This window comes from Pieris brassicae, chromosome 3 (assembly GCF_905147105.1).
Source record: "Pieris brassicae chromosome 3, ilPieBrab1.1, whole genome shotgun sequence".
Taxonomy (NCBI): Eukaryota; Metazoa; Arthropoda; class Insecta; order Lepidoptera; family Pieridae; genus Pieris; species Pieris brassicae.
This window is the reverse complement of record NC_059667.1, coordinates 20,100,140-20,244,318: the sequence shown is the minus strand read 5'-3', so window position 1 is coordinate 20,244,318 and position 144,179 is coordinate 20,100,140. Positions and strand designations below refer to the sequence as shown.

At 33.3% G+C, this 144,179-nt stretch overlaps 11 protein-coding genes and 1 long non-coding RNA gene across 14 annotated transcripts in view; 4 read left to right on the top strand and 8 right to left on the bottom strand.

Annotated features, from left to right (window-relative positions):
- Window positions 1–2,226, bottom strand: part of LOC123707051 (tubulin beta-1 chain) — a 4,183-nt gene extending 1,957 nt beyond the window's left edge. Inside the window, exon 1 of the mRNA XM_045656821.1 lies at window positions 2,066–2,226. Within this exon, the coding sequence (XP_045512777.1) occupies window positions 2,066–2,122 (57 nt within the window). The 5' untranslated portion in view covers window positions 2,123–2,226. The remainder of the gene's footprint in view (window positions 1–2,065) is intronic.
- A 5,987-nt stretch (window positions 2,227–8,213) lies between these two features.
- On the bottom strand, window positions 8,214–16,533 carry LOC123707683 (tubulin beta-1 chain-like). The gene is made up of 2 exons (XM_045657957.1): window positions 16,394–16,533; window positions 8,214–9,823 (listed from the first exon to the last, which is right to left on the bottom strand). The coding sequence occupies exons 1-2, from the start codon at window positions 16,448–16,450 to the stop codon at window positions 8,537–8,539; spliced, it is 1,344 nt and encodes a 447-aa protein (XP_045513913.1). The 5' UTR covers window positions 16,451–16,533; the 3' UTR covers window positions 8,214–8,536.
- A 15,268-nt stretch (window positions 16,534–31,801) lies between these two features.
- LOC123706997 (40S ribosomal protein S20) lies at window positions 31,802–33,032 on the bottom strand. Its single transcript, XM_045656723.1, has 3 exons — window positions 32,884–33,032; window positions 32,516–32,677; window positions 31,802–32,040 (listed from the first exon to the last, which is right to left on the bottom strand). Exons 1-3 carry the CDS (start codon window positions 32,884–32,886, stop codon window positions 31,834–31,836), a joined length of 372 nt encoding a protein of 123 aa, XP_045512679.1. The 5' UTR covers window positions 32,887–33,032; the 3' UTR covers window positions 31,802–31,833.
- Window positions 33,033–33,398: 366 nt separating this feature from the next.
- On the bottom strand, window positions 33,399–34,578 carry LOC123707158 (trafficking protein particle complex subunit 2-like protein). The gene is made up of 4 exons (XM_045656988.1): window positions 34,360–34,578; window positions 34,069–34,280; window positions 33,742–33,918; window positions 33,399–33,537 (listed from the first exon to the last, which is right to left on the bottom strand). Exons 1-4 carry the CDS (start codon window positions 34,390–34,392, stop codon window positions 33,492–33,494), a joined length of 468 nt encoding a protein of 155 aa, XP_045512944.1. The 5' UTR covers window positions 34,393–34,578; the 3' UTR covers window positions 33,399–33,491.
- Window positions 34,579–35,806: 1,228 nt separating this feature from the next.
- On the top strand, window positions 35,807–37,493 carry LOC123707676 (von Hippel-Lindau tumor suppressor homolog). The gene has a single exon (XM_045657947.1). The coding sequence runs from the start codon at window positions 36,089–36,091 to the stop codon at window positions 36,590–36,592; it is 504 nt and encodes a 167-aa protein (XP_045513903.1). The 5' UTR covers window positions 35,807–36,088; the 3' UTR covers window positions 36,593–37,493.
- A 94-nt stretch (window positions 37,494–37,587) lies between these two features.
- On the bottom strand, window positions 37,588–70,074 carry LOC123707215 (oxidative stress-induced growth inhibitor 1-like). 3 transcript variants are annotated; one of them, XM_045657080.1, is made up of 10 exons: window positions 69,855–70,074; window positions 46,249–46,591; window positions 43,805–43,910; window positions 43,153–43,252; window positions 40,689–40,772; window positions 40,291–40,479; window positions 39,729–39,838; window positions 39,260–39,420; window positions 38,621–38,790; window positions 37,588–38,443 (listed from the first exon to the last, which is right to left on the bottom strand). In XM_045657080.1, exons 2-10 carry the CDS (start codon window positions 46,340–46,342, stop codon window positions 37,655–37,657), a joined length of 1,803 nt encoding a protein of 600 aa, XP_045513036.1. In that variant the 5' UTR covers window positions 46,343–46,591; window positions 69,855–70,074; the 3' UTR covers window positions 37,588–37,654. The 3 variants fall into 3 exon arrangements, with proteins under 3 accessions (XP_045513036.1, XP_045513037.1, XP_045513038.1); XM_045657081.1 differs by lacking the exon at window positions 69,855–70,074 and adding an exon at window positions 62,864–62,936; XM_045657082.1 differs by lacking the exons at window positions 37,588–38,443; window positions 38,621–38,790; window positions 39,260–39,420 and having other exon boundaries at window positions 40,316–40,479.
- Window positions 70,075–70,482: 408 nt separating this feature from the next.
- LOC123707524 (ubiquitin-conjugating enzyme E2 T-like) lies at window positions 70,483–71,995 on the top strand. The gene is made up of 2 exons (XM_045657628.1): window positions 70,483–70,917; window positions 71,119–71,995. The coding sequence occupies exons 1-2, from the start codon at window positions 70,665–70,667 to the stop codon at window positions 71,331–71,333; spliced, it is 468 nt and encodes a 155-aa protein (XP_045513584.1). The 5' UTR covers window positions 70,483–70,664; the 3' UTR covers window positions 71,334–71,995.
- Window positions 71,996–72,423: 428 nt separating this feature from the next.
- Window positions 72,424–73,726, bottom strand: LOC123707523 (kxDL motif-containing protein CG10681). Its single transcript, XM_045657627.1, has 3 exons — window positions 73,407–73,726; window positions 73,060–73,233; window positions 72,424–72,698 (listed from the first exon to the last, which is right to left on the bottom strand). The coding sequence occupies exons 1-3, from the start codon at window positions 73,544–73,546 to the stop codon at window positions 72,437–72,439; spliced, it is 576 nt and encodes a 191-aa protein (XP_045513583.1). The 5' UTR covers window positions 73,547–73,726; the 3' UTR covers window positions 72,424–72,436.
- A 1,980-nt stretch (window positions 73,727–75,706) lies between these two features.
- On the bottom strand, window positions 75,707–77,067 carry LOC123707110. Its single transcript, XM_045656907.1, has one exon. It carries the CDS (start codon window positions 76,989–76,991, stop codon window positions 75,888–75,890), a length of 1,104 nt encoding a protein of 367 aa, XP_045512863.1. The 5' UTR covers window positions 76,992–77,067; the 3' UTR covers window positions 75,707–75,887.
- Window positions 77,068–77,397: 330 nt separating this feature from the next.
- LOC123707518 lies at window positions 77,398–83,661 on the bottom strand. Its single transcript, XM_045657617.1, has 4 exons — window positions 83,523–83,661; window positions 83,142–83,236; window positions 82,336–82,515; window positions 77,398–77,688 (listed from the first exon to the last, which is right to left on the bottom strand). Exons 1-4 carry the CDS (start codon window positions 83,532–83,534, stop codon window positions 77,412–77,414), a joined length of 564 nt encoding a protein of 187 aa, XP_045513573.1. The 5' UTR covers window positions 83,535–83,661; the 3' UTR covers window positions 77,398–77,411.
- On the top strand, window positions 83,602–84,017 carry LOC123707519. The gene is made up of 2 exons (XR_006753507.1): window positions 83,602–83,763; window positions 83,867–84,017. It is a non-coding gene; the product is annotated as an uncharacterized LOC123707519 (long non-coding RNA).
- A 1,905-nt stretch (window positions 84,018–85,922) lies between these two features.
- On the top strand, window positions 85,923–139,987 carry LOC123707089 (protein CBFA2T3). The gene is made up of 12 exons (XM_045656874.1): window positions 85,923–86,190; window positions 106,565–106,634; window positions 120,031–120,126; window positions 120,271–120,437; window positions 120,918–121,064; window positions 122,001–122,119; window positions 135,305–135,474; window positions 136,130–136,306; window positions 136,745–136,869; window positions 137,250–137,396; window positions 138,608–138,715; window positions 139,144–139,987. The coding sequence occupies exons 2-12, from the start codon at window positions 106,565–106,567 to the stop codon at window positions 139,405–139,407; spliced, it is 1,590 nt and encodes a 529-aa protein (XP_045512830.1). The 5' UTR covers window positions 85,923–86,190; the 3' UTR covers window positions 139,408–139,987.
- The last annotated feature ends 4,192 nt before the right edge of the window (window positions 139,988–144,179 follow it).

Below are 144,179 nucleotides of genomic sequence, written 5' to 3'. Positions count from 1 at the left end.
ATAGCTTTTACAAATAAAGAAAAACACTTTTTGAACGGATTGAAGCTATGTATACATAAAGTAGTATATTAAAAACTTACAATTATTTACATAATTTTAAATTTTATAACATGACTATCTAGAAATGGTTGCTTTGAATACCAACAAGTTGATTGGTTTTGCAATAAAGGTATTGGTTACTCATAATAAATACCAACATCGGCAATTACTTCTTAGAAACTTGATTCAACCATTTAATCATGATTTAAAGATTAAAGTAATAAATGTGTCAGAATAAAGATGATATTTGATAACTGATTTTATCTTATAGTTAATTATTTATAAGCAGTTCTCACACTTTACATTTATTTTTATACTTACTACACTACCAAATATTGTTTTGTAAGTAGAATAATTTGCAATTATACTATTATTATTTACTTTGATATCAAGATTATTGTCATCAGAAACAATAGAAAATTTATATTATAATTTTTATTAATTAAATAACTGACTACATTAGAATAGTTAATTATACTAACTACTGCCTCAAATGGAAAACCTTTATGAATTGACGTACGTCGGACGCAACTCAATCGTGAGCAGATTTAATTAAAATACAGTTTAATGCAATGCATAACAGTTTCAAAAGAAATATTCATACATTGGTACTAGATCTTAAACCCAGTCTGACAACTAAAAATTAACATTTTATGTATAATTGATATACCATTACGTTATTAAATAGTGCTCAAGCTCTTGTAGCAGCAGTGAAGTCATTAATACTCTTTATTTGCGTTGTACAAAAATACATCACAATGGTAGTAATTTTTGTATTATTTTAAGTCTCAAGTAATGTTTTTACTTGCTGTTATATTAAATTCCTTTCTGCTAAATCATTTAGATTTTAACTTTTTTCCTTAAGACATGGAAGATTACGATTTACAAGACAAATTAATTAGGCACCTTTAAATATACATGATGTAATATAGTAAATTTCTTGTGCAAGCAACATTCTATTAAAACGAAACTACAATATTTTTGCGATTAGTTTAGATTGTATACAAAAATGATATTACTTGTGTCATATTTATGTCTTTGTTTATATTTGTTGTACTCTGCTATGACAGTCTTCTAAAAATACAAATTTCGTAAGACCCGGAACCTTTGGAACTTTACTGCCAGTGAAAGATGAAAAGCTTTCATAAACACCTACTTTAGAGTTATTTTAAACTATATTGGGGTGAACGAACGAGCATGCGCATACTTCCGGGACACTCTTCTTAAATCGACTTTTACCGATTTTAAGCGTTTCAAAGGAATACCCAACAATCCTTGCAGTTTTAGGACACATTAAATGGAATTAGAAACATCTATAATTTATTAACTATCAGCTAAATAATAAACCTAGGGCTCCATTAATGCGATACAATGAAATCGCTTTTTTTAATATTTTTTCTACCAAAGCATAAAAGCATTGCAAAGATGTTAAAAATTTTAATCGTCTAACTTGGGTTGTGATTGGTCGCCCTTTATCAGGACGCTAACCTTGGGTCGTAACGGCTGTCATATACATATTATTATTATTCAACGGTTTTTTAACGGCTACGACAGCTGCAGAGTGTTTAATAGGTACATTAAAGTATAAAAATGCAATTTACGCCAAAAGAACTGGCAGATGCATTTTATAGATGACCGTTAATGGATATTATGAACGTTAATTATTTGTAAAGTCGATGCCTATTTTTAAAAATCATTGCTTCGACAGGATCCAAGGGATATAAATCTTGGGTACGAAACCGACAAATTGCAATACAACACGTGGTTGCGACCTCAATTAAAATCAATAGAAACTAGGTGTGGTGTAAGTAAAAAAAGTCATGACGAGTAGTCATGCCACTAACTAAATTACTAAAACATGAAACTTACACAAAATATTAGTTTAATTCAGATATCTAATTAAACGCAATTGTGAAATAACTTTCTGCTTCCAAAATCAAAAGGTGTGATATAGAACCATGGCGTCACAAAATGCCGGCCGCATCCTCAAGACATTCCATATTCAAAATTTAGAAAGAAAGCTTACCTTAGCACCGATTTGGTTACCGCACTGACCAGCCTGAATATGCACGATTTCCCTCATATTTATGAAATTTGTGAACTATAAGTTACTTAAAACACTAAAAATCTGCTCCGCGCGCACCACGTACTTTGGTGTGTGCTTGAAGAATAATGTTGAACGTACCGTTTCGTGCGAGCCACGAAAGCAGCCTATAGAATAGTGCTGCCCGCTGCGCACTTAAATATCGATAAGATTTGTCGCAATGCGTCATCTTCCCTGTGTTACTTTCGATTTAAATAAGCTTAATATTTCTTTAAAATTCATGGATTCAACTATTTAATATATTAAATGTATGCACTAATGAATTAAGGTGTAGTATTTACCCGCGTAAACCGTATCACGATTTCATATTACATTATCACTTAATAAAATATATGATATTACAACTGTTTAAAATAATTGATTTTTCGAATATAGACTTGGTTTTAAATAGAATATATAGGTTTAATTTTACAAGGGAAATAAGCATCCAGAATACATGTGTTTATTTTAATCAGATATATATTTATAGGCGTTATCTTTAACGATTCAATACTTGACTTATAAATCCTAATTATATGTATTAGAGTAAAATATATATTTATTTTTTATATAGATTACTAAATTACTATTACATCTATGTAGATACTAATATTTAAACGAATTTTAATAATAAAAAGCTATGATTCATCCTTTAATATAATATACAGAATAAGACTTTTTATCACCAATCGAATGGCACCAATCCTGGTACACAATAAGTTTTACCCAAATGAAACATTTTTCAAGAAACAAGTGCGGTGCTTAAAATATATATTTTATTATCGATATCGATACTGAACAATCCCACGTCTAAACATTGACCGATTTCCGCCTGCGTCGCAGCAAACAGTTGTACCAACATACCAGAAAAAGATCGATTTACTTCTCTTATCTTCATTTTACCAAATACCATAGCCAATTTTTAAAACATTTTACTTTTTAATTTAACTATTATGCTAGTGGTAATCAAATACTTGTCAAAAATTTAGAGTGCTATTAATATATTGATATTTTTGGATGATTTTGTTCGCAGGTGTGTTGTTGCGTTAAGTTGGCACACCATGCCGGTCGCCGGCCGGCCGGCAGACACAGGTCACCCCCTTACCTCGCACCCCTCCGTACCCATTCGCAAATCGCCATATTTTTCATCTATGGAATATGGACTAGGGAGGAAACCATGGTAGGACCATGGTTTCCTTGAGTACCTTGAGTCCATATTGTAAAAAAACTTATGACTCCTAATTATTTACCTATGATATCTATCTTTTAATACTTTTAAACATTGTAACCATTGGTACAGGTGTTACATCGCTAGTGTAGGACAAATGGGAGTAAGTAATCTGGCTAGAGGTAACACACTTCCCAATGGCTTAATAAAAACAGTTTTTGCTCTTTTAATACTGGATTCTGCATATAGGTAGTTACTCACAAAAAGTTAAGCGGTGGTCATTGTATTTCGTACCATCCCAAATTTTGTTGTAAATCGTAACGGGAGTTGCAAAATTTAAAATCAATTACGTATAAGGCTATCTCATGTTCTTCGCGACCATCTGGTCGATTTCACCGCACCTCGAATGACGCCATCTTGTTTTCATCTGTCTGGTGACAGAATCGTTTTGCGCGCATTACATTGACGCATACAAAAACAATAACATTGATTATTATCCTTTTTAGAAAATTATTCGAGTATAGTCAAATATTGGCTGGAATAAAAAAGTATGACAACCTATAAATATTTCTATACTTGTGGTAACGCGTATCTGGATTTGGTATTTTCTGTGACTAATTAATTTTGAAATTTTACGTGTAATCCGTTTTAATTTTTTAATAAAGAATTTAGGAATCTGGTGAAAATGAATAATAATTTCATTTTATTTATTTATACTTAAACTATATATTATTTATCCTATTATACATTCACACTAATACTCTCTACTCTATAATTTGAATAATTTAATTTTCCTTGGGTTAACTTAATAATTTATTCTGCCCACCTGTTTATTACCCGATAGGTTTTTATATATTTTCAAACAAGTGACGAGTGTGGTAAAGCAATGTACGCGTACAAAAGAAAACGTCGCCTACCGTATGTTGGTGTTTATACAAATTATAATAAACACGATTTCGCAAATCGATGACTAAGTGAACTTTCTCAAAACATCAATCATTTTGCTTAATAACAAAAATTGATTATAATATACAGCTACGGATTATTCTACTCGGCTCCTTGGGAAGAATAATATACAAAGTGACCTGTGGCCATGGACATCGAAAATGTATGGAAATGGTCACGTGACCAGCTAATCTCAGACGAACGTAATAACAAACGTTAAAATAAAGGTAATGTTTGTGTAACCATGGTTACAATATTTATTCTAATCTCAAAAATTGTAGCCATGGTGATATCAATTGTACATACACTTTATATAATAATCCGCAACACTTTTGGTCATTTTAAAAAACGTAAATTAATTCAAAATCATTACAGAATGGTAAGATCGAACCATTTTGTAATGAGTCATAATTTTTGTTTGTTTATAACATAATACATAGGGATTGTTTGTCCAACATATGACACAAATTCTATTCGAAATTTAAATTTTAGTTTTCAATTTGGTCTGTTTCTTTTTCGTATTCTCTATGGTTTAAGTAATAAAATATCCAAACAGGGCTGAGAATATGAGGTATTTTAAGATTATGTATGGTGGAACCACTTTTATAAGGAATCGGCATCCCAAACTCCAAATATGGACAGTTTTGTTGGTAACAAAAAGAGATAACTAAGGGTTTTTACGATACAGCATCTCATACATAAATAAAAAATCACTAGTTTTATTTAAAATCTTAACATGCTTACTGGGTCTATTTGTTACTAAACAATTTACCTCAAGTCCAATTATTTCTTGGTGAATAAAATAACCTAAATATTATACAAAAGTAATAAAATTAACCTTTTTTTAAAGTCCCTAAGAAGCTAAGCTCTGGGTTTTAATTTTATATTAGCTCCGGGTACCGTCGCCCGTAATAAATTTATTAATTTAGTAAATTGAGTCTATTATTGTTTAATTAATGTATAAAGTGTTATCTAGCCATTATAAATTAACCTTGATAGGTGCAGTTGCATTGATAATCTTATCTTGGTTTAAGATATAAGGCATATAATGTATATTAAATATAAATTTTTAAATTTTCCGCATAATCTAATAATTCTAGACGCTTCGCCCTGAGTAAAACGTCGTTATTCCATAGATCCATAGGAATAGTTTTTTTTTTGTTTATAGACCTTATAATAAATCAAGAAATCACTGGCGCTACCACCAACAAGCCCAAAGCTTTCGAGGATATTTGTAATGATTATGATCATTTGTCAATCTAATAGGTAAGTGGGTGATAGGCCTCCTGTAGTTGACACACGCCGTCGACTTTTTATGTCTAAGGCAATCAGGTTTCCTCACGATGTTTTCCTTCACAGTTTGCGCGAATGTTAATTGCGCTCATAGAAAGAAAGTCCATTGGTGCAGAGTCGGCTATATAACGACCTCAGGAATGATAGTCGTACGCTGAAGCCACCAGGCCAACACTGTTCCCCACTAACCTTATATCCATATTTTATTTTTTACGCAAGGCTCATGATCTTCAAGTTGTGTATTGTGTGTGTCTTTTACAATCGCTTTTTAATTACAAAAAAGCGTGTGTCATTTTTAAATTACCTAATATTGTTTACTATAACCAAAACATGTTCTGACATAAGTGTTAACTTTTAGGTATGACATCAGTATTATCGCGACCAATTTACATTGACCCCTCACACCGCTTAGTGTATACATAAAATTAAATTAAATCTGATTGTTTGTTGAATACGGATACAAAAATTGCCGAGTTAAAGTACAAACAATTAGAAAGAAAAACAAAAGTAGAAAGATTCCTCTTTAAACTGGATTTTTTAAATGTTTTGTTTAATAAATGAAGACAATTCAACGCGTATATAAAATAATATATGTGTTTATTAATTTTAAGTACAATGTGTAAGATGTGGGAACCCTTTTAAGTAAAAAATACCTGTGTCAGGGTTTCCAGCTCTTTCATAACAAACTTAATTATACATTCCTTAAAATATTTAATTTATATATAATTTAGTTACATCTTTTTTTGCTATTGATTTTTAACTGTTATCAACACGCTTAATTGCATAAGTGAGTGTGTGAGTGCAAATGTGTGAGTGAGTGAGTGAGTCAGTGAGTGAATGAATAAAGTCTGTAACTACATACTAGGTCTCAGAAGAAGCTCTAACTCTGCGTAGGGTATGTTCATAAGTCCTTAAGTCGTATATTTAGATTGTAGACTGTGAGCGGGTAGATGTTAAGCAGCCTATTTAATTATATTGAATATTTTTTGTTTAATTTTAATCATGGAACCACATATATACAGAAAGATCCATCTAATTAAATAATGATACAGTTTTTGGTATATTCAACAAACAAAGCTACTGACGCCGGCTAGCTAGATAAGTGCCAATCCGTGTTCAATGACGTGAAATAGAGACCTTTGTATAATGGTCAGTGCACTTCTATTTATAGGCAAGGTGAATGATGTCAATACTGGGCTGGTTTAATTAAATTACAATTAATCTAACTGGTTCTCTGACCTAGGATTTTACAGCCCCGACTAAACTATAATACCAACGAATTTCTGAAATTTATCGGCCAAATATTTGTTCGACGGGACATTTGAAAAAGATGTTAAATTAATTTAGAAACTTGTAAGTACAACGAATTACCTATAGTATTGCGGAATTTAACATTTCTATACACCTCTACTAAAATAATATTTTGATGTTGTACTCGGAGATTTATCCTTAACAATGTTATGACTATATTACTAATAAGGAAGGTTAATTTGTTAAGATCTATGAGAAATTTTGTTTAATGATACATATATTATTTATTGAACTTTATTATTGAACCACATAATGCATTTTCTACAGTATATTAGAAGCTATAACAACTACATAACTACTGTTGTGGTCTCTGGCAGAATGACCAGTGCTGTGGAACAACTCTGCTCCTCAGCATAATGCTGAGCCAGGGCCAATTACAACCACAGCACACACGCATTACACAATTAAACCTTTTTCTTTAAAAAAATGTTATCCCTGTATTCTTTTTTTAATTATTTTAATTTTTATTATTTTATGTGTTTCTCTGTGTGTGTTCTGTTAGTAATAAATGTTATGTCTATGTCTGTAGGTATATTCTGAAATACATGACAATTATGGTGAACGTAAATTTTACAAAAAAATAATTACATAATAATAAAATAATTTAGTTTTTAGTAGTAATTTTATACTTTACAATGTCACATATAGACGCTGAAATTAATATGTAGTGTTTATACTGTTATATTCGCAAAGAGATCAAAGAATTATATTACAATCTATATAAAATACATTAAAGGGCAATATTATAATAAACCTGTTTTTATCTAAAAAATCCAAAGGAATCCAAGTTGCAAGAGGCGACTTTTATGTACTTATGTTTATATAAATAGATAAGTTTAGTAGTCTGTGTCTAGTAAATAATCTACAAGTAGAAACTTAATATACTAGTATAAATATTCGTGACGTAAGATTTTGCATTGTAAAAGATCTTGAATAAAATAACCGTAACCCATTGTTGTTTCGTGTATGTTTCTTATTGTATTGCATTTTGTGCCTTGATGTCCTTAGTACTAACTATTAGTCCTAGATTTATATAGAATCAAAAACCACAACTAATTTTCCGTCAAATTTTATATGTCAATTGTCAATAACTATGAACCTCAAGAAGTCCCCAGAGACTTACTCTATTAATAATTTCAAATTCTTGTAACGTAGTTCAAATAGTTACAAATATTTAATATACCTTACGTAGGAAATAATTTACTGAAATTCTATATCAGCTGTTTGAATCGATAACAAGTGTTAAACTTCACATGCCTCAATGCATTATCATTGTTTTTCGTAACTCATATCTACTGATAAGAATTCTGTTTATATTGACTTCTTTGTAATTTAGCAAGGGTTATAAAATGCGTATTGAAATAAAAGTTAATATAAATAAAAAACTTTATTATATACATTAAATTATTCTTGAACACAAATATAACATTTTTAAAGACTTCCAGAATGGAAGCCAACCTTTTAGTCCATTCATTGAAGGGAGCAGACATTTTAAGCCCCACTGAAGTTCGGAATCACAAGGAATGTATTAATCAATACAAAATGCTTTCATGTCAAAACGTATGTTAAACTCGTGCGTTTTGTTAAAAGTTAGAAAGCGGGCCTTTTCAAATTACAATGTATAGGAATCATTAATGTTACTTAATGTAACGGATAATGGCATTTTATTTAGTTGCGGTTGCTTAGCAACTGACAGTCTAGTGGTCTTCGAGCTCCTGCTCTTGTTCCTCATCGAACTCGGCGTCCTCGTCGGCGGTGGCCTCCTGGTACTGTTGGTACTCTGAGACCAAGTCGTTCATGTTGCTCTCAGCCTCAGTGAACTCCATCTCGTCCATACCCTCGCCAGTGTACCAATGCAAGAAAGCCTTACGTCTGAACATAGCGGTGAACTGCTCCGAGATACGCTTGAACAGCTCCTGAATGGCGGTGGAGTTACCGATGAAGGTAGCGGCCATCTTGAGACCACGTGGTGGGATGTCACATACGGCAGTCTTCACGTTGTTGGGGATCCATTCTACGAAGTAGGACGAGTTCTTGTTCTGAATGTTAAGCATTTGCTCGTCAACCTCCTTCATGGACATGCGACCACGGAAAATAGCGGCGACGGTGAGATAACGGCCATGACGCGGGTCACAGGCAGCCATCATGTTTTTGGCATCAAACATTTGCTGGGTCAGTTCTGGTACGGTAAGTGCTCGGTATTGTCTGCTGCCACGAGATGTGAGGGGTGCGAAACCGGGCATGAAGAAGTGAAGACGTGGGAATGGTACCATGTTGACAGCCAATTTACGGAGGTCAGCGTTCAACTGACCGGGGAACCTAAGGCAAGTTGTGACACCGGACATTGTGAGGGACACTAAGTGGTTGAGATCACCATAGGTGGGTGTGGACAATTTAAGTGTGCGGAAGCAGATATCGTATAGGGCCTCGTTGTCAATACAGTATGTTTCGTCCGTGTTTTCTACGAGCTGGTGAACTGAGAGAGTCGCGTTGTATGGTTCAACTACTGTGTCTGATACTTTGGGCGAGGGTACAACTGAGTATGTGTTCATGATTCTGTCGGGATATTCTTCTCTGATTTTGGAGATAAGAAGGGTACCCATACCGGATCCGGTACCACCACCGAGGGAGTGTGTGAGTTGGAAGCCTTGGAGACAATCACAAGATTCTGCTTCTTTTCGTACTACATCTAAAACTGAATCTACGAGCTCAGCGCCCTCTGTGTAATGTCCCTTGGCCCAGTTGTTTCCTGCACCAGACTGTCCAAACACAAAATTGTCAGGTCTAAAGATTTGTCCAAAAGGTCCAGAACGGACAGAGTCCATGGTGCCAGGCTCGAGGTCGACGAGAATGGCACGAGGCACATATTTGCCCCCGGAGGCTTCATTGTAGTAGACGTTGATGCGTTCCAACTGTAGGTCTGAGTCGCCGTGGTAGGCACCGGTAGGGTCAATGCCATGCTCGTCAGAGATGATCTCCCAGAACTGCGAAAGAAAGGGATTTCGTTAGTTACTACAACCTTTATTCATGTCGAAGCTTTCGAAAAGCATTTACTTGAAAGCACTTAGATTGTAAATGTACGGACTACTTTCAAACCGGTTAATACGATTGTAGAATTCCAAAGAGTTTCATTTTATGATTTGTACTCGAATGCTATTTAGATCTCGTTTACGACTGAGATTGTCGAGAACAATAAAGCTCAATGAACCATCAAAATGGCCGACGGGATGCATAATTTCAGTCCGTACAAAGAATTACGTAAGACGTTCATAAGCTATTGAGGTACGCTGCCTTGACGACTGGTTACGCCTACACTTCGTCCATATTCAGTTTATCTCACCATATATGTAGAGAACGTATTGTACCGGTCCTTTTAAAATTACCATTCGAATGCCACTTTTCGATTCTCCTTAAAAATCCTGATTGCCTTAATCGCCATATGGTCGATTGCTAGTGTAATATCTGATACTTTTTCATCATGAAGAAGGCTTTATGCAAGGAAGGTTAAATGAAGTGCCTAGCGACCGATCGGTTTATTATTCAGTAAGACGGTGCATGATGTCATCCTTTGGCTTGTAGGCGTTAGTATGTGTAAGGCAAACAACATCAGCCAACCGTATAAGAGAAAATGACTAATATGGCGCTTGTTCAGGGTTCTTTAGAACGATTACTAATCGGTCTGAAATAGTATTCAATAACTAAGCGAGAATCACGGTTTAAAATAAGTAGAATAAGTTTTATACAATAGCATGTGATAGTCTCTAGACATTTTTATTAATTATCTGTTTCGCGTGATTTACAGCCGTCATGCTCACAGTTGATTAACGGAGTCGATTGTTATAGGAGTGAAAGCTGAAGTTATGATTAATCTTACCAGCGATTATAGTGAGATATTTTTCTAGATTTTAAATAGCATTCGATGCTGTATAAAGGTAATAAGATAACCTTTTTGTTGTATAAAGGTAATAAAAGCTTTGAATAATGCTTTATAAAAAGTGAAAGGTAATGTAATAAGAGATGAGATGAAAGTTAGAAATGCCGTGTGAACAGAACAATGTGCTAGTTGGAGAAAATCCCGCTCTGTTCATTGTTTGACACGACATGACAGATAGAAAAGTCGTAAAAGGGTTCTCGTATTCTAATAGCTGTGCCACAGATTACGGAAAGCTTTACTCATACTACTCTGTGCTTATCTAGAGAGTAAATTCGATTGTTTTTGTTTGGTAAAGTGTAATAGTAATAGTAGTAAATTCTGTGGTTTCAAAGCGTGACAGAATATATTTGATATGGTTTCTATATTAGTCCCTGTTTTGTTTAATTATTTTTTAAAGAAAACTGCGCTGAGTCCAGTAGATTAATAGACTAAAAAAATAATTATTTCTATGATTTGAATCGGATATGAAGTAACATACGTTTTTTGCATAACTTCTGAATATTTGAATTATGATCAAGACCAATAACGCGTTAATCATCGTTAAAGAGCAAAAACCTCACTTTTATTAGCTTTTTACTACATTATTAATTCAGTGACGAGTGTTTTGTAATATGATATCATAAGTTATGAATATGTGATATTGCTACGAGGTTTTTGACAAAAATTCATACACTTCGAAATTATGTATTCTCTAATCGAGGTAATATATAATAAATAAATCTTGATACTTTAACATAATGGCCACAAAATTATAATTCTTAATCGACAAGTCACATATTAAACAAAACATTTGTCCATTTTTTGATAAATTCCTTGTGTGTTTTTTCGTTCATATAACATTTTTAATGGAATACACAAAACATTTCAGGAGGATGTTATCAATTATTCCTCTTTTTTTCTTCCACGATTTCTTTTGCTAGCGCTCTCTTAAGTATTCTAATACACATATCATCTCTAAGAAAAGAATGTTTTCTCTAATCTAAACCTAATTCAAGATATATATATAAGTTTTCCTACATGTTGCAGACATGTTAATCTTACACAATAACTTATTCATGTTCAAGTGGTTAGAAAGTGCGCCATGGTACGAAGCTATTTATACGCCGTCGGACAACGACCCCTGGTTCGTTGCCCGGTGTTAATCTGCATGATAAGATAAAATGCTGAAATATTAACTGGGACGTGCTCATCAGTGTGTAAAATGTTTGCAACACTATTGTCTAGTATAATCACGTAAGGAAATTGTGCGTGTCACCGGATTCTCACGCACACACGCATTGTTTGAGTGTGGTATTTACATTGATATTTTTGTAAATGGCAATTTGATACTGTGATGCTCGGACCAAAACGCGTCTGTGCTAATTCTGAATTTATACTAAAATTCACTTTACTCTCAAGCTGCGAAGAATATATTTAACTCTTTTTGTATCAAAATTTCAATATCATGATTATTATTTAATAAATACGTCTGATTTAATTAAATTCTCCAACTTGAGGAATGGAAGCTCCATACTGAATAGAAAATTGTATCTATTGCGAGATTTAGAAACCCTTTTAAATAAAAATACATGTGTCGGGGTCCCCAGTTCTTCCATAACAAACTTTATAAAAAAATATTACTATTATATTACATCACAAAATCATGCAATAGTACTTTAGTCAAAAGATTGTTTTTTTGTAAAGAGTCGTCACTAAAATATTATTCATATGCTTAGCAAATTTTAATAACTCTTGTATTTAACAAAACTCATTTTCAAGGCCAAATTGTTAGTCAGACGTGATAAAATTGTTGACACAGGTTGTTCGTGAACGATCGGATGAATTTCTAATGATTCATTACAATATCAAAATAACAAATATTCTTATTTATTTATTTGAGTTAAAACACTGGATCAAGAAATATTGAAATCCTAATTTCAATGACAAAATATGCCTACGATGAGCGTGCTTATTATATTGTAGTATATTTCGACTTTAACCACTTTTTTTCAACTAATCCGTTATTTTTATATAGAATCCAAAACACATAAATATTGTGTCTAGCTTAAAAAAATTTATTTAAATATTAAATTTGTTATTTAAGACTGAAATAAGGGTTCTCAAATCTTACGTAATCGTTATAATAAATAAAAATATTTTCATTATTTATTTAATATTTACTTTTTATTATTTACTCAAATATTGGCATTGAGAGTGTCCATGGGCGGCGGTATCACTTAACATCAGGTGAGCCTCCTGCCCGTTTGCCCCCTATATTATAAAAAAAAAATTAAAAACAAAAAGTAGTTGGTATTATTTTTCGCATCGACTTCTCTATTATCTCTGTACGAGGCGATTACGAAGTACATGAGGTACGGGTCAAATTAATTGTCATTTGGGTTTTTATTGTTTTTTTATTCAAACCAGTCTTCTTTGCCTTCCCAATTTCTTATTCGGTGTTTTCTACTTATTCAAAGATTCGATAAACAACGGTAAAACAAAGTCAAGTAACGGTTAAATTAAGGTTAAAGATAAAAGTAATTACTTTTACAAAAGATAATGTAATTTTAGTTTCAACCTACATTTATAATAAACATAGTTCATTAGTCATTGTACTTGACTAAAAAGAACTTGTCACTAGAGTTAAATTCCAGAACTTCAATAACGAGTCGTTGGGCTCACGTATGTCAAAAACTACTAATTTCATTAGAATTTAAATTATACGACCGAGGTACACTAATTTTACTATATGTACTTTGTATATCCAGCACTTAACGATGACAGGCTGAGAAATGTAGGCTATTGGTAGACAACGGATGAAGATGTATGTTTTATCCTAGTCTACTTATCTGACAGATAAATATAGTCTTTAAAGGTGAGTTGTGTCAAGAGAGCATCTGTACCTATTTGATCTCCGAGTAATGGATTGGCTCATGGCAATGGAATGCGTTCGATAAAACTGCAGTACTTCTGGTTAGGATTACGTCATTGTATATTATCCCGTTGTGATTTCTAAACATAAACGTAGTTGTAACGTATAGTTTTTTATTACTTTATTATGTGGCATACGATCGAAACTAGTCTGGGCGAAAATTAACCACGTTAATTCACCTTACATTAAAATATTTTAATTATAATTTACTAATGGGTCGTCATGCACCATGAAATTTTATAAAAAATCGTTCCGAGCCGTTTAAGAGGATTTATAGTCTAGATTAATTTTAAAATAAAACCCATTTGAACCCTACTTTGACAGCTTTAAAATATTTATTACTGATGGATTATACTTTATCACCTGGTAAAGAAAATTTGAAAATCGGGAACGTACGATATGCAATAGCGTTTTCTACAGCAGCTCTTATCTATACATTATGTATATGGCTCTTATGTATAAATAAAAGTGAATCGCAAAATATGTTGCTAAGCGCAAAACTCGAAGATGGCTGGACCAATTCGAGTTACTTTGTATTTATTTATTCCATGAACTCGAAGGAAAGTTTTTTATAGAGAAAATAGCGCTTTAAACCCTAAAATCCAGTTTTCTTTTTCGTAGGCTACAAAAGAAGATTAAGGCATAACGATGCTCGCGGTGAGATAGTATATTAATATAAATTGTTAACTAATTAAAATTAACCTAAGTTCTTTAGGTGTAAATCAACGTACTTCACAATCGATTTCCAAAGATAAAATCTAGAGATGCATAAAATTAGTATTGTGTGCATAGACAATTGTTTTCACCAGTTTAAAGAAAGTCGGCAATTATGGCCTATTTACATTAATTAACACCGTTGTAGATAATTGAGATACTATCGCTAATCTAATTGTAACTAACTGTGCTGAGCGAAACTCGCCTTTTGAGAAGTCTATGAAGATCATATCATAAAGCTTTGCCTTTACACCAGAGGGTACACCAAAAGTATAGTATTAAGTACTTCTGGCAATTGCTGTGTGCCTTACAAGTGTTCTAATACACTTTTTTTTAACTACTGGCTGTCATTTAGGGTGTAACGACAATAGTTGGATAATTTAGTAATAAAATGTGAGTTTAAAGTTAGTAATAAAATGTAACTTTGTTCTCTGGGTCTCCTAAGTCTTCCTGAATTACTTTTGTGGATTTCTCGTCGTCCTGATTTATATCGCCTAAGGAAATCTTTTGACCCAATTAACATGGTATTATATACAACTTGGAACTACATTTTAAGATCTGTTAAACTTTCAAATCCAGCTTATGGTAGGTGTGTAATAATATTAGATCTATATTTAAGGGAAAACATGTTTTTTTTAACAAATAATCGAACCCAAGAATGTGAACGTGACTAAGCGAAAATTAGGTCACGGTAAATTACAGCTGAATATTTTATATCCTATTTAATTGTTATTTTCCTCTCGTTGGTAACGGAAATTAAAACAAATGGCCAACAAATGCCCCCGTTATTATAACCGATTGTTAGGTTATTTATTACTCGGTTCGATCAATTGATGTTTAAGTTGAAATTGCTGTAAAAGGGTCGTAATTTTCTGAACATGACTGATTCTGATGGCATACATATTAAGAGTCCATTCGTTAAAAACTTTCTTTAGATGGACTCGTTTCACCATTTCAACCTACGGGGTTTTTTTTTGTTAGATTAAGATATGATTCCATAAAATGTCATCGTCAAAAACTTAAATCAAAATCATGTGATGTGTTAGAGAACTTTGACGCGAATTAGTTTTTTTTTTAATTCCTAATCTCGACGCGGTGGTGCGGGACCTTTTTTATTTACATACTTTGGGTACTTTGCCTGCTGGGTTCTAGCTAAAACCATTATACACCTGAAGATAAATACTTATACAGAGAATGTAGCTGTTAATAATTTCTCGTAATAGTTAATATAAAATAATAATCGATATTCCAAACTGGTTTAAAAGGTAACTTACTAAATTCCCCATTTAATTTAACTATGGTATTTATTTATACAAAACCTAAACATAACAATCAACGTCATCATCATTCTTTTTTTTATTTCTATCGCGATTATGTTTATCTACTACTAAAACCGGTATTTTATGTAAAGATGACGTATCCTTGTGGCCTTAGTTTTTATGTCGTGTTGAATATCCGGTTTTTGTATGACAAATGATATTTCATTCTTTCTAGTTGCCTTATATGGCATTTTCGTGAATATATCTCCACTAATACATTGCAGGTATAATATATATGTTACAAATGTATTATATTTTAACTACGAGTCGTAAAAGTTACGCAAATGCAAGAACAATTTGGTTTAATGTTTTTGCACCTAAGTGATAACTTTTAGTCACGATTTAATTATGCAACTGCAAATATGATAAAAATGTTATGTTATCAGACAGAGCTAAGTAAACAAACCTCTATTTTAGGCCTGCCGTTCCAGCCACTAGGTACCAGGATAATATAGGGTGGCAACCCTAGGGGGAAATGGATTGAGGGGGTGTTGCGTGAAATAATACATTTTAGTGCGCAACTGTCAAAAACGTTCCATACAAAAGAGAAACAGCGACCCTTACTTCTAAGTATAAGGCGACTTTCATGTATGGACATGTGGAGAAAACCGTTAGCCGTTACGTTATCTTAGTATTTTAAAAACTAAATTACTGTTTTCTATCAAATGTTACTTACTTTAGCTCCGATCTGGTTACCGCATTGACCCGCTTGGAGATGCACGATTTCCCTCATTTTGATTTATTAGAATAATAAATTACTTAACACTACACGATTCTCACAGCACTACTAGCAGATTGATCAAATCGCGAGCGCGGTGGGGTATTTTGAAGCAAGCGTCGCCTCCGCGCATCGTGCGAATGGCGCGCTCTGATTGGTTGAAAGCTGACGCCATCTCAACGGCTAACTTCACATCCATTTGGAAGCCAAGTTAGCTATTTATGGAAGTAAACTTTTCAGGCCGTGGTTAAAGGGTTGGTTCCTTTTCGGATGAACACATTTTATATTTTTAGAAATGTATCATGATCCTGACGCACCCTGCATTTATAATGGGACACGAAACTTTTGACCCAGAACGGAGAAACGAAATGTTAGTTGTCACGCACGCGAAACTGTATGTTGATCTGCTAAGCGTTTATAAGTGAATTAAATATATTTATTAACTACGATTAAGTGAGTAGTATTCGGAATTTAGTAATACTTTTCAATTCAGGGAAATTCTACTAGGTTCACGTACCTAACAACTTTCATAAGTAAACAAAATATTTATAAATTATACTATTTACGTACAGACATATATACTATATTCTTAACCTACATAGTAATTATAAAATAAATTAAAAATTAATAAAAAAATGAAATTTTTGTCCCTGTGGCAGTGTACCTTCAACGCTGGCAATATTTCCTCATTGTATAGCGATACTTATTCGAAAGAATTAAATCTAATTACATATTGTTTTTACTAACATTAATATATCTTACAAAACATTATAAGGGTTTGTGTATGAATGAAAGTACTTTGTCTTGTTTGTCTTCAAATTATAAATATTACTAAAACCTCTTCAATACATCATGAATTAAATACATGATATTATATTGTCTACCAAAACAGTAGAGAAGTAGGCGTCTCTGATTCACAGTATCATTTCCATATTAACTTGAACTTGAAAAATTTCCAAGTTTTTATTCATAAAAATTATTTTATTGGACGCTATTTTGTTATTTGAAAAACATTTTTTATCGTAAATTTCAAAGCATTGAACGAGGAAAACCGCATGTATGTCAATGTTAAACACCTAAGAATATATATTATTAGAATTCGCTATAAATTAATTGTAACTAACACATATTACTAAACTTTCTAGAAATAAGTATCAATAGAATTTGATCGAATTTTGTTGTCGCTTTGATTTCATTTCGCATTAAAATTGCAGTGTCTCCATTACGCTGTCATATTTATTTATAACTTCTACAGTCTTAATTGAGGGAGGATAAGAAAAGTGAAGCTAATGGTAATTCAGGGTCGTTTCAACTTAGTGTGACTACCATTTGTCAAAGTCCAATACGGCTGTGACGTCCGGGAGTCATACTTAGCGCTAAGTGTCATTTCTGAAATCTAATCTTACTCTATGATTACCGTAAGTCAAACTCCAATGCTGTTTTGAAGTATAAAGTGAATTCTTTAATAAAATCCCAGAGGCTCTTTTATCTCTGCCTTTCAATAGATTTAGGAAATGTATTATAGAAAAGCTGTGTATAAAGGCTTACTATAAAGTTAACGATTATCTAGATGATAAAAGGGCCTGGGACTAATGTTAGACAGGCTACTTCTAAAAAAAAATCGATATTTGTTTTAAAGAAGTGTTGTCTGATGATTTGTTATTTTAAAAGAGTGCCGAGAGTTTTTTACGCCGGCTTTTTCTCTCGGCCTACATCCTCTGTCTTCTTTGCCGATGGATAGGATGTCTACCTATTCATATTTAATGACGTGGAATAAGTGATACCTGTATCTTATGTTCTATAATAAACATACTTTATTTTTATTTTTTTATGATACTTGGCACTGAGCCTCGTTGCTGAATCCTGCGACTCCCGTAAGTCAAAACTCAATACTGTTTTGAGGTACGAGACTTAGCTTAATCTCAACAGTAAATAATACTATTTGCCTGTACCTGAATATTTTAATAATAAATGTAAATTTTAAATTTTGTTCGCAAACATGACGTTCTTGAACATAAGATACTTGTGAAATTAATGATTTTAATTTTTACCCAATGATGTAATTGCATAAATTTCAAGTTATAAAATATTGTCTGCATTAATTTACTGTCTATATGTGCCCGCTTGTTAGTTGTTTTTGTTATTTTCTTAAACATATGTGTGTGTATCGTCAATTTTGGTTTCTGATAAAATTATAGAGTTTTGTGTTTTAGTCGGTTTTTATCGCATTCCTTATGACGAGTGTAAACAGGAGTTCAGACCCCATGACCTTCAGGAGTCTTAAGCTTAAAGTGCACTCGTTCTAGAACCGCTAACTCATAATAATAATTTATTTGCAAGAATGTGGTACAAAAATATTATGACGGTACGATCTGAACAAATTCGTCTAATCTAATTAAAAGGTAGAATTTTACATAGTGGCAACATTATTGATAATATCATCATATTGAATTATTATATTATTTTATCACTATCATCATACTATTAAAATATATTGCAATTATTATTATTATTACAATAAACATATTTAAAAATTAGGTCCCTGTATACCTTTAACGCTGGCAAAATTTCCTCGTTATATACCTATTCGTTGAGCGAGGAACGCACCAACTCTACGGTCACCTTACTATATACCAGGCGCCAACATAAACCTTTAATTAGCGCCTGTGCACTGGAACCCCATGGCCCTAGAGTCTCTACTCCAAAGGGAACAAAGTCGAAGTTGGATATCCTCCACTTACTTTTATATTTGCTGCTCTGCGGCCACACCAGCTATTTTGCTTGTTCGAGGAAGGTGAGGCGAGCCTAACTAAATTATTTTTATTATTACTATGTTGGTTAAGAAAATAGTAAATGCTGTATATTTGCTATGTTTAGGTTTTAATAAACGATTGTAATGTTCATCACAATCGTTGTCATATCCAAAAGTAACATATTAACTCTAGCCGAAGAAGTCTTTGAATGATTTTGGCATGACCAATTGGTCACCTTTTGCCACTTCAGCTTAGCTACTTCTTCTTACTTAAAACTATTTTTTTTTTCTAAACGAAAAGGGAAATTTCTAGAATATATATCCTTGTATATATATTCTAGAAAGATCTAGAGATCACAATTTGAGCTTCTTAAACAAAGGTAAAACTATTAAGATTACCTCCACGAATTGCTCTACGACGGATTTTTATTAAAGGTCTTTAGGGCGTAATTCATACACGAAATATTTTCCAGCAAATATTAGTTTATCTCATAAAAAGCGAATCGTCTCAAAAAAAAATAATGTGTTTATTGTAAACAATTCAGTATAATGTATAAGATTTGGGAACAGTTTTAAGTCAAAATACGTGTGTTAGGGTTCCCAGCTATTCCATAACAACTTTTGTTGAACGAACGCTGTCACAACGAATGAAATCTTCTACTACCGATAAATATTAAGGGTTCTAATTTGCTTAAAAAAATTTGATAAATGAAGAGTAGCAAAATTATATACTTTTTTATCCTAATTGCACACAGACGGTCGCTGTTTAATACTTGCTTTTGACCTTAATACTTCTGATTTCATTCCCTTATGCGGTAACTTGAATACCCACATGCAAGTTCAATACAAGGAATTCTATACCTTATGTTATTACGTTTCAATTTAATTTAGAATGGTCAAAACTTGGAGTCTTAATAAGAATTCTGTTATCATGGCTTCGGGCTACAAAATAGCAACTGTACTTAATTTAAGAGGAAAACGTCGATAAATATATAAATGTTCAATGTATTAATTATAACTTTATTCAATTCACTTTGCCTCTTGCCACGGAAAGTCTTTTAATACGTCTTCTATCTCTGTTTTTTGTGCAAAGAGCAGTGTTGGCCTATTGGCTTCAGCTTGCGACACTCATCGTGAAGAAAGGAAAACATCGTGAGGAAACCGGCTTGCTTGAGACCCATAAAAGTCGACGGCGTGTGTCAGGCACAGGAGGGGCTGATCACCTACTTGCCTATTAGTTGACTAATGATCACGAAACAGATACAGAAATCTGACGCCCAAATCTAAAAGGTCTGTAGCGCCTATCATTTATTTATGACGTTTTGTGTAACCGACATTTATAATGTATCCAAGGGGGTAAGTTTACTCTTCGTTTAATAGTGATTGGACGAACGGACGTCATCGTGTGTCAACTGTCAAGTGTCAGACTTCAAAGTCTATTGACTAATCACAATGAAACGTCGATTGTTTTACATTCTCACCTGGGTCAAGTAATTTCTTGTTAATCTTGCGTTCGCATTGATAATCAAATATCAAGAAACAAATAGAACGGCTGAATAGTTTCAAATACCTACTAAATACAGATAAACATACTTATTTACAATATTCATTCATCGCTTATCTTTACTGTTAATTTATTACGTCCCGTTCTTGTCTCACCTCATTGCATTATCATTTGTTTAATTATACCTGTTAAATAGTTATAATTATATCATCTTATCAGAAGGAATGCGATAAAAACCGACTAATACCAAAAATCTATAATTTTGTTACAAAAGAAAATTAGACTGACACAGAAGAACACATCAGTTTAATAAATTAAAAAAAAACTCTAGCGTAAGCTTAACTAAAGTGTAGGACTCGTGAACGGGTCCGAACAGAGGTTCAAAACGACAAAGAGTCTGCAATTTTTATTGAAAGAATAATTGACGCCGACGCACACTAAGTTTATAAATAACAACTAACAAGCAGGCACATAAAATTACATTAATGCATACAATATTTGATAATGTAGAAATTTTCAACATTCAATCATTGGACAAAAATTAAAATCGATAATTTCAAGTAACTTAGGTTCAAGAACGTCGTGTTTTCGAAGAACATAATTTTATACAGATGAGTTGGAGAGCTGGCTTCTTCAACGTTATACCTCCTTGCCTCCTTATGTTTTGGTTTATCGGTGCTGACGTTATGTATGTTGAACACCTACTTCACATACTATTCTGATTAAGAAGAACAGTTGTCAATTGAGGCAATAGCCCTGGAGGCATTTGGAGGCAGAACACGGTAACCTAGCTGAGCTGATCTGCCGCGGGGACTGCAACGGCATTACAAGACACGAAACTTATACAAGGTTTCTCAAAAGGAAGTTCATATTCAGTTGATCGATTTAAAAAAAAGAAAGTAGTGTATCAAAAAGTGTTTATTCATTATTTACACACTTTAGATTTAAGATAACCCCATAAGAAGAAATCCATAGGGGTTAAATCAGGACTGCGTGGAGGCCACTTCACCTGGAGATCAATTTGCCTGATAAAATTTCACGAACTCGTGGCAGAGACGTATTGGACGCGTCTGACGTTGCTCCGACCTGCTGGAACCATGTTCTTTGGCTACAGCCAGGAAAATTTTCAGGCATCAAGAAGTCGTCTAACATTCGCATAACCCTTTAAATTGTAAATGTTAACCAACCAACCATAATCAGTCATATCCAATTTCTTTGATTCTTGGAATGTGTCGTTTAAAGAAATAAAGATGAAAAAGAACTGTATTGTATCGCGCAGCACAGACATATAACGACCATTATTTAAGCCTTGACTTGTTTAAGCTATTACGGAATATGTTTAAAAGGAGTATTCAGAATATCTATAGCTCTAAATCACCTGCATCATGAGCACACCCCACATACATACCCTCCATACAACACATCCGAATGAAGTATTACTTAAGTATTATTTAATATTTTTTATTGATTTTTCCTTTTGTAATTGTTTGAACTTTTTTATATATTATGTATTTCAGCTTTGGTTATATGTTTTGTATAATTGTGTTTTATTATATATAGTTTATGTTAGCTGTAGTGTTCAAGCATATAAGATTTAAGACCCTCCATTTAAGCTAGTAGTGGTTTCATAGCTATTTTCTCATCCTGTGACTGAAGAAATTCTTAAAAATATACACTATTGATTTAGTTATAAAGACTCTTTTCAATGACACATTTCAGTTTGTTGCCATGACAACGCGTGGGCGGCTGAGAGGCGGCTGACGTGGCATAATTTGTTAAGCCAGCTGTGATTAATGATGTGAATCTTATTACATTGCTATACATATTTATCAGTGTTTGATAACGTATTTAATTACGTTCTTAGCTTCTACTCAGAATATGTGAAGACTTTTGAATTAAAACGAACTTTCATAAAAAAAAAATATTTCAATCAATGGTTCAACGATTCAGAACTAGTTTATCTAGTAAAAGTCAATAGTTTTTATGTTCTCAAATCACATCTTAAAACGAGGATAATCGAAAAAATATGAAACATGTAAGAAATAAGATCAGACGCAGTTGTAACCAGGTTCGTGCCACTTCCTGGCAATCGAGAAGCCCGTGATATCGCGGCACCCAAATCCTGAGGGGACCTTTTGTATGGAGGGCGCCAGGCTTGATGTAAATGGTAGGTTCCATACGTAAATAACAGCCTAGCCCCACGACCTTTCATTTGTATACATGAAATCACAACATCGCGATTACGAATTAGCATTTTAAAATATTACTTTGTAAGTTTTATCTGTCTTATCTATGGCCCATGTAGCGTGGACTTAGTTTCCGACACTCTGAAACACCAAATGGTCCGTTGTGCGTTAAGTCCTGGCTAATTAAACCAGCCTAGCTCCTTCCAGAAGCTCTGAAGCTTTCTGGTCATTTCGCAGCCTTTACGGAGCGAATCTACGGCACAATGAATAACAGCGAAAGAATCTTATTATTCGCTTCAAAGCCTTTAAAAATTTGGTGATGTTTCAACACTCTAGTACTTCAGATGAGCACCTAAACCTGACTGTCCTAACCTCGCGATACCCTGGTATCGAACACCAATCCTATCGTAGTAAAACCTATGTATTTGGAGTTTGCTTACAGATTTGTGCACGATATCTACATGGCCAGTAGACATAATATATTTTTGTATAGCAGGAGGCAAACGGGTAGGAGACTCAACGGATGCTTAGTGATACCGCCTCCCATAGACACATTGCCAAAGGGCACGCTAGTGAGTTGCCGGCCTTTATATAACTTAATACAACCCTCCGCAGACTTGAAAATCTTTTTGTTTCTTTAGTAGGAAAACATGAATTGTCATACAAATAAATTGTTGTTAATTAATACGAACTAGGCGTTGCTACTGTTTACGTGCGTATAAAAAGGTATTTTTTCCCTATCACGTGTCTGGATGTATCGATCCGTGTGAGTCAGGATGACGTAAGCCCACCCCAGCCCACTGCGACGGGGTGATACACGAAAAATGGATTATACGCCACCTAATCTAATTGGGTAGTCTGGCTTTGTATTCTGGTAGCATTATGAAATTAATTTGAAATTGTATTTTAACATTGGAATTGTGTTGCCAGTTTAACGAAAATGTTGTCGTTACGAACATTTTGAGCGTTAACTTTAAATATTTGTATTTATATATTTTTGTGTTAATATTACTTACATTTACAGTTACTACTTATGCTAAGCCGAAGATTCAGAACTGATCCTAGCGTGATCTATGTCTTTATTTATTTATTACAATTTACGTACGTTACGTTTCAAATAAAAACAAGTAACAAAAATTATTATCTTTTCCAGGGTACCTATTAATAAAAAAAATACTAAGGGTAAAGTTCATAACTTAACTAACAAAAATTAAATTACAAGTAACTATAAAATTTTATACAATTACTACACTAAAATCTAGAATAAAATCCGTTTAAAAAAACGTGTTTGGATTCGGTAGTTAGACTATCAGCGCCTTAAACTGTCAAATATGTCAAAAACGGTACGGTCAAATTGTACGGAAAAAAGATTTTGACAGCTGTTAATTAAGGTCACGCAATAGGTCACGTCCATCTTGGATCCTTAAATGAAAATTCCAGCAAAATCCTGGGACTCGTACCATAAATGTATATATGAAAATATTACAGAATAAAAATTATAATTAGTGCAATAGCGGAACAGTTTCGTAGAAAGTGTACAAATATCTCTTTTGAGATAACTTGGTCGAGATTAAACGATTATTTAACCATTACTTGTTGAAATATGCGCCACATCAAAATATTTAAATTACATGAACACTTTTGGATTGATAAAATTAAATTCTGTCGTTAATCTGTTACGACACAGATTACAGTTGTGTAAGTTCTTATAAAATACTTTTTATATGTATATTTTAGAACAAACAATTCCAGCGGGAAAGTTATTTGAAATTGAAATCCATTTTCCCCATTCTCTTATGCCATTGACGCATTTCAATACATAGACTAGAATCATCTATATCTCTCATTCAACAAAACTCAAAAAAGTTATTGCTACAAACAATCTCTTGAATATTGGAAAGCCTCTTGATTATGTAAAAAATTATACATACCTAGCTAAAAATGAACATTCGAAGATAAAATTGAAGAACTTAGTAGAGCAGCGAATTAACATGAGCTAGAAAAAGTTTTGGTCCCTGAAGGAAATCTTAAAAAAGGCAATTTCACTCAAAGAAAAACAATAGCGTAATAAGCTAAATAGAAAAAAAATATTTTGGAGGAGCCCAACAACAACCCCATACAGGCATAGATCAGTCATGAAAAGTAACTTTGTGCCGCCCTACACAATTGTCGCTCTGTAGTGGCCGCAGGACGAGCCGTTGGGTTGAAGTAGTCTGTGCAGAGAAATTAAGTCCTTGAAGGATAGAACGCGAGCGAAGCACTGCCATAGGACAACTTTAAATATTCCTTTTATTTAGATTTGTCCTATATATAAAAATTATTCGTTTCATTCAAGCACCGCCTTGAGGCGAGTAATTGTGATTTTCCTTATAGAATATGGTGCAAAGCTAGCACGATATGTTTATACTTTGCCTTGTAGGCGGCTGACTCAACGTGTGGGCAGGTTTGTGAAGTCATAGGCCCAAGGCTTTTATGAATGAGCCTGCCCATAATAGGAGAATTATGCAAGTACTTGTATAACGAGAAAGTAATGAGATATTTTTATTGGCATAAAATGGCAACATTGCAGAAATTATGCAGAAATATGTTGCCCAATTACACAAAGTTCAGATAAAAATTCCTCCATAAAAGGGTATATGCTGATGTATAATTGCATCTGACTTGTACTATGTATATTTAGTTTACGGATTTTTCGTTTATCGTTTTTATTAAGACCCACAATACAGCCAGAATTTCACATTTCTGAATAAGGTTTTATATTGTTAATTCTTCATAGTACTTGAAGTGGCATCTCAGTCATCTAGTTTTCGTTCTAATCTAATTTAGTTACTTTTACAATATAGGTGAGTGGGTGGACCTCACACTCCGGAAGGATCCAAGTAAAATTGCCAAGAAACTTTCTGGAATACTTAAGGCAAAAGAAAACGTGGCAACCTAAAATAAACTGGCAACGAAGCATCATTGCAGAGGCGAAAGAAACTGGAAAGATCTGGAGTGAAAACAAAAGAGCTCACCAAAACGAATAAGGCTGTTGTCCTATGTTGGATACCCTATGTCCCACATGTGGGACTAGATGAAGTCAAGTTAAATACATAAAACTTATGTTTAATTAAAAAATAGGCTTTCTTAATTATCTATCATGATATTTTGAATTAAATGGAACACTTACATTTCCTACCTAGCAAACAATTTTTCGACACAAATTAAAGAAATACCTATCGTTATCTGTTATTTAAAGAAACAAACATCAATTTTGATCCTATTATGTAGGCCTTGTGTTAGTTTGTGTTCAATTATACAATCACTGGTACACCGTCAATTTTGTTTCGTGTAGGTGTCTACAGAGTAACAGCAATACAGATACTAATAATGTCGAAGGTCAAAGAGAAAATACATGTTTATCCGAAGGGACTATTTAAGAGATTTAATTATTTACGATGGAGAAGTAGAAATAATTTAACTTAAACCTAATCGAACTAAAACTTACGACTTTCTATAATTCATTTAAATAGAGTTTTTGCCGCAATGTAAAACCAATCTAACTTTATTAATGCGAGGTTATATGTGTAGCCCAGCTCACCGGCTACTTCAATATTATATAAGGCTCTCAAATCTAGGAGTGGGTGGCCCCCGTCTACTATTCTCCTCTTAGCTGCAGAGAAACTGCAAACTGCACTTTTGCAGTATCGGAAATACTTAATGTACAATCTTATATATTTTATACCGCAACTTAAATAATATACATTTCTTATTATCGTTTATATAAATTAAGTTAAAATGAACAGTAATGATTAATAAATATTCACAATATGATTAGCATAGTATTTAGTGTAAGAATACACCCAGCGTCGAATTAAATACTTATTTTATCATTGAGAGCCGTTAGCGTGTAAGAGTATCAAGAGTTTCTTAATTCGTGCTAAGTCTTGACGATCTTTCAGCGCTCAGATTATTGCGTATTTATGAACGCAAGTCGAAATATTTAAATTGAGAGATACAAAAGACCACGCCAATATATCGTCAAGATAGTTAACCCCACACGTGGATTACAATACTATTAGTTACGATAAACAGTAAAATGTTGTAGATTTGTGGACATTGATGCATGTATTGTGTTTTTGTATGTGTGTTCACTGTAACTGTCGAGTGTTAGTGTGCCTTTTTAAGTTTATTCTTAAAAATAAACTAACTCAAAAATATCTCTTTTAAATGTTAATTTTTAGAATTAATTTTAAGATAATTAAAGGGAATAAAAGCAAAGGAGTCGAATTATGAACTTCGTATTTGTTACATAAGTATTATTTAATAAATTTTAGTGCACAAATTAAATATATAAACAGTCAGTTGCAACACACTCATGAAAATAATTATTGAAAAAACGTTTGAAATATCTAAGAATTCATTATTCTATACATACGCGTAGGCGAAATTGATCACAAACGTACTTTTACAGTCAATGGTCTAGAAAATGGGCTTTATTCGTATTACGGAATAGGAGTAAATAACTGACAATAGAGAAGTAGAAACATTAATCTTAGTTTACGGACTTTTAGATTTTGTTGATAAAATTATTACAGGGTAAGGATATGGTCACAGATGTTACAAGTCTTCCGTATATAATGTATGTGTTATAAATAAGTGAGCTCACTTCCTAGGTACACATATTTACAGGACACTTGGCTGTACACTATTTCTTTGTTGGCATCATTATCTGATGAGGTATTTTGCAAACTGATAGTAGAGGCTGGCCTTCAAATCTTTAAAGGTCTACGAATTTGCAAGCCGCCTAACGATGAATACTAAAAAAAATTTTTTGATTCGATAAAAGTACACGTTAATAAAAAGGCGATAAAAATTAATTATAAATCAATTTCGTTTCTTCGAAAGCGAGTCATATGTCACACATCAAATGTATAAAACTTCAATAAGCTCTGATATACTTCTATTTGATGAAACTAATATATATATTTTTATGCCGCAACCCTTTATAAGCAAACTTTGAAACAAAATCTTAACAAAACGAATAAAACCGATCCTAGGAATCTAGCCCACGCCCTGTTATCATGGCAACCAGTTCCCGAGTTAATCCTGTAGAAAGGGAGGGCAAATGCAGTCGCTATGGGATATCTCTTTCTCGGAGACCAGGACCGCTAGAATTCTGGTACCTAGGTATTGCGCAGGTCCAGTTGCACTAACATCGACTAAGTTTAACATAAACGCACTGTCAATTATTTTTAGTTATTTATTAAAGAACACCATAGCATATAAACAGATATATACAGTATAAGTAATAGAGTTTATATATAATTATAATCTCCTTATACTTAGCTTAGTTTACACATAGCAAGTATTCCTAACTAAAGGTTTGAATAAGAACATTTTTATGTGTACCACTCAAAATGTAGATTAATAAAATACTACATTTCCAAAATAGAAAAGAAAATGTATCAACAAATTTTAGTTTAGTTAGTAATTACCTAATTAAAAATACTTTGCCACGCTTTTTTTAAATTGATCAGCTTACTGCTGAATATTTCAATATTCTTATATAAAATATCTTTTTAAAGATAGTTTCAGTTATAATTTACCACACATGTCCTTTTTACACAACTTCTGTAAATGTGGGTCCTAAATATTTATATTCTTAAACAACTTGTTTACACTCTCCTGTTTGTTTGTTGTTTTCCTTTTTCATACCATGTAATCTTCATCGCTCACTCAATCCATGCACTCTTTTATCTGTACAATGGCCATTGTTAATATGCTCTTTGTTATCATTATACTTCTTCTATTTTCCTCATATATTATGCCATTTTACTCACTTATTCTTTATTTCATATCCCCTTTAAACATAAATTAATAAGTATTATATTTTTCTTTCGTTGTGGAAATTTAAAAAAAAATATTATTTTTATATTTATATTCACAGAAGCGAAGTTCAGATTGAAGATTTATATGATTTTAAACACCGCCGTTTTCATCTACATTTTATTTATCAATTACTTACATTATTAGAAGGATCGCTAATTCTGTGCCATCCGTTTAACACTTTTCTTTGACGGGTTGAATATGAATTCACAACGTTAGTTAACGGCGGGTTAAACTACGCTCCAACTATCCATAATAGTGCAACTTGCCGCATCCAGGCACTATCGATCTGCCAGTACATCGACCTTTACTATATACTACATAGATTATAAAACTTTCGTACATAACTTATTTAATTGTACATGTTCCGAATAGGATTTTAATTTGCTGAGTACTCTCGTTAATTTTAGCTTTTGAAGCAAATTGAAAGCCTTTTTAAAACTTTTAGCAAGCATAGTTACTATGCTTTGATCTTTAATGTTTTCTAAGGTAGAATATTTTGTATAAATCCATCAATATTATTAATAATACACATCTAAATTACTTTATTCATTTGTTTTTTGAAAAATGTTGTCAATCAACCTATTATAAAGCATAGGACAGTAAAAATCCTAGTTATTACTCCTAGCCAACGCCTATATAGTACAGCACAAACCCATTAGGTAGGTAATCGTTTTCCAAATATTGACTCGCTTTCCTGGGGTGGTGAGCCCCTACACCCATCCTCTTATATTCGCCCCAAGCTTTTTATCACGTTTGTAAAACTAATATCGTGAATATTAAAAGCAATTAAATATACAAAGGCATACAATTTCCATATGTAGTATTAAATCCAAACTTTGATAGAAATATTTTTGATAACATTACTTTTAAATATAGATAAAAGTTTATTTTTATTGTTTGATGTATATAACCTTTCAATAATACCAATTTTAAACTACAAGTTGCCTAAGTAGCATTATTTCCTGCATATGTACTACATATCTAAATTAGATGTGGGTGTGTTATGTCATATCGCATTTCCGTAAGCTATTAGTAACTGGTACCGCAATGCCGAAAATCGTTTTATTACACTCGTCCTACTTTTATCACGAATGTACCTACTTTTGTTGGTCGATTTCAGAGGAACACGTAGTTTGCTCCTGTAAGGCTTTTACGCTTAGTCTGTTCATTTAAACATGATAAGCGTGTGAAGTTTTTAGGTTATATACTTTCTGATCAATACTACGAGCTCTATTCGTCTAACGACACCCGCGAGACTATATCTATCTCAGTTGTTGGCATCCAAATATTAACAGATTAAAAATAAAGACATCATAACGTAGTCTCGATCTTTTGGCTTTTATTTTGCTATTTATTCGGAGCCATTAAAGACTTGTTAAGTAAGTAATGACTATCTTATTACCGTTCTTTTGACAATTTAATGGTACTAAAAGGGTATATCTAATAATGACATCATTAAAACTAACCGGGCGAATTATTAATTTAGCGTTTTACGGTTTGTGTCCCGCTCTTGTTTTACAAATTACAAATTGAGTCAGTTGTTTTAATAGGGTGCTTTAAAATACATTGACCACAATGCCATTTTAAAGACATATCTTTAGCTAATAGATATATGAATATTGTTGGCCGGTGACACGCTAGATTAAGCATAGACAATCGGAAATGGTTATTGATTTTCATGTACAGGAAGTGATTAAACTAAAACAATAAAAAGCAACTCCAGCGATTGCTTCGGTGCTATATTAATATACTGCTTTACGGCTTACGTCATTTTTATATATATTTAATTTAACTTTCAATTCGTGACTATAATATTAGGGTGGTGCATGTTGACTTGGTTTGCTAGAAAATTTCCAAAAGAACAGAAAAAAGAAGGGTTTGACTAAATTCTATTTACTTACATTGATTCAAAAGGAAGTCGCGAGCATAGAAAGATATGATTTAAGTTATATACATTATAATCAGTTCCATTTTATCAACTATAAAAATTATTTACTTAGTGATTTCGTATTTTTATTTCATTGCGTGACTGCAACCGACTTTAAGAAATTTGGGTTAATATAAGAATCTCGTGACCCACAATATATGAATACAAACCTACCCTACATTTTTAAATACTTAGAAGACTACGTGAATAAAGCTTATTTTTCAGAATGTGACACAGAGTACTACAGTCATTAACGTTTACATCATAAACTAATGCGGTTTGTGGTTATGTAAAAACCATTTGTTAGAGAAGCCTAATAATAATAAATTATAATAGTAGGTATCCTCTCAAAAAATCAAAAATACAACAACAATGTAGCTAAAGTATTGTACTGGATATTAGGTATTGTATAGTGAATGCTACAGATGTTTCGGGTATAACTACATTTATTTACATTAAAAAAGAGATTTAATCTCTATCTATACATTAGTAATTTCTTTAACTTATAAAACAAAGGACTGATATTAAAATCAATTGTTATAGGGTTTAAGCCTGAAAGTTGCCATTATCATAGTGGCTCCATCTATAAAACCTCATCTTAAAATAATCATAGCAGTTAAAACGTTATTTTTATGGACTCCCTCTCTTGACTCTAGATGGCGTTTTCTCTATTTTAAAAAGTCAAGTGACTTTTGCACGTTGCGTCCGCTTTCAATACGAAGCGCCGTAACTTTACCTTCCGTTGGTGTGTTCGGAGAGTGATTAATCCGTTTTTGTATGCAAGTGGTCAAATTTACCCAAAATACTTAGCAAAATCTCTATACTTGGTTTCACAATAAATTATTAATTAAAAAACTAGACTGACAAAAATTATCTCTAGGCCTCCACTGCTCTAAATGTAGTTGCTATAATAAGTTAGAGGGTCAGGTCAGTTAGACAATATTAAAATCTCATCAGTCAGAGCGAGAGAGAGTCAACTTGAGCTTCAGGATTGAAGAAGAGCTTCAATTAGCCACCATCATCATATAAATAAAAAACTAACTTGTATTTACAAGGATATTGCATATGTAAAATGTTTTCAAATATGTTAGGATTATAGAAGAAGACCATTTAAAATAAAAGATAATTTCACTTATACTTTTTTATTGGCAGCTGTGCCTACGCATCGGCGATGGTTACTTCGACTTCTACACCAGGCTCGATGTTGATCGATGTGATCTGCTTCACAATCTCTGAGGGTGAGTGAAGGTCAATCACTCTCTTGTGGATTCTCATCTGGAATCTGTCCCAGGTCTTAGAACCTTCACCACAAGGTGTCTTACGGGTTGTGATGCGGAGGATCTTGGTTGGCATGCGGACTGGACCCTGAAATTTATGATTTCTATTGTTACTCTCTTCTTAATTATTTAAGAAAGTATAACAATTTGAATATTCATTTCAAAAATGTTGCCGACCTATGAGCAGAATGCAGCATAAAGCATACATTCTGCACTTTGGAATGCAGTAATGTTGCACCAATTTAGTGAACATTGCACTAAATACATACAAGGTTTTCATGTAGGTGCATTCTGTTACCATTAATAAAACATAATTACAAAGTGTTGTCAATTGTAATTTATACAACAATAATTTGCACATGGTAAACACCAACATGCAATATATATATATATGGATAGAATTTTAATTTGAGAATCTGCTACTAATTAACATCACATTTGGAAATTACTTAATTTTATAAGAACAAGAAGAAAATTTAACCGTATTAGATTGAAGATATTGTATAAATATTCAGTAAAACCAAATACCTACAACAGTACAGATTTTATACATATATACCAACCTTGACACGCAGTTTTTGTTTCTTAGCTCCATTGATAAGGTCAGAGCAGACTTTTTCCAATGAGCGCACATTACGGGATGTCAGGGTAATCCTAATGCGATGCACGGGAGAGATCTCAGCCTGGGGCTTCTCAATGTCTTTGCCTGATACGACAGCGGCTGCCTATAATATTACATGTACCGAATGATTAGGATTTAAAATTTACAGCAATAAAGAGGTGAAGTGGATTAAAATTCTATAAAATAAAAGTAGAGGTTTACGCGCGCGCATATAGCACGTGTAAACATAACCTAAAACTTTATAAAACGTTTACTTAAAATACCCTTGTATGATTATAATTTTGCAATATGTAACTGGTCATACTTTACCATTTTATTTGGTTTTCCCGGTCGAGATAAACAACTTCCACAAAAAAGTGCTCAGCGCTGAACCGGAGAACAGCTTCACTCAAAACGTCAAGTTAAAAGAAGACATTTTGTTTTAAATTTCTCAAGTCCCTTATAGCCAGTGTTACCATGTTACTGTTACGGGTTACCATTTTCCGCTAAAATATAACTAAAAACTAACTAGTCATTCAATATAATATCATTATAATTTATTTATATTTTTGTACCATTATTTTAATCATCTGATATTTATTTATAACTCAGTAGACAATATTTAATTGTAAATTATGGACAGTACTATCTATATCTTATGTCAATTCAAATAAAAACGGTATTGATTCGAAAGTTGACTATCAATAATTATTAAAATGGTATATATTACTCACAAAGTATCTCTAAGGAAAGGAGTTGGTAAATAACTGTTCTTTAGCTTATTATAACCTAGTTTATTAAATCATATTAAAATATTTATAAATTAATGTAATAATAGTAACTCTAAACATTATTAAAAACTTAAAACTATGTAAAAAGTACTTAATGAATAGGTGTGATACTTGGGTAATATTTATTGATTTCTATAACACTAAACTCTAAACATTATTAAGCATCAAATTTTTCACTTGCTTGTCGAACTTTCTGAAAAAGAAAACATAAATATTAGTAAGCATTTGGGAAGACTTCATTTATATGTGACATATTGTTCAATTGTATAAAACAATGAGAGCTTTACCGTAATAGGTTCATAGGTATCAAGATATTCATATCAAGGAAATTAAAATTGTCTTGTATCTGTTGTTTGATACTAAAATATACCTAATAATGATAGCAACAGTTACTTACGTGGAAGTAATTTGATCACCAGGTAAGTGGAATGGATTACAAATAGCATCAGCATAAAGTGCATGTAGTCTCCTCAGTGCAGTTCTTACTTCTGCATCTCTTATGTTACTGCCACTTGGTGATGTGGAGCTAGTCACCAATACCAATTTAATACGTGTATTAGTAACATAACCATAACTGCAATGGAATAGAATATAGACAAACAACTATTAGCTATAAAATATTATCATGGATTTCTGTATTTAAAATATTTTGTCTATTATTATTTTATAATTTTAACACCACTATTAGCTGTTTTCATATAAAATAAAAAGAGTTAATACATACATTTTATGAGTATCAGTTGAATATAACAAGCCCAAATATAAATCTCTTAAATCAGTACGAGCTGCATTTGTTGCTGTGTTGGCTGTAGTAGTATTACTAGACACTAGTCTCTCTTCTAACGCATCAAGAGCTGTATGAACTAGCCATTGTCTAGATAATTCATTATCGGTGCTTGTGTCAATACCAATTCCACCAATGTACAAGGGAGCGTTCTGGAAGTAAATATTGCTCTGGTTATAAATACACAGGAATTTAAGATTATTTTTATATGAGTACCGTTAATAAACTGACATCTTTTCCAATCACAGCAACACAGACCGCCATTTCCAAACAATAACAAATATATCTTATACCAAAGTAAGATTGTTATTTTATTCGATAATTGATATTAAACACCTCTATGTTATGTTTTTTTTTCCCCTTTCTTGGCCTGCACGGTTTGTGCGTCAGCCATGCAAAAAAGTTAGGAATCTATGTTATGTTGTTGAAGGAAAACAAGATTTCAAGTATATACAAAGGAATCCAGGTCACAGACTAAAAAGACTAAATGGGACAGACTAACTAAAAAGTGAATTAACAAATATCTTAGGAGTAAATGTAATTTTTATATTGTAATTATTATTGAATAATGTAAGTTACAATATTCACAAGACGAGACGTAAATATTGTAATGTAAGTTACAATATTTACGAGGCACTTATACCCCTAAATTACTTTTATATACCCTTTGGGTTCATAAATTTCCTTTAGACAGTCAAATAGAATACATTTTTGCCTGTCATTAGGTCGGGGTCGTTTTATAAATTATTTGTAACTATAGAAAAATTACTTCAACAATGCCCTATAACATCGAGCCATCTTCCCAGTCATATTATGACCCTTCGAGATTACAAGCTCAAGCAACCCTAGTTAATACATATAGGTATGTAGGTACACAATGTAAATGATACAGGGGTTTTATACCGAAATACAATGAAATTTATATACGCAGATATGTTAGGGGATATAATATATTTTAAAAATCAAAATGAGAACCTTGTAAATAGTAAATATAAAAGTGCAAAAGATACAATATAGGAAATACACAATAAAGAAATATAAAATTTGTCAAAAAGATTATTCATAGACCATAGATAGAATAGAAAGAAATTGAGAAAACGACTAACCAAATACTTCATCAAACCAGGAAGATTATCAAATATAAACAGACGAATTGAAATATGAATCAGGCTATGAATTTAAAGAACTCTCTGATGTCATAGACACCTGTGAATGGCAGACTGTAAAGTAAAAGACGTCCACCAGCTTCGACCTATGATTATGTAAAAAACATACATGAAGATAACATCATTGGAAGTCACTAATGTATCTGATGAAAATAGATTATGTTGGCATAACGCTATTAAAGTAGCATACCTAAGACATTGAAAATAGAAAAGAAAATTAACAACATGAAATGGGTAGGTAAAATAAATTCAATTCTTCTTGATTTTGGTGATTCGAAGTAAAAAGATAATTTTTCAAGACGATTACTTTACTTTACCTAAAGATGTAATAAATGAATTCTAACATTATAACGCTTATGTTACAGCTTGTAACTTAACGTATGGAAATAGTTTTATCTATATAAAGTGTCATGAATCAGCTGGTATTGATTTTGATGTTGCCATATTGACTATTTGACAGATTCAATTCAAATCGTGGCAAAGTAAAATATCATTGTTCAAACTCAAAGATTTATGATTCACACTTCATAGTTCATTGTTGTTGTTTTGGTGTTTAAGTAAAATAATTGCAGAGATTTATCTTTCTTTTATTAGACGTTTAGTTAATACAAAATATTGTTAACTTCAATATAATTTCTAACTTATTGCCTTTAATCTTTTTTGATCAAATATAATTTTCCTAAGAAAAAACTTAATGGTTTGTATTTTGTATTTCATGATTTAAGTGTGCCAAATCATTATCATAATTATCGGGCTTAAGCTGCTATCAGCTATGTGTTGGCCTCATTAAAATTATGTCGGAGAGTGACGAAAGTGATTTAGTGTATGAAATAGATGCAAACGGACAAAGCATGCTTGTAAGATCTTTGGAATCAACGCAGCGAGCTTATCTGAGATTTACAAATAAAACATCGCGTCCAATAGATATTTGGTGGCGAGACTTTCGGGGCGTAAAGCGCCATTACGTCCGCTTGGAGGAAGGTAGATACTTTGACGTCAATTCTTTTATAACTCATCCGTGGGAGTTCACGGACGTAGCAACTAAGGAACGGTACGTTATAAACAATAATCCTATTTACCGACCACCTACAAATATAGGCGGTATGATGTTTCGCGCAAATTGGAATATTACAATTGGTGTACGTAGCTTAAGACATACTGTTTTGCTAGCTTTGGCATTACATTTGAAGGACTCTAATGCCGTAAATGCATTGGGTTTACCAAGAGTGCTGGCTGAAGAGTTGCAGCGACTTACTATACTGTTTCATACACCCCAACCTCCACCAAGCAGAGATTGACGATTTATGTTATTTGTATTTGTACTTCTAATCTGTGTATTTACAACTGTATCTGAATCATTAATGTTAAGTATAAATTTTACTACAAGTATTGTGTAAGATACAATTAATTTGAGCTATAGATCATCAATTATTAATTGTAAAAATAATTAGGTAAATTGCATTTCATTTCAGTAATGAAATCATAATTTATTATAATAAGTATTCTGTAAAGGCTTTGATAATAAATAAATATAATAACATTTGTTTAATAAAAAAATAAAAATAATTTATATTTGTCAGGATCTGTCTATAAATTATGATCTGAAAGATTAATTATTGTAGTAATATTTACACTCATCTTTCTTCATAGTTACATTAAATACAAAGAATTAATATTATTGACATTAAAGACCTCCGGTAATCCGGCACCCTCTGGTATCCTACATTCTCTATAATTTATTATTAAAATTTTTTTGACAATCTTCTCTAATGCATAATTGAAGAAGATAGCTTTTATGTACCAATACTATTGTGCTGAAAGCTTAAGTTATTGTTTTGTTCTATATATTGTAATATGATTTGTACTAATGTACTCTACATATAGGATCTGAGATTTGTCGGATTATAAGTTACTCTTTTGTAAAAAAATCAGGACTATATGGGGTCTTAGGCAGTATTCTAAAATCTGCCAAATTCAATAGTCCAACACTGCCCTGCAAAATGTTTTTCGGATTTGATATATTTAATATATTTTTGTAAATGTAAAGCAAGTGATAACTCTTATAGCTTTATATATGTAAAATATTTATAAATGTTAATTGTTATTTTATATAAGTAATATGTGCCATCTTTACTGTTAATGTAACTAAATAGATATAGGTTTTTTTATTGTATTGACATAATAAAATTTCTAGTATAATGATTTTATTTCATTAGTTTTGACAACATAGAATACTGGTTCTTTACTCAAGATAATGGTCAATTATTTTAGGTATTCAAGGAAAAATTACATAGACAGTGTATAAAAAATAATTTATTGTATAAAATTAAGTATATAATCACAATTTCAATGGTCTTATATTACTCTGATTTTGTTTCTCGGTGGATGTATGACACTAGGGCTAGTGCACCTCCAGGAATGAACCTTATAAAATTATCAGCTGTTAGAGGACCTAAGGCATACATTCCTGGGTAATTAAACAATTCATGAGTACTTTTGTCTATGGCCACTGGATTGGATCGTCCATCAACTGGCTTCTTTGGGTCAATACCATAACCTAAGCCAGAGCTGTATGGGTTTGTCGGTTGACATTGACAGTTCTTTTCCTGCTGTAGATTTGAATATGGAATGATTTCACATTTGCATTCACGGACAGTATGACCAAGATCAGCCTTGATGTAGCATGTGCATGTATCCCTTTTGTTACAATCTGGTATTGAACATTTTGTACCAATATTGCCATTTATTTCTGTGTAATTCAAATACCTGGATTTGCAACTTTGTATACTCTGTCCTAATACAGATTTAAAATAATGCCAGTGGTTTTTGAGAAAACATTGTTTATCATCAATTTTCTTTTCATTACACTTGCACTTTTTTATGTCTATTGTATTCAAATCAAAGTTTGTTTGCAGAAAAAATAAGTCTGGTTTTGAGCCAATTAGTACTGCAATAATGGATACAGTTAATTCTATAGTCTTGTTTGTTGTTAGGTTAAGTAATTTGACTTTTTTTAGGCATACTTTTTCTTCATCTGGGTGTTGCAGCCGAGGTGAATGTAATGTTGTTACTTCAACAATCATATGTTCAGGGAGCGAGTTGTAATTGGGATGATTTCCTGATGGACCGTCACACATCATTTTGTAGACCTGTTAAAAAAAAAAGAAATTTTAAACCTCTAATTACAATATATTCACACAATATTGTTTAGACATTGATGCAAATTAGCTAAATAAGGATTATTTTTACCCGCCTACTAGAAAAAAAATTGCTTCCAATAATCGTTCTTTTAAGTGTTTAAAGTTTTATAGGAGATGTTAATCTACCTGGTTGTAGTCAGGATAATTAATCAATGGCAGTTTAGCGAGTGAGTCTGCAGCTGTTCTATGGAGGTGATATACATGGAGATTTGAAGAGCGCGCGAGGCGCACTGCGTCCGCAGCTGAAACTCCTGAGCCTACTATTAGTACTGAGCGGTCATGGTCAGACATCTTTTCTGAAAAACAAAAAAAAAATGTTTGATAAAAAACTATAAAGAATCGCAATTATTTCTACATTTTCTGTGGCTTCTTCAATAAAATATATATTTTTATGTGGTATTTAGAATTTCTTGTTGATGGAGTTTAATAGATGAATTTAATTAATTGATAATGTGAATATACCTTATATTATTGTTATATTTATATACTAAACACGGCTGGTTGTTGTAACCACTGTTGTGACATTTGTAAATAGAATAGACAAGTAGGTGATCAGCCTTCTGTGCCTGACACATGCCGGTTTCCTCACGATGTTTTCCTTCACCGTTTGAGTTAATGTTAAATGTGCACATAGAAAGAAAATCCATTGGTACACAGCCGGTGATCGAACCTACGACCTCATAGATGAGAGTCGCACGCTGTAGCCACTAGGCTGTTGGCCGTGGTTGTATCTAAAAGGATAAAAACCTTTACATTCATACTTACTAGTATCAAGTAACTGAGCAGCCCTTTCCAAATCACCTAACTGATGTACAGCATGTGTCGAAATGTGTTCAGGAAGTGCATTTGGTCTGTCACAAGCACCAGCCGCGATGACCACCCGACGACATACATATCTAAACCCGCGCTGTTCCTTGTGGTCATATCTGAAATAGAAAAAAATGTGTGCTTGCTAGTAATTTGTGAAATAAATTCATCATTAAAATTTAAAAAAAATACAATTATTTTATTTTTTATCTATGATAACAATTTATTGCAACCATTTCAATTCTACATACAAAATATACACATCGATATTTCTTTAATCTGGTCGTTCATAAGAGTTCACAGCTACCTATATGAATAAAATTACTTTTCATTTGAATTCACTTAAACAATTCAGACAGAGATAATCTAGTTTATAATTGGATTTATTTACGAATAAATATGAAGATATTTAAGAAATAAATCTTACCCAGAGACACAATAGCCAGCCCCCCGTGGACAAGCAGGGCTGCAAGGTGCCCCAGGAATTCGAGGACCAGCTGTCACACTTGTTACCACGACGCCGCAGCGAAAGTAGCGCTGAAAAATGTATCTTGATGTTAGTTCTGTTTGTATGTTACCAAACTCGACTCGACTTCGCCGATGTTTAAAACAGCCAAATATGACTTATTGGAATTGATTTACTATAATTAATCAATTTATGCTATTACAATATTAAATGTTCTCATATACAGTAATGAATAAACCAACACAAAAAATAATAAAAATATACGGGGAAATATAAAAATGTTCATTTTGGGATGCAACTAATGTAGGGACTATTGATATACACACCAAATTGGTTGGTTACAGTTAATATACTATATGTAATAATAACTTTTGTTTATGTCCTTCACAAATGCAAAACTTCTAATAACCCGCATATATTGTATCCCCTCTATATAACCCGCTTGTATCCGGACACAGCTTAAGATGAATTTGATGGGTAGAGCTTTCTTAAAAACTTTTTTGTTATATAGAACTACCCTCACCTGCAAATGACAGGCTTGAACATACCGCCGACAGTACTCAGCAACGCCACTCGCCGTCAGTCGCTCGGTGGAGTCGGTCGTGTGCGGAGGTAGCGAGAGCCACGCGCCCGGAGAAAGAGTTAATACATTCGGCGGAAACGTGTGCCAGGAACCGCCAGGCGGGCCCCTTCCTAAGACGACGTGGTCGATCTAAAATTAAAAAGTTTTTTTAAATTATAGTCTAAAGTATATTAAAAGCTTTTTATTCTATAAAGGTAGTCGGTACTGCAATCTACTCAATGTATTCAACGAATTTCCCGAAATTGGGATGAGAAACAGGTCTATAGAGTCGACATTTCCTCAGCAATTTAATGATGTGGTCGTTCTTACAAGTAAAACAATTTGTAGACTATACGTACCTCTTTTTCAACGTCGTATCGCCATTCAATAAGCGAATCAGCTTGAATCCCCAAGTCTGCGCATGGTCTTAACAAATTATCCATCTGGAAAAGATTTATTTGAATTAGAAATCAAGACTAAAGAATAATTGTGAATGTCACGCATAGATGGCCGTGAACTGACCGCAAGGTCTATTTTCAAATTATATGGCATTGTAGTTTTTGCATAACCTTAATATTATATCGATGACATTACGCTATTGTTAATACCGAAATTACTTCAAAAAGAGAGAAGTTTGCGATTGTCTCTTTGTAATTTTTTAAGCACTTTATTTCATATATAGATATTTTTTTAAGACGCCTGCTCCCGACTGGTCCGAAGGACCAGAATTAACCAGTCGAGATGTACCACGAACTCTGGCCCATATTCAACATCAATCAAACATATCTAGTTTCAGGACCTGTTTTTCTATATTAAATCTGGCATATTGCGCTCAATGAGAAAATGTATCGATCGTTATTCATTTACTACCGGCTTTTTCGAATTCGGTTAGGAACTACATTAATATGAATTTGTCTAGTAATTTAATAAAATTATTTTTGATACATTATTTCGTAATTGTGATAAAATCTTTACTATTTTGTTGCGATGCGAATAACGCCAACTGCCTCTTAGCGATAAAACTTGTTAATGCGTAGAACCGGTCGAGGCTGTGTCATAGCTGTAATACTCTTTTTTATATCGAATATAGCCTCAACCAATTTTTTATCTGCAGTATCATTAATGAGTATTTAATAAAATGTATATCTGTGTTGCTATGGTATTTAAGAGTGGATATCTGAATACCAAAAAGTAATAAATATTTACTAAAAAGCTTTATTTATACGAAAAAAAGCATCAGGTCAAATGTGTCACAATTTTATTTATTTACCGTATGTGCGATTAAAAAGGGCATGCCTTCTTGGAAATCAGTCAAGTTAGACATATCACCTTAATTTATTAAATAAATAAGCTCCAAAATAATAGAAACCAGATATAGAACAAAAAATAATGAACTCACTTCGCGTATAAATCGTATTATGTCATATGCGAAACAAAAAGGCATTGTCGGATCCAGGGGAGACCAAAGGGGACCTCCAAAAAGGATGGGCCCCACAAAAGAAAAATGTTTTAAATTCAGGCTAGTCAACATCATTTTGTTTGATATATTTTTTCGATGTTTTACCTTTACCTTTGTAAAAACATGTGTATATTATTCTTAAAACTTAACAGATATAATTGATCTGTTAATACAAGACACAGAAGGCTGATCACCTACTTGCCTATTAGATTATGATCATGAAACAAATACAGAAATCTGAGGCCCAGACCTAGAAAGGTTGAGCTATTGATTTTTATTTTATTTATAATTCAAAAACAAAGAAATCTAAGAGCAAGATTCAGGGTCGAGACTTAGCGCGAACTACGAACACCTGTATGTCAAAAACACCTGTATGGCTAAGATTTAATTCCGAGCCGAGGCGACACCAATATTCCACCAAAGGCCCTTCCAAACTTATAATTATCTATTACATTCAAGCACGTTCTTGTCTATAGCTCTATGGCAACAAAATATTATAGATTCTTTTAAAACAAATATTTTATAGAAGTTACAGTTTAGAAAGGAAATTCTTAGGATTTTCTCTGACCGTCGTAATATTTACACATCATTAAAGTTCCAAGCGATCGTTTTAGCTTTTAATAAATGAGGCGTAGTAAATAATATTAACGTAAGTTCAACCGCCACTATCCTATCGTTTTCTTGTTGGAAAGACAATATTATATTCAGAAACGTATCGTGCACAATGGCTTCCTTATGTCAATATAGTAATCTTTTGATTAGTCACGAAAGCTACGCGTGATAGCCAAAAAAATATTTTCGATTTCAAATTTACTATCTGTGGGCCAGATAGGTCGACAAACCTGATTACCTTATCTGTGCACATTGACCTGTCTAAAAATCTTCCGTGATTTTTATCATTCTATTTCTGCTGAGACAGGTCTTTCTATAACTTCTACCTGTGTACAATAGTTGAAAATACATGAGTCGGTTTATGTGATTTCATTAACCGACACGGAAATATGTCTACTACACAGAATATAAACATTGAATAACTTTCTTCTTCTAGTGTCATCTCCTTCAGAAGGTTCGCGATCATCGTGGCTAGTTTAGTTTGTGAAGCCGCGCTTCTAAACAATGACTTAGTACTTTGACCAAACAAGTCTTAAGTTTTTAAACGACGTGCGTCTGCGCAACTTCTACTCCCGGCACGAAACCTAATTCCGCTTAAATTAGAATTAATATTTTTTTAAATATTATATTACAAATTCTGTGCTATATATGTAATGAGAATTTATTGATTCATGGCGTCACTGTTTTGGTTTAGACGAATAAGGTACCTTAGCTGACCCCTTGTCACCTGTACGCAATATAAAATTATTTACCAGCAAAGAAATGGGATTCTGACTTCTACCTTCCAGACCTTCAGCTAGCTCGAGTAGGTCAGCTTCGTATAGGCTCTGTCCGGGAGGCATGTTTGACAATCTGAAATATTATGACATTTATAGGAAATTGTTCCAAGTGTAGGAGAATCACAGACAGGAAACAACAGACAAAAAAGAAGGTTTCTTTAGGAATTATTTAATATCTGTTTAGGCAACAGCGTGTACTAAATTCATAAGTGTATGTATGTCCGCATATTTTTCCGAAATCCTATCGAGATGATCATTAATTTGTACCAACTTATAAAACGGTCAAAGTTTATCAAAATCAGGTTCAGTAGTTTGAAATATCCAGTTTTTCACAGCATTTCTGAAAGGGATATCTATAATAAGGTACATAGGTAAATAATATTGGTTGGTATATAAACTTTTGGGTTACTATTATTTACTAACAAATAACGTGGCGTTCTATTGGTAAAATAATTTTCATAATCTATATAGCAATTGATTACACCCTACAACACCACTTACAAACTGTACCTTTATCTGTTAACAATTTTTTTGTCTCACAAAATGTTAATAAGCATTGTAATTTTTAAAATGTCACGAGAAAAAAGCGGCCTATAAATTAAAATTGCAACCAAGTTCCTATTACCTGGCTTTGAGCATTTCGTCTATGGGAAGGTCTTCTGGAATTTCCTTCAGGTAGGGTACATTACCAGCCAGCATAAACGAAGTAACCATACCGCTTGGTCCATTACCTGTAATATTATTGTTTTACATAAAGATAACATTTATATTTCGTTCTTTTTAGATATATTTCAAAATAATTCGACCTATATTTAATTGCTAGATCTTTTCAAATTCGCCATAGTATATGAAATATTTACAAAAAAATATCAATGGATTTAAACACTTAACATTTATTTTAATGTTGCTTAGCAGTAAAACAACCGCCTCTATTTTATAATTAATGTTGATGAGGAGTCCTAATTAGGGACATTCCTAGCAGGGCCATACAGGCGAGGAATTACCTATGAACTATAAATTATTCTATCAAAGACAATTATGTCTAATATATCATTTAGTTATTGATTCGGCGACTGATACACGACATGACACCTCATAAAATGTCAACTCCAGTGTGATAATAACACGGTTAAAATTTTAAATGTTTGAATAATGTTTTGAACATATGTTTGAAAAACAACAAGTTTTACTGCTTTTATTATATATTATATTTTATTTTTTTATTTTTACGAAGCTCAAGACAGATCACGATGAAGACATAGTGTGGACGCCGTCCATCCATAGATTAAATCAGGGTAAGTCAACCATGGCCTAATTGTTAGGTATAATTATTTATTTGTTGACCAGTAATTATTATTAAATATTTTCAGTGATGGGCTGCCAGTTTTTAAAAAAATGGAATATCGCTGTTAGCCTTAAGGGTCTTTACAGCTCAGCTCGGGCTGTTTTGGCGAGCGTAGCTCGGCCTGAATTGGCAAGGGCGTCTCCTGTGAGACTCGAACCTCGGCTTGGGTCGTCGCGAGGTGTTCAATCGCCTGAAGGGCAGGACGAAAGCTTACTGGAGTGAGCGAAGTACGAAGTAAAGGTCCTAGCCTTCCCCGGAGAATGCCGGATTTTTACCCAAATCTGATTCTGGCTATTTTTATTATATTTGGCCGCGCGGGCGGAGGCTGTCACTGTCAGGATGCCCATATTATGGAACTACATTACAAATTGTTTAAGTGATAGTTTCTTTTCCGTTTTCATGTTTTTTTACAAGTCGGTTTTTAAATTAGTTATAGTATAGTTTTATATTTCTAATACACATTATTTATTTATTATTAATCTTACATCTAATACATCCATATAATAAAACACAACACTAATGCAATATAAAAAGCCAAAACAGATTACATTAATAGACAAAGAGAAAACTGAAGTTAAACCTTATACAAACGACAATTAGTACTTTATATTTTGCAGAAAAAAAACTAAATTGTTATAGCTGATAATAAACGCTATTCGTTTGAGAGAGAATTACGCCATGAGTATAATTTATGTATCAACACATGGAATAATCAATAAATTATATCGGCGCCATATACTGATCCACTTACACATGAGATAATACTGATATACATTTTGTAACAGTATACAATGACTATAAATAGAATTACGTAATACAATTTTTACATAACTACGCTTGAGTTAGCGCAGTACATTCAAGGATGTAGTTTGGGAGATACTCTCAAATAAGTAACACATTATGTATTCTCTTGCAAGATTACGTTGAAAGCGCAATTTCTAGAAGCAAATTAATAATTTGTATAGTTTGCCTTGTATACGTAAATAGCAAATTTTCAGAATCATTTGTGAATTGAAAATACTATCTTCTTATCGAAGGAAAAATATAATAATATAAATACATACAACAGATCTAGATGTGACCACTATTGTGGGATTGCGGGAACTTATGAATATGAAAATCATATGAATTGAGTTTAATGATAGAATCAAAACGCTGCCGTAGAAATTTCTAGGTTGTTATCGATTTTATCCATTAATGTAGTTAATTGAAATATGCCAAGTCCTTCACGAGTTCAATGAATGCGATAATAATAGGTTCAGTTAAGGGGCCAATTATAAATGCTTTTTACCGATAATATTCTCCAAATATATTTTAAAACAACTTAAGTTCTTATTTTTTCGTTATTTAATTACGGTAAATATATATACGACATCCATTACAAGTTCAGCGGTCCACTAGGAGGTCGCGGCCCACGCGTTGAAACACTGGGATTAGAATAGTATAATTCTTGCTGACTACCGAGTAGTACTAAATTGGCTGAATCATAAACAATTTACTGAAAACCCGGTTTTTCTAACAAATATTGTTGAACACATGTTGGACGTTCATTTTTTAAACTATGTATTTTATTGACTATGGCTTTGCGCTATGTTTTGTTTATTAGACTTGTAGGATTATCAAATATCGAACAAAATTCGTCTTCGTTCGAATTTTAAAACATCCTCATTTAATCCTCAAGCACTTATAATCTGTGAACCCCTCTTAGCTCCTTATCTACTTACCTATGACAACGACGTCCTTGTAGACGACGTCATCAGACAATGTGTGTTGACAGGGCTTCATAGTGTCTCGCATTATGATTTTATCATAGAGCATAGACGTTACTTCAAATCACTATAATCTGTTATATTCAAACTGTATTCCAATAAATAACTTATTTAGAACTATCACAAAATGAGTACTCAATCGAATTCTCAATTCACTAAATGCTTTTAAATAATATCACAAGCAGTTTAAAGTCTTACGGACTTTTTTAAACTATCCAACGACCCGAGTTCTTCTAACTTTCGAGCCTTTTGCAATGCCACTCTTCGAATTGACTGTTTTGACGACGACGTTTGTAATCTGTAACAATAAAAAATATGTTAAATTATTTCGCTTACATATACATTTTAACACGAAAGGGTTGTGTTGGTCTAGAGGTTGAAGGTGCATTCAATTTCCGGATGTGAATAAATTATTTTTGCTTTTCATGTGCGCAATTAGCAATTGCTTGTATAGTGAAGGCAAACATCGTGAGGAAACTTAACTTTAGTTATCTTTAAAAGATTTTCTACAAGATCTCGTCCTTTTTTACCTAGGGGATACGTACGAGGGCGAAGGCCACGGATCTTTGCGATACCAAGGGCCAGAACTAGTCTGTTCCACATATCCCCGTTAACAAAGTAAAGTATTTTATCGAGATATATATATGTTCGCAGAGTGTGTGAACCTGTGAACTTAGCGATATTTTTTTTCGACATTATCCTATTCTTATTATTTTGTTATCCTATATCTAACAAAAATTAAAAAAAAAACAAACAACTACACTAAAAATATAGCCAAAGATGGATTAAATAAAAGCTTCTAACATTTACCAAAGGGAAACAACAATAAAAAAATATTCAATACATTTAACTAAGTAATACCTAATTCGGCTATGTTGTGTAATAGTGTTTAAGTGAGCTTATGAACGTGAAAGTGTGTATGTGTGATATGTACACTATTCAGATGATTTTGCGCTTGGCATATTCTTAATACTCCTTTTAACCATATTCCGCAATATCTTAAACAAGTCAAAGCTTAAATATTGGTTGTTGTATGTCCGTGCTGGGCGATACAAAACTGAGTTATTTGCATAGTTAATGTTGCTGTGAGGAAAATGAAAGCACGGCTATGAGTCTTGTAGGCAGAAGCATGCATCATCTAGAAGGGAGCTGCAATTACTTGAGATGTCATGTAGTAGGAATAAATCATATTGTTTTCGTCGAGTCTAAACTATCAATTTCAAAATGTTCACAGGCGTCTTTATAGGTATCACACTTATTATAGGAGATATATTTTAAAGTCGATTTGGAACTTTTGAATTTTTTCTTTGTGTACAGTATAACTAGCAACTATTTTCGAGAGCACTTCTTACATATGTACAGTATAGCACTGGCTACAGATGACATCATTAGTACTGTAAGGATAGTGTATGTAGTTTTGTGAATAAATGATGCAAAATGGCCATAGAAACATGCAAATCCCAAGACTTATAAAGGGTTGTAGAATCCATGCGGTTGGATTATTCTTATAGCTAAAAATTAAAAAAAAAACCAGTTATGCATATAACTAGTCTGATTTAACAAAACTAAAATTTTATAAAAAAAAGAGTGAAAACTTCAGCCAAAGTGTATCAAGATACAGTCTTGGATCATGTTTTAAAACCTCTCAGCAACACACTTTTAATAATATGCCATGGTCTTTCCAGTAGGATTCTGCACCTGGTCACAAGGCATGAACTACCCAAGCCTGGCTTGAAAGTAACATTCCAAACTTTATAAATGCTGAGGTCTGGCCCAGATCAAGCCTGGTTAATTACTAAATGTTAAACCCTTTAGTCATTATGGTCAGTTTTAGAGGACATTGCCTACTCTAAACAACACGGCATCATTGAGTCTTAAAAAATCTTTGGAGTAGGCGGTGCGTAAGCGCATAGATTCGTGGCCAAACAGATTAAGGCCTGTATAAAAGCTAAAGGTGGCCGTTTCGAATATAATAGTTTGCGCTGAGACTTTAATGAATATGTTGGTATACATTTTAATAATGAGTAATATATTTCATTAAAAAAATGCATATTCATTTGTAACAGAACTAATAACAGGTATGTTACAGATTAGTTTTAACTATAATTCTCCACCGGTCACGATTATTAAAAATCCCTTGAACCGCTTAGTTGTTAAATATAAAATAATTTCGAAGAGACAACCGTTTCCTTCATTAAAATAAATCCAACGTGAAGTTTTACCAGAACTTTGGTGTTTCTGTCACCTCCGGTTAGCTAAAATATTCTAAAATAATCGTAAATATCACATAACCCCAAAACCTTGACTCTGCTCGGTCATTCCACTGACCTTCAGGATTTGCAGATAACATTAATATAGTCATTACATGTCTGTATAATCTCTGCATAATTTACAATGACTTGCAGTTCAAAAATTATTATGTTCGATCTAACATAAATATACAAGCACACTGGCATCGTAATTGCTAAGCAAAACAAACACCATACAAAAAAAAAACATTTTTGCAAAGCTAAGCATGACTTTCAATTTTGAAATTAGAATCAGTCACTGTCAATATATACTTTTGACTCAAAACATTTTTTCTTCGCATATTTGCTCTGAGCGAATATGTGCCGTGTTGTCATGTGCAGTGTCTGTCTTCCCATTGGAAGCATCTACTCATCTAGTGCCTAGCCTTATCGGATTAATACCTGCAGCTGAGTTTCACCATCGGACGTCGAGGCAGAATACAAAATTCCACCCGTATCACCTTTTTCAAGGCAGTTTTTGCCGCGCACCACCACTGTGTGGGACCAGCTGCCGACTGAAGTATTTCCGAACCAATTCGACTTAGGGTCCTTCAAGAAAAGAGCATAAAAATTCTTAAAAGGCCGGCAACGCACTCGCGAGCCCTCTGGCATTGAGAATGACTTGATCACTTAACATCAGGTGAGCCTCCTGCCCGATTGCCTCCTATTTTATAAAAAAAAGACCTACTGCCGGTCTTCTAGCTCTAGAATATGGTGATAGTTGGCGAGCAAGATCGTTCGGGTGACAGATCAACCGCTCTTTGTATTCAGCTGCCAGTCTCCGGATTTCCTCTTTGATTGTTCTCATTTCAAGGTGTTCGTGAACTTCGTCGCAGGTTATGTGCCATGGTTCTTTTGCAATTGCTTTTATGATCTTGTTGTTGTATTTATGTTTGTATCACTGGCCTGGAGGCCATATGTCCAAATGGGTTTTAGAATGACTTTATATATAAGGAGTTTGTTCTCTTAGAGAAGGTCTCGAGTTTTTTTCCAATCAATGTAGGCTTGTTGCAGTTGTACGTAAATTGTAGGCAACATTTTACATTTGATGAGGTGTCTCCACCTTAATCCACAATCTTAAGGCGCGATATTTTACATGGTCGGCGTGGGGCAATTGTCAAATTAATAGTATTTATTCATACCGATATAAGGTTTTGATTTCATCTAACGACCCGATTAACATTCCGTGGTACATGCATGTTTCAAATAAAAGGAATATTGGTTATGTAATGTCGCCACAACTGAGAATTTCTTGAGGCAGTTTTTTGCCGCGCACCACGTATCAACACTATGTGGAAGTTCAAGAAAAGTGCGACCCAGTTCTTAGAAGGCCGGCAACGACTCTTCGAACCTTCTGGCAATGTGAGTGTCTATGCACGGCGGTATAACTTAACATCAGATGAGCCTCCTTCCCGTTTGCCTCCTATTACATTTAAAAAAATGAAAATAATTGACATAATAGAATAGATTACCAATAAGCCTAGACAAGACAGATAATATACAATATTATTCAATCGTATTATTATGAGCTCAGCCAGTTTTACGGGGTAATTCAATCACGCCTCGCGTAGCTCAGAATGTAATCTATAAACTTGCTCACAATGACTTGCAGTTTACGACAACTTGAACTAAAACAAGCATTCGTCGAATGTTTTGAGAATTGCTATCTTGATTTCTGTGAAACCGAGCTGTGTGAAAGATTGTGTATATTAATTTGAGCATTCATTCTCGTAAAACAAAATAGTATGTCAATTTCGTAAGATAATTACTAATTGTTTAATTTACAAGTGCAATATTTACTATCAAAGTTTTAATTTAATGGTTTAATACCTATATTGAGACTTTAAATCTTGCCTTCCGTACGTCAACGTACAGAAGTCACAGGTCCCGCTCGTTTAATTTGTCAATGGGTCTTAATTATATTCATAACGCACAAACATACGCAAAGCAATGACGTTTTAGAAGTTTGGTGTAATCTTTTAATTTTTATCTTCTTGATTAATTATCTTATCTTCTTTATTTATGTCATCAAATAGCACTTACGTAGATTTTTTCGTACAATAAATGGGTGTATGCATATGTTATGCTTATAAATAATAAAGCAATGGCGGTACAACCTTTTTAGGTCTGGCCCTCAGATTTCTGTATCTGTTTCATGATCATTTGTTAATCTAATAGGCAAATAGGTGATCAGCCTTCTGTACCTAACACACGCCATCGACTGTTTGGGTCTATGGCAAGCCGGTTTCCTCGCGATGTTTTCCTTCACCGTTCGAGCAAATGTTAAATGCGCACATAGAAAGAAAGTCAATTGGTGCACAGCCGGTGATCTTAAAATCCTACAAACCTACGATCTCAGGATGAGGGACACTTACTAAATTAACGATTACGATTAAAAGAAATACATAAGCGATAACGTAAAAATAAAACTACCGATTAGATCTAGACAAATAGTCATTTTGCGATTTGGACGTGTTCCAACAGACAAAAGTAACATGCTGGAAATGCTTAGGTGATTTCAGATGTTCCAAATATAAAAAATTCTCATGAGAAATGGGAAAACGGTGACTCATCTCTTTTATACTCTCAAACTTAAACAAAACTTAAAGATATATTACAAATTTAACTTGATCAAATTTAGAAATTCATCAATGTCGAGTGTTTTTGATACGCAACATCAATGATAACAATACTAACTTGTAAGGTGAAGGAAAATGTGTGGATATCAAGAAGAAAAGTCTACGGCTCGTGCCAGACACAGAACCCTGATCACCTACTTTCCTAGTAGATCAAACAAATGAACACGAAACGGGTAAAGAAATCGAAGGCCCAGTTTAGATTCAGAGAAAACGTTATTGTCACGTAAAATTGTCGTTAAAGTTAGCAAATGAATAGTTCGTATCCAAACCTGTCTCAAGATCTTAAGGGGCCAGGAAATTGTCTAATTCACATCTGTAAATAGGACAAATGTTTTTATATAGCTTAGCTTACAAGAAAATCGGCCCGTCTCCAACCCTAAAGATTTTGAGACAGGTTTGAATACGAGCTATTCTTATTTTATTTTATTTATGCACGCCCTATAGAAGCTATATGTTACTTTTTATAATTTACTAGCGGACCCGAAAGACGTTGGCCTGTCTTAACTATGAATATATAAAGTTTGCTATCGTAACTAAAGTCATTATAACTTAATATGGTGGTTAAGTATTCTTAAATTTTCTAATTTCCCGGGAAATTTTCTAAACATTAATAGGAACCTTCTCCTAACAATAAAAAAACACAACAAAAGAAGAATTCGCGAAATCGGCCCAGCCGTTAATGCGTGATGCCGGATTTACCGACAAATATTATTTTTTTGTATAGATCCTTTGATACAAATACCCCATAATTTTACATAGTACTTCAAGGTCTTGACTACTAATTCATTATAGATCTTGAATTTATTATTCAGTTTGTATTGCATAATAACAACATGGCGGTTTTTTACAAGGTCCATTATTACGTTATAAGGTAATTATATATCTGACGTAATGGATAACAACTCGAGTGCCTGGCTACATAAATTAGCCATACAGCAAATTCGATTCTCAATCAAAGAAAAATTTATAAAATATCGCGTAAACCGAATTTATAATTTAATTTTTCATCTGCATCACCTACACTTCCTTCGTTCCACAACGTTTTTTAAGGCAGTTTTTGCCGCGCACCACCACTATGTGGTACCAGCTGTCCACTAAACCACTAAAGTATTTCCGAACCAATTTGACTTCTCCTTCTTCTTTCCTTCAAGAAAAGAGCGTATCACTTCTTAAAAGGCCGGCAACGCAATCGCGAGACCCCTGTTTGAGAGTGTTCATGGGCGGCGGTATCAATTACTAGTGATCAAAGGAGGATCACATCCATTTGCTCTATGTAAAAAACTTTTCTAAATACGCCACAGTTTTAGCTACATGCTTAGTGTTTCAGTACTATGGATCAAATATACTGCGACGGTACTTACTAACACTGACGATTTTGTATGAAATTTGCTATTTGACATTGATTTTATATAATGTAATTTTATTCTCGAATATTCCTTCACGTGTAGTTAAGGACTTTTAACAAGTCAATTCCGTGACTCAATTTTTTATTAAGCCATTTATTACGGCGATTCACCATGACAACAACTAGTCGCTCAATTGACCGCAATGGAACCAATGGAGGTACCATCAGCAAATGCGTCATCTTTAAAAATTATTAAAGTTATGAACGGGACTAAATAGACGAAAATTAAAATAATCATATTAAATCCTAAGCAAATAGTATACTCCATCATTGTATTAGTCACTACAATAAATTTGAAAGTCATTTAAAGACCAGCAACGCATTTTTTCAAGCATAATTTTCGGACCTTACAATCAAATTAATAACAAGTTCCATTTTACTATACTAATATACTACTTTATAAATATATAGCATATAAATCTCTATATAGAGATATCGAACTAGAACCCAAGACTATACCTTGTATCATCCATATTCCAAATCAAGATGGAAGTAAATCAGTGATTTTTCTGCCATTCTCTTGTTACATATTACTTATTACGAAATAAATGATATGATAATGGTGTATTGACTGGAAAACAAGCGATTCACTTTTGCATAGCTCGGAGCGAAATCAAGATACATCCAGCTCAGCACGAGCTACAAAAGAATTGTTAACATAGAATTATAATCCAGAACTAGAGACCTTTCGGCTTCGCATTGAACATTTATTATTGAAAATATTACTAACGTACCCGACAGACGTTGTACAAATAAACACGTGCCGAACTAAAAAATTATTTCACGCCAAGAAAATGTCAGTAAAAGTTTTTTATATCCATAATATTTGCTTAGGTAGTAGAAACGGATTGGTACAAAAATGCATTATACCAACTGTATAGTGACGGCACGTACTTAATTATATTTATACGAAAACATGACAGAATAATAGAAAATATTGTATTAGAGAATCGTCAGAGAACTCATCATTGATGTTTTTTTTTAATGAGATTACTAAATAGACGTATGGGTGGATCCGTAGTGCTGCCCACTAAATCCCAATCTGCTCGCTATGGTCGAGAGGCACAGCAACAGTTTCCTTCAATCCGTGACCTCGTCAAGAGCGTTTGCTACGCTTCTGCCAACTTGCTCGCACCGAGCGTAATGTCTTGTTTTGTAATACGAGGCGACGAGTCCTAGCGGGAATCTTCATTTCTCGCGATAAGATTTTTTGCTTCGTAATGGAGTTTCGAAGAATTCTGGCTTTAACAGCATTAACAGCCTTTGTATCATGTTGATCTTTTTTTGTTTTCGACAGACTAAGAGTTGTTTTATCAGTTGATAGAACGTACGAACTATATACGAAAGAACTATGTACGATATATGAACATACGGCTGATACCAAGATTTGAAGTGTCTGGAATATGAGCGACGGCTCCATACCCACTTTGTTCAGGGCGATGACTGAAATCCTATTTTCTTTAACATCCCATTCTATATTGTAATTTGATAATGAACACGACAAAAAAAAAGTGAAATGGCGCAAAATCGAAAGAAGTTTTAAAAATAATATACGTGTTCCAAATTCAAAATAATTAAAAAGTTGAAGAAAAAAAAAAGTTTTTATGTATGTATTTATGGCCAGACTACTTACATATAAGAATGATATGTTATCATTAATAAGATATAATGAGAAAAACTCTACATGATCCGTCAATTTAGTGACTTATAATGATAATCAATTACGAAATAGATTATCAAGTCACTAAATTTTTAAAAAATCTTATTAGCTTAGTTTTATTAAAAGATAATAATTAAACATATATCTTGATTAGTTTGACATGTTACTAGATTTATACATGTTACTCATCGGAAGCACATAAAATACCATAACAGTAACTTAACACAAATTCGATAGAAATGTTCATTTACCATTCAGACTAATTATTTCTCAATAAAACTATACAAAAGCCCGTTCAATAAGCTAATCTACATTTTCAGGCATAGCCTAAATAAAAAATTTGACAATTTTAACTAATAATAATAATATGTATATATATTTTAATTAATAATATGATAAACTTGTATGAGACACAAGCCGAACCCGTCTTATAAAATAATTAATGAAACCAATGTTAAAATACTCCAAGCACTACTTACTGGAGGACAATTAAAATATTGTTTAACATTCAAATAAATCTTTAAACACAGCGTCCTGGTCAAGGGTAAACGTGCCTAGAATAATTCATTTATTCTAATCTTAGTGCTTTAATAATTTAAATTACTTTAACCAAGTATTGTGTGACAATGCTACGTGCAAAACCACAAATATGCAGTATATATAGTGCGAACATTCCCATGAATCACAACAAATTACAACCTCTTCCGAGGAGGAAAATAACTTCGAATAATGACGGTAGATTCGAAGCGTTTAGCGGGTAGCACAATAATTCAAACAATATCGGATACAGTAAGAGTTAATATAAAGGACCAACATTGAGGCCATTTTTATGTTATGCTAATTGTTAAGTATTTGTTATGAATTGTTGTTTGTAGTTAATAGTTTTGAATATAATTTTATTACGTATTTAATTGTATTGAACGTTGGCATGCCGTTTTCAAATAAATTTTATAAAACAATATTTTCAATTACATTTATCGGGCAGACTTTCCGGAAGATGAAAAACATCGCTCCCGCTTGAATTCCAGTATGACTGAGCTCTTGGATAACCTCAACTGGACATATGAAACATTATAGAAGATACTCAAATACCTCTAGACAACTTTGAGACAAACATTGACTGACGTGACTGAAATGATTGTTTGAAACTGTCAAGTACGTTATTGTATATACACCGTTCGATAAATTTATCAGTTCAAATATTGCACAATTAATTTACGACTTAGATAAGGAACGGGCCTTTCATTTATCTATGGTAACGTCGTCATCAGCGAATATAAATAAGCCATATAACAGAATCTTCATTAACTGCATGTAAAGAAATTTTCCAAAATCATTGTGATGAGGAAAATATATTTTTGTAATCCTAGATTCTTAACACAGCGGTAACATAAGTCGTTATTAGAGATATCTAAGAACCTATGATGAAATAGTCTTAAATTAACTGCGTCTAAAATATCTGTGAAAACAATTTCGTCTAATAATTTCGTATTCGTATTATCTATATTTGTTTAAGCAACGTACTTGGCGAGTGGCGATCAATATTCTCGGCCAAGGAGTTATTCAGGTATATGATACAGCCACAGCACGGCCATAGATTTTGTATACATTTAATAGTTTATATAAAAATCGTACTTTATTTATAACTCAATACGCCCACAGCTGCCGAAATTCATTTTTTTTACGTAAATTCATTTTTTTATATAAAATACAGGCCTTAAATAAAGGAAAATAAGCAGGTAAGAAGCAGGGAGGGAAACAAATGTTTCATGACCATTGTTTACTTACGTACGATGAAATGTAAATAAATAATCCTGGCATAACATGCTAAAACGATTATAACGTTTGTAACATTACTGTTACGAAAGGAAATTGGACGCTATCCAGAGTTATATCGCATCGTAACTAATTTTATGAAGTATAGAGCATTCATTTGAGTTCCCGACAGTTTTATATGATAGACAATTAGTGTTATACTATAAGTATCAGTAAGCTTATCTTTACATTTCTGATAACCGCGAGACCAGGCGATACCTGGTATAGTCTATTTCTGGAAGTTACACTACTTGTTCGTTGCCCAAAGGTAATATAATAAAAATGTGTTTATTCATTTTAAGTACATATGTATTACAATGTGTAAGATTTGGGAGCCCTTTTAAGTTAAAAAATACGAGTGTCAGGGTTCCCAGATCTTCCATAACAAACTTAATTATACATTCATATACTTATATACAAATATATTTAGATATAATTTTATTTCATCTTTTTTTTATTTATTTTTGTTTCTGATGTTGAAACTGTTATCAACACACTTGAGTGCATAGTGAGTGTGAGGGTGCAAGTGTGTGAGTGAGTAAGTGAGTCAGTGAGTGAATGAATAAAGTGCGTAACTACATACTAGGTCTCAGAAGAAGCTCTAACACTGTGTATGGCGTTCACATACAGTCCTTTAGTCATATTTTTAGATTTTAGTCAGTCTAATAGGTCAGTGTGCACAATAGGATTTTGGATAATAATATATACTAAAAAACAACGCAAGTAAGTCTTCGATCAGAAATTTAAGTAAATTTAGAAAAACAAAAGGCTGCTTACATACTTGACGCCCAAATCGTTGTAACGTATTAGGACCCAATCAATAAAATATGATATATTATTGTAATTTAAACGAAACTACTAGAACCTTCTTTAATTAACAGCATTGAGGGTAATTTTCAGAGTCGTAACTTAGTGATACGTATCACTCCTGTTTGTCAAATACGTTTTATATTATACGATACGTCGCAATATCGTTAATCGCTATCAGCTGTGGCTAATAGGTACCTGAACAGCAACCTTAAGTTATTCTAATATCCCAGGTGCAAATGCATTTGCGGATGCCATGACCTGGAGTTAACCCAGACCAGGGTATATTTATATAATACTTATTATTAGACATACATTTATCAGCTCCTAACTTGATTGCGATTTAAGTAATCAAACCTCAAGGCATCAGTCTTAAATGAGTTTTAGCTGTGATTAATTCTTAACGCCCTGCCAACATTAGTTAAGTACTCCGAACATTTAAAACGGCTAGACATTATTTTTAGCTGGCAACAATTGGAATATGTAGGCCACACGTGATTGATCTGTGTGTGACACTGTCTAAATATTATTTTTGTATATTTTGTCTATGAGACGGCATAATAACTGCCCAAAAACATAAAAATATGACTTTTTAAACTCATTTGAATAGTTATAACTGGCGTTACATTCATATTTCTTAAAAAGTCTTTTTATTCATCGACTTCGTCAAAATACTCTAGAAATGTATGTAGGAACCAATTTTTTATATTGTTTACGCAAAGGGCGGAACAGAATAACGCGGAAGTATATTAAATTTGTTTGCGAACTTAAAAACTTATTAAGGTCGAGCGATAATATTTAACAAAAAATAATTGATTACAAAGAAGTGAGATGATACAGTCGAATTGTTTTGTTTGACCTTATCATTTCTTGTGTAACAATCATAGTCGATACTAAGTGGTTAGTACTCCCGTATAAGATTTGACTTAAAAAACCAGTTGCAATACACAAGTATCTGTTTCATGATCACTTTCTTTTATAGAATGTGTGTTTTTATTCTAGAACACATAGGACGCATTTCCTCAGCGTAGTGTGGAACACGCTCTACCTGACACGGTCAACACTGCTTTTAGACTTTGACGTAAAACACTTGATAACAATACCTATGTACGACCTTTCAGAAGAAATAACACCAATAAAATAACCAAATATTTCAATTCTATTGTTGGCATAAAAGATAAATTTACAAATCCATATTCACGACAGTTAACTGAATTAAGCGTCTAATAAATAAGGATACACAGACCAATTGTATAAGAAGGATAAACTGTCAACGAAATACATAATATGCCTTAAAACGTAATAAAACTAATAAATTTATTATTTTCCATTTTGTTATAATCATTGACAAAGTAATGCTACAAAATACTGAAGTAAAAACTAGGCATTAGGTACATACACATCGCAAATGTGTAGTGATTTCAGATTTAGTGATGAGATTTCAAAGATTACTATCATAAGGTCTCTAAAAATAGTTTTTATATTTCTCATCACAGTTGTAACGTAACTAAATGTGAATTATAAAATTGAACATTATTCCGTTATTCGACCGGAATTACAATTTCAGCTCGAATACGATCGGTATGATATCGATTCATTTTTGGAGATTAAATGTACGTCTCACGAATTAATATGCTTCGAATTTCACGATAGTATTCATTAACAAAATAAATGATTCAGTACAGATGTTGACATTTTCCACATTACCAGAGGATGTGAGGAAATAATTAAAGTAGCGGGACGTCTGACCTTATTTAGCAGTAGTAACCATTTAGTTTTTCTTTAAAATATTAATTTGTCATGTGTTTAGTGCCAAATTTCACTTTTCTTCTTCTGTTTCACATATTTTGTTAATCTATGTGTTGGCTTTGTATATTGTATATTTATTCTAAGTGAGTTGTATATTGGATATGTGTAGCTGTAACATGACTTATTAATAAATAAATAAATAGTGAAAACGTAGCGTGTTTTCATGATTTTTTGATTTCTTTTTTTTCTCAGCTGTAACTGATTTTGGGGTCTAAGGATCTTAGGGCTAAATCTGACTCACGTACGTCAAGAATTTATTGTATTTTGAACGCGCTAATTTTATTTATTTCTTTACGAAAAACACAATCCAAAAAGAACCTTAAAAAATCACACCAAACAAAAAAACAAAGTCAAGAAATTAATAACGAAAAAACAAGCTAAAAAATAAAAACTAACAAATAGTAGAACTTTTCTCTTACTTAACTGTTATGTCTTAACTCTTTTTAGACGGTTAATCCTAGCTATGGGCACATGAAGTAACGGTGGACGATGTCACATTTTGACGTCCCTATAAGGCACATTGAAGCTAAGTTAGTACTGACGAATTACTGTCCTTGCCATGTAATAATTTTATTAAATACATCACAAGCGCGAATTCTGGGCGTACTATAAGCTCGTTGTAGCCCACAGAACCAAGAAAACAAAAGTTCGGCTGTATAAGTGAGTCTATCTTTCGATTATTTATTATCGATTGTATATCTTTCGCTGAGATCTGCCGGTTAATTCATCGAACAAGCAATTTAATAAGGATAATCTAGTGGCGACTTAAACATTATATTATGCGCCTAAAACCTGCCGAATTACGTCTACAATTTAAAAATAGCTGTACTATTAGGAAACTATGGATTTGGCAAGTCATTGCATTTTTTACCACTTCTTCTCGTCAATATTTATCTACTATGAGTACTAAATTTTTTATGAGGATTTTAAATGTAAGGTCCATACTACTACTACTTTTTGCTTTTTTTTATGTAATAGGAGGTAAACGGACAGGAGGCTCACCTGATGTCAATTGATACCGCCGCCCATGGAGAGAGTGAATGTGAGTACATTGCCAGAAGGCTCGCAAGTGTGTCGCCGGCCTTTCAAGAATTTGTACGCTCTTTTCATGAAGGACCCTAAGTCGAATTGCTTCGGAAATACTTCAGTGGGCAGCTGGTTCCACATAGTGGTGGTGCGCTGCAAAACTGCCTTAGAAAACGCTCATCGCTGTTCTTCATACGAATATTTTAAATATAATAACAATCCTTATATGTTTATTTTATTTTAATTAACACGCTTACACCATGATTATGAAGCATTTATGCCACACATTTTGTGTGGTAATGTTACGCGTGCTTTTGCATAGCTATTTTCAATCTTAAGGAAGTGTTTCCTACCATACTTATAAAAAAAGATAACCAACAATTTTATTATCCATATCTTTTATTAATAATTTATAAAATAAATACAAATCTAATAGAGATCTGTTCCCATTTTTAAATAAAACATTTCAAGCTTCTGAATCACCGTGATAAGTCGCTTCGTATCATTCGGTGTCAAACCAAGAGTTATCATTGCAACCAAGCGTGATTTGATAAGATATGGGTGTGGTTTCAGTCTACGTAATTCCTAATAACTAATCAATACTAATATTATAAAAGGGAAGGGATTCTTACACAAAGATCACTATTTTTAATATAATAAAAACAAGTGGCGCTACAACCATGGGTCTAGCCTCAGACTTTTGTATATCATTCGTGATATTTTTTTCTTAACGCAAGCAGGATGCTTGACTTTTTGGGCCTAAGGCATACCGGTTGTATCACGATGCTTTCCTTCACCTACTAGTGTTAAATATTCTTGCCGGGGTTCGAACCTCAGGGATGAAAACCGCACGGTCAAGCCACTAGGCCAACGCTGCGATTCTCTCAGTTATAAATAATTATCCAACCGTGCGATACAGGGAAAGGACACGACTTTTAATATAATGTACTCTTTTTATTGTAGGTTAAAATATTTTATAAGAGGTCGCGTATACGATACCCATCCTAAAATCATAATTATATTTTGTTAATATTTTTGTTCAATATAAAAAAAAATGTGGCAAATATTTGATAATAAATGATTTGTTACGATGGTAAATGGCATAAATATTATTTTCTGTTTTTTAAACACACACACAGCGATAGCTGTAATACTGGAACACGCCGGAAAAAAAATGTACGTATTAAAAATAATATATAAAATATTTGGTGCAGTGTTAGCCTTTGGTGTTTAGGGTATAAGCTACCCTGACATCGTACCTTTAAACCAAGAAAAAGCAATGGATTTTTCGATACTTGTGCACAAATATTGATCGCTCAGTGAAGGCAAACATCGTAAGGAAATGCATATATCCAAAAATAGACGACAATTGTGAAACACAGAAAAAAAAATCAAATAAACAGGTGTAAGACCAAGACCTATGTCTAGCCACTGGATTGATTGTATACAAATAATCCACATAGTAACCAGGCTGGGACACAGATAACGGTAAATGCCCGCTAAGTGGTATACAAAAAAATACACATCTTCATAATTATCTGTCATTTCCTATTCTAAATTTAAAAATCATTGTAGAGACAAGCCAAATTCCTAGAATCATATGTTTACACGTTGTAATTCACCACAATGCATTAATTAAAGTTTTGAAATTTTTCAGAATGAATTTATTTCCGATTCTAGTTAAAACGCTAAAGTGTTTGGGGCGCCATCACGGATTCACTAGACAATATATCCATTTAAATTATCTGTCATAATATCCTATTCTTAATTTAAAAAATCTATGTAGAGACAAGCCAAATTCCTAGAATCATATGTTTACACGTTGTAATTCACCACAATGCAATAATTAAAGTTTTGAAATCTTTCAGAATGAATTTATTTCCGATTCTAGTTAAAACGCTAAAGTGTTTGGGGCGCCATCACGGATTCACTAGACAATATATCCATTTAAATTATCTGTCATAATATCCTATTCTTAATTTAAAAAATCTATGTAGAGACAAGCCAAATTCCTAGAATAATATGTTTACACTTTGTAATTCATTCTAGAAACCACAATGCATTAATTAAAGTTTTTAAATTTTTCAGAATGAATTTATTTCCGATTCTAGTTAAAACGCTAAAGTGTTTGGGGCGCCATCACGGATTCACTAGACAATATATCCATTTAAATTATCTGTCATAATATCCTATTCTTAATTTAAAAAATCTATGTAGAGACAAGCCAAATTCCTAGAATAATATGTTTACACTTTGTAATTCATTCTAGAAACCACAATGCATTAATTAAAGTTTTTAAATTTTTCAGAATGAATTTATTTCCGATTCTAGTTAAAACGCTAAAGTGTTTGGGGCGCCATCACGGATTCACTAGACAATATATCCATTTAAATTATCTGTCATAATATCCTATTCTTAATTTAAAAAATCTATGTAGAGACAAGCCAAATTCCTAGAATAATATGTTTACACTTTGTAATTCATTCTAGAAACCACAATGCATTAATTAAAGTTTTTAAATTTTTCAGAATGAATTTATTTCCGATTCTAGTTAAAACGCTAAAGTGTTTGGGGCGCCATCACGGATTCACTAGACAATATATCCATTTAATTATCTGTCATAATATCCTATTCTTAATTTAAAAAATCTATGTAGAGACAAGCCAAATTCCTAGAATAATATGTTTACACTTTGTAATTCATTCTAGAAACCACAATGCATTAATTAAAGTTTTTAAATCTTTCAGAATGAATTTATTTCCGATTCTAGTTAAAACGCGAAAGCGTTTGGGGCGCCATCAAGGATTCACTAGATCAATTTAAATTAAATATTGTTGAATAGAGATTGAGAGTCTATAGAATTGATAGTTTTGTTCCGTTGTGAAAATGCGATCATTTTAATTCGCTAATGTCTTATTATTATTGGTTGAAAAATAATAATTAGTTATTTAAATGAGCTTCGAGTTTGATTGAATATAAAACATTTCGAATTAACATACAATATGTTCACATGCACTAGCACTCAATAAATAACTATCGCCAGGCTTAATTATAATTGACTATGTATACCAGAAATCGGTAATTATTAAACATTGACATTCATTAGTCACCATAAACATACCTGTGACTACCACTATTTGTTAATACGGAGCACGATATAAAGAAAGCACGTGTGCTCACGACCACGGTCGCGATCAGACTGAAATGTTTATAATTCATGAATTACTTATGACAGATATTTGAATTAAGAACTCGCGTGTTCCGTATACATGTTATACCTACATTTACCGGAATAATGCAATGCAATGCAATTCTAGGGTATACAAGTCATTATGAGTATGACATATAAAATATTCAGCAATGTTCTTGCTAATGCGATGACGAATCTAACAATAATAATGTTTAGTTCAAAGCAAAACTCCTATGAATACTAAATTTACAGTAAATATAAAATTATGTTATTCACTGAGAAAATTATACCAGACACTTTAGCATGTGCCTTGTAGTAGGTAGTCACAAATAAACTCGCGAAATGTTGTGTTAATAGTCGGGACTTAAAACGACTTTAACAGGATTTAAAAGCTTCTCATTGTAAAAATAACTAACATTTAAAGATTATTTTGTAATTATAAAATAATAAATACCTACCCACACAAAAGATCAATGACAAGATAGCGCGTTCAACAAAATAGAGTTATGATGTCATAGTAAATATTTTTTTATGATTAATTGATAAGATAATGATAAATTGATACTCCACCCCTATTAATCTATTAAAAAGAATGTTAAAACCCGTTTTAGTAAAGACGAAAATTATTACTTGTATGAAGCACGTCAAAACTTCAACGTGGTTATATATAAAATAAAACATAGTAACGAATTAGATATATTTATCAATAAAATAATTGTTTACAAATTAACTGGGAGCAGCTACCCCCACCCGAACCCCGCCCCTCGCGACGCCCTTGGCCAGCGTCGATTCTATATATTAAAATCGATTTTATAATCGAAATACAATTGATATATGTCGACGTCCTTCAAATACCGCTGACTCATATAATTATAGATTTAAGACGCATAAAAATGAAGTGCTACCATCTCTATTGCCGTCACTAGCTTAATTCAATTATAAATAATGATAATTACGATGTGTAGTACTCGCGTAAGTCAACTATACCGGTGTAAAACCTTAGTCCTGACAAACAATTTTGAAAATCTCCAAATTGACACGACTTTAAGAATTTCACTAAAGTTATAATATATACCTCGAAAACTAAGTGAAGTTCAGCTGAAAATTTAACATCAAAATTGATACCAATATGATAAAAAAGCGACGATTAAAAAAATATATATACATATAATACTTTTTTGTGAATACACAAGTAAAAATAAACTATCGGAGAAATATCAAAACTGGTTCTCAGATGCATTAATTCCTCACGCGTCCATACCAGTTTGTCATGACAGGAATTTTGGGGTTTTCATACACATTTTATAACTTTTATTAACTCAACAATTCAAGTGACTTTTATGGTTACATTTATTATTATTATTAACACTTGATTGCACGTAATATAAAAAGTAATCATAATTAAATTAAAAGGAGGAATTAAAATTAAACTGGCGGCCTTATGGCTTTCGAGCGATTTCTTTCAGGCAACTACTGTGAGAAGAGTAAAAAAAAAATGTATTAAATTAGATAAGGTAGACAAGAAGTGCAAAAATACATATTACACATAGTTGTATAGAGACAAAACTAAACAGGAACAAAAAAAAGGATACATGAAAAATAAAAAGTGCACATGAATCACGATAATTTAAGATCACGATAATTTAAAGTCACGATAATTTAAGATCAGTCTCACGTCAGTTAGTAGCTAGTAAGAAAGTTAGCGATACGATGTTTGTACAGAAGAAATTTAAAGGAAGATAGAGAAGGAGCTAAGCGAATAGGGACGGGAGGTGAATTCCATAGCCTAACTGCAGAGACCTTAAAGGATTCGCTAAGACAGGAGGACTTATGAGAAAGAATTTCAAGGATATCGTTTTATCGTTTTTCCGGAATTTAAAATGTTCGACGATTATTGTGAAATTGTAAATGCCGTATATTATAATTTAAATGTATCATAATCATGGATAAATCATCTACGATATAACAATAATATTGTCATTATAATAATATTGTAATTATTATTAGCGCGATTATTATTACGTGGAAACAATTATTTCCTTATAGTAAACTTGTTAAGTAATACGTTACAAATTATGAATAATACGACTGGATTATTTATAATTGTGTTTGACTGACATGTTGTTTAACACATTTGTTAAGTTAGCTTTAAGATTAGTAGATTTTTTACAATTAGCCGTTTGTCTGTTTAATGGAAATTAAGATACAGGTTAATGTAAGTCACGCCTGCGTAAAATATACTCATTTGCATTTGCTCTCAACAGCGCCATGTTGTTATAATCCGAAAACGAGGCGCAGACGCAGTGAGTGTGCAGAGTTCTTAGTGCCATCAAGAATTGAAGCGAAATGGGACGTTGGAGCCATTGGAACGTCAACCAGGACCCAGCCGGTTTTTTTGCTTTAATGGTCATATTAATAGATATTTTATATTTAATACAAAATGAATTACTTTAACTGTTGCCAACTGACAAATAAAAATTTTATATAATTTTGAGGGATTTCCTCATGTTCCCGTGGCATGCGTCACGTTTGACCTTTGGCTTTTGTGTAGGCCAGGAATAAAACCGCCTCCACGAGGTAACACGAACAAGGGATGGCTGAAACTCAAATATTGTATTATAATAGAAACTATTCATAAATATAAACATTAATTTCTTGTATTAGTTGTAAAGTCAACAATCATTTATTCATATACAATGTACACTGATGAACGTCGACTCTTTGTGTCTATGGCATACGGTTTCCTCGCAATATTCTCCTTGACCGTACGAGCCAGTGTTAACTGCGCACATAGACAGAAAAGTCTATTGGTGCACAGCCGGGGTTCGAATATACGATCTCAGGATTCTCAGGCCACTAGGCCAACACTAACATGTAATAATACTACTCGCTAGACATCATACTACCTTTTAATATTCATTTTACAATTTTTATTTGAGCGATGTTATACATAATAGGTTATTGTGATAGTATTTTTGCAAAACAGAATTCGAAAAAGTATGACCTTGAGCAGTCTTCCACATAAACATAATCGCAACAACTATTGCAAAATATTGTGCAATGCGCTGATAAGCCCTATTATTGGAGGGGGCAGTCCGAGAGTAATTGTCACATACTTGGTCAATTGTATTGGATTTTGACGTACGCGAGTCATACTTAGCGCTGTCTCATTTCTGAAACTCACAATTCTAACTAACGATCCTACTTGCCAACTTCTGCCGGGTACCGGGTTTATCGGAGGTAATTTTAGAGGTTATAGCCAAACAAATTCAAGACCATGTCATACGTTGAATAATAATTAAAATAAATAAATGGCGCTACAACCTTTTTTTTAGGTCTGGGCCTCAGATTTCTGTATCTGTTTCATGATTGTTTGTGAATTGAATAGGCAAGTAGGTGATCAGCCTTCTGTGCCTGACACACACCGTCGACTTTTTGGGTCTAAGGCAAGCCGGTTTCCTCACGATGTTTTTCTTCACCGTTCGAGCTAATGTTAAATGCACACGTAGAAAGAAAATCCATTGGTGCACAGCCGGAGATCGAACCTACGACCTCAGCGATGAGAGTCGCACGTTGAAGACGCTCATATGAATAATAATTAGTCTTGCTAATAATGGTATTGAAAAAACGATAGATTTTCGAATTGGTAATTTGTTTTACATTCTAAGCAAAAATTAAAAAATCCTGTCCGGTTGATTAGTTTGGTTTAAACGAACTGGATTATCAAAGCAACTTTAGCTTTTAACACGAACCCCTGTTTAGATATATATACAGAACTCTTTATATATATCAGTTCCTTCTACCAGCGATAACTTACGGGTCTGCTACTTCGTCTCTTAGTTCAAGCCTACTACACATACTACGTGTCGTAGCTCAACGAGTTATGGAGAGGGCTATGCTCAGTGTTTCCCTACGCGATCGAATTAGAAATGAAGAGATCCGTAGAAGAATTAAAGTCACTGATACAGCAAAAGGGCGTTTAAGCTTAAATGGCAATGAGCCCGAATAACGGATGGCGGATTGGACAAAAAAGTCCTGGAATAGGGGCCGAGGACCAGTCAGCGAAGCGTTAGACGGCTGCCCACTAGAACAGATGACCTGGTGAGAGTGGAGGGAAGGCGTTGGATGCATAGCGCGAGGGAGCGGTCGTGCTGGAAATTAGGGGAAAGGCTTATGTTCAGTAGTAGACGTCAACAGGCTGAAACGACGATTTTAAAGTTACAATTTAATAAAATACCAACAAAACAAAAAATTGTCAATCGAGTTCGTTGCAAACGCAAGTATTTATCCTATGCGGACACTTAAATATCATTTCAGCTTCAATCCCATCAGGAAGCCTTTACTCTATTTTTTATCTCGTACGACCTCGAAGGGCCTGAACCTTGAAGGACTTGGAATTTATCCAACATAGTTAAAACGTATATGCGACAACATTTACGCCTTAATATTTATAACGTTATCTAGGTGATATAGTGAACTGTGGCGAAGGGTTTGGTCTGTATCTGTTATTCGGCAATGACCAGTCTCTATTATTGGAATGGAAACCTTAAACTTGAGTTACGGAGTATTATGTTAAATGAAGCTTCCTAGTGTGTTGAAAATAAATCTAAATAAATCTCTTTACAGAAGGATCTGCTTAAGGCCAGTAATGGCGTGAAATCATTCGACAGGGACGTGTGCTCATAATGAAAGTACTTATTTTACACCTTTCTGACATACTATTATGAAATCACCTTTAATCTACTAGATCTTCTAGAAAATCTAGCATCTAGATAGTAGACTAAACTGTAGCTTCTATAATATCTCTTAAAGTTAGGCCATCTGAAATAGCATATATGAGGAATTGGTTTCAGTCACATCTAATTCCACTTATTAACTGCAATCAATCTTAATACATTATTCCCAGACATGAGTCATGTATTATTTTTAAATGATACAATTTGAATGTACTTTTAACAGCAACATCGGGCTTCGGAACTTATACCATGTGTTTGAAAGCTCTAATGAATTCTTATTTCATTCCTTGTAAAATAACATAAAACTAAAAATATTGTAAAATTTGACTGACTAAGAATATGTTGAAATAATGCTGTCTCAAATAAACAATAGTTTGGTTATTCCAAGCGTATTTTTTCTGTCTCTATGTCTTGTGTGTCTACAATTTAAACTGTTATTAAATGATATATTTTGTCACATGTTTGTTTTTGTTAAATAAACAGACTTTATGATGTTGAATCAGAATCTCTATGAATATTACAGCTTGGGTCTGGCTGGTATTTGAGACATTATTAGAATGTAATAAAGCATAAGTTTTGGCTATACTATTAAAGTATAACCAAAACGTGTATAGTAAGCATTCTATTGTAAAATGGACAGCCACTACCAAGAATTGGTTCTATTAATACATACAAGGAAGTCTCATATGTTTAGTAAATATGGGTTTATGTTTACCTTGTAAGAAATGCCATGTTTTAAATTATACCACAAGTTTATTTTTATGTGAAAAAGCTAATGTATGAACAGCTTCTTTCCGCACTTTATAAAACAGAGAAAAAGGTTTTTATTAATTTTGAGGCTATTCGAACCTTATGTTATAGTTATGAATAAGAGGTAAAGTTGTAGACATACAACAATTATTTTTGAATTTGATAGATACAACTGACACAATTCTTTAATCAGACACAGATAGATACTAAAATGATTACTATTTACGCTCCACTGTCAAATAACTTTTCCTTCAATTAATGCATATAAAATTTCATAATAAAGAATATTTAATATTCCCAAGTCAGAACAATTATATTTGTTTAAACCATTGTTTATGGATATTGTAAGTGATGTTTTCAAAATACATCATATAAGAATTATAGCATACATTTCTCTGTAACACATTGGATTTTTATAGAGTACATATGTATATACATATTTATTTTAAAATATTCCTGAGGTATTGGTGCATACACAAAGAATTATTAATTATCTCTTGTTGTGAAGGGCATTAAGTAAGCACTGTGAGTTTTAACTGAAACAATTGATTTATATTTCCATTTTTTGAACCTACAATGTGTATTGATTTTCAAGTCCCTGTTCAATCAAGCTACAAATGTACAATACCAGAGACCATGAAAATACATATTTTATATATTAAACTCACCATATTTGAAGATATAATTACAAATTAATGCACTCATTATAAGATATCCATATAAATGCAGTACACATTTCATTATTAATTTTAAAAAAAACAATAGTTTACAGTTTATCTGAAACTAACATATTTACTTGTATTTGCATTATTAATTTTAAAAAAATAGTTTTCAGTTTATCTGAAAGTAACATATTTACTTGCATTTGTATTATTACTCCATAAAATTCAGGTAAGTTTAAGATTTTACAGCATAGAATTTAACTTGAAAAGTATGTTTACAGCAACATCAAAATAGACTAATCCTCAGTGATAAGTAGTCAATACCTAGTTTAATAATTTCATTGACCATTTACATAAAGACAATGCAAAATATCAATGAATTAATTGATACTATTGTAAAATTAAGTTGGAAGAGCTTACCTTGCTAGTAATACGGAAATATTGGATATTATAGGAGCAATTTTTACATTCGAGGAAGTGATTGACACAACCGGCATACGACCTTTCAGAATATCGCTCGATAACTAGGTCGTACTTTCTTACATAAAACGGTCTAGATGACTTATGAAGACTAAACAGAAATAAAATCGATAAAACTAAGCCTCATATCCATATAATACTGAGTGACACAATTTAAGTTTCTATTCGCTATACAAGTCGTTATTGATTTAATAGAAAGTCTATAATATTCATATTTCATATTTAGAATTTTTTAAATATATATTTATGCATATACATTTGTAATTTAAGTAAAAATATATTTATTATACTTACCGAATCGAAGGCTTGTTACCTAAACAGGCGGATCTTGTTGTCTTGCTAAATGTTATTAATAACTTCACAACTCTACTTAAATGAAATAATAAAATTTAAAAGTGAACTTAATTTTTTTTAATTTCTCTTAGTAATAATTCGAAATATACTTAATTAAATTACCGCAAGCGTTTATTAGAAATAGTTATTTAGTAAATATCGTGGTACACCGCCGCTTAAATTACCTATACTAAAAGTAAAAATGTCAAATATCTAAATTCAAAACTTCAATCGAACTGTTGAGACATGAGTGTTGACAGTTGTAATTATATTAGATTGAAAGTGTCAATGTTATACACGTTTAATATGGAATTAAGTAAGATCAAAATCTTAGCGAAATAAACAACAGCAACGTGTTATGCAAAGTTAAAAAGTGAATTACACCTTACTAAATGTCTCTACCCTTTAAAGTCGGTTAAAACAATTAATAACATTTTAAAATATTCTAATAGTATATTTGATTAAGAATCCTTCTCTGTATTCTTAACAACCTGTGTCGTGCGTTAATGTCTCTAGTCTCTACATGGTAGATGTGGTTATATGTATTTAGTCTGTGGGTGTGTATAATATGCTGTATGTAATAATAAATAAATTTCTTCACTCTACATGTGTATTTGAATCTATCAATCAACAAAATTGATACTATATCACTACATAAAATTTTGATAAATTGTAACTTTTCGGTAGGCTGTATATCATATACGTATAAGTTATTAACTCTATAAATCAAAATACGTTATCTGAATTGAATATCAACAAACATTTACTACAATGTCAAGTGCCAAATCTGTGCGTTTAACCCGCGAAATGAAAAGTTTTTGGAACAAACCCCCTTGGGGAATTACATGTCGTCCAGAGAAAGAAGATGTTCTCGATGTCTTGCTGATAAAAATGTGTGGGCCTAGGGGCTCTCCTTATGAATCTGGACAGTTTAAATTAGTAATAAATGTTCCAGACCGGTATCCTTTTGAACCACCTCAAGTAAAGTTTGTGACACCAGTTTATCATCCAAATATTGATGCAGGTAAATAAAGTTTGTCACTTCTTATAATGTATCAAGACAAGACTTCTGACATAGTCTTGTGTTGCATATTATTGTATAATTATTAAGATTTGAGTATTTACAGTAACAAATCATTAAATAAACTGCTTAAATTTGACTTTTTTAAAATAAAAAATATAATTCCATGGAATATGTTACAAAATAGAAATATTAATATTTCAGTTGGAAGGATATGTATGAACATGCTGAAAATGCCGCCTAAGGGATCTTGGTTACCTACAATTACCATAGAAACACTCTTAATATCAATTCAAACACTACTTGCTAACCCAAATCCTGATGACCCTTTGGTAACAGAAATAGCTATGGAGTATAAATATAATATTGATTTATTTCATGAAAATGCTAAAAAACATACTAAAGCATATGCTGTGTAAATTTTCTTTGATAATACTTTATTAAATAGGAGTAGTTAATAGTGTAACTGTTTAGATCAAGTTAAATATGTAATAATTACTTAATTACATTACATTATTATACTCAGATCATATGATTAACAGACTACATTAGTGGACTGCATACTCATAGAAAAAATATTGTAATGTTAAATATGATCAAACTTGTACTTTGCCTTATGGAATGTCTATGATTAAGTTTTATGTTTGGTATTCTGATTTAAATGAAAAGACTGAAATTTAATGTTACAAGTCTAGTCTTTTAGGCATGGTACCTACACTAATACAATATCCTAAGTTTTCTTTTTATTAAAAAAAAACTTATATTGTGCTGGTATTGGCTTTTTATTCTCAAAAGGGTTCTTTAGTTGAAGCTAAATAAAGCTATTTTTGGTAACTATTTACAATCCTTCAAAAATAGGATTTATTATTAATGAATATTTTTAATTAAAAAGTAACAGAAATGGTAACAAACAAAGTCTTATAATAATATTATTCATTTTCATCAGACAAGCATAGCTTGGTCCATTCCCTACTAGATCATATTAATAAACTGGAAGGCTTACAGTTACATATACTAAGGGGCAAACTGTGACTTCAATTTGTCAAAAACCAACACAATTTTAATATACTGAAGACAAACTTAGCTTTGAGAAAAATTCTCTTTTGGTCTCACAATGCAGATCTATACAGGTATAATATATTTGATACAACTTACTTGCAGATTATTTGGGTTGGGCGAAAAAATCGGGTACCTAAGTATATTTAGGTATTTTAAGGTCAACTTTAGTTTATTAAATGAAATTTAAGTGTCTGACAAAGTCTGTTTATGAATAGTCACGTAAATTAATGTGTGAAGAGAATTATTGATGAATTCTTAAAACTGGTACACACGGCCAAACAAAACAAAGTTGTCAGCAAAAAAGATAAGAACATTTTTTTACTTCAATATAGTTTTTTTTTTCAGTTACTTAAATTTCATACTATTGACATTTCATGTTATATTCTGAGTCAGACATAAAGGTACAAGCAGCAAGCTTAATTTACCATTTAACAAAGTTATTAAATCACAGTTAATATTACATTCAACCAGTGTCAGTACTACTATCATCTCCAGAGCTTGCGCTTTCTGTTTCAGATGAACTGCTGCTTTTTTTTTTTACATTGACATTTTTATCTACATTTTCCTTTTTGTCTGTAGGTCTTAAAGTTTCTGTTGAAACTGTGGTCACCATTTTAGATGCTATTTTTGATTCTGAAGGTTTCATTTCTTCTTCTTCATCAAGTGGCTTTATATAACCAGCAGCTGATGCTACAGCGACTTTATAGGCTTCAGGATACTGAGTGCTGGAACAGAGAGGGTATGGTGAAAATATTTGAAATCTTGAGATAGTTACATATTTAGGATTAAAATATTGCATTCTACACTAAGAGCAATGTAAACACATCATCATAATTTTTTTTATCCTTTATAATTCATAGTGAATGTGGACAAATAATAAGTGAATAATACTGAATGCTACTTCTCACACTAGGGAACCACTAGAAATCACTAATCCTACTCAATGAATCATCATTGAAATTTTACAATAACCTTTTTATTTTATTAAATAATCTTTAAGTGACTAAGATTAAAAGCTAAAGTTCTGCATATTTAACATGAAAACACTGTTACCAACAAATTAATTAATACCACCATTAAATTTACCTTAACTTTGTTTTAATAGCCCTTATTTTTTTAAATATATAATTTAAATCCCTTTTCATATCTAACAGTAGTTGTGTATGCTTCTTAAACTCTACAGATGCAGCTCGAAGGCGACTTGCTGAGAGTTGGTTGCAATTAGTTAACATTTCGGTTGTTTTTTCAAATCTCTGTAACCTGAAATTGTTTTGTATTACACAATTTCAGCAGCCAGTACCAGCAATTTATACACTTATATCAACATAACCATTTAAACTATTACATGAACATTCATAGAATAGAGTACATAGTTTTAAACTATGCCGTTATTATTTACTTGTGGAAATCAATATCCTAAGTTACTAACTTACATAGTTTTCTGTGCTCGTATTATCACTTCGACATCAGACTGATCAACCATACCCGCTAATCCCTGAACAAATACTTCTGGTGCTGAATAGTTTTGAAAGCATTCTATAGAGAAGTCACTTTCAGGAGTGTCGTTGGCCATTTTATTGATATAATTTTAACCAAGCCTTTAAATATTTAAGTCAAATCACACTGCGAAAAAAATACGAGGATAACTATAATCAAATTTTCTAATTATTATTATTAAGCTAATTACAAGATACACAGAAATATTTTTGTGAGTGCGAGCTCCGACTCCAGACTCCCAACAACAATTGACAATTTGTCAACTATCACTGTCAAATGTTAACATAATAATTGTTTCTTGTATGGAATTGGTAACGTCACAATGATGCTTATTCTTAAACAGACATGCAAATAGATTTATCTTGGGGTAGAGTATAAGAAGAGAAGTATAGACCTGATTTAAGACTAGATATACACCATATTTAAGAAGATTGCGCTTCTTATTTGAAATGAAATTGTAATCTATGTAACAAATTGAATTGCGTTTATGTGGACCTGACACATATCTAGATGGACTGTGAAGACTTGAAGTAGTATGTAGACTTGAAATATAAATATAGCAATAATTTATAACAACAAGGAAATTTTTAACTTTTTTTCAAAACAGTCTTATAAGTTTTGATATTACAAATTAATTATTATTAAATATGCATATTGCAATCGTAGGGAGTGTTTTAAGTTTATATTTAATAAGAGACAATAAGACAGTCATACCTTATTCGGTGTAAAATATTCGGATGTATGTTTGCAAAATTGCTTGTAGCCAGACCTAAAAACTTATTTTCATAAAACGAGAACTGATTTCATTAAACTTAATAATTAGTTGGCATTCACAGTTTCTACCCAAAATGCATACTTCTCAAGTCATTATCCGATTGCTGACGTCTGTTGAAATTATCGCCATTGGACGATTCTAGTATTCGTAAAACTAGAATACGAATAAATGGCATTAGCGGATGTAATGGGCTATCATAAAATAGATTGACGACGTCATGACCATTGAAAATTGGAATCGGTTTTACAGAAGATCCCTGCTGATTAAAGAACTGATAAAGCGGGTTTTCATATCTTTTTCCAGTAAAAATATGTAAACCAGGCAAGAACTTAAAAAAAAAACCACTGAATTTCAAATAACAACTTATTTATAAAGTTGATTTTTTTATTCAAAACCATGCTTATGATATTTTCTCATCTTATAAAACGCTAAATAAACCCATTTTGGTACAACAATTTCGTATGCATTTCTATTTTTATGAGGATAAATATTCATATTACTATTTTCACCAAGTAACATGTCAAGTATGACTCGTTTCAATTCGGAATCTTTCATTTCGTTTTCTTTATACATTTCTTTTAGCTTTTTGAACTCCCACCTTGGTTTGAGAGTCAGGTAAGGCAATGGTTTTTTAGGTGGGATATTTTTTACGTATTTAAATATTCTAGCAACTACCTCATCTTTAAATTCATTGTAATATTTTGTTATTTCTTTTGGCGAAAACGGTATTCGAGACCGTTTAAGTTTCAAAATTTCATTGCTACCAACATTGGCTAAATCTAAAAGTTCATAAATTATATTTTCTAATAGATTTTTAGAACGTTTTCGCTTATATTTTTGTGATTGAAATAATCGTTTAGTTTCCGTAGGGTTCATCACCACAACGAGAACTTCATTACTTCTTATTTTGTTATTTATATAATTTTCTTCTCCATTTTGAAGACTGAATATCTTTAGATCTTCCAATATTTGTTTATTTACATCATCGACAACGTTATCAATATCTTTTTTATTACCACAACGTTCTGAACTACGACATACACATCTACCAAATCTGTCGCACATTTCAACATCTCCTCTACTCTCCACTCCATTAACATGTCCATTATTATTTAAAACTGTAAGATCTTCCAATACATCATCGAATTTATCATAAGATTTGTGTTTAGGATTCTGTAATTGACGGCCAATATTCTCTTTCTGAGACGATACTTCGTTTATTATGTTCCCGATTCTAGTTTTAAAGTTATTAAAAGAATAGCTTTTACTTGAAGGAAGATTTAAAAAATAATTAACGAACAATATTATTACACTTCTTTTCATTTTTTACATCAGAAACAAAATTGGTTTAAAAAATAATATTTACTGAAATATGAATAGATTTTCAATTATTTTTTATTACTCTAATTATAATTAGTTTTGCGTTAGTTTATGTTAGAGCACATAAAAAAAATGCACACGGAAATATTCTTAATATTTTATCCCTACAATTATAAACAACGGTAGGATATCTTAGAAAGACCTTTACCATTTTAAAGTAGAGTGGTTACTATGAAAAGAATGAATAGGCTTCTCTAAATATATATATAAATATATATTTTATTATTTACAAGACACAACAATTTATTCTTTAATATGGATCCTAATTTAACTGGGCTAGGCCTTGTATATCTAAAACAAATGGAACTCCATAGTGCCTTATGTCTGAGCCCAAACTCCTCCTCCACACGAATTTTAACAATTTCTTCGGTCCTGGTTTGTTCAGCAACCGTATTTTTTGTTGTGATGTTAATGGTAGGATTCTTTTCATCACTGAGCGCTTTCTAGACCGTAATCGCTTTTCCTTTTTCTTTTTTACCACCTCCAAGTACATCCAATCTGGCATAAATACGTCATAGGAAACTTCAGCATTTTTGTTTGGGACGATTTTTATTTTTAGAATATCATCTAATAAAACTTGGAAAATTTGTTTTTTTAAAGATTTATCTGACATTTTGAAATGTCTATATCTATCTCGGATAGCTTGAATTCCTTTCCTTACTTCCCTAGGTAAGTATTTTACTACCGACAAACCTGTTCTATATTTAATAAAACCCATGAGTGTTTTTCTAACTTGATCCATGGCTGATCTGTAGTATTCATATATGTCTTCTGGTTTAAGGGCACCTCGAGTTGATAGTTTATGGTCTTGTTCATTTTCAGATTTAGATATTTCATTAAGTTCTGAAAGAACAGCTTTTAGAAGATTTTGATCGTCAGTATCCCGTTCTTCACTAGCCATGTTAAAATCTTCTGTGAACGAATCACTCCCCTTTTTCTTATGTTTGTACAATTTATTGCAACCGGGACCACAGCGCAGTAAATCATAAGTTTCATTACTTTGGTCACGTTTATCAATCTGGTGATCAATATTACGAATAACATCTTCAACATCGTTTGTCACTTCAAAAACATCTTGTGCATTACAATGTAAGCTTGATCTTCCGCACGAGCAGCCAGTTTTCTTACATATTCGTGCAATAATTGGATCATTTGCATCACGTAAATAAGTGCGTTGTGTTAAAAAATTTCGTGAAACTGGAACTTCAATCTTCCTTCTTTCTATTATTTTCGGATTATTTAAATCATTTATTACTTCTGAAATCTCAAATATTAATTTAGATTTTGGGTCTTTTTGTAGGCTAGTATCTAATAATGTGCTTAACATAATAAGTACAAGCAACATATTATGGTTCTTTAAGTTCATTTTTGGAACTGAACCCTACATAACGTGGGCTGTAACTCAACAACAAAGTTTTCACTTTCCCTGAGTGACTACATACATAATTGATTTTTAATCAAATATGTAATTTAGCGTGAAATAGGACCAAATGTAATTAATTCACGATTATTTCGGGTAGCGTAGGGTGTACTTTTAATTTTAAGACGATGCTGAATATTGTAATAAAATATTATTGTGTGCTACACTACTGTTTTGAAGGCCAACTACATCTATTTTTCAATAAAATAACAAAGGCTTAAGATTGATCGTATTTTGCTACTTTATTTAATACACTACCAAAAAATTATACCTTTATAATAATCTTGGGTATTTACAGATATTGATTAAGTCAACTTTTGTTACGTCAGTTTAAGCAACAAAAAACAAAACATACGTTTCAGAGCTTTATTCTACTGGAGTTTTTAAATAACCTTCAACTCTTAGATTAACTGGGAATGCGTAATGCATAAGTATTTTTTCATCTTCAACGGGTAAATTGCGCCTGGTATTAATTGTATCCGTATTAACTTTAGTATTGGTCAACCTTTCTAAATTTGTATTGAAATCATCTATGTTTTTGCCATCGCTTTCCATGTTATCATGGTATGCAAAGTCATCAAATCTTCTCCCTTGGTGTAGTTGATATAAGGCTTGATTTATTATGCGGTTTAATTGCTCTTTTCTGTAAATTGTGTTAAAAGTTAGCTATTGGTTGGTCAAGCTCGATTTATTTTTCGATTAAACTGATTTTTTTTACAGAGTTCACCGGCCTGGATGTACAAGTCCAGTTAAATTAGAAAAATAATAATTAGTAGTTGTAAATAATATAGTTACTTAAAAGGAATCAATATATTATTTTTATAATTACCAATATTTCATTTCAACAATAGTTTGCCTGTTATCGGTCTCAATTTATTGTTTTTATATTAAAGCTTATTTTGATTGGCGTTAATTTGAGTTCCATGTGACTTATCAGTTGTTGTTTTCATTTCGGTTAGAAACGTCGCGTATTAATTATTGTGACCGAAAAAGTGCAACGCGCTGACGCAACGCCACGATCGCGTTACGATGAATCGCTGACCTAATATTTGTTATTGTGTAATGAATAAAGTCGAGGTTTTGTCTTTATAATTTTAATTATTTATGATGTCATCTCCATGTGTTATTGAAATTAAAACCCAAAACGAGCAATTTCTATTGGCTGAACTGAAAAAGGAAAGAGCCCGATGCTCGGACCTGGAAACTATTGTCTATCAACTGAAGGAACGTATAGAAAAAAATAGGGCTGATTCACAATTCACCAATAGTGAATCAGCCCTTAACACAAAGGGACGAGGCAGCCGCTGAATCAATTCAGTATGAGACGGACGAAGAAGAACTGGCTAAAGAAACGGAATGGGTGCGACAAAAAAGCAGAAAGAAAAGGAAACTAAACACCTCCCCTACCCCCTTGAAAGAAGTTATTTGTAATAAAGTAACCAAAGAAAAGCCTAAAAAGGAACCCCTTCCACCCCCGATTATTGTCGAAAATGTAATTGAATACCAATCATTCTACGATTTTTTACTTAAAAAAGAATTGAATAAAGACTCGTTCACAATAAAAATGCTTAGAAATGGATCGGTGAAGATTAACACCAATAGTGAAGTTACCTACAGAGTTATCACAAAACATCTTAAAGATGAAGATGCCTCGTGGTTCTCTTACGAAAACAAGCAGAGCAGCCCAATAAGAGTAATGGCAAAAAATCTGCATGCTTCTTGCAAGCCTGTTCCATCATCAGGAAAACATAAAAAATATCTACGAAATAAAATCCAATCCAAATCACCGAAATTGATTCCCCAATGCAAGAGGTGTCAGGCTTACGGGCATACACAGAAATACTGCCCCAAGGAGCCGAGGTGTGTGAAATGCACTGCAAAGCATCTCACAGTAGATTGTAACAAGCCACGAGACGCAAAACCGAAGTGTGTTCACTGTGGTGCGTCACATCCAGCTAATTACAGAGGCTGTGTAGTAGCAAAAGAATTATAGAAAATGAGAAATGTCTTAAAATCAAAATCAATAATAGAAACGGACAAATGGGTAAAACCAGCAAAATTAGTTTCCAAAACTGTTTCCTTTGCCCAGGTAACTAAAGGTCCTAAGACTCTATCCCCAACACAACAAAATGAGATAGCTAGCACAGGCATGGATGAAAAGATTAACACCATACTTTCATTATTGACATCCTTTGAGGAAAGACTTAAAAAACTAGAAAGCGGCACTAAAATAGCTGCTCCCAAACGTCTTAAGCAATGATGGCTTTAAAAATAATGGCATGGAATGCTAATGTGCTTTTAAAACACCAAAGAGAACTTCAGATAATTCTTAAACATGAAAACATTGACATCTGCTTGGTATCGGAAACACATTTTACCAGGGAGTCATACATTCAATTTAAAGGATATAATGCCTACCATGCTCTTCACCCAAGTAATAAATCCAGTGGGTGAAGAACAGTTATAATAAAGGATAGCTTAAAACACCATGAGGTCTTTAAATATGAAAAAGAGCATATACAGGCTGTGGCTGTGAGCCTATCAATGAAGCGGTATCCATTAACAATATCATCTATTTACTGCCCACCAAGATATGCACTTAAGTACGACCAGTAGACCAAAACCCTGCTAGAAAGTCTTGGAAATAGATTTGTGTTGGGAGGCGACTTCAATGCAAAACATACCTACTGGGGATCAAGATTAATATCGACCAAAGGAAGAGAACTGTTCAATGCTATGAAAGATTTGAGATGTGATGCAATTTCGACATGAAGGCCCACATACTGGCCAACAGACAAGAATAAAATACCAGATCTTATAGATTTCTTCATATTTAGAGAAGTAGAGGAAGCCTATGATATGAACTCAGATCACTCACCAATCTTACTCACAATTGGCGAAGACCCTATAAAGCGAAAACTGAATCCATCTCTCGTGAACACGCATACGGACTGGGACAGCTTCAAATTTATCTTGTCAATATGGTAGACCTTAGAGTACCTTTAAAGACTGAGGAACAATTAGATTTAGAAGTCAATAAATTTACAAAGAACATCCAACAATCTGCTTGGAGTAATACTCCAAAATTTAAGAAAAAGGTACAAAACAACTACTTCCCAGAAGAGATTAAAAATCTGATAATGACAAAACGAACTCAAAGTAAAAGGTGGCATTCCACAAGATGTCCAGAAGACAAAAAACATCTGAATAACCACAAATCACTAAACAACTGAGGAGAGAGATTAAAATACATAAAGATACTTCAATAAAGAGATACCTAAACCAATTAACTTCTGATGGTTCCACCGACTACTCCATCTGGAAAGCGATAAAAAATATTAAAAAACCTACAACACATATTCCTCCCTTACGAGAGTCTAATGGGAATTGGGCTGCAAGTAACATACAAAAAGTTAAGAGGTTTGCTGATCATCTAGAAAATATATTTCAATTGATGAAGAAGATTCACTTGACTTCGAAGAAATATCGTCAGAAGAGTAAACATCCGTCTAGTCACACCAAAAGAAGTTTTAAGTGAAATTAAATGTCTAACTAAAAAGAAGGCTCCAGGTTTTGATTTAATTACGGGTGAAGTCCTGCAGCATCTCCCCCCTAAAGCCGTAGTTAAAATGACAACCTTAATTAATGCCTCATTTCGACTTCAATATGTTCCCAATATGTGGAAAGTTGCGGAAGTTATAATGATTCCCAAGCCAGGAAAACCTCCACACGAAGTCACGTCTTACAGGCCAATCTCACTGTTACCTGTTATAGCAAAGCTATTTGAGAAACTCTTACTCAAACGTCTTAACCTTATTATTGTCAAAAAGCAGCTCTTACCAGATTACCAATTCGGTTTTAGAGAAAAACATTCTACCATAGAGCAGGTTCATAGAATCACAAATAATATTGAAAAAGCACTAGAAGAACAAAAAGTCTGCTCCACTGTCTTTCTGGATGTAGCTCAGGCATTTGATAAAGTGTGGCATCGAGGACTTGTTCATAAGTTAAGGAAATTACTGCCTCGTCAATTTGCAAATATCCTTGAGTCATATTTAACACAAAGAATGTTTAGGGTACGACAAGAAGATGATTATTCAGAACTAAAAGAAATAAAAGCTGGGGTGCCGCAAGGGAGTGTATTAGGTCCGGTCCTGTACCTCTTATACACATGCGATATTCCTGATCTAAAAGATAACGTTATCGCGACCTTGTTATGTCTACGGCGGCTACTGAAAAGGAAGCGGTAGTAAAATTACAAAAAGCCATAAATATTGTTGGCTTGTGGACCAAAAAATGGCGGATAAAACTAAATCAGTCTAAATCAGTTCACATAAACTTTTCCAACAAAACATGAAACTACCTGCCAGTATATATTGATAACGTCAAAGTGCCGTTCCAAAATTCAGCTAAGTACCTAGACACCAAACTCAGATGGAAGGTCCATGTTAAAAAGAAACGTGAAGAGTTGGATCTCCGTTACTCTAAATTGTACTGGTTGCTCGGAAGGCATTCCACGTTATCAGTACAAAATAAATTATTGATCTACAAACAAGTCCTGACACCTGTATGGACTTATGGTTGCCAGCTGTGGGGCTGTACCAGTAATAGTAATATCCAAGTAATCCAACGATTCCAAAACAAAGTGCTCAGGGGAATAGTCAATGCTCCCTGGTACATTCGCAATTACGACCTCCATCGGGACCTTAATGTAGAGGACGTCACCACATTAATAAAAAAGACTGCTGGAGCACACGAACATAGGCTCCACCATCACGTGAATGTCGAGGCTATTCAACTCCTTGACACCACTGACCTAGTGAGAAGATTGAAAAGGATAAAACCATTTGAACTAGTGAACTAGTGTTAGTGAACTTTATTATTAAGTGCTAAACAGTGAATGAAAAGAAAAATATATTTAACACAAGAACAGAGTGTCTTCCCTTTAATAGAGACTATAAGTAGCGTTATTGGACACTTACTTATGATAACAATCCTTTTTAGTAAATTAGGTTAGACTTAAATTACTTATTAGTCTTAAGTTAGGCTAGATCGTAATGTTCCATGATGTAAAGACACATGTAAAAAGAAAAAAAAAATGTGACGTAATTTTTCTGGGATCAAGTACTATTTTGACACTTTGGTTCTTAACTTTTTAGTTCATAAGGAATTTGTACTGAGGCTCTTCAGGCACCAAGGTTAATCACATTATTGTTGTTTTTTGGTGTTTTCTGTACTTTTCGATTATTTATAATGTTTAAGCAATAACAATAAAAATGTAGTATAATACCTTTCTTTCTGAATTTGCAGCAAAAGCTTATCTCTCGATCTAGCAATGAGTTGGCTTGTTGGCATTTTTCTTGCTTTCCTTCTGAAGTGGCCCATTCGTCTATATTCTTCAGAAGATTGAGGATCAAAAGCATTAGTCCTGACGGCATTTTGTTGGCGAATGAGATTGCTAAGATCAAACCTATAAAAGATTTTAATATTTGTATTTCTCATAGGAAAAATATATATCATCATCACAAAGTAACCTGCATTAATCTTATGAACATATAGGTATGTTTACATTGGGCAAAGAGACATTCTTAGTCCTTTCCATTGATTATTTTATGAGCAAGTATGTTGGCAGTTTTCTGTGTGAAACAAATATTATTTCCCGTCTCCAGGTTAACATGCAGCTAAAACATGGAGGACATAAATGGAGTGGTAACACTCCTCAATCATTGCTTATAATTTAATGTTATAACCCAACATAGGTCAGCATAGTTTTGCCTTCCTAGATATCCTTTTAAACAATTATTTTAACGTAATCTATAAATTAATTTATAACGAGCGGCCATAGTTACAAGGCAACTGCCTTGTATTATAGTGCTATGAACATACATAAAAATATCTAGTCAGCATTTTTTTATAAGTCAACAAAACGTATGTAACGCAACACAAATATTGCTGATTCATAAAAATATAATAACTCTCAGTTCACCGTTTTGACTACAGTATTACTTTGTCTGTATTCATCGAACACAAGAGTGACGAAATAGTACTGCACTTAAAAGAGTGATTATATGATTTAATAAAAATATTGAATCAAACCTTTCATTGTCATCATCGAATGTTACATCTGCCCGCATACCCGTGTTCATAGCATATTGACAGAGACCATGGGACGTGAAAAGTAATACATGTATCTGAAATATATATACGAAACCACTTTATAGTGCTTTTTATGAGTTAAAGAATCCTATAATGACGTATTACTATAAGGTTGAAATACATATAAAATGGACATAAAGTTCGTGTCGTAGTGACTGTGTATATTTTACTCATGTAAAAGAAATAATTTATTTTGCATTAATTCGTATGCAAAGTAAACAAAGCTAGTAACTACAAAAAGGGAATAAATTTATCAATCTAATTGACAAGATTGTGTCTATCTTTCATAGAAAAATCTTGCTACAAGATATGAAAAAATACCAGTTTATACATATTTATAGATCACTGTCCCCTTGCTGCTAACTAGAAACTAAAAAACTAATCAAAGTAAACATTTTAATTTCCAATTAACTTTAAATTAAAATTCTATATTATTAGCGTTTCATAATGTTCAGCGGGCTTATACGAATCAAAAGCGCCTTATGTAAACCTGATTCTATTACAACTTCGTTGATTTGTTTTTTTATTTGACAATAAACAATGTAATCAAAATGTTGCCATGGTAATATATAAACATTATGTGTACGCCGTTATATTATTTAAAATATATTATAAACCTTAAATGTAAGTAAGCCTAAGTTTACATGTGTTAAAATTTCTGCCAGATGAGGGAATTGACATCACTGGACCTATTATATAAGATCCTGTCTACTGTACGAAGATTTTTGGTGATATGAACGCGGTCGAAACGGGGTCAGCAGTATATTTACATGTTTTTATGTATCGTTAATGCTAAAATGTCAAAAACGTTGAAAATGTTTTTTTTTGAAGTCCGCTATCGTGTAATTCATCATCTTATCACTTAAGGTAGTAGCAGTTTAATAACCGGAGAGAATATAAAAATTTAGACCTTTATAAAATGGATAGTTAACGGTAATTATGGTGCCTTTCTTTGCCACATTAGTGTTTCAACTTGATATTACTTAATAATTAATTGTAGCGCAGATGTGGCATTTTATTCAATGCTATTTTATAAGTGCACTTAAATTTTAAAAAGTTTCATACGCACTCAACAAAAGTGCGGTTGCCGCATTTGGCGGGAAAAAATGCAAATGGCGCCGCGTGACGTCACGTCCTGCGCCAGATGCGACGCGTGTGTTCCGATGTTGTTTTAATTACACGACCGAGTTTTATGTTTTATTTCGTTACGGAGTTTTCATAAAAATCTGGTTTTTCATACTATTTTTATCGGCCACCAGAGGCGTTTTTAATCGATTATATTTTCTATATTTTACTTGGCTATCCAAAACGTTTTACCTACCGATATCACTTAGTTATATTTTGTTATATGATTTCAAAAATCATTATTTGATATTTGTGTCAAGTTTTTATTTCAATACAATTTAGACCAAATATTTAAACAAAAATAAATAGAGTATGTATGTCGCTTAATAAACGAATGTTAATACACATACACACCATACTACATTTATAATCCACTAACAAAAATTATTACACTGCAGACTGACTAAAGTTAAGTAGTTAAAGTATATCGCGTATGTCTGTCTTTTGGCTCTCCGACTGTTGTACCTGCCTATCCTATCCTAACTTCTCATTGCCCTTCTTCGTTTCCCATCCTTCGATTAACGTGTGTGAGCGAATGTGTTACTATTATTACTTTTTTAAAAATCCTTATAATAATGTATTATATTATTAATAATAAAAAAACAAGTAGTCTTTAGGGTAGTTCGGTTTGAGAATTTGAGCATGATGATTCGTAAATTATTCTAATATGAATGAGGATTATTTAAATATTCCTAAGTAAAGAAATTTGTTATTTCCCTTAATGAACTACGAGATTTACAGTTGCCCATGAAAATTGAAAAACTCTTTCTTGAATACCTCATCGGAAATACTGCTTCATGGAATACCTCATAGAAAATACATATAAAAAAAACTTTATATATATTTTTTAAATAATTGAAAGTATTTAAGCTTTGTGTATTTCGAACTATCAAAAGTGTAAAAGTATAAGGAATCTTATTCTTTTACATTTTATTAAGTAACAATTGCGATAATTGTAATTAAAAGTCAAATATATACAACATTTGAAAATTTTTAGCTGCATTTTCTTTATTATTATAGTTAATTAACGATTATCAAAAAACACTTTTGTATTCCCCTGTACGTGTAACATTGGTTCGATAAATTTAATGTACCCCTCACCTGGGTCTGTAACATATTGTGAACCTGAAAAATTACCCTATTATGTTTATATCTAGGTACTAACGGGTAGACCTAACGGTTACAAGACTTATCACATCGTATAATCTTGATAGTATAATATATGCAGGGAGGTTCAATAGTTTGTTTTTAATGTGCCAGAAATGCTAATTAAAGGGTTATGGGCCTTTCAGAAAAATAATAAATAAGTCAGTATTTCTCTATGTCCACAAAAAGTATTTATATGTATGTGTCAATAACAAAAATCTCAAGCACAGAAGAATGATTGCGTATTCTGTTTAAAATTACCACTAACTAATATTAAATGTATAAATGTATTTATCACTGAATACCTACCTTAAATATAACATGTAGTAGGAGTACAGTTAAATAAGGTAATGTAAAAGTCTAAATGAATTCAAAATTAAAAACTTTCTTTTTAACAAAAACAAAAAGGTCTCTCATTTTATATAAACTCTTTGCAGTTAACAGGGATTGCAAGAGCTTTTCGCTCCGAACACGCTTCCAGTGAAAAAACAAACGCCCTCAAAAGAGTTTTCATTAAAAAATTCACCGCGGGCAAATTCCCGCCCTCTCTCTGGATATCACAGACTACAGAGAGCTCAGTCGGCTTTCAGCTGTTTTATCGTGCGGCCGCGTTTCCCGCTCCTTCTGAAGTCAAACGTCAAACGTGACGCTGTGTTTGTGGACTGTTTTTATGTTTCCTATCAGTGTTATTTAAAGTGATTAGTGGATATTAATAAAGGTAAGTCTAGAAACAGTGTTCACAATGTTTGTTCGGCTCGTTTATAAAGGCCTGAAATTGCAATAACCCTTGGTTTACGCTTAGCTGTTTCCCCTTTTATTTATTTTATTTTTGTTATATTTATGATGCAGTTAAAATGGTATATCAGAAAATTTTGATTTTATATGAGTAAACAATAATTTTACATAAGAACTAAAATAAAACGATATAACACTCTTTTAAAAATTTAATCCCCATTCATGAGTTGATTACATTTTACTAATAAAATCAAAGAATATATAGTCTATGTTAACACGTTTAGCATTTCACTATCGTAAGAATAAATTCAATGCCTATAAAATTTACAAAAACTTTAAAAAATGATGATAAATATGTAATAATACAATTATTTAAAATTTTCAAATGTACAAAGGTCTGTTGCGGTATAGTACCTGCTTGTCTGGTAAACTCTATATCAAACAATGCAGCATAAGCATTTCACAAGTCTAGAAAAATATTATAATATATTAGTAATTACTAGAACATTGTATGGATCACTTTTCTAGTATATAGTATCACTTTGCTGTATGTATTTTATTTAAAGAAAACTAAACTAACTAATGGATATTTAGTTAAACCTAGTTAATTAAAATATTAGCACGTTCTTACGTCTTAATTATTTTTCACAAAACCTTCCCCAACTTCGTACATTATGATAAATAAAATTTCATCTAAAAGTATTTCATCACGGAAAAGTATTTCATAGCTTAAATAATCGTGAAAACACACGCTACCGGCTTATATATAGAAATAAAAAATAGAAAATATACGCATATAATATACTTAAACTCAACCCATAAATATATAACTCATGAACCCGCGCCCAACACTTCTATCTACAGCATAAAATATATTCGATTGCACCCTTTGGCTAGAAATTAAAAAAATAAATCTGTCAGATGTTTAATATCACGTGGCGGTATAGTATTGGCGGGAATAAATAAAAATGTTATTAGATTTCATGTGATATAGGCGGCACCTGACGGCTTCAGCTGTGCCCGACCGTCATTAAAGCCACGCTTCACCATATTTATATTTTTTTATACAATTTCATATGAAGATTTGTTCTAAATATTGTAACGAGCCAATGGTTCTAGACCTTTTAAAGTAATGCTTATGTCTTACCGCGCTCTTAGGACTAGGATATTTTGTTGTCTATGTTATATTTATCTCAGAATTATCAGCCCCGAATATATGATCAGACTTCTAAATGATTATTACTAAAGGATGTACATTTGTTGAGTATGTTCTTTCTAAGTTACATATATTGCAGTCACATCAAAATTTGTTGAAGCGTAAACACGGCCCGTGGTTATACTCCTAATTTTACATTGTGGCATAAAATATGTGTTACGACCTATTCACACACCTAACATATATAAATATCAGCCCAGCGCTTAGTGAGGAGATCGAACGATAGATTTACTTTGATTTCGTATCGGATACATATATAGGTTTGCTTAGATTAAGTCTTCGGGGTTTCATATATTGCATACTATTTCTCGTTTGTCTTTATAGTTGGAATAGCCAAGCAAAATTCTTTAAATGATGATGACCCTAAAGTTATATTTGTATGGACCCGAACCGTATGTATACCTTCTTACCCGAGCCTAGTGGCCTTCTATGACTTTGTTTTTGTATGAGGTGAAAATGCGCTTACGCAGGCCCGCGCCAAGGATATCGAGCTTGACGCGGGGACTGTGGGGCTGGGTTGACGCTCAAATCCCTCTGCTATTTAGACGGGTAGTGAGACCCCACCCACTAAAAACACCTCAGCCCATCACACGCCCTTAAGATGGGCCCTCGGGGTTCGCCAGGCATTCTACCCAAGGGAGGCTTTCTATGACTAGTTTACCTCCATGGGTGTCGTACTAGTTAGGTCACGCGAGATCCAAGATTTAAACATAGGTAATGAGAAAATGCAGCACCAGATACATCGATGACCCTAACTTCATAAGAAAAAGTATCTATACAAAGAAAACACTTTTTTACCGGATTTCAGCTATGTATTAATATAAACTTATAATTATTAAACGTCGGGAGAAATTTAAAATTATGTAAAATAATTATAAGTACATAATACATAGCTTCAATCCGGTTAAAAAAGTGTTTTCTTTAAATGTGTAAAAGCTATGTTAACAAAAGATAGTATCAATACAAGAACTGACTGTGTCTAGTATACCAGCATTGTTGATCACGAACTATCGCAGATTCGCCCGTATCTTAAACCACCGACCCGCAGTCTATGCCCATATTATAAGATTATGCGGGTAGGTTACGGTTGATAAAATTATTTTTAGCTATCGAATTCTATTAAATCTCTTAAAGAGAGAAAATAAAGTTCGTCCCCAAATTTTTCTGCTAAATAATTTTCTATGAATTGTTTTATATATATTTAATAATTGGGAGAAACGAATTATTATATACACGAAAAAAATAAAATGTAGTTTCTTCGATTGCCTTCGATCTTTGAATTTAATCTATATACGCGTGAACGGCTGGACCGATTTCGCTAATTCTTTTTTTGTTGAGTCTGTTATTGTCAAGAGAAGGTTCTTATGAAACAAAAAATTAAGAAAATTCCACGGAAAATTTAAGAATACTTTTGTTACGATAGCAAATTTATTAAAATTCAAACTTTTTTGATGTAACCTTATGGCGTTTGACATAATATTGACAGAATGTGTGCTGCAAATATCATCCAAGAGGATGTAAGAGAAATGAGTCACAGTTATTATATATAAAATAGATATAAAATAATTACAGTCGCTAATTATTTGTGGGATTAATCTTGAAAATCCATGTTTTTCACATGGACAGTTATATGTCGTCTGTTCCCATGTCGGAATACCAACAAAACTATTTATTTACGCGCCAGAAAAACAAACAAAGAATGTTGTTTATCATAAAGCATTAGAATAATAAAAACTTCGAAATATTATTTAGTTATTATACCAATTCGATTAATATTCAATGTTAAGACAGGACAACGTCTGTCGGGTCGCCTAGTTCATTATAAAAGTGTTTGTTTTACTCTTAATTGGCATATATGCAATGTGGTATATTATCTTGTTATGTGTAAAGAAATGTAAGCATAAATTACGACCAATACACGAAATTTCCTGTAATTTATCAGTTCTTATTGCATAGAAAGATTTACAACCTCGAAGAGATCCATCATTTTGACATTTTGTTTGAAAATTAATATTTGTTCTAATTTGAATTGAATTGCGGTTTGCATATGCCTCTCAAGCATTTTTGTAGATCCGTTTAGAAGTATAAGGCTTTCTGTGTCTATCAGCCGGAAAATTCTCTATTAAGGACCTCCAGAGTTTACTCCATGTGTGTTCGACAGATTAGGCCTTCCGGACTTCAAACAGGCACGAAAATAAACAAGAATATTACTTATGTAAGAATTAATCACAACCCTAAATAATTAGGAGGAAACATAAAAGTCTATTAACATAATAAAATAGAGGAAGTTCAAACCGCGAATGGTATTCTTTAGAATTTTTTATAGGCTTGTGGCTGCGATCTGATACGTCATTTATATCATAAGCAAGAGCAGCACTAAACAAACTATTGATCATCGAACCTAAAATTACTATAATATTAATATTCCATTAAACAATAAGTATTCGTAATCCAAGGAGTAATTTTTAAGTGATTATCATGTATTCATATACGCTTAAGGGGTAGGCAGCGACCACGGATCTCCACTTGCTCTGATCTTGACAAAATAGAAAATTCCACCCGTATCACCTCGACGTCCGACGTTCCACGACTGAGCGTTTCTCAAGGCAATTTTTGCCGCGCACCACCGCTATGTGGAACCAGCTGCCCACTGAAGTATTTCCGAACCAATTCGACTTAGGGTCCTTCAAGAAAAGAGCGTACAAATTCTTAAAAGGCCGGCAACGCACTCGCGAGCCCTCTGGCATTGAGAGTGTCCATGGGCGGCGGTATCACTTAACATCAGGTGAGCCTCCTGCCCGTTTGCCCCCTATATTATAAAAAAAAAAAAAATCTTGACATACCTTTTTCGCTTCATCTACTTTCTCGAAGTTCACCACGCTCGTCGATTACTTTTGACCTTCTCTAGCACGTATGGTATGTAAGGCGCCACCTATCCAACCCAACCACACCATCCACGGTTGCCTGAAAAGCGGCTTACGAATATATACACTATTCGTAAGCCGCTTTTCATTTATACTTTATACTTGACCAAACCACTTAAGTATTCCTTTCGTACCTTTGGCACTACTAGTTATTATATACCATACTTCTTATATCTGACTATTGCTATATATCACGGACAACAATTTATGATTATAAAAATGGGATATTTAAAATTTAAACGTAAGTATCTGTGAAAAATCTCACATAGATTGGAAGCTCTAGAAACGATATCCTTTATGTGTGTACACCTGTGCTGCGCTACAGGGCTACTGATATTCTAATTCTAGAGATAGGGTTTATTTTTTTTAACGATCTTCGTTACACAATCAATTGCCAACATTCGCTATACCTCTAGTAATACGTAATTTGTGTAATGCATTCGTGTAACATAACAATGATTGATTTTGTCTGCCTAAATATTAGCAAGGATTTTACGAGATATTATGTAAGAGGAAATGCATTTTGTAAGACTTATAAAATAGCATCTATTTATATAAAAATCAATCCCTATATAAGAAAATTTAAAAAATTAAGAATACTTAACCGCCATATTAAGTAATGTTTCTATCGGAATTATTATATTGATAAAATACATATAAAATAATTGCAGTCGCTAATTGTTTGTGGCATTAATCTTTAAAATCATGGTTTCACATGGCCAGTTATATGTCGCCTGTTCCCATGTCGGAATACCAACAAAACTATTTATATACGCGCCCGAAAAACAAGCAAAGAATGTTGTATATTATAAAGCATTCTTAATTATACCTACCAATTCGAAATCAATATTCATAGCTAAGACAGGACAACGTCTGTCAGGTCCGCTAGTAATAAATAAAAATAAAAAAAAATATTTCTTGCAAAAGAACAAAGTATAAAATAGAATATAGTAGCGGAAAATCATTAGGTTAGGCACAAAAGCTACTTATTGTTCAGTGTAGGATACTAGATAGTTTATAATTTAGAAAATTATCGAAAATACTATTATTGTTAAATACGATATTGTCAAAATTTCCAGGTGTATAAAATGAATATGTAGCGCCATAGTGTCGCCCCCGCAGCTGAACTAACATCAACGCGTGCGCACAGTTTGACAAACAATAATACACGCTTTGTTTTAGAACAGACATGTCTTATTTATTGTGTCTGTTTTTATCACTTGTTTGGCAAACGTATATTATTCTCGAATTTGGTGTTACTTAGGGCCCGTTACGCTGCCGATTTTAATAAATGAACTCTTGGAACAAAAAAAGCAATTAAATACTATTATACCTACCCATATTTATAAACGTAAATTTAATTCAAGCATCTTTTAATGTTAAACGTAAAAGTCAGATTGTAATGCATTCCATTTTTGAATAAGTCTAAGCAAGACAAGCAAGTGGAAAATAATCGTGAAATCGCATATTGGTCAGCTGATAGGGGAATCGTGTACAAACTGAGATAAAATTGTACCAAACACCGACCCTAGCCTATATCTCCGATGCGGGTGCGTAACGACAGCAAAATCAATAACAATTTATTCATCTTTCATTATACTATAAATAGTATAAACAAATACTTATCAAAATCTATATATATATATTCTCATCATTGAATTACAATTGATTTAAATATTTAATTTAACTCAGTTTTTTTTTTTCAATAAAAATTACACGAAATTTGTTTTATTTTTTATTATATACATTTTTTTAAACATATTTCTTTCAATTTGTTTGGGTTTTAAATTAATTAGAAAATCTAGTAAAGTATTTCATTAAGAAAACACAAGGAAACACATAAAAACACACAAACGGATTGAAGCTATGTATTATTATTAAAAACTTATAATTACTTACATAATATTAAATTTTTTCCTACGTTTCGCGTGCTTTTCAGCGTGTATTGAGTGTGAGTATTTCATTCTTAATCAAGTTCTTATAAGTATAAGCGAATGTATGTAACAGCAGTTTTTCTAACAGTAATTAATGTAGTTTGATTTCACAATATTGTATGCAGAACACTCGTTAAGTGTTAACTAGTTATTAATGATTAAACAATGTTATTTTAATATAACACACAGCACAATGAAATAATCTTAATGGGTATGCCTTCAAATAATGAATAGATGTTAGGGTTAGGGTTAAAAAATTGAGGTAAGAAACAACGCGATCACATTCCAAAAAACTCAAGAAGTGTAAAATATAATTGAGTACTAAACAGATTCAACGAGTCTGCGTTCGGTACAATGTTCCCGTATGCGGGCAAGCGTTTGCCCGCAGCAGATAAATTGTGTACCGAATTGTTGAACGTAATTAATGCACCGACTGCGGGCCTCGAGATAATGCCCATCGGCACCCACTTGATGTGTCTCATGGACACATTCTGTGACCATAACAGAAAATACCTCATGTGTATGAGCTGTAGTGTTTACGTGTACTATTATAGGTTAGTAAAAAAGATTCGCTTTGAAGTTCGTATTATTTTTAAATGTAGACAGGAGTGTAAATAGAACTTTAAAATTCAAATGGTTTCATATTTTAAAGCGTGTAATTGTTTTGTTAATAATTTAAAAGTAAGCCCTAATCCTGAGAAAAAATCGAATAAAACACACAAATAGTTTAGCAACATTATTCTATCTCGAAAACGTTCACGTTAATATATTTTTTACGCTACTTTTTCAAAATAACCTTATATTCGTGTAATATAAAATATAACAAGTATTTATTATGATTCAAAGAAACTTTTTTTTCAAAGTACAGAAAACACCAACACCCCGCTAAGGGGTTTAACCTTGGTGTCTGAAGTGGTACACCACAGTACAAATTTCTTCACTAACGTGTTATAAAAAATACAATCAACACAAAAACAAAACGAAAACATTACAACAATAAGAGATAAAAGTAACATTATTTATTACACGATCTTCATATTTTATTAGTATCACAAAATCCGATATTTAGCTTAAACTAACAACAAACAGTACTAAATATTAGTACCAAATAACACTTCATATATAGAATAAGGCTTAATATTAGCGTATTTCCCTTAACAAGAAAACTTTATTAAAAGATTTATTAAAAGTATTATGTATTTGTGGATTGTTTTTGACTCCGCGCCCAAGTATAATCGATCTGTCATACGCAACGGCCGCAAACTGAGTAAAACCAATCAAGCTAATGAATACAGGTGTAACTGATTGTGGAGATATTGATAGGACTCTGCATAGAGTCAAGTTGAATTAGTTTTCTATTTAATAATAATAATCAATGACCTTTTTAGGTCTTGGCCTCAGATTTCTGTATCTGTTTCATGATCATTTGTTAAACTAATAGGCGAGTAGGTGATCAGCCTTCTGTGCCTGACGCACGCCGTCGACTTTTTGGGTCTAAGGCGAGCCGGTTTCATCACGATGTTTTCCTTCACCGTTCGAGCTAATGTTAAATGCGCACATAGAAGGAAAGTCCATTGATGCACAGTCGAGGATCGAACCTACGATCTCAGGTATGAGAGTCGCACGTCGAAGCAACTATCTATGTTAAGTATCACTTAACATCAGGTGAGCCTCCTGCCCGTTTGCCCCCTATTTTATAAAAAAAAAAAAAAAAAACTACCACCATTGCTCTGAGTTTTCTATGTACAATTAATAAAAACCCTGAAAATAGAGGTAGTATGTAGCACGTTAAAAATATACCATATTAACAATATAGATCATATATATTCAGATAATAAAATAAATTTATTTGTAGCCGTTTCAACTAAAATTAAATAATCAGCTATATTTTAGATTACCATGACTTTTTTTTATGTTTCTTAAAAAAAGAATCATAATTTAAAATGTTAAATTACAGATGTATGTTTTAAAACTATTAAAAAAAATGCTATGCACATTTTAAAATATTAAATTGCGCAAAAATTTCAAATCTCCTTAATTTATAATTAAAAAGCAAAATCGTTGTTTTCGATCTATGCGTGGTATAATGGGCCTGTCAAACACACTCTCTCACAAACTTTGATTAAATGCCAGATGATAATTTGCCGTGGGAACCGGCAGGTGTATTTTTAGAAATATACGAGTTCGCTACAAATACTTCTAGCTTTGGATATTACCTATAGTATTAGCTTAGGGCTTTAAGCCCGGGTTGCTTGGCTACAGCCTATGGTCGTTTGCTTGGAGCATCAAAGCATTGTTTCATTAATATTAATATTAACGAAACTGTTAATATATTTTTCAACTGAAATGGAAATCTCAAAAATATATAACTTCTACGTTGGTTGCGTTTTCTCAGAGACGTTTTTTAATAACTGTAATCCTTTTGAGGGGTCGACTCTTACGCGGCTGTCAACCACAGAATCGGTAAATAAACTGCTTAAATATGGTGCAGAATAACTGTTTTCTGTAAATAATTTTTGGTGGCCTAATACTAATTGGATTGTTATGAGTTTTTCAATTAGGCAAATGAAAAAAGTATGTAAAACATAGACACATTGAAATATCAATTCACTGGTAACAAATTAAAGTTATTTTAATTTAAGTGTGATATTAACAGAAATAATAACAGCCTGGGCACAACAGACATATCACCCATTTGCCTATAAGACAAATGACCATGAAACAGATACAGAAATCTGAGGCCCAGACCTAAAAAGGTTGTACCACTGATTTATTTATTTTTAATCTGCAAACATACAAGATTTTATAAAGATTGTGGCTGCTTTTATTGTAACTCTACATTGTTTCCACTTTTTACCATCTTGTTTTACATTATTAATCAACACGCTGGCTTTCGGTCAGACAGATAGTTAAACGTTGTCGACGCTGCTTTATTTAAATCAAAATGAATACGACTTCATTGAATATCGACATTTAAATAACTCTCTAGAAATTCAATTAACTATCAGATTTAACTAATTTACACAGGCGTCAATCCAAGACCACTTCATTCCATATAAAGCTTATACATTTTTTTTAAATAAGCGTTGTAATTGTTCAATATCAATTTAAATTTCGCATCGTCTAAATGTTATTTCTACTCTGTTACATTACGAGTAACCAATTCTTTGTATTATTTAAAATAAATTTGAATTTATAATTTTCTTAACCTACAAGGTAATTATCAAATTTTTAATTTTATTTGTTTAATAGTTTACATTACTTGTAGCCAAGGAATAAAACGTACATGAACCCTGATACATTCCAGGCCCTAAGGCAATCCTGTCAACAACACTTCTATAAAAGCGAATTGATTCGTTTGATTTCTGTACCTTGGATAATTTTAATTCAGTTTAGGTTAGCAGCATTTAAAGGAATAAGGATAAATGAATTGCAAATGTATTTAAATATTCGTCTAGAACCAACAACCATAACATATAATCCGTCTTCATTCTGTAACTAGATAACGTTAAGTTTAGGTGTACTAACTTATTTTAACAAGTTAACTGTAACATTCCGATGTTATTTTATGATTAGCCGTAAGATTTTTAAAATTCATTACAATATCGTATTTTGTTTGTAAAAACTATTATATACATAGATAGGCTCTGAATCATATAGGTGTGTTAATACTTATTGTTGACCCATTATAATATACCATTTGTAGATATTTGATAAAAATTTAAAGGAAATTGATAAATGGGAAGATGGGAACTGAATACTGAGGGTCTATTGAATTTGGACGGCCCTTAAGGTTATTTGTTTCTTACTATTTATTTATTTATTTGATTCTCTCTTTATATCTGTATTTTGGCAGTGTTGGACTAGTGACTTCAGTGTGCTCCCTGAAGTCGTAGGGTAAAGACCCTGTTATTCATCAAAGGGTTTTCTGTCTTTGTGCAAGTTTAACGAAGGAAAACATCGTGAGTAAACCGGCATGCTTTAGACGCAAGAAGTCGACGGTGTGTCTTATGCTCACGCTGAATGTCTACTTACCTATTAAAAGAAGTTATTCCTTATTCGTTTATGTTATGTTACTTGAGTCATAGTGGTTGGATCTTTGGGTACTGGTGCTTGTCATACTTTGTCTATATAAAAATTAATTACAGAATTGTCTAGAAATATAGGTTATAGAGGCGAAATCAATTATTTCATAGGTCTACGGGTAACTTTTAAATGCAAAATGCCTTAGAAATACCATATTCTGAATTTGGGTAACTATAATATGTAAATGATATTTTATCTACGATATTGTCTATGTCAGAGCTTTTCAAGGACCTAAGTAAGTTCTTGGTGGGCAAAAGTTTGTATAAAAATCTAAATTATTTTAACTAAGCTTTTCTTATATCACTGTATACGTAGAAAATAATATTCCTTGTCGTAGGTTTAATAATATAAAAAATCGGTGCCATCTGCCGCCCTGTTTTATAATAGACAGGACTGTTTCAGTATTGGCTTTGGGGCAGCCAACTGTCGCCGCACTTATATCACCATATATTAAGAAAATTCAGGATTATTCCGCCATTAAATCTTTATAGAAAGAATATATTTTATTAAATAAATTTTAGTTCTCGTATATTTAGTTGGACACGTCTAAAACATTGTGACATTCGTATTTCTATTATATTTATTCCAATAACAAGTAATGTCGTTGGATATAAAACTTATAATCAACAATCCTTAAAGAATTATTATTATTCAATTTAACATTTTTAATATACCATATATTTTTGATGATTAAGCTGTAAATATATTCTTGACTGTGGTTTCTATTAAACTGATAAATAACTATCTTGTATATCTCTACCAAAGTTGACCTGAGTTATGATCGTACTACTAATTCGATATCCTTTAAACTTATATTATATATTCGTCCTATTCGCATTAATATAGAAAAGATTTGAGGCTCCAGCTGGTGCTATAGACTGCCTTTAAGCATAATCGATAAGTACATTCACTCAAAATTTTCTAATATACGAACTTAAGCCCTAAATTAATTATGTATAAGGAATATTTTTACGTATATAATGTAGCCTCTTATATACAGTTCAAGTTGTATAATAATAATAATGTAACTAAAAGTAAAATATTGTTAAATGTCTTTCCTTATGGCAGTGTAAGTGTTCGTGGGTGCTGGTATCACTTAATATAAGATGAGCAGCGTCATGCCAAACTGCTCTCTGTTCTTTAAAATATATAAAAAAATGGTTATGTAAAGTTACTGTTTTATACTAATAGCCGTATATAAATATTTTGACTGGCTCGAATTATCTGTAGCTTAATTGATACCAACTGCAACTTACTTATTAACAAGGAAAGGTTTACTGGTTAATAGTGTTTGGGAAGCTTCGTATGTGAGAAGAGAGACTTTATATAATTTATATAATATATATTTTTACTTACTTTATATAATATATGTTAGTAAAGTAATAATTAATAAAACCTATACTCGATTGATTGAGAATTAGAGAGTAAATTTATATTTAGAAAAAGTTTTACTTGCTTCAGTGTTACATACATGAATAAATTATTATAAGATGTTTTGAATTAGAAATATTTTTATGTATAGCATATTTTCGATTTCTTTCTTGTGGCATAACTATTATAGTTATATTGTGTTGCTTTTTTGGAAATAATGATCTCATCTATAAAACTGTAGTATATCACTTTACTCTTTTTCCTTTACTTTACTCTCTTTTTCTTTTTCTCACAGCGTACCTAATATAGGGATTTTTAATTATATTATTTTCATACCTTGGGTTACATTACCGAAGTTTTCATAACCATCCGTAACTCTGTGTAAAATATTACTGTGGATCCACAAAGAATATTATTCATTTACAAAATGTCAACTTTATTTCAGAATTAGCTCGTACTATGCTTATATACGTTTTTTAAATTCTAAAGACCAATTTTAAGAGTAATTAAAAATCGCGCAAATGTATGTAATTACAGTAAAAATGTATACAAACACATAAATCTGGTAGCAGGTGGGTCGCGGGCGGTACGGGCGTTCAACAAACACAAACGGACAGAACAAACATTGGTATATCAGGATTGTTCCGGCTTAGGATTTAAAACAATTAGCGAATTTCCTCATTAAATATGATTTAATATTTCAATACAAGTACGTCCAGCTTTTTAGCCTGAAATTCGAAAAAGCAAAATTTGGAATTAATTTTTAACTTAGACTATAATTTAGTCTTATCTTTTAATACAACATTTAAATAATTACGCAGATAATACGATACGTGGGACGTAACAAATAAGAGACAACCTATGATTCGAAATTGTTTGACAGCCCAAATCTATATATATATATATAATTTCATAGCTAGAGCGCTTACAATAAACATATTCCTTCATAAAACTATTTCATATAAAAACACACCTGTTGTGGCAAGATAACATCTCGAGGAGACCAGATGCTGTTTCCCAGGGGCTATGCAAATATAAGACCCTCATAGGGGCTGATGGGCACAGAGAAATATAACATTTACTGAAACGAGATAAAAGAAAAAATCGTTTGAAGCATTGCAGCCTTTGAGGTTTCGTTATTTTTAATTGAAAATACGTAGACGATGTAATAATGTGAGAAACGTAGTTTCAGCAAACGTCATGGTGTTAATACTTTGTATTTTCATAGAGGGTATTTCACGAAAAAATATATCTTCATGGGATCATGAATTTTATTTGAATATTCAATTCTGTTTCAATTTTATTCTCCGAATAAAATATAATGTTTAGATTATTTCAACAAGTGTACAAATTCTGCGGTTGCTAGAATCTTAAGAATATTGTTTACATTTTATCGAGTGAAGATCCCTTACAAAAGTATTTCGTAAAACTCATTTTTAATTTATTTATTGACCACGTTTTAATGTTAACTTAATACTGAGTAATAATTTACCTTCAGTAAACAGAACTTTAATGTACGTAATATGTACCTGTGTTAAGTGGATTTAAAACGTCTAGAGAAGGCTTCGCTACGGCGTAGAACATACTACGTTGCTACGCGACCTCAGCTGAGTCGTAGAACTGACTTGCAATCAATAGGTTGTTTGTCATGTCATAGGGTACAATTAATACTTAATATTTTTGCGTATAGCTTATAATATATTTCTCAGTATTATATTCTTACAATTAAAATGAATAAAACTACGTTAAAAGTTAATTAAGTATTCCACATGATCTTAGAAACAAGTATATAGCAAAGAACTTTCAGTTTACTAAAGGAACCGGCGTTAACTTAAATTAGTCATACATCGCGTAAGTCGCGCTAAAGTTTTTCAATCAGCGCAGTGAGGCAGTAATGTAAGCGGTGACAAACAATTGTAACGTTATGCCGCCTGCGGGCGTCAGGTGTGGACGACGGCGCTGGGTTTGGCAAATTTTAATGAATGTTTGCTCTGATATAGCTGCTCTAGATGTGACACCATCTGATTACGTCAGCTGGTTAACGTGGCTGGTTGCTTTGTCTTCAACAAGGCGCGGCGTGAACAAATATAGATATTTGCTCATCCCTTTAAATCTGATTGATGTACAATAATCGCGAAGAATAGTGTATACTTTTTTTTTACGCGGGTGACATTACTACCTTGGCTGATTATAAATGAAAAATTACAATCTAATTTATGATCAAAATATTTTCACTTTCTTGTTGCTTCATACTTCACTCTTAAAGGCCGGCAGCGCACCCACTAACATGGGAGTGGCAGATGTCCATGAGCAGTTGCCTTTTTATAGCGTCTCCGTAGGCTGGTTTGTCCGTTAATCATAGAAGAAAGAAACATTGAAATCCTTACGAACAAATGATTTATTTAAAATCGTTATCGTTAAATTAAGTTAACACAGTTTAAGAAATGTATTTTGTAGCCAAATTAGCCATTTTATGTATCCGATATGCCGCCTCCAGTTTCTATAACTCACTGTGTGCCACCATGTGCTACCGACTGGCGTGTTATATGGATTTTCATTTAGGAAATCGTATAATATTATAGCGTTTAGCTGCCGCTAATGTGAATTTTTATGCTTAATTTTTAAAATTGCCGTCCAATGAAAGATGAGGATTCGACTTGTGTTTTAATTAAAATTTAACTTTTATTTTTAATTTATCAATAGTTTAAGATAAGATTTGCGGATATAAGGTAATTTATTTATTAAAATACGATCATACAATTATTTACTTAATAAATATAATAAACCAATAATATTCATACCATGGGGTTCAAGGGCCCAGGCGCTAATTAAAGTTTTAAGTTGGAACCTGTTAGATAATGCTGGTCCTTTCATCGCTCAACAAATAAGTACCGCAATACAGCGAGGAAATGCTGCAAGCATTAGAGGTAAACTGCCACAGGGACCAAACTAATTTTGAATTGAAACTTCTTTATCGGCGTTGCAAAAAAAATTACCGTCACATTGTTCCGTTACGCGTCACATTTTCCGTTACGCGCCATCTTTTTCTTATCCCTACCATGGTTGATTCGAAGAGATTCGAAGCCATTAATAACAAATATATAATAACGATAACAATGATAATAATTATTCTATTACAATTAATGAAATTCTGTTATAATCCTAGTTGTAATAAGGTAAAATTAAATAATTGTATCATTTGTATTCATGTCTAAGATAATAAAAAACCTTTTGTTAAACTATATCTAACTTAACTTTATTTTACCAATTTCTGTAAAGTTGCATATAGTAGATCATTTTTCGAAAAAATAAGGTCATAAATAAGTTTCACTCTTTACGTGTGTACACTAGTACACACACATTTTTTTGTTTATAGTAACTCAATTTCGTGTGAACAATATTCTCACTAATTTATAGTATATCTATTTTTATTATAAAAGTCAATATATTAACGTATATGAAATCGATTAATTCATTAAATGATAATTCGCTTCTGATTAATAAAAAAAAACTCTCGTTTAATAAAAACGCTCGTTGCCCTAGTATTAAAAAAAATTATTTTGAAAATCGGAATTTTCTGTTTTACAGTCGGTGAAATCTGTATCTTAGCTACAGGCGCACAGTTTGGTCCAGCAAGCACGTGCGGGCCATATGGCGTTCACTATTTATACATCATTACATTGCTACGTTTCAATCATATTATTGTTGTGATATGAACTCGGTGACCACATCTCTGATGCTTGAAAACCTATACTTGAGGTAGACGCAACACTGCAGCTGTTACATTAGAAATTTTCTTTACTATTTGATTTTTGAGATAAACTATGTATGTATGTGTTAATTACGCACGTATAAAAACCTATTGGTAAGAGGAACAAAAAAGTGGAACAACAAAGTATAAAACTGGTGCGCTAATTTCAATAAAAGTAAAAGAGAAAGACAATTTGGAAGGTGGAGACCCGGTTAAGAAAACAGCTGGCAGCAGCACAGTGCAGACAGGAATCGCAGGACTTGGTGGCCACAAATAAGGGCACACGGATAACTAAGAATGTAATGGTATATATTTATATGAAATAAAAGGGTTTTATTATTATTAAAAGAAAAACTTTTCGCGAGTGTAAACGCTAAATAAACGCTAAGATGGCGTTTGACTGTACGATCTCTGAGTTCAGATTAGCCACGCCACTAATAACAAATATGTCCTTCCATAAATCGATTTTAATTCACGCCTCTGCAATTTTTTAAGAACTTGTTGTACACTTGTTTATTCGATAATAAAGAATGTATTACGAAATATATACGTGACATGTACCTACTACAATTTATTACCAGGTTGCAATACATTACTATTGTCATAAATTTACCTTACACAATACACTTCTTTACCTCTCGTTACCTTAATAATTCTGTAAATCGTCTCGTGAAAGCCGGTAAAGTTCAATCTTTATATATATATAAATCTGCTGTGTTTGTAATTTTTGGGTCGACAATTGCTTAGATTTAAAATTAGATATTTTTTGGATTTAAGACTTGTGTACACAGCGTCTGTCAGGTCCACTAGTTGGTTATTTTTTTATGATAATTCGTTTAAATTGTAAATATAATGTAAAGTTGTATAAATCCAATTATTATAGTGCTTTGAAAGCCATTCTATATCTACACGATTGATTTGTGAATTAAATAAATGCAAAGTATTTCCGCTGACGTATCAAATAGAACGAAGGAAAACGCAAACAATATTAGGTCTGTGCAAGATCACGTCAGAACAGCCTGCTTCTTGTCACTCCGGATTCTTTCAGTGTGGGTGCAACTGTATAAATTATAATAGTTTACCATTTCGAATAGGGGTGCCACACGTAGAAAGATATAGTAATTTGACCTCGGAGGACATTAGTAAAGGCTAGTCTTTTTTTGTACTTCGTAAATTTTTATAGATATGTAAATGCTTATTCATGAAAGCTTTAGTGCCGAACTATTCATTGATATATGTAGTTGATTTCATTGAAATATTTTAACATACATTATAATGAATTATAAATAACGTTTAAAGAATTTTATTTCCCATTACAAAAAATTTTTATGATTTTAATATATACCAACTAGATGCACACCGCAATTTTAGTGTACTAGGCTCATTCTGATATGTTAATACCCTTTTAAATTGGTTAAGCACGCTAATATAATGGATTTAAGAAGAAAATAGAACATTGAAAATTTAGCGAGAGTGATAAGTTGCTATTATATAACATTTTATATTTTTTTATTTGTTATACACAATGTTAAATAAAAACGATTGACAGCCCGTTTTCCGTTGACGCTATGCATTAGGCGAATTGGTGAATTTGTTTTATATTCAAAGAGGCAGTGTTAACAAATGTATAATTTAAAAAGCTTCAACATATTTAAGACTGGTAAGTTTTACCCGTTCGTTTACTGGTAAGATTTGTTTCAGGGCGGTTATTACTATCATTTCTAAGTTAGTTTGTTTTACATTCTAAAGAAATCTCTTAGATTGGATTCAACAAACATTAAACTAATTTAAATCATTAAAAAATCTATAGCAAAAGCTCGGCTAAAGACATAATATTTATTTACATGCCTGAGTAAAAAATTGTATAGCCTTCTAAAAAGGCTTTCATTAATTACAAAGAAACGAATAAACCTTTTTAAACATTCTTGTACACGTCAATCTCCTAAAAGCTGTGTACAGATTTATTGAATCTCATTTTCTATAACCCCAGGGCGGTGGGGTTCAGGGGGTATAGGGGGTACAAATTTCCTCGTTAGCGCAGGTGTTGGCGCCAGGTGGCCAGAGTTTTTACTTTTGCACGTAATTGAACTATTTGCAAGTTTTCTATTGATTCTCCAGCTTTTCATACGAAAATGTTATGAATTCAGAGAAAATACCGAGCTTTATCGAAAGCAGTAAGCCTTACTATCAATAAAACCACCATCGTTATTACTATGAAGATGGAAATACACACTTATAAAATATACCGTAAATTACCATTACTACATACAATTACAATTAATTGAACTTGGAGCACCACTTTGACGTTTAATAGTTATGATAACTACATTACATTAAATAACAGCCATATTATGTAATATATTCTTAGTTTTTTAGGTATATGTATATACATTAAGCATGTGTGATATATCTGTAGACTTGCGGGCAAATGGTTGGCGTCACTTTAGACGCAACCCAGCTGCTCGATGAGAAAGAACATTACTCCATACTGAAATAACTCATGTGATTCTTGTCATAGAAATTATTCTGAAAATGAATTTCATACCTTTAATATATCCCTCTAGATAGGGCACTACGTGTGATAAATTTCTTGGCAAACAAATTATATATAAATGAATTGCTGTTAATTTTTCTCGCTAAAACTCGAGAACTGTTGGACCGGTTTGGCTAATTGTGATATTGAAATATGTGTTGAAGTGGATTATAAACGATGGGAAATAGAAATAGTAAGTAAAGGAAATAATAAAAACGGTGATTGAGTTTAAGTGTCTTTTAGAAAAAAAAATCTCATGGGGTTGTCATATATTTATAGATATAAATTGCTTTCAGAAATTTGTGTTTCATAACTGTAGTATGATCGATCTCTTTGGTCTGTTTTAAAAATATTGTGATATTTACGAAAGACCTTCTGACTTCATATTAACATTCTGTGTGATTCTTATTATAAATATAAAATTATAATTTTACGTTTTTAAAGATGAGCTAATTCATAAATTTATTAGGTAAGTGAATGTAAATGATTGATCCATATAATTACGTTATTATCTTTATGTAGACACAAATTTAAATAATGTTACGAAGACAGGTTGACTGCAATGTTTCTAGATTTTTCCACTAATTAGAGAACTTTTCAGCAGGCTGTAATATGATTTGTGAGCGTTTCAGGAGAGGGTCAATCACATATTAGAAAATTGTAATTTCCATAATGTTACCCTAGTTTTCAGGAAGCTGAAACCTTTTTTCAGTCGGTTTCAGAACATGTGTAGTAGAGTGGTGCAGTTTTCAGGAGACCCGTTTTCAGGCGTTTTCAGGCCTAGGTATACCCCTTTGATGAAGGAATATTCTAGACCAAACTTTCTAGGTTTGAGACAAGGACGAAATGATACGAGAGAGAGAGAGAAGATCAGAACTTTCTCGAAACTAGACTGAGCACTCTAGAACGCCGTACGACAAGGACGGAGCAACGTGCGAAAGAGACAAAGAGTGCGGACGTTCTAGAATTGTGCAATCGCTACTCAGTAGCAAGCCCGCCTAGAGAATTCTCGAATATTGTTTAGAATTATTCCCAGGGATATATAAGCGAGCCGAAACGCGACTAGTCACCTTTAGTTTTGAATGCGATAACAAGAGCGAAACACCGAAGCAATAGTGCGAATAAAGTGATTACAAGTGATAAAGTACTGTGTGAAGTGTGCATAAGTGAAGTAATAAGTGATTGTTTTTGTGTGTTATTAGTGCATCTCTGCAATTAATTAGTGCCCATAAATTCCTCATTGAATTTTCAAGAAATAAACCTTTGAAGAAATCTACGGCATTTTATATCCGATCCCCTAGCTCGTAACAATATATATCACATTCCATATTGTGTATAATAGGAATATACAACCTTTACGTGATTCTGTCGTATACAGTATTTGAATTAATCTGTTTCCTTTATATTTGATAATTAAATGAGATAACCATAATAGAAATCATTACTGTGGCTTGGACAATAATTCCATACAATGTAGCATGTTGTAGTAATATAATATATTGGTGATAACGCAGATTACGTAACTGTCAAAGGGTTTGAGTTTGGCTTCGAGTTTCAGCATAACAATTGTTATGGGTTAGTAGACATTACAGGCTTTATCGCCTTGTTAAGATACTCACCAAATATTTTTATAGTTAGTAATAAATAAATATTTACGCATAGCAAAGTAGATTGATGCTTTTCTTAATGTTATTGACAAATAAAACTACAGTAGATATTTTGTACGCGCACAGTACAATCGTCCTAATCAAATAAATTCATTTTTCCGTCATATACCAACTGGAAAACTATTTTCATGTATAAGTTTTTGTATTTATTTTATTAATAATACTACTCCCCTGCCATCGTGTCCAGGGACGTTTTCTTTCTCACATTTTTTTCCAAAAAAAAAAAACAAGATACATTTCATACATGTATTAGGTTGGCAAAGCAGGAATGTTTGAATGAAAAAGTATATATGTAATTGAAAGCGTATTAAACAGCTGTGTTTACGCGAGTTATAAATGTACGCCACGTGCGCACCTGCGACGCGCATCTGTGTACACTAACCGACACCGCATAAAGAGGTTATGTGTTTGTAGAACAAATTACCTAAAATTTCTTGAAATTGGCACAGATATGAGAAACTTTAACTACAGATGTTACAAGTAATTATTAGTTTTATAAGGATACTCAAATCTCGCTCTAACAATATAGCATACTATAAAATAATGTGTTTGGTGTATTTAAGTATTTAAGAGGTAATACTCTTTGGGTTGAACCTTGTTTCCTCACTATACGACCCAGATTTCATCCGCACCACCTAAGCAGCTGAGTTATGGAATCGGCTCCAGTAGATATCTTCCCAACTTATAGAGATACTTCAAAGTATTTAAAAAAGAGTTTACTCCTCAAAGACCGGCAACGCACCCATCTTAAATAATTAAATTAAGATTCTATTGCGATGAAGGATTGTTATTGAATAAATAATAGAACATGTGTGTGAATTCTTTTATTATTTATCCTGCCTACTAACTAAAAAAATGTAATTTTATTATTTCAGATGGAAGCCAAAGTAAAAGAAGAGGTACCAGATAAGGACTACCAGCCTACGACCACTGAGAGGCGAAAATGTAAGTTAAATATATTTTCAATGGGACTATTAAATCCATATGGTGTTACTTAGAAATACAAGGCAACCAGGGTTACTTTAGACATCAGGATGAAGATGGCACGTTCAACAGCTATATTATTAAAGATTAAGAAAAAACTTTTTAAACGGATTGAAGCTATGTATTATTATAATAAACTTATAATTATTTACATAATTTGGTCACCGTGACTACGCACGCTGGAAAGCACGCGAACGTCGGAAAAAAATAAATTTAAAATTATGTAAATAATAATAATTATAAGTTTATAATAATAATACATAGCTTCAATCCGTTTAAAAAGTGTTTTCTTAATGTGTATAAGCTATGTTAACAAAAGACAATACTAAGTTTATTAAAGACTCAGGAGTTGGGGCTACAATATCGACTATTATTCGTTTGATAGTAAATATTAAGAAAATTGACACATAATTTGTTTGCATGGATTGGTTACAGTATTAATTATAGAAATAGATGGGCAATAATACTTGAATGTACTGAAAAAAAATCAATGGCGGTACAACCTTTTTAGGTCTGGGCCTCAGATTTCTGTATCTGTTTCATGATCATTTGCTAATCGAAAAGGCAAGTAGGTGATCAGCCTTCTGTGCCTGACGGACGCCGTCGACTTTTTGGGTCTAAGGCAAGCCGGTTTCCTCACGATGTTTTCCTTCACTGTTCGAGCGAATGTAGAAAAAAATTCCATTGGCACGCAGATGGGGATCGAACCTACGACCTCATGGATAAAAGTCGTACGCTGACGCTCCAAGGCCAACACTCATACGTGCGGAATATACTTTTATACTAAAGGATCGAACCTACGACCTCATGGATGAAAGCCGTACGCTGACGCCACAAGGCCAACACTCATACGTGCTGAATATACTTTTATACTAAAGGATCGAACCTACGACCTCATGGATGAAAGCCGTACGCTGACGCCACAAGGCCAACACTCATACGTGCGGAATATACTTTTATACTAAAGGATCGAACCTACGACCTCATGGATGAATGCCGTACGCTGACCCCACAAGGCCAACACTCATACGTGCGGAATATACTTTTATACTAAAGGATCGAACCTACGACCTCATGGATGAAAGCCGTATGCTGACCCCACAAGGCCAACACTCATACGTGCGGAATATACTTTTATACTAAAGGATCGAACCTACGACCTCATGGATAAAAGTCGTACGCTGACGCCCCAAGGCCAACACTCATACGTGCGGAATATACTTTTATACTAAAGGATCGAACCTACGACCTCATGGATGAAAGCCGTACGCTGACGCCACAAGGCCAACACTCCTACGTGCGGAATATACTTTTATACTAAAGGATCGAACCTACGACCTCATGGATGAATGCCGTACGCTGACCCCACAAGGCCAACACTCATACGTGCTGAATATACTTTTATACTAAAGGATCGAACCTACGACCTCATGGATAAAAGTCGTACGCTGACGCCCCAAGGCCAACACTCATACGTGCGGAATATACTTTTATACTAAAGGATCGAACCTACGACCTCATGGATGAAAGCCGTACGCTGACGCCACAAGGCCAACACTCATACGTGCGGAATATACTTTTATACTAAAGGATCGAACCTACGACCTCATGGATGAATGCCGTACGCTGACCCCACAAGGCCAACACTCATACGTGCTGAATATACTTTTATATGTTAGTATAAAAGTATACTTTCATATAGAATATACTTTCATTATCTACATATGTTTGTCATAATTGCTTTATTTTGTTCCATTCGCTATGCCTAAGTAATTGTATATCTTACCTTTTTTTTCTTTCCTCACAGTGGTTGCCTGTAAGAGATCGCTCAAATGCGAAAAGCGAGGGCTTCCAGTGTCCTTCTTTTATTTAATATACTGTATTTCGTGCAACGAAGTCAATAAATTAATAATGTGATGAAGTTTACCTAAAATTAATTAATATTATATAACCGAAAATTATACTAACGTATTTTAAATTAAATGAATTTCGAGAAGCGTATACGAGAAAGCGTAGATGGAAAGGCTGGTAGATGTTATTATCTATGTTTTTAAATAAGTCTTTACAAATTGATAAGTGTTTATTAACATTAAACATATTCTAACTTATGTGTAGGAGCATAGACTAAGGATTTAGGCAAAACATCTTTAACGGATAACTTATTTTAGTGGGTAGGCTTGGTGTGAGGTTTTAAAAGCCCAATCATAATTTCCAATGCCGATCTAGATTTCAAGATATATCCTAAATAGAATAATGTATTAGCTGTTGGGTGGGTAGCTAGGCTCTGTGGGAACAGACACAACTGCGCCCGATAATAATCTAACTGCGATGGTGCGAGGCACGGACTGGAAATACAATGAGATACAAATCTGGAAAAGACGCTATCTATTAAAATTACATTTTCTAATTCTTGTAAAATATTTTTAATGAATCATTTGATTTTTTTAACTCATATTATAATTTTACAAAATGAAAAAAGGAAAATGGTTATTTTTGTGGAAATTTGTGTTAACACCCATATTATTTACTCATTGTTATGTAATGATTAACGTAGAAATATTTTTATATAAAGTTATATATATATATGTTAATATCTGGACACACGAAATTGTGATGACGGCGGGGGAAATATATAATATATAATATATAATTGGATAGCCAAATAATGCAAAATTATGGAATACCTTGGAGGATAATTTTATATTTTGTCTTGTGTGCATGTTTGTTTTTCTATGGAACAAAATAAAGCTATGTTATTTTACTTTTAAATATTACAGTATTGCTTTCAATATTAAAACAAAATCAACGAAAATGTCATTCTAAAATAAAATATTACCTGGTTGGAATGGATTGTTTTCATATCTAGGCACTTAAGTACTGTTTCCGTGTAAATAAACCATTTGTACAAAGAGCAGGGTTTGATAAAATGTTCAAATTGTGAGCATTTCATTTATTCGATGTTGTTCGTTCAATAATTCATGCTTTTAGAACGTTTTCTTCCTATAACTTTATAGATTCTGGATATATATTATTTGTTTGCAAATAAATCTGTTCCTTTAAAACGTAGCTATATATTGTTACGAGCTAGGGGAACGGATAGAAAATGCCGTAGATTTATTCAAGGGTTTATTTCTTGGTAAATCAATGAGGAATTTATGGGCACACATATCGCAGAAATGCACTAATTACACACACAAAAACAATCACTTATTACTTCACTTATGCACACTTCACACAGTACTTTATCACTTATAATCACTTTATTCGCACTTTATCGCTTCGGTGTTTCTCTCTTGTTATCGCATTCAAAACTAAAGGTGACTAGTCGCGTTTCGGCTCGCTTATATATCCCTGGGAATAATTCTAAACAATACTCGAGAACTCTCTAGGCAGGCTTGCTACTGAGTAGCGATTGCACAATTCTAGAACGTCCGCACTCTTTGTCTCTTTCGCACGTTGCTCCGTCCTTGTCGTACGGCGTTCTAGAGTGCTCAGTCTAGTTTCGAGAAAGTTCTGATCTTCTCTCTCTCTCGTATCATTTCGTCCTTGTCTCACACCTAGAAAGTTTGGTCTAGAAAATTCCTTCTTCAAAGGGGTATACCTAGGCCTAAAAACGCCTGAAAACGGGTGTCCTGAAAACTGCACCACTCTACTACACATGTTCTGAAAAAAACTGAAAAACAGGTTTCAGCTTCCTGAAAACTAGGGTAACATTATGGAAATTACAATTTTCTAATATGTGATTGACCCTCTCCTGAAGCGGTCAGAAATCATATTACAGCCTGCTGAAAAGTTCTCTAATTGGTGGAAAAATCTAGAAACATTGTAGTCGACCCGTCTTCGTAACACAATGTAGTACTATATTCGTAGTCAGTCCGAGATATAGGGCCCACTGAAAATCAGTGTTGGTGGTAATAGCAACTTAGGGTCGAGTGGTGATCATTTTGGGTTTAGGCATTTCTTTTATTTCTTTGTATTATCGAGTAACAATTCATTTCCTTCTTTTTTAACATTAACATTAATTTAACATTAAATTAAATTAAAATTACTTTATTTGATTCAAAAAAACATTATTTTGTACTTACATTCTAAAGGTTGTAAACATACAATAGGCAACGAAACGTCGAGATACAATATTCATTTTGGTTAACCTTAAACATAATATACTTCTATGAGCACTAGATATATATTAGAAAGGTTAGGTTAGATGATGCGCCTGATTGGGCACATCGGAAGTTATGGTCTCAGCAGCACTCTTGACGTGGATACGGCTTAAGGGAAACTGTTACCTTTACAGCCCGTCCATGATAAACAGATGAGGCTGTTGGGTTAAGCCTCCAAACTTCCTGTGTTACTTTAACAAGTTGGCCCAGGGGTATGTAAATTGATTTCCCAAAAATTAAAATTAAAAAAAGGGTTTTATTCGATTTTTTTATAAGTAGCTGACCTAATTATCAAGCTGTAACGATAGGCGACGTTATATCAGGAATCGCCTGAAAAAATATTACCAACCATTACATTCTTTAGCACTGACTGAAATATTCCTTTTCTAAGATGTGCAGTGTTGGCTTAGTGGCTTCAGCGTGCGACTCTCATCCCTGTCATAGGTTCGATACCCGGCTTTGCACCATGGACTTTCTTTCTTTGTGCGTATTTAACATTCGCTCGAACGGTGAAGGAAAACATCGTGAGGAAACTTTCCTTAGACCCAGAAAGTCAACCACGTGCGTCAGGCACAGAAGGCTGCCCACTTAATTGCCGATTCCATTAACAAATGATCATGAAACAAATAGAAATCTGAGGCCCACACCTAAAAAGGTTGTAGCTCCATTGATTTTTTTCCATTTAAATAAAGATTTGGTTATGACAAAGTAAGTGATTTTGTACTGTACACATCTGAAACAGACGCGCAAAAATGTACCGTAAATAAATTATTGTACCCGCCTGTCACACACAGATTATAATTTATTAAATGTTGCTCTTTGACCGCGCACTTAAGATACGGTGTAGTTTACTTAAACGAGAAAATGCTAAGAATTATTTCTAGTTGATGTAACATTTAGGATAAGTATTTCAGAATTGTTTTACGCAAATCCAAGACAAATATAATATTTTTATATTCGTCATAATAATTCAAAGTCAAAGTCAAAAATCATGTATTCATATAGGTAACACAGTGTACACTTATGAAGTAAAAAAAAGAAATATACATTTACTGCCAGTTCTCAAATCAAGGGCGTAAAACGAAAGAGAAGAACTGGCAATAAACTCTCCGCCACTCTTTTTTCTGTGTTACACAGCGTTTGTAAGGAGCTGCAACCATTACACCAAGTTCCACATGACATCTTAAGTAATAAATAATAATAAAATAAATTAAAAACAAAGATTTGTCTCAGATTTTCAAAGATCCCTTAGGATGGAGGCATGGTTATTAAAAATATTTTCTATATAACATAATAAATAAAAAAATACTCCCTAAGGCAGTATACCTTTAATTCGTTGAATGAGAAACCACTAGCTCTAAGGTCATCAGTACTATTCTGGGCCCCAAACAAAAAACGAAAAGACAAATATTTTCTGTCTTAGGTTGTTATCGGTAAAAAACAAAACTTTCCCTAGCATAGGCATGTCTGGCACAGAAATATATATCTAGTATTGTCTTTTGTTAACATAGCTTTTATAAATTTAAAGAAAACACTTTTTAATTTGTTTATAATTATTTTGTTTGTTTTATTTTTGCCTTTTATACTTAAACTTATATACTAGATACTTTTGACATTCAACACCTTTTGACTTCAGTCACCGTGACCACGCACGCTGTAAAGCACGCGAAACGTCGGATTTTTTTTTAAACATTATGTAAAGTAATTATAAGTTTGTAATAATACATAGCTTTAATCCAGAAATATATATAATCTGTGTAAATCAAATATTCTGATAATTACAATTCTTAGAATGACACATGACAAGCGAAAGGTATAATCATAGCTCGTTGATAATCGATGAGGGGTTTCGAAGAGCAAACACCATGAATTATCCAGCGTGGGAAAGCGTGCCTGCTTTAGAGGCCTTCGCACACGGTCGTGCCGCGAACACTGTCTGAGGGATTTGTTTAGAGCCTACTGACTTAGGTTATAAAAGATTCACCAGCCTGGAATAATTGATCCGTAAGATATAAACATGATATAACAGAGCTTATTTTTGACGTTCTGTATCAATTATATGGATATGATAAATGTTCGATAATATTTCTCGGAATTAATTACTTATTTTTTCGGAATCATCATTTGTGATTTGGTCTGTACTAGAGAATATAAATTAAGACAGATAAACTCCTCCAGTCCTACTCACAGTCGTCAATAAAAATTATCTCTGATGGTAGATTAATTATAAAAATGTGTGCGTGTACTAGTGTAGACACATATGAAGTGAAACTTCTTTATGACCATATTTTTCGAAAAAGCATCTACTATATGCAAGTGTACAGAAATTGGTTAAATAAAGTTAAACAAAAGGCTTTTATAATCATAGACATGAATACAAATAATACAGTTATTTCATTTTACTACTAAGATTATTACAGAATTTGATTAATTGTAATAGAATTATTACTATCATTGTAAGCGTTATTATATATTTTTGTTATTAATGGCTTCGAATCAACCGTGGTAGGGACAATAAAAACATGGCGCGTAACGGAAAAATGAGACGGTATTTTTTTCCAACGCCGATAAATAAGTTTCACTTCAATAATTGTATATTATATGAATGGTGGAACTGAGCTGCAAAATGTGCTTGGTTATTTAACCAATACTAACAGTACTTTTTTTTAAATTTTAATTATGTATTAGTCATACATGGCAAGATTATTCTAGAAGTCGGCTTACTAACTTTATTTAAATCTTTATTAAATAAGTTATCTATGACTTCAATTAAAGACTTATAAAGCTGATGTTTTAAATCTGCTACAGAATATAACGTTTATTTGCTACGCTGACGAAGTTCTACGGACCGCTACGTTATTACGTAGCCCTATGAAGTTCTCATTACACCTATTTCCAACTACGGGACAGTAACATACATTTCACGTGCAAAGGGTCTACTATCATTAATATTGTCATATGTCACAATATTTAATATATTCATAGTAATTAATGTTTCGAAACCAAAAGGTACTAATGATTTATAAACGAACTATGGGCCTCAAATATATATTGAACGTTTTTTCCTTATCACTAATAAATTTACTTGATTCCGCTTGTATCAGATATTATTAAAAAAACAATAACGTAAAACGTAAATCTATGTATATTTAATATCCTCCTTGGAAATACATAAATGAAGTCCTAATAGCGATATTTTTCATATCCATAATCGACAGTTCGTATAAGTAGTGAGCATTAAGTGTGAATAGTTAAACACGTCGCTCATACAAATTATAGTACTTATGCCTCATGCCCTACAATTTTACTTTGCATATTTCATTGTTAACCCTTCAATTTCTTGTTATTTTTTGTGAAGAAAACAAATGTGTTTAAGACACAATACGTACAAGAAAAAGTACTATTGGCAAAGCAATTTTAATTACTTTTGTTTAAGAATACTTTCATAACTATATTTCTAGCTTTAGGGCACTATTTACACAGATTCAAACTAAAGTCCTGCGTTCAACTGTGACGAAATAACCCGTTATTGACGCTCGCCTTTCGAAAGAGCCAGATGTAATGTGGAGCTCGATACTGGCATCAGGGATCTGACGTGTTTCTGGAGCACAGATCGCAGCTGGAAAAGTTATGTCTGATTTATCAAATATAAATCTCTTATGTAAAAATACTATATTTCTATGTATGAAGATTAATTAAAATACAATTTGATAGTTTTTTTTAATTAAAAATATATCGCTTTTATATAAGTATGCGACATGCGATGCAAAATCAAAATGTCGTAAACAGTTAAGCATTGTTTTGACAGAATGATGAGTGAGCTCTCAATGTGGAGTGCCCCTCTTACATGACTTATAGCGGCCGAATAACCCATAGATTATACAGGCCCATAGTTTATGGTATAGACAACTTCTTTAAGTATTATCCGGTACCACTGGATTGTACCGGTATCATTGTACGAATGTCGATTAGTGTGACAGGTCGTATTTCGATCAAAAGGCAGTTCGAATTCAGCAGGCTAGGCTAGTATAGTCAAAGTAAATATTTAGTATAGTCTTTATGATTATAGTATATAGATACTTTGTCTTTGCGTTTAGATAAGCGTTCTTAATTATAACATGTTTTTTTTTAAGATGTTAAAGGTTATATACCGTCAAAGGTATGCCATAACATGTGATTTAGGAGAGTATAACCAGAGTCTCTGTTATCATTACAAAATATTTTCGTAGTAATTGCGGGATGAAAGCTGCCCGAGGTGTCTGCCACGCGCAGCCAACTCGATAACGAGTAGTGATGTGCTTTGATCTTATCGACATTTAATGCAACCTTTAAATGTTATCGGTATTCCAGCAATTTATAGTCATTTTATCGGCTAAATCTTTTAAAATAAGTCTCTATTTTTTTATGAATCAGAACGCCAGAGATATTCACATCTTTAAGCTTTGCATATATGTTGTACTCTATAAAAGCAAAGACTTATGTTTAAACACCAAACTAAAAAAATAGATTGTTGTGTACTAACAATATAATTATCACAGCTTATTCCTCTAAACGACTTCTAAATCCTTAGTTGTACACAACTATACAAACTAAGTAGGAGAGCAAATTTCGCCATACTCTATCATAGTTCCACAACTGAGCGTAGCGTTCCGCGTACTACCACTATGAAGAACCAGCTGCCCACTTAATTATTTTCAAACCAATTCGACTTACGGCCCTTAAGAAAGGAGCGTACTAATTCTTAAAAGGCAGGCAGCGCGCGTGCTAGTCTTCTGGCAGTGCGAGTGTCCATGGGTGGCGGTATGAGGTACGTAGGTAGGTACGAGGATACAAGAATATTATAAACGCCGTGACTCTTAAAACAGAGTTAATTTTATTGATTTAAAACGAGTTTAATGACGTTTAGCATATTTAACTTAAAAGCTAAAGCAAACCCGTAAGAATATAAAATTTTTATATTTTTCATTATATGTTTTATACAGTAATTTAAAAGCGTCTCGCTGTAGAACCGTAAAGTCCACATCGATATTTTACACTATCGCACACCTCTAGTGGCAGAGGGCATGTCGGCCGCACGCGCGCCGCACTTGGCACACCACTAGCTCTACTAAACTTTTATTTATTCTGTCATCAGCAGGCTACTCGGCTTTTTCCATCAGAAACTGAAATTTGGTTCAGTTATAACTTGTTTGTGATTGATCCTAAATTGCTTTCAGACTTTCAAAGGGATTATCAATTGTATTAACTGTTAGCTTAGTTAAAACTTGAATGTTACATGAACTGCGTTATAATAATAACTTCACGTTAAATTATAATTCAAATCATTTAATGAGACAACTATGTTTTAAACCAGTTAAAACTTTACTAAAAAATGACATTACAAGAAATGACCGAGTCAATACGTACGCTTCAAATACGCGTACAATAATCTGTAAATAATCTAGACCCGAAAAAGATTACGAAAAATGACAATCTTTTCTTTTTTGAACTTGTTTTTATAAGAGATCCAAAACAACACCACTAGATAATAAATAATTATATTCTATTGTTAATGAAATCTTATAGCATTAGTATCAATCTAGGCTTCGACGTGCGATAAATGATGTTTGGTTATGCGTCGGCATGCCGCGTCACATTGTGTGTTCTAAGCTTATACGCCTGCTTCATGCTTAACAAGGTGAAGCACAGAAAACCGGCGTGAAGTGATGCAATAGGTTCATCTTATTGTACTCGCGTTTCGTGCGGTGAGTGAGACTCCCGGAGCCCATCAATTCCCCCCTCCCCCAGAATATGAAGATGCAGTTTAAACAGAGATTACCCCAGGGGGGTACCACACGTTTCCGCTGTGGAGAATCCCCCTCTGAGCGTCCATCATCGGAACAATCAGTATTCGGTGGTGGATGCACAGGCTGCCCTTCGTATTCTGGGGTGGGCAAAAACTGCTCAAAAAACTATAAGTTTCGATCTCGGGGCAAACGGAAGAATTTACCGAAGGCATCCCCTTCCACGCTCTCAGTGGACTTTACCAATGTTAGGGGGCTCAACTCTAATCTTAACGCGGTTCACTTTCACCTCGAAACTGCGAAGCCGGCCTTATTCTTCCTTACTGAGACTCAGATATCCTTCCCGGCTGATACTTCCTACCTCTCCTACCCGGGGTACAAATTGGAACATTCATTTGTGCCGCGGGCGGGAGTTTGCGTGTACGTCAGAGAGGATATCTGTTCTCGTCGCCTCGGGTCGCTTGAAGGAAGGGACCTATCTAGCCTCTGGCTGCGCGTAGACTGCGATGACCATCCGCGATTCTACGCATGCCTGTATAGGTCCCATAGCGGAAATACCGAAACTGAGCGACTCATTGAGCACATCCAAATGGCTACAGATTCCCTGCTCGAAGGGGTTCCTACCGCTGAAATCGTGATACTTGGCGATTTTAACGCTCACCATGCCGATTGGCTCGGTTCGGAAACCACCGATCACGCGGGAAGATCCTTTCACGACTTTGCTTTAGCTTACGACCTGTCACAAATGGTCCCTGCGATTACGCGAATACCAGATGTGGATGGTCATAAACCCTCTTTGTTGGACCTTCTGCTGACCTCACATCCGGAGACCTATCAAGTCTCTGTTGACCCGCCATTGGGTTCATCGGATCATTGTGTGGTCCGGAGTACTGTGCCTACTACGCGCCCTCCTCGGCCCCGTTTTTCGGGTTGTCGTCGTATTTGGCACTATCGGTCAGCAGATTGGGATGGGATGCGGTCTTTCTTTGCGTCCTACCCTTGGGGGCCTATGTGCTTTTCGTCGGAAGCTCCAGATTCCGTCGCTGCCTCTGTCGCCGAAGTGGTTCTGCAGGGCATGGAACTTTTTATTCCATTCTCTGCGGTGCCGATCGGTGGCAGGTCACAGCCCTGGTTTAAGCGTTCTTGCAAGGCGGCATCGCGTCGAAAGCGAGAATGCTTTAATGCATGGGCGGAAGCGGCGATATCTCGTGATGCCAATACCAGCGAACATAAAAAAGCATATAACTCAGCCTCCAGGTCCTTCAAACGGGAAATCGCTAAGGCAAAGTCAGAGCACATCGCCAGATTTGGCGAGAGATTGGCCCAACTCCCTTCTGGGACCCGAGCCTTCTGGTCTCTCGCCAAAGCTGTACAAGGGAATTTTTGTCAGCCATCGATACCACCGCTGCACAGAGAGGATGACTCGCTCGCCCACACTGCGAAGGAGAAGGCCGACCTCTTGGGCTGTCTCTTTGCGTCCAACTCGACTTTGGATGACCGGGGGAGATCACCACCGGCGATTTCGCGGTGTGATAACTCAATGCCGGAAATCACATTCCAGCAACGTGCTGTTCGCAGAGCACTATCTTCCTTGGACATTCATAAGTCGAGCGGGCCGGATGGTATCCCTCCAATTGTGCTGCGTACATGTGCTCCTGAGTTGGCTCCGGTCCTGACGCGCCTTTTCCGGTACCTGTACTCGCTCGGCACTGTCCCGAAGTGCTGGAAGACCGCTTCGATACATCCGATCCCTAAAAAAGGCGATCGCACTGATCCATCCAACTATCGCCCAATCGCAATAACCTCCTTGTTCTCCAAAATAATGGAATCCATTATTAATGGCCAGCTCTTGAGTTATCTAGAGGGCCACCAGCTGATTAGCGACTATCAGTACGGCTTTCGTCGTGGTCGTTCAGCTGGTGACCTTCTAGTATACCTTACTCATAGATGGGCAGAGGCAATTGAGTCCAAGGGGGAGGCACTAGCGGTTAGTTTGGACATAGCGAAAGCCTTCGATCGGGTGTGGCACAAAGCACTGCTCTCGAAGCTACCAGCCTACGGGCTTCCTGAGAAATTATGCGACTGGATCTCCAGCTTTCTAGCCGATCGGAGCATCAAGGTCGTCGTCGACGGAGCATGTTCCGACCTTAAACCCGTGAATGCTGGGGTCCCACAAGGCTGTGTTCTGTCCCCGACCCTGTTTCTTCTGCATATCAATGACATGTTGCAACTTAGCAACATTCATTGCTATGCGGACGACAGCACTGGGGATACTCTTTACACTGGCCGGGCAGGTATTTCTCGGGCAGTTGTCGATGAGTACCGGAACAAACTTGTGTCTGAAGTCGAAACTCTTTTACGTGGAGTCTCGGACTGGGGTAGACTAAACCTAGTCCAATTTAACCCCAAGAAGACACAAGTTTGCGCGTTTTCCGCGAAAAAAATACCCTTTGTCGCTACTCCTCTTTTCGAAAACACTCTTCTTGAAGCCACAGCCAGCATCGGAATACTTGGCGTTGACATATCGAACGACGTTCAGTTTCGCGGTCATTTGGAGGGAAAGGCTAAATTAGCCTCCAAAAAGCTTGGTGTGCTCAGCAAGGCGAGACGGTACTTCACTCCGGGCCACCGCTTGCAACTCTATAAAGCGCAAATACGGCCCCACATGGAATACTGTTCTCACCTCTGGGCGGGGGCTCCCCAGTACCAGCTCCTTCCACTTGACCGTATCCAACGAAGAGCGGTTCGAATCGTCGATGACCAATCCCTCTCCGAGCGGCTCGATCCTTTGGCGTTGCGTAGAGATGTGGGGTCACTCTGCATCTTCTACCGCATTTACCATGGAGAGTGTTCAGAGGAGTTGTTCGGATTAATACCTGCAGCTGAGTTTCAGCATCGGACGTCGAGGCAAAATACAAAATTCCACCCGTATCACCTCGACGTCCGACGTTCCACGACTGAGCGTTTCTCAAGGCAATTTTTGCCGCGCACCACCGCTATGTGGAACCAGCTGCCCACTGAAGTATTTCCGAACCAATTCGACTTAGGGTCCTTCAAGAAAAGAGCGTACAAATTCTTAAAAGGCCGGCAACGCACTCGCGAGCCCTCTGGCATTGAGAGTGTCCATGGGCGGCGGTATCACTTAACATCAGGTGAGCCTCCTGCCCGTTTGCCCCCTATTTTATAAAAAAAAAAAAAAAAAAAAAAAAAAAAGCTTGCTTCTAAAAAAATATATAAATTTTACTAACTCCTATACAGACAGGGTTTATTGTAATCTATAGATAGTTTGATGTTCTAAAGGAAAGGCATTTACAAATAATATTTCTGAATATCATAATTAAAGAAAATACGTCACAAAAATCCTATTCCTCAAACAAAAGTAGAAATTTGCAAATATTCTTGTCTTTACAGCTACAGCGTCCGGTAAGGATCGATCTCCTGACCAGGAGGAGACCAGATCATCTCCCACTCCTGGACCTCCTAGTCCGCAGGTCAATGGAACAACTGGTTAGTTATACAATAAAATATATATACTTTAATTATAAACTTTTCGCTGTGTGATTTGAACTTAAAACTATAGCTAGTAATTTCCGAAAGGAATTTTAAAATAATAATTCAAATTTAACATTATATTAAGTTACGTTTTTCTAGCTGCGCTCTCATCCACCGAGTCCCTTTCACCACCACTCCCTGAAGGATCAAAATCTGCTCCAGCGTTGCAACGCCTCCGCAAGTTTTTATCTGCCCTACACCAATTTGCAAATGACGTGAGTGCCGATACCGGAGAAAGAGTGCGACAGTTGATATTTAATCTTGTTGTAAGTACCTATAATAAATATTCACACAAAAATATAATATTCACCTTTATTTCCTGTCAATAGGTCAGCTTCTAGGAAATGGGAGAGTTTTGAACTTGAATTCAAATTCTTCTTAGTAGGCAATGTATCGGGTCACACATTCTGAACTATCAAAAGCTTAAGTATTCGAAACGTTACATAAACTCTAAGGTCAAACTAATAAAGAAAATTAGTATTAACAATTGCTAATGCGGGTCTAATGACGTATCTCGTAATTTTTCCCTAACAAAATAAAAGGTTGCAAATACCAACAAGCACTTCTGGTGAATCCTGGGTACTTCAAAATTCATTAATAATTCCAAAGATTATCAAAATTTGAACTTTCGGACTTCAGGTCCATTACGACAAAACAAATGTTTGGTTTAAATATAAAAAGACACATCTCCAGTTTTTTGTGTTCTTTTGTTGTTACCGTAACGTGTTACATTTGTTACATGCTAGGCTGGAGTGATGAACATAGAAGAGTTCCAAGCAGGTGTCCAAGAGTGCACCAATTATCCTCTTCGAGCTTCTGTACCCGGTTTTCTGAGGGCTTTATTGCCATTAGCGCAAAGAGATTTACACGCGAAAGCTAGAAGAATGAAACAGGTATATAAACATTTTGGTACCTTGTAAAGTACTTTGACGTTTATTAATTTTAGTACGTAGACCTTTAATCAAGGTTTTATAGAGGGCTAACAGCTGTACAACTGTTATCAATATTGCAATATTTTTTTAATCAAGATGTATTTTAGGTACTTTTAAAATAAAATAAATTTCTGGCCCCAGATTTCTGTATGTGTTTCATGATCGTTTCTCAATCTAATAGGCTGTATCTAGTAGATGATCAGAATTCGGTGCCTCACACACGCCATGGACTTCGTGAGTCTAAGGCAAGCCAGTTTCCTTACGATGTTTTTCTTCACCGTTCGAGCAAAGTTAAATGCGTACAAAGAAATAAAGTCCATTGGGAATCAAACCTACGACCTCAGGGATGAGAGTAGCACGCTGCAGCCACTAGGCTAACACTGCTCTTTTTAGGGGGTTTTAGTCAATGAATTTATAATGATATATTTTATAAAATATAATACTAAATTTTGGTACTCTCGGCCCACACCCTCTGTCTTCTTTGCCGATTAGTAGGTATTTCTGTGATACAAATTTAATGACGTCGAATAAGTGATACCTGTATCTTATATTCCATAATAAACATTTTAAAGAAATAAAGTATATAAACTTGAGACCACGATTGACAAAATGTACTCGAAACGCAAATTCATGATATTACATAACTAGAGTGTGAGTTATCTTAATTACAATTAAGAAACAAGAACAAATTTTCTATATCGATATTAAGCCTGTCACACGATGTCGAAGAACGTTCTGTGTTTCAGACCTAATCATGAGCTTTAAGCTTCAAAATCGACATGAACTATTTGTTCGTTAAATTTAGTAAATTAAACTCAACAAAACTCTTCAGAAATTATTGGAGTATAATTTTATTTCTTGAAACGTTCGTGAGGTTTAAACATAATACACTTTTAGACACCACTGCAATACATAAGATCACATGAGAATCTAATCTTGGAGGCGGCTGGTGAAGGGGATATCTTCGCGCAACAGGGCTCCGCTGAACCGGGGGCGAAGCGGCGCGCTAGTGACCCGTAAGTACTTTAAAATTATAAGTCAAAAATCATTTATTCATATAGGTACCACAATGTACACTTATGAACGTCAAATAAGAAATATATATTAAAAAGGTTTTAATTCTCTTTAATAAATTTTGAACTCAGAATAAGGATTACCTTTTACTATGTATAAATATTAACTAAGTTGTTTGGTACATACACGCATTGCATTCACAGAAATAAGTGTGTTATAAGTATATGTTATTAACATACATACTTGTGTAAAGTACGTGAATGAACATTTGGGTCAAAATATAGGGTGTTACAATTTGGAATAGTTATTACCGGGTAAAGAGTTGGGTGTACCAACGATAAATAACTTAATTCTAAACCAGTGTTTCTCAACGTGGTGCCCACGCCCCACAGGGGGGTGATTTGATTCTTAAACGGGGCTTTTCGACATTTCTTTTAAATTATTTGGAACTTTAATTACAGTTTTTTTATAAAATAGGGGACAAACGAGCAGGAGGCTCACCTGATGTTAAATGATACCGCCGCCCATGGACACTCTCAATGCCAGAGGGCTCGCGAGTGCGTATTAAAGGATTGGTACGCTCTTTTCTTGAAGGACTGTTTCGTTAACAATTTCCTCTAAATTTCTTCCTAAAATCTATCATTTACTATTCAATACACGTGAAGTGGGGGGGAGGGACATAAGAATTTTAGAATGAGGTGGGGCACGGCACAAAAAAGGTTGAGAAACACTGTTCTAAACCATAAATATTTTCTATACCATAACTCCGATAATAATCGGATTAATGAGTGCCATCGTCAACGATTTATCGATGGGTAGACCGCTGTGGTGAGAATCGATTAAAAGTCGAATAGAGCGTGTATCGAGTGCGCATCGGTCGGCAGGTGAGTGTTAGCGACAGGTCATTTGTGCCCCACACCACTCGACACTTGGGATTATGCTTACAAGCCACTTAAAGCTATATTTTATTGCATAACTTAAGTTACTGCTAGTAACTGAAATAAAATATATAACCTACATACAGAAACCTTGTAAAGAAAATCTGCCTATGAATACAATTTCATTCCAATTCCTAAGTTCTTGACGGCAAGAACGCGGTTTTATTCATTCGGATTTTTTTAAAGGACATTCGTATTAATACGTATTATTTAATCACTATTAGTTATATAATGGCGTGAACATAAAATAAATAATTAAAAAATTATATAATCTTCAATATTACAACGTAGATCTATACGTATATATAATAATTGTTATTCGTTTGTCTCGCTAAAACTCGGGAATGGCTGGACCGATTTGACCAATTTTGATCATGATTCTGACCATGATTCATAGTTACTCTATTTATAAAATGGAAAACCTGATATAACATGCGTTATTAACGAGGACGAGTTCCACCGTAGTGATGCAGAAGCGGCTTGAAGGAGTAATGATGTATATGGCGGCGGTGTCGCAAAATAAAACACAGTACGTTTTGGTCCCTACGTTTTCGTTCTGGAAATTTCGACCTGTGGACGGCCGGAGGCCAAAGTTGATAACTAAGAATTGAAGGCTATTGTGGAAGTGGATCCATCACAAACTACATCTGAGCTAGCTGCAGTCTGCGGTGTTAGTGATAAGTTGTAATCCATTTAAGCAAATTGGGAAGGTGAAAAAGGATGAAAGGAGCTTCAACTGGAATATCTAAGACATCCACTGTACTCCCCGGGCCTTGCTTCAAAAGATTACTAGTTTTTCGAAATTTGGATAACTTTTTGCAAGGTCAATAATTCAACTATGATGGAGTAGTCGAAACCGCCTTCAAAGATTTTATTGATTCCCGTCCGATTGTTTTTTTTAGTTAGGGGATCAATGAACTACGTATAAGATGGCAATGGTACAAGTACATACATAGATTAATTAAATATATTATATTTAAAAAAACATCTAGGACTTAATACAATAAAAAATCAAACATATGAGAATAAATAAAAATAAAATTTGTACTGAGGTCTCACCACATTTTACAGAAATATATGTAAGTTATACGAAGTTCACCGGGCTATCCAAGTAATAAATTAACCAAGAAATCAGTGTATTTTTTTTATAATACTTTCAAATATTATTTATATGGAATATCAATCATGCTAGTTGTTTTATTATAACAAGAAATTGTAATAAGTGTATCGTTGTTCAAGTATGAACTGCTTAATACAAGACAGAATCGCTTCTCATTCGATGGGTAAACGCTTTACGTAAGCTGTCATTCGCACTGTGGCGCGGGTTTTTGCGGTGTGCCGGCATGACATCGCCCATTGTACGCAATTGTCGGATCTGATTGAACTGTTTAAAGCCTTAATAACATGCCAATAGCATGAAAGTGTGCTCTTTCTTAGAGATTTGCGAATATTTTCATATCAGTATGGGGTTGAGGGAGAATGTTGTGAATGTTGTATGCATACAGCGCGGTTAAATATAATGGCAAGGTAAGATTCAAAGATTTAGCACAAACTAAACCTTCCGTATTGACATACTAAGGGCTAGGTCACGTTTCTGAATATTACTCTCGGTACCAATTATGTGAGAGAGACTTCAGCGTGCGACTCTCATCCCTGAGGTCATAAGTTCGATCCCCGGCTGTGCACTAAAGTTTTCCGTCTATGTGCGCATTTGGCACTCGTTCGTAAGGTGAAGGAAAACATCGTGAGGAAACCCCCGTGCGTGTGTCAGGCACAGGAGGTTGATCACCAACTTCCACAACTAGCGCACTTACTATTAAATTGAGTTCTTTGGATAATTGTTTGTTTTATGCATATATAAAAAAGGTAATAAAGAACGTAAATACTTTTTTTTATATAATACGAAACTGTTTTATGTAACTCCTGTAATCAAATGTCCAACACCAAATTTTGTGGATTTTGACTCATTGAAAATATTTTTCATTTTGAAACGTGTCTTGTCTAACTTAATATTGAATCTTAACAATTCTACTATACTGTTATATATCTGGCATTGAATATAAATAAATTATTTATATAATTAAACATTTATCAGTCTGTTGATCTGACTTTAATTTTAATTATTTTATTGGAAATTTCGCACCTAAAATCATTTATTTTAGCTGCACTATCCAGTAATAGTCGATAGTTATGCGCCAGTTTGGCAAACAACGGTATTCGTTAGGTGCACCCGCACTAAATAATGGCCTCTTAAATTGTTAGAACAGCTTGCTAAAACTCCACTACACTTACACTCTAATGATTAACGCCTGCCAAAATGTACTTAGCTATCCGCATATTAATGCGGCTTGAAATATTCTAGGGTGTTCCTAGATATTTATTCATTGTATATTATGATGGCAGCACGTCCAGTTATATGTGGTATATGGTTCCTTGGTATGTTGGAAAATGTGAAATACATAGTTCGTAGTTTAATGTAGACATTGATGGGTTTTTGTATCATATCATCTATATATCATTTACGTAAAATAATCTATATATTCACGAATGGCCCTACCTTTAGGCCTGACCTATTTCATGTCATCATTTACAAATTAATACAAATTAATTTCCTCACAATATTTTTCTTCATCATACGGGCGAGTGTTAAATGCGCACAAAGACAGAAAGTTCAATGTTACACAGTCGGGAATGGAAACTACTAGGAGTACATAAAATAATGACAATCCCACAAATGTTTACCTACACACGCATGCGCACCTACAAGCTCTATTGTATATGGCCATATACACAGATATAACCCGACCGATATACCGATAAAATCCTGACTTGACGGCGCTAAATTAACTTTATATCAACACTAAGTATATACACACATGCAAATTGGCATGAAATTTGACACATTATTTATAAAGTCCATCCCTTCAGAAAGTCTTATTGATTTTGATTACCGATAAAAATTGTAATGTAATTAACTTCCTTATCTGGTGTTTAATAGTGTTTGGCATAATAACATATAACTCACAATAACCACGCACAATCGACTCTACGCCACACTTTGACAGATGACGAAAATGACACTCAATAATGACGTCGAATTTCTAAAAGATGTTGCCATTTGAAGAAATTAAACCCGCAGTATGGCAAGATTTTTTATTATAAGAACCGCTTTACAGGCCCGCGTTTTTTTTTTATTTTTTTACTTTTTGAGTAGCTGCATACTAACATTAGTGGAACATTTTCTATTCTATCCCATAGACTATGTGAGTATATTACGTTACCTAATTAATAAATAAAGCTCTCCAATTTGTCTCTTAATAAAGAACAAATCAGGGTTAATAAATTTCCGATTAATTTATATTTTTATATTTTATAGAACATTACTAAGCGTACACATTTAAAATAGTAATTATCACGTGATATACGTATTAAAGCGACGTGTAAAGCTAACGTAAAGTTCGTAATCGTCAAACCATTAGGGACCCAGGCGGCACATTAGAGTTTTGATTTGTCAGCAAACTGTACTAGTTATAAAACTTTGTTTTTAATGATTCGCTTAACGTTTACTAGTTTTATTATATTTAACTTTTGGAATTTCAAGTAATATACCTATATAAACGTCAAGTTAAAAATGCTTAGTAGATATGGAGAAAAACAATACATCCGAAATCGAAAATGTAGACGAAGTTTTAAAATTAATCCCATTTTATAATTTCCTAGAACAAAACATATTATTCAACTCTTCTTTCAGTCTTCTCTCAGGGGGGGGGGGGGGTCCTCTTGTAAAACGTTACGATGCGTATTTATAATATTATTGTCGACTTTCCAGTACTTTACATCATCATGTAAGTTTTATGTGTAAAGAGTCACTGGGGGTGGTCACGAAATGTTTTACTATTGGATACAGAAAACGTTACGGTACGTTTCATGAGGGGGGGGGGGGGGGTTCCCAAGCATCTCCAAAAATTGCGTGACGTAATACATGAACCAAATAGTTATTATAAATTGAATGTTTAAATGTATTTCTATTGTAAGTTTAAGGTGATGTATTTGCTTGACTAATGGCAAGGATATGCTTCTATTTTTCGCGGAAACCTAGAATATAGTTGTTTTTCATATACAGGGTGTGCCAAAAGTCGACGTCAAGTCGAAATTTTCTCATAGGAAAAATTAAAAAAAATGTATGTATATAGCCAATTAGGAAAACATATTTTTACTGTGATCAATATTGTTGATAAGACGCCTGAAATTTATTATTAATAGACTTCTATTATAGCATATGGCGGTACAACCTTAGGTCTGGGTCTCAGATTTCTGTAACTGTTCCGTAATCATTCCTAATAGCCAACTATATAAATTAAATAGCCAAGTAGGTGAGTAGTCTGTGCCTGACATAGTCGACTTTATGGGTTTAAGGCATGCCGGATCCTCACGATGTTTTCTTTCACCATAGAAGCGAGTGTTAAAAGCGCACATTGACAGAAAGTCTAAATTAGTCGCACGCTGAAGCCAACACATTTATTATAACAGTCTTCATATATATAAATGTGAATTTATTGAAGTGAAACTTCTTTATCGGCGTTTTAAAAAAAACGTCACATTTTTCGTCTACGCGTCACATTATTCCGTTACGAGTCACGTTTTTTCCGTTACGCGCCATGTTTTTATTGTCCATACCACGGTTGATTCGAAGAGATTCGAAGCCATTAATAAAAAAGTATATAATAACGATAACAATGATATTAATAATTCTATTACAATTAATGAAATTCTGTAATAATCTTAGTAGTAATAGGGTAAAATGAAATAATTGTATTATTTGTATTCATGTCTTTGATGATAAAAACCTTTTGTTCAACTTTATCTAATTTTATTTTATTTAACCAATATCTGCAAAGTTGTATATAGTAGATCATTTCTTGAAAAAATAAGGTTATAGAGAAATTCCACTTCTTACGGGTGTACACTAGTACACGCACGCATTTTGTTATATTAAGGTAGCCTTTAATTAAAAAGAAGGTCAGGTCTAAGAATGTTGTAATGCATTACTTAGCTTAATCTATTTCAAACAAAATTTATTTCCCGAAACCATTATATAAGCCTCGTTCAATAATTTCATATGACTTCATACTTACGTATATTATTAAACCTAGTTATTTTCTATGAAGGCGTTGTTAACAAAAGCAATAACCAATATAATTAAAATAACAACTGTCGATCATAAGTCAGCTACACAATTTCAGCTTTATAGAGCAATTAAGCGAACTTTGATTATAGGTGATTGCTATTCGTTTAAATAATGTCAATTTTATTAATGTCAGAGTTAAAAGGAAAAACACAGGTATTTGATTGAAGATTGTTACGAATCTTGTCACGAAATAAAGCTATAATTCTGTTTATTTTTGCTGATACATTATTGACGATGACTTTTTTATTCGTTAAAAGTTTACTGTGATTAATCATTACAGCTCGAACACAAACAAATAAAATAATAATTGCGAGAACAAATTCTAATAACAGTGTTGTTAAGAAAAACACTTTTTGAACGGATTAAAGCTATGTATTATTTTTAAAACTTATAGTTATTGATTAGTTTTTTTGTTTTTTTTTTCTTGATGTGTAAAAGCTATTTTAACAAAAGACAATAACAGTGTTGTTGTTCTTATAGTGCCATCTTACGAAGGTTGGCGATCATCATGGCTGGTTTAATTTTAGATGCCGCGTTTCTAAAAAAAACTATGGCCAAACCACTGTCTAAGGTTTCAGTTGACCAGGTCTCTTTCTACCAGCCACTTTGCTTATATGATTAGTCGAGGAGCTAGTATTTTTTAGTGTTTGTAAAATGCCGAAAATACTCAAGATTCCTTTTCTTAAACGTCATAAGCACTTCTTTGTGCACTGCATTGTTGTCCTGCACGGTTGTCGAAGATATTTTGAGCATACATTGATAAACCCAGATCTAGAACGCTTCCAGTTTTTTGGACATAGTGTCTGTTAGCGTCCTAGAGTCTTCTACGCCGTAGAGCAGCACAGAGAAGAAGTAACATCGCGCACAGCGCTTTCTAAGATGTAATTTAGGCGCTTGTCACAAATTGCTTTTTTTTAGTTTTCATAAATCACTGTGCCTAGATGTCGTATTTTTTAGACGTATCTGATTGTTGAGGCGTAAAAGTTCTGGTGTTCTGCTTATTGTAATGTCTTTTGACTTTTTCGCGTTTATGCTAATACTAAATTCAGAACTCACGGCGGCTACTAAGTTGACCGAAGTCTGTACACCAGCAAAGCTCTTTGCGTTTAGGATCGTGTTATCAGTGTATCTTAAGTTATTCAACAGTTTACCATTAATTGCTATGCTAAATGCTGCCAATACTTCTAGTGATTTTGTAGCTGTAGAAATATCGTAACAAAATATTCTCTACTAGAAAAGATCAACTAGATATTTTTCATTAATTAAATGTCTCTAGTAATCAAATTTCAAATCCTGTTCATATTTATATTATAACTAGCTGCCCCCTCGAACTTCGTTTCTCCTTAATGTGGTATTATTTAGCCTTAATACCGTGACACGAAAGAATAATTGCACTGTATTATCGTCACTATAATTTGAATTTGATTTACACTTCGTTCTAAGTAACACGTTGTTGGCTATGCTAACACCAAAAATTAAATAATAGAACTTCACGGTATTTCGTTTACTACAAAATAAATTTAATTTATACTTTAGCTTCAATAACACGTGGCAATCATGATATTGAATTGTAGCTTATGTGACACGTTTGTCGGTTTACCATAGCAGTGCCATCTATTGATTACTTACAGTCCAGTCGAAAAGTACCGACATCTGTTAGAATCTTTTGGAGTTAACAGATAATTGTGACTGTCAATTAATTATAGACTAATAATTTGCAATAACATAAATTGCGACTATAATTAATGATCTAAGCTATCCTATCTCTTAAGTTGGACCAGACTGCTCACGGTGTGCCAATTGAATTTAAAATCGGTTAAGTAGTTTAGGAGTCCATCACGGACAAACATCGTGACAGGTTATTAGGAACGCTTTGGGTACACTAGAATCATTTTTTGTAATGCCAGAGAAATTTTTAAAAACAGACTTTGTTTAACAAAAATTTTTTTTATGGCCGATCTAAGAAATAATGAAGTAATTGTTATACCACGTTAGAATCCTTATTAAATGCGCGAAATTTTAAAGCTGCTTGCCAAACTGGAGTGGTACATTTTTTTTTCAGGACGATCAGTTGAACTAGTGCGAAAAATTTGGACTGATCAACTTGGAGTGATCGGCACAGGGTTTAGGTTCATAGGTTACATAAAGCACTATTCGGGATGACGTAAGAGAAAAGTAAATATTTGCAACAACAGGAATGAAAAAACTGTGACATGGTGTACATTTTCTGGAATAAAAGGAAAATTTCCATAACTTCAAAAATACATGACTTAATTTATTTTTATTTTTCTGATAACTGGTGTGGCATTACCTATGAGAAAATTTCGACTTGACGTCGACTTTTGGGACACCCTGTATATTAAGATAATTTAAGTATTTATTCCATTATTAAATTTGTTATCACAGTGCCGCCATATTTTATCTAAATGAAGCTCCAACCATAGCAATATGGCTCCTGTATTTTTGCCAAACCGCTAATTACAAGATTAAAATATTAGCAAACAAAATCAGAGCCAAAACCGCCATTAGTCGAATAATTAATTGAGCCAAAAACCGCGCTCGTACATTATGTGTTCTCGATTGCATCGCGACAACGCGCCTATTGGGTATCGGCCAGCCGCTCGTGACCACTACAAAACGCAGATGGAAGCGAATTTTCTTTATTAGTAACAACAATATAACACAATGTATGGAAATAATTCATGATTAAAAGACGTTTTAAATTGTCCGTTGAGTGAACTGTGAAAAGGTCATTTCAGTTAATAGTCTATTTGTATTTTTTTTAAATCTGTTAGTGGTAAGTTGTTTTGTATGTGTATGTATTGTTTTGTATGTGATACTTTGTGGTTTCCGCATTGGAGTTATATGTAATGTTAGCTTTATTGTTAAAATAAATAATAAGTTATAATCTATATGCCTTTTATATGTGTAATATATTTATTGATTAACACTTTTTTGAATTACATATGTGGTACATATAAATTCAGATTACATTAAGGAGGCAACGGCTTCATTGCTTACAAGCGATCTCTTCCAGGCAACCCTTGTAAGGGACCCAATAAATATTAGGGTAAGGTACTAAAAACCAAAAAAAAATTAAAAATAGAGTGAAGGGTGTATCACGATGCTAGGTTGTAATACATTTACAATTACAAATAAAAAATATAATTGCAAAAGTCAATCGTATGGGATCGGGGCGCGTATTCCATAATTTTATGGCAGAGAAAGACATGACTTCGAAGGATGAGACTGAAGAATTTCTGAAGTTCATCTATCAGAGGAACCTAATTTACCTATTTATTTTAGAAAAAAGATTTAATTCAAATGCAAATTATAGACGGTTAAAAGTAAAATCTGTTTATTTTTAAATCCACAGACACTAACAATTTTTGCCAGTGCTTGATTCATAAAATTTACGTAAATGTTGAATGAGCAACGTCATAAATCACAGATAAAGATAACGAGCACTCAAGCTAATTCCATATCGCATCCACTCGTAACTTGGCACAAAGAGCAATATCTATGGCCAAACTATTTGCGAAAGGCAATAGGCAATAAATAATTATCGAAACAACGGTGCGCCTGCATACGACTACTTAATTGTGTTATTATATAAACCGAGTAATGTATGTCCCTTTTAATATACAAAAATCGATTTGAGTATTTTTAGCGACTTATGTGCATATTTACTCTTAAGCAGATTTTTTATATACATGTGTATTTATTAAGACATGTAACTTTACGATCTAGCCTCACTTAAGATTATTAAGTAATTTAAGTCTAACCTAATTTGCTAATAAGAATTTTTAACATAAGGAAGACAATTAATTTTATACATATATATTATGTACTACAATACAATGTATTACAATATTTTACCATAAATATTTAGAGAATTCGTCCTGGGTTGGTATTAATATTAAAATGAAAATCCAAACCTTTCTAAATCATTTAAATGACATCGCTATGGAGAGCTACTAAAGTGTCAACGAAGGTATGAATTGCCACTACACCTCTTAGAGGAACACTAAATGACACTGAATTGGGTTAAAAACTAGTTCTCTGTTCTTATTAAGATGAAGATCTTTACCTTTCTAAATCATTTAAATGACATCGCTATAGAGAGCTACTAAAGTGTCAACGAAGGTATGAATTGCCACTACACCTCTTAGAGGAACACTAAATGACACTGAATTGGGTTAAAAACTAGTTCTCTGTTCTTATTAAGATGAAGATCTTTACCTTTCTAAATCATTTAAATGACATCGCTATAGAGAGCTACTAAAGTGTCAACGAAGGTATGAATTGTGACTACACCTCTTAGAGGAACACTAAATGACACTGAATTGGGTTAAAAACTAGTTCTCTGTTCTTATTAAGATGAAGATCTTTACCTTTCTAAATCATTTAAATGACATCGCTATAGAGAGCTACTAAAGTGTCAACGAAGGTATGAATTGCCACTACACCTCTTAGAGGAACACTAAATGACACTGAATTGGGTTAAAAACTAGTTCTCTGTTCTTATTAAGATGAAGATCTTTACCTTTCTAAATCATTTAAATGACATCGCTATAGAGAGCTACTAAAGTGTCAACGAAGGTATGAATTGTGACTACACCTCTTAGAGGAACACTAAATGACACTGAATTGGGTTAAAAACTAGTTCTCTGTTCTTATTAAGATGAAGATCTTTACCTTTCTAAATCATTTAAATGACATCGCTATAGAGAGCTACTAAAGTGTCAACGAAGGTATGAATTGCCACTACACCTCTTAGAGGAACAGTAAATGACACTGAATTGGGTTAAAAACTACTTCTCTGTTCTTATTAAGATGAAGATCTTTACCTTTCTAAATCATTTAAATGACATCGCTATAGAGAGCTACTAAAGTGTCAACGAAGGTATGAATTGCCACTACACCTCTTAGAGGAACACTAAATGACACTGAATTGGGTTAAAAACTAGTTCTCTGTTCTTATTAAGATGAAGATCTTTACCTTTCTAAATCATTTAAATGACATCGCTATAGAGAGCTACTAAAGTGTCAACGAAGGTATGAATTGCGACTACACCTCTTAGAGGAACACTAAATGACACTGAATTGGGTTAAAAACTAGTTCTCTGTTCTTATTAAGATGAAGATCTTTACCTTTCTAAATCATTTAAATGACATCGCTATAGAGAGCTACTAAAGTGTCAACGAAGGTATGAATTGCCACTACACCTCTTAGAGGAACACTAAATGACACTGAATTGGGTTAAAAACTAGTTCTCTGTTCTTATTAAGATGAAGATCTTTACCTTTCTAAATCATTTAAACACTACATACAGTCTCCATTAAGTGAAGGACACTCTGTTCTTGTGTATACGAATAGATAAATAATATAGTAATAATATTTAGATGAGTTGGTTTTTAAAAAAGCAGGTTTAATAAAAATATGTTATTTTATACGAACATAATTGAACCATATTTAGTTTTGTTTACTGTTCCTCTCAGAGGTGTAGAAGAGGAACAGATCGTACCAATTCTTAAAAGGCTGGCAACGCACTCGCGACCCCTTTGGCATTGATAGTGTCCATGGACGGTTTCACTTAATATCAGATACCCCTCCTGCCCGTTTGCCCCCTCCTATAAAAAAGCAATTCATATTAGCATCTATGCCATGGTAACTTACCATAGCGATGTCATTTAAATGATTTAGAAAGGTTAAAATTTTCATTTTCATGTTAATACAAACAGGGGTCAAGTTTTCAACCACATTGAATTTCATTTACTGTTCCTTTAAGAGGCGTAGTAGAAATTCACACCAACATCGTCACTTTCGTAAGTCACAAAAGCGATGTCATTTAAATGATTTAGAAAGGTTAAAATTTTCATTTTTATGTTCATACCAACTGAGGACGAATTCTCAAAATCTTAATGGTAAAATATTGTGTATAAAATGAATTGTCTTCCTTATTGTTGAGGTTAATGAAAGAATTGAATATTTCTAAACAAATTTTAGTTTAGAAGCCTATTAATTATCTATTGCAAAGCGCCTTTGTTCTCGTAAAATCTCACAATGGAGAAGTTTCGGCAGATGTTTGGAAATTCAACTCGTTTAAAAGTTTATCTATAAATTTTCTATTGATTCGGTAAAGGGTTGAGTTTATAAAGCGTCTTTATTTTATAAGAAAATATTGTGATAACAGGGTTGATACCATTAATCAATTTATAATTTTGAATGTGTATGGAACCGATATGGAGTGTCTTAGGCACAGCTTCACAAGTTCAAATAATTCTCACATTAATCAGCAACAAATTAAGTGACCATTTCACACATGAATGACTTCGTTTGATCTTTTCTCATAATACTAACATCATAATAGGTAATATAGTTCTTGAAGTTATACTTCTTTTGGCGCGTGTGGAAAATGAAAATGATGACAGTAAATTTTTCCGACGCCCTGAAGTTAGCATTGTCAACATTTTAAAATGTCCATTTCATTAATTATGTTGAAATATTGTTTGTGATATTTAAATAAACGATATGATAAAACTTTCAAAATACCTTTTTTCTATTGTTTGTGTCGTTTTTTCTACAACAAGTCGAAAGATAAAAATTTTAAATAGATTTTTATTTTTTTACGCCATAGAAGTATAACTACTAGCGCGTGTACATTAGTACACACATATTTTTTTTATTTCATTTATAATCTAAATCAATAAAACACATATACCATATTTACAATATTCTCAACCTAGTAACAATAATAATAATTATAAATTGATAAGTAGAAATCTTAAACAAAATTAAAATTATTATTTTATTGTTACTGACATCGTAAGTACTACATTGTTATATTTAATGAAACTTTTTATAAATTATGGGTAGCTTTATGCTCGTCTATCTTGGTTCTATAAAGCCATAGGAAACAAAAGAAGATTCATTTTTTTGGAACCTTCATATGCCATGTCGCAATGATATAAGAAATGTTATATATGTAACGATTAATTAAGTATAAAGCTTCGTACTAATTTATTTTGTGTACATGTATTCTCATTTATTGTTCTAGGTTTTACGAAGCTCAAACAAACGGTTCTCATGAAGAATATCCCCCACACGCAAAGCGGCCTAGCCTCTTCAACCCCTCACCGTTCTACCACCTTCCGAGTAATGCTAGCCTCTTTGACTACCCTTACCATGGTTATCATGCGCAGGAGCAGCCTTTTGAGAGAAGAGATGGTATGTAATTTTTTAGTAGATGGTATATTCATTCAAATGGTATGAAGTCAGATTTAGAGAGACAGAGTACATTTCCCTATAGCTTGTAAATTTTATTAATGAACCGAAACAAAATGTTACTTCTATCATGCCTTGAAACTCAGCACGTTTTCACATATACGTTTTAGCGTAAAAAGTTGATCAAACATTCTAGAATATACAAAATTCATAATTAAAAGTTACTTACAAAAGCTTGCCAACACTCGGCACACTGATAACAAATCAGGTAATAAATATATAGCCCAGTTCTTATTGCTAAGATCAGTTTCTTCTAAATAGCCTAGACCAGTGTTATCCAAGCTTTTTTGTGTCCCACCGTTCTTAAATGCAACTTGTAACATACATAATTATGTATATTATAAAACGAATTGTTTACGTAAGACAGTTAAATGATAGGTTTTAGGAAGAAATTTCTAGGAAACTGTTAACGAACACAGTAAGTACCAATTCTTTAAAAGCCGGCAACGCACTCGCGAGCCCTCTGGCATTGAGTGCCCATATCACTTAACATCAGGTAAACCTCCCGTCCGTTTGCCGTAATACCAGTTGAAAATACTAAAATATTTGTGCTATTAAGAATATTAAATGAATTAGTACCTACGCCCTCTTGTTTAAGGTGGTATATCAGTCCGTGATGTATCTACAATGAACGCATCATTCACGGAGCCACGACCAGCAGGATTAGCAAAGAACGATGACGAATGGAAGAATATCAATACGATGCTCAACTGTATCCTTAGTATGGTGGAGAAGACTAAGCGAGCACTGGCAATCCTCCAGCAGAGAGGGACAGGTAATGTACCAGTTTGTGTTATCCCTATAAATAATTTATATATCTAGAATATCTTCAATTAAGTATTAGCAACTTTTTGTTATAATATGACAATACGGACGTTGTGTGAATGTGTGTTATACACGCACTTGCTTTATATCATACAAGTTACGGCAGAGCTGGTTCCCATGGCGCAAGTTATTTGTATTTGCTTAATATAGCCACACATTGTACATAATTTTAGTTTCTATATAGTATAAAAAGAACAATTTTGTGTACTTTGCGTTTTTGTGTGTGTGTGTGTGTGTAAATGAGTCATGTTATATGATAACAAAATTACCGATAGGAGCAACAGTCTTTCGTAACTTAGTTAATTTAGATTTACTTTCTAGGTGCGTAGATAATTCAAAGTAGCGAGTACAATCCTATAAATAAAATATTCTTTTCTGTCTTCTTTAGGTGTTGAACCAACTGAAAATACTGATATAAAGCGAGCTGCAAGCGAAATAATGGCGGCTGCGGTACGACAGACAGAAGAGCGAGTTGCAGAGGTCAGGAGACGTGCTGAAGATGCTGTTAATCAGGTAAGAGTACCTCCACAAAACTCGAGTTTCAAATATTTTTCCAGATTCGTGATAGAGTACTTTTCATGTTTTCTCAATACACTAACATCTAAATGCCTAAACATTACAATTTTTTTTGTATTAAGAAAAGCTACGCCTTGTCCAAAATAATACAATTTTCGAATTAGATTTACAAATGAGAAGTCTCCGAATTCCAGAAAAACAAATGATTGTCTCAAGTGTACCAAGAAAACGTAACTAACGACTAGTATTAATATATATTACGCAATTTCAATATTAAAATTATAATCATTTTAATTTTAAGTTAACTATATTTACATAACGTATTTAAAAAAATCTTTATTTGTTATAGAAAACAAATATTTGTTTCCATACTCCAGGTAAAACGGCAAGCCCTGCTTGAGTTACAGCGGGCGGTGGGAGCAGCCGAATCTAAGGCCTTGGAGCTGGTGGCTGCAGAACGTAAGGAGAGGAGACATTCACCCCCTCCTGGAAGGGATCTCAGTCCCAGCTCAGCTGGACAGCAGGTTAGGCATAAGTGTAATTTCGATAATTATTACGTGAATTATTTACAGTTCAACTTACAGGTTGCTATTTACTTAACGGTATTATCATATAAGCATACTTATCAGCGGATAATTTAAAGTAATATTGACATATTTACAATAGATTCATTATTGTTTTCCCGGGAAACATACCCAAGGACTCTTACTCCAAATGCGATATGTTAGTTTAATATAATTTATTAGAATTAATTCATTTAATGCAATATCGATAAGAAATTACCAAAAAAGATATATAATTAAAAGTATATGTGTAAAGATATTTATATCATTAGTTATCAGAACATGATAAATACAAAAATAATCTGAATCCCAATGGGAACTCATCCATCTTTATCCCGATGCCTGGATGCTGAAAATTTCCCAAGCTTGAACATCTTCTAAATATTCATCAGTACCGTTTCTCGTAGACATTGTTTTTGTTGCATTCGGGGGTTTAATAATAATAAATTAGTTGAGCTACCGTCTTGGTCTTGGTAACAGATTTCATTTCCAGATCAGTATTATTTCTGCTAAGCTTTGTTTATACTTTGTCTCCTCATTGTGGCATCACGAAACAATTCGATCTAGTCAAACTAAGACTAATAAGTAATTTAAGTCAAACCGAATTTACTAATAAGGATATTTAATATAAGACCGTTCAATAACACTTACAGTCTCTATTAAGAAAAGACTGTTCTTTTGTTCTATTTTTTTTATGACTTTATAGATCGAGAAAGACGTGTACTATAACAGCTGAAGTTGAAGCTATTTGTATTAAATTAAAATGGTTTAAAACCATTTTAATTTAAACCCTAACCTAACCTTCAAAAAGACACGAATATAAATTTGACAACGGTCGTACTATTAGTTTTTGAGAAATAGCATTTTGAGTAAAGGAAATTTAGATTGTTAAAAACATTGATGAAAAGAAATTTCGTATGTTACGAAAGCATTACATTACAATATGGGCGAACAAAGCTTAGAGGAATATTGTGATAAAATTTGTATGAATTGTTTAATGTTTTAAATATATCAATAATAGTGTAGGCTGAGAAATGGCTGGAACGTGCTTAAAATAGAGGTAGATCTATAATATGTAAGTATACAAAATAACGCGTGAAAGCATAAAAATTATATATTTTTATAAAATGACGTAGTACAATTATGTTAACTAAGTTAATATTTTTGTTAAGTGCTGCTGGAACTGCGGTCGCAAAGCGCAAGAGACATGTTCCGGGTGCAATGCGGCCCGGTACTGTGGGGCGTTCTGCCAGCACAAGGACTGGGAGAACCATCACCAGGTCTCTTTACAAACTTTTTTTTTAATTTTTCAAAAATTTGGTGACTATCACCAACTTCAATAGATTGAAGGAATTCTCTCACGGTGCTTTTTGTTATAGAAAAATTATTCGCTCACTTGATGTTATGTGATACAGCCCATGTGTACGCGAGTGCGTTGCCGGCCTTTTAAAAATATAATTAAATTCTATATATCATCTTACTAAGTTCATGTTTAACATGAAGTCATATTATCTATATATTGTATGTTATTAGAACATGCAACGTATCATATTCCATAAATAGTGGGCCTAATGTCAACCTGTCGAATCGAATGAGCTTAAAAACCAGGACTACAGGAACAATATGATTTTTTCTATTTTAGCGTGATTTTTTTTTATTCTAAAGACAGCAAACAGTCAGATAGTTCAAATGATACCTCTCTTTACAGGTTTGCAGCGGACGTGACCAAAAGCCTGCCGCAATGCTCCGTTCGTCCCCACCCATACCTACTACGTTGACCAAAACTCTCCCACGATCAACCACACCCATCTCCCAACCTGCAACCACGCCTATTGACAACCGTCTCTCCATAACCACCCTCAACCCTGACAGGTTACTCAGCCAAAACACTTTGACAGCTGCCAATGATAGAATAGCGCTGTCAAACCTCTCGACGCAAGGCCTCATCGGTGGGATTGGCGGGAAAAAATGACGCACCAGAGAATATTTCGGAAATGTCAGATTTCCTAGAAAAATCCGAAGATAATTTCCCAAAGTACAATGTGTACATAGTAACAATTAAATAAACATATTAATCTACCAATCGTAATTACTAACCTCGATTTACAAACAATGCGTTTGAAATTTTAAAAATCTACAACTTGTAGCAATAACTTATGGTATTTTTAATATAGAAACCCGAAGTTAGCTTTTTCTTACCCAATAGAAACAGACCTATAACTTTCTAGAATGATCAATTGGCAATTTTTTTAAGTCCGAATATCTCAAATGATGTCAAAAATGAAATAACGTCTGATCTGGAATACCATTCGTAATTGTTACGACTCGTATTCCATGGAAATATTCTATAAAAACGGCAGCAAATATGTCTTTAGGTCTTTACCTATGTACCTCCGAACCTACGATCGGACAATTAGTAACTCAAGGGGAAATAGTTTGATTTTCAGAAACGTGATCATTACTAAAGTGTAATGTAAATAAATTTTTAGAGCACTTTAGTAAAAATAAATATAGTAAAAGCATTTAAAATAAATATGTGATGTCACGCCGAAAAACATAAATAATCCTTTTTCGTTTAAGAGATTTAAAAATAAATTACTTTAAATCTCTTAATGCGTTTGAATAGTTAAAAAGTGTATATTTTTTTTTAATTTTGGTGTAAATTTTTTCCTACAATTATTCGAATGCCATTTTTTCTTAAAACTAAAGCTGTGTAAATTTTTTTTTAGTTTGAGCACGTTTGACGCAATATTAATAAATTGACGTATTATAATGTTAGAAAAAGCAAAACACACTGGCATTAAATAATGGTACGATTTTTTTTTTCATAGATAATATCTAAGATAAATTAAGTCGTTTTATTTTTATCTGTGAACGTAGTCATTTTTTTTTCTTTTGACAGTTTTAATAATAAATTTTATAATATTAATATATACTTAGGATGCATTCTTCATAGTGCCATAAGTTTAGGATTTTGTGATTATGTAAATATTTCTTACTAATTGCTTGTTAAATATTAAATACATAGATTAGGTATATTTCTAATAATTTCCTCATTTAATTGTATGTGCAATATTAGTGTTTAGTAAAATTTATTTATGTGTATAAAACTTCATTCCGAGTCATTTCGACGAATAATTTATTGAAATAAAGATGTATAAAATTAAATTTGTTTTTTTTATTCTTGTTCATTGTTTTGTTCTGTGCAATGGTTGACTCTGCTACAGTTTTTATTTAACACAATAAATATCGCTTTTAAGACCTGGCTTAAAATTGTCCACTCTGTTTTCTGGATCATTCTCTTTATAGGCAAGTAGCTTTACATGCTTGGGAATTTGTAGGTGAAATTGTTCTTAGGCGTGACGGTTTCTTCGCGGCGATTTCTATATCCGTAAGTACACAGCTGGAATTCGAAAACATCTACTTAGTTGGGCTCAGATACATATTTTTACAAGATGGCACGTCAGCGCCACAATAACGCACTTGATGTCTGGATGGGCCTACACTCCGAGCGCTTGGCTAGCCAAGGCTGCTCTGGCCCAAAAGGCAGGCCCTCGGGGTATGCCAAAGCATTCAGCTTGTTACAAAGACTTTTAAGAGACTCAATGTCACTTTATCTTTTAGAATAGTCAATGTCCTCTAAAACTGGCCCTAATTTTAAGTCTAAAGGGATGAGGGCCAGTCTTCCACGGTATATTTTTAAAAAAGTGTATTGCTGAGAGGTTTCACAACAGGATATAAGATTGTATCTTGCTACACTTTGGCTGAAGTTGTCACTAATTTTTCACGAAAATGTAGTTTTGTGACACGCTCCACCGAACCATCACTGACACAGGATGACGACCAAGCTGTACCTTTCCAAACACATGAGCAACTTCTTTAGAACTGTGAGCGTACACTATATATTTACAGGACAAAAGGTGAATTCGAAAGATAGTAAGGATTGATTTTGGGTATGTCATGTGTATCGACGATAAGCACCGAGCTTCAGGTCTTGTTTTATATCAGGCGACAGAGTCCTAGCGAAGTGGGACCGACGAAGTTGTATCTATTGATAGTACAATATACGAACGTACGGCTGATACTACGCTTTTGAAGTGTCTGGAATTTGACCGTTGGATCCTTATTTCTTTAACACCCCAATCCATATAGTAATTTGGTAATGAACACGAAAAAATATGTAAAATGGCGCAAAATCGTAAGAAGTTTTCAAAATAATATACTTGTTCCAAATTCAAAATAATTTGAAGAAAATATAAGTTTTAATGTAACAGTATTTATGGCCAGACTAGTTACATGGTTTTTCGTTATAAAAACTATACATAGGTTGAACGTTAGAACATTAGACTTAATGCAAAAGATTTGCATAATTACATGTAGTTATATAGATGTGGTGATACAATCTAAGTATATGTTTGATTATTATTTTATTATTCCCTTTAAAGTAAATTAATTTTCTTAGAATTACTAGTATATTAAACAACTCCACATTCTACATGAGAAACAAAAGACTAAGGGCATGATTCATAGTCCAACTGAGTGCTTAGTCCCTCGTGTCAAATCCAATACGGGCTTTGTAGAGACTTACGGGAGTAATTCTGAATCTTACCCATAAGTGCATGTAGCCCAAGATGTATGTTCAGTTATGTATGTTTGATGGTTAATGTAGGTTACGGAGCCCTGATATGTTTCAGCAACATTGTTTATATATTTAAACATGGAAGAGACCAATGGACGTAAAGGCTTGAACTTCTTGTAGTCTAATGTTTGAGGCTTAAGGCTATATTACACCGGGATAATACTGTGCGGCATTGCAGCATGCCACATGGCCGCATGCTACAAAGTCAAAAATGTCGCGCATTGTGGCAACACCTTGCGAAATGCATACTATCGTAGCTTCGTCAAAATAGTTTGAAGGTTATGTTTTTGTTTGTTTGCTCATGGAGTGGTGTAACGAAAAGTGTGTTTGTTTTGAATATATCATAATTTAGACCACGGATTATGCATTTCAATTTAATAGATTATATATATATACACATATATAATCTGTAATATGTACGTATCCATATATCAAAGGCCTTACTTAAAATCAGTGAGTGACGCCAAATTAACACTACGCTCTACAATATTTTTTTTGTTCGTTACTTATGAATTGTAAAACATTTTATTTTTTTCTAAACATTGCTACTAGTATCAACAATCCGCGCATTACTATAGGACATCGTAAAGCCATATTACCTTGTAAGTAAAGCAACGTAGAAATCGCAATTATTTTGTGCCTGTCATCTGTTTTGATACAGAAACATTACATTTAGCCTCCAGGTATACTTTGCCGTCACTTAACATGATAGACCTTTGTTACGTCTCTTAAGCTGTCCAGAATATTTTCACAACTTAAACGGGATATTCTTTGAAGTCACGAGCCACAAGTCGTGAAGGTTGCGTTACGATAAGTTTAAATCTTTGGTTATCAGCCTTCTCTTTTTTATATGGTAGGGGACAAGCGATGGAACATTCATAAAAACAGCTGCCTCAGCCCATGGACAGATATGTTAGTAGGTATGACGCCAGCCTTTCAGAGAGGAAATACCTATATGGAAAGATCTCCATTAATAGTTGATTCCACAGCTAGCAAAAAAACACTCAGAGAAGCAGACTGTGTAAGACTTCCAGCCTTCCTTCCATCGAGGTGCGAATTAAACCTGAAATTATTTCGACTCTATGGGTAGATGTATCAATTTATTTTATTCATTACTGTTTTCTTCGTAGGTTAATCCTAATATTGATATTATTTAAAAAAAAACTAGATAATTACGGTAATAGTAAAAAGTAAATCAATTCAAATGTACTGTTTGAACTATGATGCTAATCAGTATTTTTGTAAATACAATTTGAAAGAAACAAACAGAGGTTAGAATGAGACACACATACACACACTCACCCACAGACACACCCTCGCATACACCCAAAAAACTTTATTTGTACTAACTTCTCACTAGTTGACTGTTTTGTTTTGTTTTCTTCCCTTATTTAAAACATTAAATTTGTTTGCCTACCCATATATGTACAAGTATGTACTTTTTGTTACCACTTATGACTTTCCTGTGGAATGGAAGCATGGTTATCCATATCACAGGTTCTTACCTACCCTTTGGAAACTAGTCTCCCAATACCTTCTTAACTATAATCTTATTGTTTACTGTAAATGTTACATGGGAGAAAATAAATAAATAATTATTATTACACAGATGAGCAAACTTATAAATTTTCTGTAAATTTGTATCTCTTTGCGAACGTTGACACGTGGAAATCCCAACTGTACTTGCATTATCTAACTCTTAAAAGTAAAAATTCATACATCGCATTTACGAAACAGTCACGTCGGCCACACTACACCTTTGAATATCAAAGTGAATGATCACAAAGGGCTGCTTGCGGTTACAACCAGTTTGCCCATGGGCTGTCAACTGACAGATAACTTGACAGATATCTTTTAGATAACTGACGCTGTTTGATCAAAGGACGAAAAAATAGCAGGCGTGTTGAATGAGAACCAGCGCTTTTGCACTCGAAACGAGTTATGTATATGAAACACGTTATTATGTAAAATAAGTTTTATTAAATAAGAAATTCATATAATTTTGAAAGAAAATGCATTATTTTTATTATTAAAGTCATCTTAAATGAAATACTCGTTGTCACACCTCCCTTGGATTACGAGCCCCGATGTAAAATAGTTCGTCT

Excerpts from the sequence above, each read along its gene's own strand:
- LOC123707683 (XM_045657957.1), bottom strand. The coding sequence starts at position 16,450 with ATGAGGGAAATCGTGCATCTCCAAGCGGGTCAATGCGGTAACCAGATC. Across the intron at positions 9,824-16,393 it reads GTAACCAGATCGGAGCTAAA|TTCTGGGAGATCATCTCTGA; the intron begins GTAAGTAACATT and ends TTTCTTTCGCAG.
- LOC123706997 (XM_045656723.1), bottom strand. Across the intron at positions 32,041-32,515 it reads AACAAAAACTGCGTGTCAAG|GGTCCAGTCCGCATGCCAAC; the intron begins GTTGGTATATAT and ends CATAAATTTCAG.
- LOC123707158 (XM_045656988.1), bottom strand. The coding sequence starts at position 34,392 with ATGGCGGTCTGTGTTGCTGTGATTGGAAAAGAT. Across the intron at positions 34,281-34,359 it reads TTGCTGTGATTGGAAAAGAT|AACGCTCCCTTGTACATTGG; the intron begins GTCAGTTTATTA and ends ATTTACTTCCAG. Across the intron at positions 33,538-33,741 it reads GGTGATCAAATTACTTCCAC|AAAGTTCGACAAGCAAGTGA; the intron begins GTAAGTAACTGT and ends TTTCTTTTTCAG.
- LOC123707676 (XM_045657947.1), top strand. The coding sequence starts at position 36,089 with ATGTCGGAGAGTGACGAAAGTGATTTAGTGTATGAAATAGATGCAAAC.
- LOC123707215 (XM_045657080.1), bottom strand. The coding sequence starts at position 46,342 with ATGCTCTATGATAAAATCATAATGCGAGACACTATGAAGCCCTGTCAA. Across the intron at positions 43,911-46,248 it reads CAAGGACGTCGTTGTCATAG|GTAATGGACCAAGCGGTATG; the intron begins GTAAGTAGATAA and ends ATAATATTACAG. Across the intron at positions 39,839-40,290 it reads TTCAAGCCTGTCATTTGCAG|CGCTACTTTCGCTGCGGCGT; the intron begins GTGAGGGTAGTT and ends TACATTTTTCAG.
- LOC123707524 (XM_045657628.1), top strand. The coding sequence starts at position 70,665 with ATGTCAAGTGCCAAATCTGTGCGTTTAACCCGCGAAATGAAAAGTTTT. Across the intron at positions 70,918-71,118 it reads TCATCCAAATATTGATGCAG|TTGGAAGGATATGTATGAAC; the intron begins GTAAATAAAGTT and ends TTAATATTTCAG.
- LOC123707523 (XM_045657627.1), bottom strand. The coding sequence starts at position 73,546 with ATGGCCAACGACACTCCTGAAAGTGACTTCTCTATAGAATGCTTTCAA. Across the intron at positions 73,234-73,406 it reads ATACGAGCACAGAAAACTAT|GTTACAGAGATTTGAAAAAA; the intron begins GTAAGTTAGTAA and ends AAACAATTTCAG. Across the intron at positions 72,699-73,059 it reads GCTATTAAAACAAAGTTAAG|CACTCAGTATCCTGAAGCCT; the intron begins GTAAATTTAATG and ends TCTCTGTTCCAG.
- LOC123707110 (XM_045656907.1), bottom strand. The coding sequence starts at position 76,991 with ATGAACTTAAAGAACCATAATATGTTGCTTGTACTTATTATGTTAAGC.
- LOC123707518 (XM_045657617.1), bottom strand. Across the intron at positions 82,516-83,141 it reads TTCGATGATGACAATGAAAG|GTTTGATCTTAGCAATCTCA; the intron begins GTTTGATTCAAT and ends AATCTTTTATAG. Across the intron at positions 77,689-82,335 it reads CTGCAAATTCAGAAAGAAAG|AAAAGAGCAATTAAACCGCA; the intron begins GTATTATACTAC and ends CACAATTTACAG.
- LOC123707089 (XM_045656874.1), top strand. The coding sequence starts at position 106,565 with ATGGAAGCCAAAGTAAAAGAAGAGGTACCAGATAAGGACTACCAGCCT. Across the intron at positions 106,635-120,030 it reads GACCACTGAGAGGCGAAAAT|CTACAGCGTCCGGTAAGGAT; the intron begins GTAAGTTAAATA and ends TTGTCTTTACAG. Across the intron at positions 136,870-137,249 it reads CTGAAGATGCTGTTAATCAG|GTAAAACGGCAAGCCCTGCT; the intron begins GTAAGAGTACCT and ends TCCATACTCCAG.